The 119974-nt window shown below is 54.5% G+C and overlaps 5 protein-coding genes across 5 annotated transcripts in view; 1 reads left to right on the top strand and 4 right to left on the bottom strand.

Moving 5' to 3' along the window:
- The window catches only part of TFF3 (trefoil factor 3), a 2896-nt gene extending 1763 nt beyond the window's left edge, over positions 1 to 1133 (bottom strand). Inside the window, exon 1 of the mRNA XM_044254937.1 lies at positions 1019 to 1133. Coding sequence (XP_044110872.1) covers positions 1019 to 1100 — 82 coding nt within the window. The 5' untranslated portion in view covers positions 1101 to 1133. The remainder of the gene's footprint in view (positions 1 to 1018) is intronic.
- Positions 1134 to 20588: 19455 nt separating this feature from the next.
- On the bottom strand, positions 20589 to 22345 carry TFF2 (trefoil factor 2). The gene is made up of 3 exons (XM_044252466.1): positions 22267 to 22345; positions 21412 to 21561; positions 20589 to 20761 (listed from the first exon to the last, which is right to left on the bottom strand). Exons 1-3 carry the CDS (start codon positions 22343 to 22345, stop codon positions 20589 to 20591), a joined length of 402 nt encoding a protein of 133 aa, XP_044108401.1.
- An 11671-nt stretch (positions 22346 to 34016) lies between these two features.
- TFF1 (trefoil factor 1) lies at positions 34017 to 36794 on the bottom strand. Its single transcript, XM_044254936.1, has 3 exons — positions 36719 to 36794; positions 34500 to 34652; positions 34017 to 34066 (listed from the first exon to the last, which is right to left on the bottom strand). Exons 1-3 carry the CDS (start codon positions 36792 to 36794, stop codon positions 34050 to 34052), a joined length of 246 nt encoding a protein of 81 aa, XP_044110871.1. The 3' UTR covers positions 34017 to 34049.
- A 19027-nt stretch (positions 36795 to 55821) lies between these two features.
- TMPRSS3 (transmembrane serine protease 3) lies at positions 55822 to 75392 on the bottom strand. The gene is made up of 12 exons (XM_044254935.1): positions 75284 to 75392; positions 70114 to 70224; positions 69153 to 69269; positions 68639 to 68762; positions 65813 to 65938; positions 64634 to 64677; positions 63814 to 63979; positions 62956 to 63125; positions 61583 to 61678; positions 58970 to 59112; positions 58192 to 58344; positions 55822 to 55896 (listed from the first exon to the last, which is right to left on the bottom strand). The coding sequence occupies exons 1-12, from the start codon at positions 75375 to 75377 to the stop codon at positions 55879 to 55881; spliced, it is 1362 nt and encodes a 453-aa protein (XP_044110870.1). The 5' UTR covers positions 75378 to 75392; the 3' UTR covers positions 55822 to 55878.
- A 7186-nt stretch (positions 75393 to 82578) lies between these two features.
- UBASH3A (ubiquitin associated and SH3 domain containing A) lies at positions 82579 to 118611 on the top strand. The gene is made up of 14 exons (XM_044254934.1): positions 82579 to 82691; positions 84687 to 84740; positions 87148 to 87334; positions 90033 to 90231; positions 93509 to 93678; positions 94281 to 94489; positions 101402 to 101528; positions 105934 to 106033; positions 108749 to 108871; positions 110341 to 110433; positions 112422 to 112566; positions 113229 to 113335; positions 115808 to 115917; positions 118446 to 118611. Exons 1-14 carry the CDS (start codon positions 82579 to 82581, stop codon positions 118581 to 118583), a joined length of 1875 nt encoding a protein of 624 aa, XP_044110869.1. The 3' UTR covers positions 118584 to 118611.
- Positions 118612 to 119974: the final 1363 nt, after the last annotated feature.

Raw genomic sequence — 119974 nt, 5'->3', positions numbered from 1 at the left:
TCAGCAAGAACTGCCTCCTTAAACACACAAACGGTGTAACAGGAGACACACACTCAAAACAGAAAACCACAGCGTGTGCTGTTCTCCCCTCCTTCCCGCGGCTCCCTGTCCCCCAGCTGCTTGTGTGCCCCGTCGTCCTGGCACATCCTTCTGGCCGCAACACTTGCTTTTGAAGCAAGCCTACGTCGTCTCAAGTTGTGCGATGTTTCCCTCGTCACCTAACGGGATTTTCCTTAGGAAAACAGAAACCACAGGGAACCCCCGACGTCCTCTCCCGCCCCTGCCACTCGCTAAGTCCTCCTTCCAGGGGTTCCCGAACCTCCCTAGTGCCGGGATCCCAGATTCGCCGTGGCGTGGGGGCCCCGTCCCGGGCTGCAGGATGTGCCAAGCCGTTCGGGGGACTGTGGCGGGCACCCTGCCTGGGAACCCCAGGCCGCCTTTGGCACCTGATAAGAACCGCACCCTAATTTCTTCAAAAAGGGTGGATGGGACAGCCACGCCCCCTCCAGCAGGTGCAGGGCCAGGGCTAAGTGCAAATGGGCCGTTTGTGCTGAAAATATGCTGGAAGAGACCGGGTTCATCGGGCTCTCTGTTTGGTAAATGTGCCGACACAGTGCGCCAAGACCTTTTTGGTGATTCAGAAACCCGCGCCAAGAAGGCGATGGGGTGAGAAGGGCCGGCCACAGCCGCCAGCCAGGTCAGGCAGACCTGGGCTCTAACCTGCTTCTGGCACCAACTGGGAAGGTCGCCTGCAGTCAGTGGCTAACTTTCAGAGCCTCTGTTTCCTTATCTGCAAAATGGGAACAGCGAGGCCCAGTTTGCGGGCCTACTGGGAGGAACCGTGTGCGTCTGGTAAATGGCCATTACTAAGTAACGTGGGGGTCTGGTCACCGTCCTCAAGCCTCCCCACGGCCCCCCGAGCCTGGATCTTGGGTCTCTTCTCATCCTACTCCGTTCCCTGTCTGCGACCAGCGCCCTCCTGCCTACGGCGTGGGGAGGAAGTCAGAGCAGTACTCACACAGGCCCTCGTAGGCCGCTGCCCTGTTGGAGGACCCCAGGACCAGGACCACCACCAGCAGCCAGAGTGCTCTGGCCTCCATGGTCACAGGCAGGCGGGCTCTGGGGACCCGTCTACTCGGAGAACCTGCCGCGACAGCCAAGAAGATGCATTTATACCCCCGTGTTTGTACAGGCTCTCTGGCTTCTGTTTGCTTGGGGACGGCCCTCCCCTCTGGCTCCGACCACACCTACTTTCCCTGCACAGGACGGAAAAGCCCCCAGCGGCTCATCTTCCTGAAGGGGAACGGGGCAGCCTGACCCCACCACTGCGGTAGCACATCAGCCAGCGGGGAGGCCAGACTCCAGTCTCCAGATTAACGCTCCTCTCCGGGGGGCAGGGCTGTCCGTGTCCCAGGCTAGCCTGGCCTGGGGGAGAGGACGGAGGCTCGGCGTGGGGCTGGCTGGCAGCCAGAAACCCAGCCAGGAGCAGTCTAGAAGGCTCCCTCCTTAGTGACACAGAGCCCAGAATCCCTGACCAGCTTTGGGGACTGAAAATGCGGGTCCCCTCCGCGGGTGAGGCCCGCTGCACGCACAGATCTCCTTCCTCCCTCGTAATTCTTGAAAATCCCATCCTTTCCGTTTGTATTGTTAACTGCAAGACTTCTTTTCATCATTAAGTACACTTTCATAAATGTATTCGATAAACTAATTCAATATTTTAACAAAACTGAGTGTGATAAATTGTAATATTTTGATAAAAAGAGAGACATGCAGTTGGTTTTTGAAGATCAGACAACCCAAAAAAGCCCTCTCCTGCCCAGAGGTACGTGTGGGATGTGTGTTTAACACTTTCTTAGCTATCTTTCCAGAAACATTCTCTCTAGATCTAAGCACGCTTTTAACCCAAATGAGAACTCACTAGACATCTTTACTTAGCTTGCTTTTGTTTTTTCTTTCTCAATGAAGGCTGTATCCTGGACATTACTTTACAACAGCCCGTCAGCGAGGTGGGGATAGTTACACCCATCGTCCAGGCGAATCAACTACGGCTCACAACGCAGGGTGCCTGTCAGGGTCTCTTCTCGTGGGTCTGGCAGAGCTGGGATCCTGGATTCTCAGAGGACGGCGGGCTTGAGCTGGCCCTGGGGACTACAGCGCTGGGTAAATGTTTGTGGGGGCTGGGGGATGTCCTGTGCGTTCCTCCTCTCTGTCCTGCGGAAGGATGGGGCCCAAGGAGCCCACCCTGCCTTCCGGAGCTCACGGGCCTGTGGCCTCCCCCAGCCTCCAGCTCCTCTGGGCGGCGCGGGGGGACGTTCATCTTCCAGGAATGAAAGAAAACTAGGGCAGGAGCTGCAGCCCCAGGACCGGTCCCAGCCCTACCCTGACAAGGGGCTGCCCTGGTGCCCCAGAATCTAGGGTGAGCGCGCTCTGGCCCCTGCTGGGGGCCCTCTCCTTCCTCTGCCACTGTCTCACTGGCCACGTGTCTGCTGTCCTGGGATCCCTCCCCTGCGAATCTCGCTGCCCCGGGCTTTGTGTGCCGGTGTCCCAGGGAAGGGGAGGTTCTCCCGGACGGCTGCGAGCAGTGGGCGGTCTGGCCCCGAGTGCTGGGGGCAGCAAACGCCCACCTGCCGAGGGCATGGCCGTTGGCGCGTATAGGCCACAAGCAGGGACCGAGCGTGGATCAAGGGCGAGATGCTCGGCCCGCTACTATGGGACCCTAAGGACGCCAGGAAGAGCCCAGGGGCCAGCTAGGAGGGCAGGTCTTGATATGGGGACAGTGATGGAATGGTAAGGGCCAGTGGGACGCTGGCCAGCAGGCTTCTTGTTGGGAGTAGGAGTTCACAGACGGGTGAGGGTCTGCGTGTGTCCCAGGAGGGGACGGCTGACTCAGCCAAACACAAGAGGCGACATGGCCTACGCAGGCTTAGAGATTCCGAGTGTCCTCTCACTGTCACTCTGGGGTCTTCAAGCCAGCAGAGAGCCGGATGGGAAATACAGAGTCAGGTTAATCGGTGCACCTGGGCCAGCCCTGGTGCACACCCCCCGGTATTGTTGATCGTCCGTCAGACGCTCTGCAGATGCTCTGGGTGTGGGCCCTCGCTCTGTGCTCTGTGCAGAATTTCCTCCTGCTTCCTGGAGAGGGGCTTTCAGAGCCTTCCTGGAGGCTCCCGTCCTTGGCAAGGGTTTGCGCTGAGGACCCCTGGGGGAGGGTAGAACTATGCCGATGAGTCCCCCGCCTGATCTGGGGGAGGACAGAGGGTGAGTCAGAACAGAGGCCATGACGGGCCTGGAGCGTGTGTCTCCCGCCCCCCGACAAATACTGGGCCAGTGTCTGCCCTACTATATGCAGGGGCACGCGAAAGCCCCTGGGTGTTCTGGAGGAACCAGTGTCTAGCCCGGAGCCTACTGCGGTGGTTTCAGCCACAGAAGGGCTAACCCCAGAGCTCCTCGGAGTCTGGGGCTGTTGCATCAGCCCAGCTGCTGTTACAACAAGGGAAGTTTCCCAGGAATAAGGGAGCCGATGACCAGGACACAGAGAGAGATAAGTCAGAACTAAACAGAACTGACAGCCGGGGAGCAGATGTGCCTGGGGGCACCAGGCCCCGCACGGGCAGCCCCGCCTTTCAGACCCGGATGGGCCTTTCTGGAGCAGCTGGACCAGCTCCAGCAGGAAGCCCAGGCTCTGGCAGTTACCCTGACACAGAAGGCGGAGACGCCACCGACCTGCACCTGTCAGCCCTTGGCGTGGCCCCGAGCCGTGTCCCAGGAGGACAGCCAGGGAAGGCGGAAGGTGGCCCTCCGCCAGCCACAGTGCTGTCCCTGTGAAGCCAGCCTTTGTCACCGAGTGACTTCCCAGGGGTGTGGGAATGGACAGTGTCCTCCCCAAAGTCGTTATCTTTCCTGAAACCGCCGAGCACGGTTTATTTGGAATTGGGCTGTGGCGAGCGTGATTATTTAAATGAAGATGAGGTTGGACTGGAGTGCGGTGGCCCATAATCCACTTTGACTGTCCCTGTAGTGTTCCTGTAGGGATAGAAATGCAGAGACACGGGAGACAGCATGTGACAATGGAGGCCTGGGCTGGGGTGACACACAGAGGGCCAAGGAATGCCAAGGACTGCCTGGGTCGTGGGGGTACTGGAGAGAGGAGGGACCCTCACCCGGCTGGGTGCAGCTTACACCCCGTTCATTTCAGACTTCTGACCCCCAGACTGGGAGGGAAGAGGTCTTGCTGCTGGGACCACCTAGTTCAATGGACTTTGCTCCACTCAAGGGACCTCTAGCTCTGGGATTGACCTTTGTTTGCATCTTCTCACAAGGGGGAGGAAAGCACAGAGTCAGAGGCCTGGAGGGCTTGTGTCCCAGGACCCACCTTCCCTTTCCCACCCCGACTGGGCTTTCCGGGACCTCCGCCTAGGACTCAGTTCCCCTGCACCTGGGACCCTGTCCACCCTGCCAGCCCCAGCCCCGGGCTTCCACCCCATCCTGGGCCTTTGTCCTCCCTGGTCACCTTCGATCTCTGGTCTCTACAGATCGCTGGCCATAGGTAATCAATCACCAGTGTTTGTGGAAGCCTCTCCTGCACTCCCACACCTCACGCAAATAACCCTCAAGGAGCACTTTGTTCTCACTTCCTTGTCTCAGGGGAGGCTAAGACAACACAGGCCGGTGGGCACTTGTGAGACTCCCACATCCTGGTCGAAGCTGGGCCAGGCTCCAACCCCCGGGGCCAGGGGAGGCCCCTTCCGGAGGGGACTGTGTCATGAGTTGTCTAAACTGGGACACTTTACAGAGCCTACAGGGAGGGGACCTCCCGCCAGTCCCCGGGGGTGGCACTCATTGTCGAGTCCATGTGGCTTTGATGGAGCTCGGGCACAGGTACTCCTCCGAGCTCTGGACCCACACAGGCTTTCCGTGAGACGTGAGTGTGCCGCGACCCACCACGTCTGACATTCACGCTGACGGGACACTTCTGTGCGGCGGCGAGCGCGCGTGTCTGGCCGTCCGTGGGCTCAGGCTCCTCCAGCAGAAGCCCGTGGAAGGCGAGGCTTATAAATCGGTTTATTTCTCACAGCTCTGGAGGCCGGAAGTCAAGGTTCACGGCGCCAACATGGTTGACTTCCGGTGAGGGCTCTCTTCCAGCTCACAGACGTTTCCACCTTGCAGGGTGGAGGAGGAGGAGGCGGAAGCTGGAAAATAGACGAAGCTTCCAGGCCTGGGGCCGTGGCAGCAGCACAAGGTCTAACAGAAGTGAAATAGGAAAAAAGAAAAAGAAAAAAGAAAAAATTAACAACGCTGGATCTTTGAAAAGGTAAAAACACTGTCGCTATGTTTCTACCGCCAAGGAAACAGTGAGAGGGACACCGATGACCAATATCGGGAAGGAAAGGTGGGCGGCGGCTGGAGTCCCGCAGGCACTAGAGGAAAATCAGGTAAAACGCAGAACAAATTCATGAATATTTATCCTAACAAACTTGAGGCCTCAGATAAAATGGACAAATTCCTTGAAAAACACAATTTCCGAAGTGGTTACAAGACTAAATAGAAAATCTAAACAGCCCGATTTCTACGGAAAATTTGCAGTTACTGCCAAAATCCTTCCCGCCAAGTAAATTTCGGGTTCAGGTGGTTTCCCGGCTTCGCTCTGTGGAAGAGCTCCCATCACACGCGAACGAAGAAAGACGACCAAGAAACCAAGAAGGGCGGCCCAGCTCGCTTTATGGGGCTGACAGAAATCTCCTGCCAGAGCCGGGCGAAAACATTATGACGTATGAAAGACCGTCAGGAACATGGATTCAGGAAATCGTAACGAAATGCCAGCAAGCTGAGCCTGGCCCCAGACGCAGTGACACATCATGGAGGACAAGGGTCTATCCAACGATGACAAGGTACGTTTAACGTCAGATAATCCATCAGTGCATTCAAGACATTGTAGAAAAAATGAAAATAAGAAACGTGTCATTTTAGTAAACATATTAGAAGCATTTAACAAAGCTCATGAGATTCTCCCCGTAAGCCTGGGACCGAGTCTTACCCGTTTCTTACCCTCATTTCCTTTTAACATTGTAAAGGTGGTTCCAATAGATGTAATAAGGCAAGGGGTCAGGGAAAGTCATAAAGATCACAGAAGAAGAAGCAAGATTGCCTTTATTCATGGGGGATAACTTTATTTCCAATGGTTTGCTGCTGACTCGTAAAACCACAATTCACATTAACTTTGTATCCTATAATTTTGCAGTTTTAAAGACTTCTTGGGATTTTCTAAGAAACATATCTATCGTGAAGGTACACTTGATAGGTCTGACTTAATTAAAATTCAGACTACCCACTCAGCCAGACGGGACTGGTGAATAAAAAAGCCAAGCCACAAACTAGGAAAAGATATTTGAAACCCACGCAGTTGACAAAGGATCACTATCAAGGATACATAAAGAATTTCTAAAGACCAATGAGAAAAGGACAGACACGGTTTTTAAAATACACACAGAGGTAATTGATGGTAAGGGATGGAAAGGGGCCCCACCTCCCTCATAGTTGGGAATGACAAAAGAAACTCACATTTGCACACCATTTTGCGCACATGGATTGTACCCACGTTGCGAGAGACAAGGGCACTGACTGACAAGGGCACTGACTAGGGTACAGAGAGAGCGGAACTCTTCCTCAAAGTTGCCGAGTATAATTAATGCAGCTACTTGGGCAAACGTTTTGTCAAAACCTAATAAATGGAACAAGTGCATATTGGGTTTTTTTTTTTTAAAAGATTTCATTTATTTGACAGACAGAGATCACAAGTAGGCAGAAAGGCAGGCAGAGAGAGAGAGGAGGAAGCAGGCTCCCCGCTGAGCAGAGCCCGATGCGGGACTCGATCCCAGGACCCTGAGATCATGACCTGAGCCAAAGGCAGAGGCTTAACCCACTGAGCCCCCCAGGAACCCCAAGTTTTTTTTCCCGAGTTTTTTTCCCCAGTTTTGATAGGAGGACACTGGGAATAATACACATGATTGCTTATCAACAGGGGAATGCATTCTGCCTTAAAATGAAGGCATCAACCTATTTTTATCAACAGGGATAAATTTCAGAAGTTAGGTGTAAAATACAAGATCAAAAGCCTTTCTATGATAATACCATTCCTGAAACAACAAAAACACCACATACTGTTTATGGGTACATGTGGAAATAATATACACTGACTTCAGAATGGTGGTTACCCCCAGGAACGGAGGGAAAAGAATGGGTAAAGGTGGCACTTTCTTCATTTTATTCCTTTTTTATAAAACGAGAGGTATCGAGCCCAACAAACAAACGTCCGGCATGGATAAAACTGGGTAGAGCGAAGCACTACTTAGGTACTGTTTATCCCAGGAGAAGGGTATGAAATCCGGCTGCTGAAAATTGTTCATTTAAAAAAATCCGGGTAACAGGGGTGCCTGGGTGGCTCAGTGGGTTAAAGCCTCTGCCTTCGGCTCAGGTCATGATCTCAGGTCCTGGGATCGAGCCCCACATTGGGCTCTCTGTTGAGCAGGGAGCCTGCTTCCCTTCCTCTCTCTCTGCCTGCCTCTCTGCCTACTTGTGATTTCTGTCAAATAAATAAATAAAATCTTTAAAAATATCCGGGTGACATAAGGTGGTTCGGGAAGCAAGGGGGAAAGCGCTGAGAGTGGCCAAGGCTGGGAGGAGCTGGCTCTGAGGGTCGGGGGTCCGAGCCCTGCGGTCCTGGTTTGGAGGAACCATTTAAACGTTCCACTGGGGATGCCTGGTCCGTATCGAAGAGGCTTACCGGTCTGGGATGCAGGAGGGACGCTCCGGAATCCCATCCAGCATCCGTCCGAACAGCTAATCAAGTCTCCAGTCGTTTCAAGTTTTGTGATTTTGATGCCCAGTTCCTGGGGCCGCTCCTTTGCGATCTCAACTTTCTCTCCATGCTAGCAGGTTTGCCAAAGCTTCTAGAGAGGAAGACCTGACTACATCCTGGGCGGGGAGGACGCGCGAGCAGGAGTGTGACTTGGTGGCCCCGCGGGGAGCGCCGAGTGAGCCCTCCTGCGTTCACGCTACCAACCTCTGAAGGCGGCTGCCGGAGGGTCCCCTGCTGGGTTACCCTCTCACCCTTCACCCCACGTCCATCAGAGAGAACAAGCTACAGACCATGACTGTGACTTTCTGGGGGAGAAAAAAAAATGGCCCCTTGGATTTTTCACTAAAACATAGCCTAAGAACGATCGGAATTGGAAGCAACCTACGTCTCCTAAAACACAACCCTATACCGTACCTGGTTATGTCCACCCCACCCCAGACGAGTCCCAGTTCAGCTGCAGTCGTTTTTAGGAAGCTCAAAAGAAATTGAGAGCAGATCCCGTCCTTGAGGAACGCATGGTTTGCCAAAAGCCAAAAACGTATTGGACCACCCAAACTGCCGAGAGAATGTTCCAGATGGCCTGGGCCAGATGCTCCACATGCCTCCTTGTGTGTGTCTATGCAGGCGGGGAGAATCCTCTGAGCGGGGGAGAAAATCCTCACGGCAGCGACTCTCCGGAGCAGCCGCACTCAGGGATTCTGGGTGGTTCTTGTTCAAGGAGCCGCCTGGACGTGTGTTGGCTTCGAAACCAGTACAGCGCTCACGTCGGCTCTTTGGGGACTCGCCATCACATCAACGTTTCGAAGAATGCCTTTGCCCTGCTGCGGCAGGTGTACCCCAGTAAGTACATAATCCCGCAGGAAACTGAAAACCAGGTGTGAGATGACGCAGAGCGGCAGCACCGCAGGCAAGAGCCGCAGGGGCCCATACCTCCCCGCAGTGCTCGGTTATAAAGGCGCGCACAGTCTCAAGATTCATCGTAACCTGTTTTGCATGTCAAATGGCAAGAAGCTAAATATTGTGGTTCGTGCGCAGGTGATGCGGACCCACATAGCACCCTACGACATCTTGTTTTGAACGTCTTGAGGGCTTTTACTAAAGTGTTAATATTTGTTGAGCTCCTGTAGGTGGATAAGTTCCCGAGCAAAGGATGATCGGTCAATATTTACCAAACATCCTTTGTGTGCACAAGCTTCAGCCCAGGTCCTGTGGGAGGTTCTAGAGGAAGAAGATGATGTGGTCAACACTGATAAGAAAACCGCGGTCATGGGGAGGGCATCCTAAATGCAAACTCAAACCCACATTGTGCAATCCCGGCTGCCTCCTTACCGCTGCGGCGACTGCCCTCCAGTGGCTTGGCACGCGGAGAAGGATCCAGCAGGCGAATGTGTTGATTTTGCAAGCGAGGTCACAGACGCACGTGCAGGCTGTAGGAGGGAAGGTATGTGGGCGTCGGGGGTCAACGTCAGCCCATCATTCTTCCAATGGAGGCGGTGTTGAAGGAACAGGAGATGCTGCAGTGGGCTCCGGCGGGGGGACACGGTGTCAGCCAATCCGTGGGGGTGGGGTTGTCTAAACATGAAGATGGCAGCAAGAAGGCACCTCTCTCCTGGGCATCGGGGCAGAGCGAGACGTCCCCAGGCTCGGAGCATATGTGGTGGAAGACACCCTGGGCAGCTGGGGACAGAGGGTCCCTGGTGCTTGGCTTCCAGATGGCAAGAACCAAGCAGAGTGGTCATGGCCGGGTCCCTTGCTGTCTTTTATGTGGGAGGGGATGATTGAGCTGATCTAGAGACAGAGACCAGGATTCAAGCTCCAGCAGGTGTCCCTGGATTCCAGAACCGGAGTTTCCTGCTGGATAACCGTGATGCCCTCCAAGGCGGTGGGAGTCGAGCACTGACACACACTTCCTTCCCGGAAGCAGGGGTTGCTGCCTGCGCGACCGAGACCCACGCAGTGACGGCTTTATTATGATTGTGATGATCCGGGGTACGGACGATAGCCATCCGTGGTCTCCCTGACTCAGTCCCATGGGATTTGGAACTTGCTAACCCAGAACCCTGAGTTTTATGCCCAGAGGTGCTACTGACCAGTCCTGGAGCAGATCCCTGACTTGAGCTGACCTTCCCACTCTGCTCTTGAGCTGGGAGCTGCTTGCTTCTCAGCTCCCTCCCGCAGGAGGTCAGAAGTCCCTGCTTTCCAGAGTCTGTGGCCACAGGACGGATCAGTGAAGGGGCTAAAACAGGTGGACCCTGGCCTGAGGCTCGGAGGCTCGAAAGCCTGTAACACAGTGCTCTCCGCTGAGGCCAGAAGTCAGTGATGAGCAAATCACCATTCCAGACAAGCCCCCGGGGCTACTGGATGAATGAAAAGCAGAGGCTGAGCATTTGTACTTTTAGGGACCCCCGGTGAAACAAACTGAGAGCAGGCAGACCAGAACCCACGTGGGTTCATTTGCCGTGGTAAGGATCCTTTGGATCTAGTTTGACACACTCAGTGCCCCAAGGGTCATTTTGCAAAACCCTAGCCACAAAGCAGGCATTCAGATTCTAGAGCCAATAAAGATCTTGGGCATGGTTCTGAGAATCAAGAGCAGTTAGTAACATAAAAGCAGACACTGAGCAATGCTACCCAACCCTCCCTTCTGTAGACACTTCTCATAGAAAACAGAGCCTCAAGCCCTTTTGCACGAATTACGACAAATAATTGGTAGTAACTTTGTGGGGTGTAGGGAGAAGTGAGCTGGTAGACAAATATTTTACTTCTAGTAAGTGCCTCATTAAGAACACAAGAGTTTATGTTCTGGTCATGTTTCTTTTTTTTTTTTTTTAAGATTTTATTTATTTAACAGATCACAAGCAGAGGGAGCAGCAGGCAGAGGGAGAGAGGGAAGCAGGTTCCCCGCAGAGAGCCCTATGTGGAGCTCCACCCAAGGACCCCGGGATCATGCCCCGAGCAGAAGGCAGATGCTTAACGACTGAGCCACCCAGGCACCCCCAGTTTTTTTTTCTTTTTAACATTAATTTTACTTTCCTGAGGAATGTGGATGCTGTCAAGATTTTTTAAAAAAGAATTCATTAATTTATTTTTAATAAACATATAACATATTTTTATCCCCAGGGGTACAGGTCTGTGAATCGCCAGGTTTACACACTTCACAGCACTCACCATAGCACATACCCTCCCCAATGTCCATATCCCCACCCCCCTCTCCCATTCCCCCCTGCCAGCAACCCTCAGTCTGTTTTTTGAGATTGAGTCTTTTATGGTTTGTCTCCCTCCCAATCCCATCTTCTTTCATTTTTTTCTTTTCCTACCCCCAATCCCCCCACATTGCATCTCCACTTCCTCATATCAGGGAGATCATATGATAGTTGTCTTTCTCTGATTGGCTTATTTCGCTAAGCATGATACCCTCTAGTTCCATCCACATTGTCGCAAATGGCAAGATTTCATTTCTTTTGATGGCTGCATAGTATTCCATTGTGTATATATACCACATCTTCTTTTCCATTCATCTGTTGATGGACATCTAGGTTCTTTCCATAGTTTGGCTATTGTGGACATTGCTGCTATAAACATTCATGTGCATGTGCCCCTTCGGATCACTACGTTTGTATCGTTAGGGTAAATACCCAGTAGTGCAATCGCTGGGTCATAGGGTAGCTCTATTTTCAGTTTTTTGAGGAACCTCCACACTGTTTTCCAGAGTGGTTGCACCAGCTTGTGTTCCCACCAACAGTGTAGGAGGGTTCCCCTTTCTCCACATCCTCGCCAGCATCTGTCATTTCCTGACTTGTTAATTTTAGCCGTTCTGACTGGTGTGAGGTGGGATCTCATTGTGGTTTTGATCTGTATTTCCCTGATGCCGAGTGATATGGAGCACTTTTTCATGTGTCTGTTGGCCATCTGCATGTCTTCTTTGTAGAAATGTCTGTTCATGTTGACAAGATTTTTAAGTCAATTCAGCAGCTAACTAATCTGGTGATATCCAAAGATGGATTTTCACTCTAATTATTTGTGTCATGATTTTCCTCATTTGCTTCGTATACTTCTTGCCCAGGATTCCATCTGCTACTATAATTTTTTTTTAAGATTTTATTTATTTACTTGACAGACAGAGACCACAAGTAGGCAGAGAAGCAGGCAGAGAGAGAGGGAAGCAGGTTCCCGGCTGAGCAGGGAGCCCGGTGTGGGGCTCGATCCCAGGACCGTGAGATCATGACCTGAGTCGAAGGCAGAGGCTTTAACCCACTGAGCCACCCAGGTACCCCTGCTTTCTGCTTTTAAACAATAGTCGTCATGACTGAAAATCAGAATAATTGGAATTTATCGATAGATTGCTAAAAATATAGAACTATAAAACACTAAGGATCAGAAGGGACTTATCTAACAGGACACTGAGTGGGGAGCCCATCTCAATGATCCCACAAAATAGAATTCAGCCCCAAGCACTCAGACATGACCAAGAAGGATGACTTACAAGCCACCAGTCACGATGAGGATATAACCATTATGAACATGTTTGTACCTATAAAAGGCTGGGCAAAGGTATTCTGCTTTACAAACCAGAAAAAATGGGTCATGCAGGCAAAAACAGATAAAAACACCACTGATGGGGGTGCCTGGGTGGCTCAGTGGGTTAAACCTCTGCCTTCGGCTCAGGTCATGATCTCAGGGTCCTGGGATCGAGCCCCGCATCGGGCTCTCTGCTCAGCGGGGAGCCTGCTTCCCCCTCTCTCTGCCTGCCTCTCTGCCTACTTGTGTTCTCTGTCTGTTGAATAAATAAATAAAATCTTAAAACAAACAAACAAACAAACCACAACTGAAAAATGTTGGGGACACCATGCTGGGCATAAGACAAGTCATGTGAACAGAAAACTACGTGAGGAAATAGGGGCTCCAGCAAAGTCCTGAGTAGGGTAGATCTTAGGGACACAAGCACATCGGGCTTTAAGTCCTGACAAAACAACCCATTACGTGGCCACAGGAAAGAATGGCCAAACTTCACCAAGAAATCACGACGTCCCCACAGAGTGGAAGCCTTACAATCGCTCTGTGGGCAAAGGCAACAAAACTAGGAAATCAGAACAACATTTCTAAAAGGTTTTTGCACATGGATATTTACATCCTTTAAATAGAAACACTGATGGCGAAGAGATGCACTACAAACCAGAATTACAGATTCTTTTTTAAGTCATGATAATAAGAACACCGTATTTCTGAATTTACAAGGAATGTTTAAAATATCGATGACAGTAAAATGGAGAGCTTCAGACACGGATCGAGAAGGAGCGGATTGAACTTCTTGCGTAAGTGATAACATGAGCCTCGATACAGCAGATGGTGAAGGATCTAAGGGGGCAAGAGTTCGATTAAGTAACACATCAGAATGTCTGCTCTTAAAACGAGCGAGCAAACAGCTAAAAGTTCAAACCACTAGCTCACCTAGTCAAGGCGGGGAGAAACCCCAATATACAAAATAAGGACTGACAAAGGGGAAACACCTATTGGAAACAGAGGAAACTTTAAAAATCGTGTGACCCTGCTCTGTAACACTTTACACAAGTCTGTGCAATTTGGAAAACCTAGACGAAATGGATAAGTTTCTAGGAAAAGCATGGTTCCCCCAAAATTACTCCAGTGGATACCAAAAGCTCAAATAAACCGCAAGAGAAATAGAACAGATTATCCAGGCACGAGCCTGTGCGGTCCTTCATGCCCAGCGGCTCTCAGGGAAATCCTAACCAAGCCGCAAACAACAAGTGCTCCCCTGGCTACAGAGATGGTTCCAGAGAATAAAAAACAAAGGAAAATATCCCAATTCATACGGAAAAATTAACCTGGAAAGGGTCATAAGCCCAAAGTGCAAATGCTGAAGCTACGAAACTTATAGAATATGTAAGAGAAAACTTTTGTGACCTTGGATCAGGCAGATTTTATTATTTATTTATTTATTTATTTATTTATTTATTAGGCAGGGGACGCATAAAGTGTGAGTCATAAAGAGGGTGGGCTTCCGCAAAAGGAAACACTTTTGCTGTTTGAAACACCTTGCTCCGCTAAGGAACCGGGAAAGCAAGGCACGGAGGAGGGGCAGGTGTTTGCACAGCGAACTCCTGATAAAGGGCTTGTCTGCAGAATCGATGAAGAGCTCATCGCGACGAAAACTAAGCCCCCGTGTAAAATGACGTCAAGACTGGGGCAGAGGCTCTCGCAGGGAAGACGTAAGACAAAGATAAGCCCACGAAAAGAAATTTGGTGTCCCGTATGCGAACCTGGCTACCCTTGAAAAGCAAATGATCCAAGTGCAGGAGGGGAGGCAGGGCCTTGGAACTCTCACACAGTGTTGCTGGGAAGGCAGAGCAACGACTCGGGAGAAGGACTCGTTCGACTCTTACAAAGTGAAGTGTGACCCGCCTGTGCTACCCGGAGGCCTCACCCGGGATCTTTTCCAGGAGAGGCGGTATTTGCCCAATGTCCAGGGAGACCTGCGCGTAATTATCCGTCGCAGCTTGGTTCAGACTGAAGATCTGGGAGCCGGCCAAGACGTCCGTCGGTCCCGGCGTCAGATGTCCCTGCTGGGGGGCGGGGGAGAGGCAGGATATGATGGAGGGGAGCCCCCGTACACGCAGAGACCTGGCCGCGGCTCGGGAGTGTGGTGCTGATGGCGCGCACGCCGCTGCATCGTTTGTGTGAAATTCCGGTCGAAACTGTAGAGGAAGAAAGGATCATTGGACTCCTGGGGCTGGAGCTGGGAGGACATATTGACCTTGAAAGGGCAGAGGGAACTCAGCGTCTTCTTTGCAGTAGAGTCTCCATGACCGGGAATGTTTTCCAAAACTCAACAAACCAGTTCACTTAAAACGGGAAAATCATATTATATTAAATTATACCTCAATAGAGCTAATTTATTTCTGAAGATTTCATTCATTTATTCGACAGAGAGAGAGATGACAAGTAGGCAGAGACAGGCAAAGAGAGAGGAGGGGAAGCAGGCTCCCTGCTGAGCAGAGAGCCCGATGTGGGGCTCGATCCCAGGACCCTGAGATCATGACCTGAGCCCAAGGCAGAGACTTAACCCCCTGAGCCACCCAGGCGCCCTCAGCAGGGTTAATTTAAGAAAAAGCTTTAACATATAATGGTTACTATTATCAGTGTTACTAGTGTAAAGACAGTGAGCTGATCAAGGATGCTGTGATGAGTTGTAACTCACTCCCCCCAGGTCTGTATGTTGAAACCCCAACCCTCAGATTGATGGTATGGGGGGGGCACTCCACAGATGTAATTAAGCTTAAATGAGGTCATAACTGTAGGACCCTGATCTGAGTGTTGCTGGATCGCAGGGTTCTTGTCTCGCGAAGTCGAAGAACAAATCTCGCGGACGCAGAAGATAAGGCGAGAGCAGAAAGGAAAGAAAAGGCTCCCAGGAGTGAGAGGGTCCGGAAGGGGCAGCCCCGGAGGGCTTCCAGGCGCGGTGTGTTATTGGGAACTGACCGGGAAGCTTGTGATCTTGAGTCTGGTACCATCTTGGTTTGAGTGTGGGCTCTTGATAACCCCCTGAATGACTTCATTCTATGAGTTTGGTCATTTTCTATGATACACTGTAGCCGCCAAAGAGAAAGATTCCGATGGAGGCCAGGGGCCCCTCCTCTCCCTGCCCATACCTTAACCCTTTCCTTACGCAAGAGGATTAGTGTCCATACAGGAAGAGAGACTGGTCTCCGTCCTCCCCTCCCTCTCTTCCTCTCTCTCCACCCACCCCTCCCTCTACTTCCTCTTGACCTCTCCCCCTCCCCCTCCCCCCTCCCTCCCGTGCTCCCTGCGTCTCCATTTGCACACAAAGGAAAGGCCAGTGAAGCCACAGGTCTTCCAGCTAGAAGAAAGCCTTTCTGACCCCCCCAAGCTGCGTCGTTAAATGCAGAATCTCTGCTTCATGTGCCCACGTCAGTACACCTGGCCCCATCCGGCTTATGTGACCAGTTTAATAACTTACAAGAGTTACTGACCTCGGGAGGCTGCGTGAGGTCAGACCCCGCACCCTCGCTGCCCCGGGAGACCCACGGCGCCCCACCGGTGGAGGCTGGGGACGTCCGCTCCCAGCGTGGCCAGCAGAGGGCACTGGAGGACAGGCATTGAGCGGCCTGCGCATCCCTGAGCCGTGGGTCCCAGGGAGGACGAGCGGGACAGGGGTCCTCCTCTCCTCGGAGCCACGTTTCTGACTGTGCCAGATGAAGTCTGAGTACTTATGAAGTTCCATGCTCTGTGAATGACAGGAAGTCGTATGGAGTGGCCACCCACGGGAAAGCTGGTGACCCTGCCCAGAGCCACAGGATTGGCACGTCCTTGTCTGAGTGGCCGGGGTTGGGGGGGCGCTGGCCGGGCTGGAGCGGGGATCAGCCTCTTGCAGGTGCTGTGCACCAAGGTGACCCCTCTGCCCCCAATCCATCTGGGTTCCCAGAAGCTCAGGAAACTCCCAGGAATGTCCTGGAAACCTCCCACAGCCCTTCACACAGACACGGACAAGTCTTGGGCAAGGTACAGGGGGCTGGGAAAAGGGGGACACAATGGGCTGGCAAGTTCCCACTCCACTGGAACACCTCTGGCCAAGCCCTTCCCGAGGACAGGCAGCAGCAATGTGCCAGCCTGGGACAGGGACCACAGCCTGCTGGGACCACAGCACGGCCAGAGCACCGGAGGAGCCCTGGGCAGGGGCCTCGGCAGGGACTGGCCTTCCTGCATCAGCACGTGGGATTGTGGAGGGTCCCAGAACTGTGTCCCGAGACCGTGGGGACACTTTCCTCTCCCCAGGGGGTGAGGCCTGGACTGGCTACGTTCTCACCAAGCACTCGTTATGGGCCTGACCCTGTTGTTGGCTCGTCTCCTAAATTAGCTCATCGAATCCTCACAAGGAACCTCTAAGAAAACGACCCTATTAATACCCTCACTTTGCACATGAGTAAACTAGGCACAGAACGTCCGAGTAACCTGCTCCAGGTACACAGCTGGGAGTGAGCTCGAAGCAGAGATCACCGAGAACATAAGGGTAGCATCTGTGTTTTGGAGATGGGATTCGTAACCTCTTTTTGCAACTCCCTGATTCCAGGGGCGAGGGTGCCACAATCTTTCCTTCTCTTTCTTCAGGCAAAGGGGGCAGGGAGGGGTGTCACCGGGAGGGCTGGGCCCCAAAACGACAGCTGGAGCATCTGCGTGTATGCCCCTCACCTCCACAGCACACGCAGTACGTCTGAGGATTATATGACCAATCCCCGTTATCCACAGATCCCTATTTGCAAATCCACTTTCTTGCTAAAATTTATTGGTACCAAGGACTTTGCCAGCCAGAGTCCAACGAGGGGAGGCTCTGCCTTCTTGTTCCAGCTCCCGGAGCGTAGGCAGGCATCTTTTCGAGGCCTGTATGTACCTCGTTTTATGCCCGTTTTTGTGCTTTCTGTTGATGTTACTGTTTTACATGGTTCCCATGCACGGGGGAAGGGGGGTCAGGTGGCCCCGGGGCGGGCAGGCTGTGACCTGCTGTGCACGCGTGTGCATGAGCTGCGTCCGGGCATGGGTCCCAGTGCTGGTGGCCACGAGTCCAATGTCAGTGCATCAATAATGTGTATGAAATAAATGGTCTCGAAACAGAAACGCGCATCCAGCAAGGTCACGTACTGATCGTTGATGAACCCGGTTAGGAGGCGCTCGGGAACCCGACCTTGCCTTTCCCCCTGTCTCGATGACTCCGAGTTACTAATTCAGTGTCGGTGACGTTACAGAACACGACTGCCTTGCCCAGAGAAGCCACCGTCCGTGGCGGGTGAACGTAACGAGTGAGCAGGGTCCTGGGCTCCATCCCATTCTGGACGCAGCCGCGCCGCTCTGCACACTGAAGGGGATGCTCAATGCGTCCCTGCCCAGTCCTCTTAGGACAGGAGAGCAGAGTCACCTCTGCCCAGACTCTCCAGAAGGAATCTTCTGGGAGCATCTCTCTACCTGAGCCAGCCAGGCAAGGACTGCATGACCTTGGGGATCCAGGAGACGGGGACAGTGGGCTTGAGGGGCAGAGCTGGCCTTCCCCTGCCCCTGCTCCCATTGGGGGTGACCGCTGCCAGACCCCCGGCACTAGTCTCCCTGTTCCCCCACCAGCGGGGTCTCCCCGGAGGAGACCAGACAGAGGGAAAGGGAAGCAGGCCAGGCAATTACCCCACCACAGGAGGAGAAAGAAAGGTTGGCTTTTCTGACGGGGTGGGTGTGAAGGTCACCAGCTATGGCTGCCGCGGCAGCGAGGACCCTCGGGTGGCCCAGATCAAGGAGGGGGTGGCACGCAGCGACCTGTGACCCACAGGAGTCAGTACCTGACATGAAGTAGATCTGCCGAGCCCCTCCGGGGCCCATGGCGATGGCCACCGCAGCTCTTCCGGAAGCTGCCCTCGGTTATCAGAAGGGAGACGCGGTTATCAGAAGGGAGACACAGGGTCGGCTCAGAAGCCGGGCATTCGGCACCGAGGAGACACCTGCCAAGGAAGCGGGACTGGGGAGGGCGCGTGAGGAGAAGACTCTGAGGAAGCGTGTCCGGTCCCCGCACCCGGAGATGTGTGCCGAGGGGCCCCCACCGCCTGACGAGGGCCGGAGGTGGTGGTGCCGAGGACCAGAAAATGCCCAAGGAGGGCACAAAGCCAGGAGCTGGCACTGAACCCAGCATGCCAGCCGGCCTCGGCACCAGTGCCGGGAGCAGAACCCCGAACTCTCCATCCAGGTGTGTCGGGGTGGAAGAGTCATGCATCCCAGAAGGTGCATGTCAAAGGCTGTTTCCAAAACACGGGGTCTGACCCGGCTGTGGGCCTCAGGTGTGGCCAGCCGTGCTCCCTCGGAACGACACGGCGAGGGGCGGGGTGCTCTGTGCTGAGTAAGTTCATGGGGTCCGGCTCCCCTGGCCGTCCGTTCTGCGTCAGAGGCCCCAAGTCCAGCAAGAGCCCTTGTTTGTCGTAAGCCAGACAAGACACAGGAGTGACTTGACTCATAAAACAAGTGTCCCGAGAGCTGGTGTGGGCTGGGGTCAGGTCCTTCCTTCAATCCACACAGAGCCAATGTCGCTGGAAGGGGAGGCCTTGGATTTCCAAAGTGGCAGGTGGGCCATGGGGACACTCCTTGGCTGAGCCAGTGGGCTCCTTCCCTGCACACCCACCCTGGACTAAAGAACGCCAGGACCCCTCTGCGGAGATGCCTGCCCGAGGTTTTAGGGCCAAAACCCTCCCCCAGGCCGGCCTGGTCTTGGTGGCAGTGGCGGCCTTCTCTTTGGGCCCAGACTTTGGCACGACGCAGCTGCTCTCGAGTGGAAGACGGGAAACGTCGGAGCCCACCCTGCCTCACCCCCGCGAGGACTCCGGATGGTGGCCTGCCGTCCCGCAAAAGCCATGGTCTGGGCTGTATTCGGTAACGGCGAGGCGATTCTGTAACTGCGATCTGAAATCAGCCTTACTCCGAGAGGTGTTCAGGGGCAAAGTCGTTTGAGTTTCTGTACAAATGGTTGGGTTGGGAGTGGTCGTGGGTCCTCCGTTCCCTCTCGCTGCTCCGGCGGTGCGCACCTGCCAGATGAGTTCTCCCCTCCCCCCGCTCACACACCCACACCTGTACACACTCACACCTGTACACACTCACACCTGCACACACTCACACCTGCACACACCCACACCTGTACACACCCACACCTGTACACACCCACACCTGTACACACTCACACCTGTACACACCCACACCTGTACACACTCACACCTGTACACACCCACACTTGTACACACTCACAGACACACTCCCTCTCTCCCTCCGTCTCTCCACCTCCATGTCAACGAAGCAGAAAGGAAACTCAGCAGATTTTAAGGGTTTTCTTTATTTGAAGAATCTGTCTGTTGAACCAGGATAAAACGCAGATGAAGGAAAGCCAGGAAGTCTGCAGACATGAGACGCGGCGTCAAGTCTTCATTTCCAAACACCCGCGGAGCCTGGTGGGTTCTCGGAAGGGATTCCTCCTAATAATGGCAATCTAGAAGTGTAAAATGCCAGCGGGTGGGCGACAGCGTCGGGGGCCGAGGGAGTCTGCGCTGACAGGCCCTGAGTCTGCCCTCCTGGCGGGGGGGCACTTTTCAAGGGTGTAACTGCAGTTGTTCAGAGAGACCCTTAGGTCCCACAAAAATCGCTCGCAAGTGTCCAAACAAAGGCCAAGCTCTTTGGCTCACCCCGATGTTCTGAAACAGGAAAGGGAAAGCGTCCAGCAGGGACATGGGCACGCTGCCTATCTTGGGGGACATGCTGGAGCTTTCCTTGGTGTTGACAACTCAGAGTCAGGACATGCACTGTGGCTACAGGGGAGGGGAGGACCAGACCCCCCCACCCCCCGCAAGGTGGCCCTGAGCAGGCCGTCGTGGGCAGAACTTGTCCCTCATGCTCCCAGGTCCCCAGAGAGGCCCACGGGAGAAGTGCCCGTCTGCCCCCAGCGCGCGGCATAGCGTGTGACCCTCGGGGGCACGGACAACCCACGGCAGTCACTCGGGCGAGGCCACCAGCCGGGCCGGGATCCGGGCGTGCACCTAAGCTGACTTGCTCTCTGCGGCCGTCACACAAGCCACCACGGGAATGCCGGCGGCCGTCGGCACCCCCAAGAGCAGCCGTCACCGTGGAGAGAACCCCTCAGAGCGGCCTTCTCCTGAGATGGGCTCAGGGGCCGCAGCCCAGGCTCTCAGCCGCCGTCCTGCAGGACGTTACCTTCCACGGGGATGGGGAAGAAACACCAGGGCACGTCAAAGATGTTGTCGGAAAAACAGCACTTTCGAGATGCACACTCCTCGGGGCTGATGCCCGGGTACCCGCAGTCCCTCCGGGTCGACACTTCCATCACGCACTGCTCCGACTCTGGAAAGCAGCACCGCGGACTCTCAATGAGGGCAGCTCCGGAACCCGCCGCGTCTCTGCCCGCCCACCCGCGGGGACGCCACCGGGTGTCAGCCTCCCTGTGTCGTGAGGGGCTGCTCGACCACGAGCCCCAGGGACCGTCTAAGGGCTGGCCGCCCATGGATCTGCACAGATGCCACAGGTCCCATGTTTCGGGGCTTTGGGAAACTCAGCTCGCCTCTCTGGACCCGACATTCCCATCTGCAAAATGGGTGATCGCCGTACCCTGATGAGAAGGGGCAGTGAGCGCCCTGAAAGCCAGCCATGCTTCCACCAGAGAAAGGGCCCTACCTAGTGACCAGCCGTCTGTCTTGCCCCTTTCAGAGCCCAGGAGCCTGTGACCCACAGCACTGGTGGCCGTGGGTACCGAGCCCCACCCCCACAGTGTGCTGCACACCCACACTTTCTTCTGTGCGCACCTAGGCATGAATGACCTTCCACCTCGTGAACGTGCATAGCTGTAAACCTCATTCTCGGAGGAAAGTTCCGGAAGTCTTAACTGAACCACACCTGGGGCTCTAGGTGTGGACAGCGGGCCAGGGACCGCTGTCTCTTCCCTTCTGGCTGGCTGCGGCAGGGGCGGGAAGAGGGGAAGCTCCCTGGCCAGTTACCTTGCTTCGGGAGGGGGTGGAAACACCAGGGGACATTGGGGACTTTGGAGTCGAAGCAGCAGCCCATGCTGAAGCACGTGTCGGGGGTGATGCCCGGGAAGCCGCAGTTCTTCCTGTTTTCCACGGCGATCCGAGAGCACCGGCAGGGGGCTGCGGAGAGAGCCTTGTCAACCTGTCCCCTCACATGCCCCCTGCCTGCTCTTGGGGGCGCGCTCAGACCCCTCCTCGGGTCCTGCGGCCACAAGGGGAAACGGCGACGTCTCATCTCGCCCGGATTTGAACTATGCAACGTCCTGAGAGACAAACAGGGCTTTGCAGAAATTACTAGTTAAAAAAAGAAAAGGAAGAAAGAAAGAAGAGAAGAGAAAGAGAATAGAAAAGAAAAGAAAAGTAAGGAAAGGAAAACTTCAGGAAAGACAGTGGACCGTGGACCTCAGAAAAGTCGAGATGGAAGGTAATCAGGGTGGGTTCCAGATGCCCTGGGGGCCTCCTGCCCCGGCCCCTCTCCCAGCTGGCCACCCAGCACCTGTGGTCACTCTGACCTCTTCTGGGAAGGAGGCCTTTCTGGAGGTCTCACACAGCCCTGGGAGTCCCTCCTCAATGGCAGGAAGGATGCCCGAGGGCAATCAGCCCCATCGCAGAGCTTAGGATGCCTTTTTAGCTACTTCTGCTCCCCAGTGAGCCTGTCATTCCACCCCGTGGCTTTGAGGAAAACAGGAGCGGAGATGCACCAAGGCTGAGGGACTAGCGTACCCCCATGGCATTTGGAGCTTCTCCCGGCTCGCGGGCCCGAATGCTCTGTTGCCCAGTCAAGGACGCTGGGCTGCACAGGGGGACATGTGGGCAGTCACTTACAAGGTTTCTGGGCCCCCGCCAGGGCACACAGCCCCAGGACAAGGAGCACGGCCAGGAGCTGGACGCTTGGAGATCCCATGTCCACGCCGCGCACCGGGGCCGCCTACAGAATGTGCACCGCCCGCTGCCATCAGCTGTTTTATAACGTCCTCTCTGTTTGCTCAGCAAATGCAAATAGCTTTTCTCTGTCCCCCGTGGCACCAACCCCTCGGGTCCTTTGTTGGGAACAGGAGCTGAGATAGGCCACTGGGCAGAGACCAGGCGGCTGTGGCTGCAGGCAAGGCTTCCGGCAGGGGCTCCCACGTTGCCCCGGGGCCGGGAGCCAGGTGGAGCCAGGGCGCCAACGTGGAAAAGAGGCCACATGCACCTCTGGCACTGGGCACCCCCCCCAGGGTCACACCCAGGAAGGGATAAGTCAGGTATGTCTCCTGATAAAGTAAGAGGTTATCACATGATTTTTTTTTTTTTAAGTATTAGACCCAAGGTTACTGGGGAAAGTGACCAGGCCAGCCGACGGCGTAGAAAAGACCATATTTCGAGGTCGGTGTGGATGCCTCTGCCAGCCTCCGGTCTTCCGTTGTCCCCTGGGCTCCATGGGCTTGAGGCTGATGGGTAAAAATCACAAGATCCTTTCAGCCACCCCCGAAATGCCTCTGTTTTTCCTCCAAGGGAGCCCCGTGTGTTTCCTAAAGACCTAAGCCTGCCCTCATGTGGGGGGGAGCCGTGGTCCAGGGAAGAGCCCACGGATGGGATGGAGGGAAAGGGGACAGGGGGAGAGGGAGGCACCCCAAGGGACAAAGAGGGAAGATTTGGGCCTCGAGGAGCCGTGAGCCCCTGAAGCCTCAAAGGAGGGGTCCCATCTGTGAATCGTGAGTTGAGCCGCCAGGGACCCAGAGAGGCACAGAATCCAAAACCCAATGTTCTCGGGGGCCAGAAAGCTTCTGCCTGACCCACTCTAGCCCCTCCAGTCCAGGTCCCTGACCCACTGGGAAGCCACCAGGTTCCTTGAAACCTTGGAAAGTCACCTTTCCCCATCCCGTGTCTCCACCACCCTTGGTCACCCGCAAGACAAAGGGCTCAGTGCGACCACTGTCTCCCCACCCTGCTTCCTCTCCCTGACCCGCTACCTGCTTCCTCCCACTGCTCCCATCCTGACCCTTCCAGAAGACCTGCAGAACCTCCTCATCCACGCTGAGTCCCTGATGTCTCTCCCTGCAACCCCTCCTGGTGCCTGCAGAAACCTGTGCCTCCCAGACGCGGTTCCCTTGTGCTCCTCCCAGGAGGGCCCTCAGGCCCCAGCCAGGGCCCCCACCGTCCACACGCTGCTTCCTTCAAGAAGGTGACTTGGAGCTGTGGGCAGATCATGATAATGGACGCACCATCTCCCACATCCGTGACCCACCCCTCCCAAATGCGGAGCCTTGCACAGCACGACCCTCACAGCCCTGCTGGGTGGCCACATGCCCGTCACCCGGACTCAGGCCAGGGTGGGTGGGCACTGGCCATGTGTCCCACTGTCTCCACATGCGTGCAAATCCACGCTCCTCGGAGATGCAGGCTGTGTACCAGACCACTTCCGATGCCGCTGCCCTCCTGTCATCTCCCGACCTTCAGCCTGTCACTTCCGTTCAGGATTTTAGCACTGAGCTCACTGTGTCCCTTGTCACGCCACCACTTAGCGACCTCCCAGATGGCTTCAGCATTCCAGTGAATGGCTCATCCAAATTCACGTCACCCAGGTTTCCGTTTCCTTCTCATCTCTAGAAGCATCCATTCCTTCTTCAAGTCGCCGCGTGTCTCCCGTGACCACACTTGGAACTCAGCCTCTACTCAGAAAGAAGACTTGCTGATGTCCTTTCTGTTCCGGATGTCCTCAGCATCTAACATTTTCTGTGGTCCTCCCGTGACACCTGTTCTTCAAATGCTAAGGCCCCCCACTGCCTCAGTGCCTCTTTTCCCCTCTGCAAGCACCATCACGCCCATGCCTTCCTCCCTCCCAACGCTGGGGGTGATATTTTCTATCAGTTCACAGAGAAGACAGAAATCCACAAATGGGAACTTTCTCAGACATTACCTGTGTGGACCTCTGCTTCTGACTATGATGGAGAAGCTGGAAGCAGACTCTCCCTCCCCGGCATTGAGTCACTGGATCTATGGGACAGAGAATGTTCAGACACCAAGCAACAGACCGAGGCAGCTGAGGGGATGAAGCAGGGCGGGCATCCGTCGGTCACTCACCCTGGGCTCTGCCTGGACCACAGCCCGGCGGGGCGACCACACTGAGCAGGCAGGCTCACCAGGCCGTGGGGGCGGAGGCTGGAATTAGAAGCCATGGAGGCAGGGGATTTTCAGGCTAGGGTCCCGGAGAAGAGGGTGCTCCAGAAACATGAGTGGTAGTCTCTCTGGCATTTTAGGCAAAGACTTAGCTGCCCATGAAGATAAGAGCAGGCAGCAGAAGCTTCCAGAAAAGAATGTGCTCTTTGGAGGGGAGACAAGTAGTGTGGCAGCAATCATCTGAGCTCGGACAGTCATGGGGAAGTAGGATTGTTGGCCACGTTGGTCATCAGCAGGGACACAGAAGGCCATGTCGTGTCTCTGTTGGCTTGGGCAGCCACATCAGAATGCCACAGACAGGGTGCCTTAAATACTTCTAAAGGCTGGAACTGCAAGATAAGTCTCCCCACACAGTCTGGTTCGGGGGAGGGCCCTCCACCTGATCTGCAGATGCCAATTTTTCACTGTGTCGTCACCTGGTGGAGAAAGAGGGAGAGAGAGAGAGAGAGAGAATAAGTTCTCTGGTGTCCCGCCATGAGGATTCCTTCCTCGTGACCTCACCTAACCATAACTACCTCCCAAATACAACCATACTGGGCATCAAGACCTTAACAGATGAATTTTTAGGGATACACAAACATTCAGCCCACAATATGCCATCAAAGTAGGCTTGATCTATTTCTAGAGGAAAGTCACTCCGTGTCCATCCTAGCAGAACTTTAAAACAAGTCTTTAAAGAATCAGGTTCACCCAGCAAGTAAATTAACTGCCTAACAGTATGAAACTCATTATTTTATTAAGAAAAATAAGAAAGGCCAGACACACAACATTGCATCCATGATGTTCGGTGCAAAACCAGACATCACCCGATGTGTGAAGAAGCAGGAAAACAGGACCCATAGTCATGAGAAAAAACAGTGAATAGAAATAGACCCAGAAGCTGCATTAAAATGTTCAAACATTTAAAGAAACATAAAAATATAATGAGGGAACGCATTTTAAAATCTGAAGAGAGAATAGAGTCTAGAAATGACCTGAGTGGAAATTCAAGACATGAAAACACAGTAACTGAATGATGAAATCCACTGTGCAGGCTTTGGATTAGATAGTGGGAGAAATGGCTGGTTTATCTGACGCCAGTACTGTATAAATTCTGCAGACTGAAGTCAAGAGAGAAAGGGGGCTGAAAACAATGAACAGAACCTCTGGCCCCAGGAGACATCAAGGGGTCTAACAGACATGTAATTGGTGTGCCAGCAAGGAGAGAATAAGTATTTGAAGAAATAATGGACAGTTTGGGGGGAAGCTTGGTGAAATGCTTAAACCCATATATCTTAGAAGCTCAAGATTCTCCAAGCAAGATAAATAAAACTCCAAGCAAGATAAAGACAAAGAGAACGATATCAAGACCAAGCATGATCATACTGTTGAAAATAAGTGATGGAAATAATTCTTACAGCCCCTGAAGTTCCCCGCATACAGGGTGACACAGCTGACTTCTCACCTTGCCGAAACAGTACCCCCAGAAGGAACAGAAGGACAATTTCTAAGTGCCGAAAGAAAAGAAACCACTCATTATCAAGCCTGGATTTTATACTCAGTGAGTGTATCCCTCAATGATAAAAGCAAAAATCCTCTTTTAAGATGTGGCTTTTGTCTCAGAGAAGTTCTGGGTTCACAGCAAAATTGAACAGAAAAAGGCACAGAGATTTCAAAAATACTCTTTTTTCTAGACAAACAAAAGCCAAGAGAATTGGCCACTTGCAAACCTGCTGTCTGAGGAATTTTCGTGGACGTTCTTCTAGCCAAGGGCATGAGTCCCCCAGAGGCTGCAGCTCTCTCCCACCTGGCCGGGTTCATTCCCTTGACCACATAAGCAACTTTGGCTTCTCTAGACACATAGTGACCTTCAGCCTACCAGTCCTTCAGCTCCTAACTCAAGAGCCACCCCTTCTAAGAAGAATTCACTTTCACCAGAGTAAAGACAAGCACGCTTCACCACTACCCCACACAACCGTACCTACTATACCTGCACCTGAAGTGGATTTCCATGTTCCTGGTTCCTTTATTGATGGTACTAAAGAGAACCCCTACCATGCATTACAGGCTGACTTGGTTGCAGGTGAGCTTCTAGGGGTTTCACATGCTTTGTCTCATTTTGTTCCTACAACAATCCCAAGTCAGAGCTAAGATTTCACCCCCCTTTCATGATCTGTATAGGTAAAAGGATTTGCCCAAGCAACACAGCAACTGCATGTAGGGTGAGAACGAGACCTTGCCTCCCACATGCTGTATCCCGGGAAACTGACCTAGTTGTGTGCACATGACCGCCACACTTGGTGAGGGGCGCGGACAAGTGTGTAACACCCCGGGGAACTGAACTTGCCACCTAGTGTTGCCCCTTACCCAAATTACCTTCTGTAATTCATAAAACAATAGCTAAATATGGGTATATGCAAATAAACCAGGCAAACCTCCTCCTGTCTCCTGATTAGTGTCCTCTGTCAAAAGATAGGCTGGAGGGGTGCCTGGGGGGCTCAGTGGGTTAAAGCCTCTGCCTTCGGCTCAGGTCATGATCCCAGGGTCCTGGGATCGAGCCCTACATCGGGCTCTTTGCTCAGCAGGGAGCCTGCTTCCTCCTCTCTCTCTGCCTGCCTCTCTGCCTACTTGTGATCTCTGTCAAATAAATAAATAAAATCTTAAAAAAAAATAAGATAGGCGGAATGAGGAATTTTAAATGCTTTTCAAAGTCTCACATGCCTTCTAAATCCTGTGTCATAGAATATCTCAGTTTGACACTATCACCGGGAGAAAACATGTTTTTATTTCCAACATTTATACGCATAAGCATGCCAAATCCAGAAGGACAGAGCCCCCCTCCAGCCGAACCCATCCCCCTACCATTGTAAGTTTCTGGTTTGGTTTCTGCAGTTTGGTTGTGCTGGTCAATAATGTAGAATAGCAGAGTCTTTTAGAGCCCACAACTCAATGTATCTACATAATAAAGAGTATGGCCGAAGCTGGGAGAAGAAATAGGGAAATCAACAGATGCTGATGGTAATTTTGATACTGAGTCTAGGAGGGGATGACATGGGGGATGTTTTGATAAGTTATATTTGAGGGATATAATTGGACAGACATAAATTTAAGGACGTATTTCAGGGTGTCATGTGATGAACTTCTCTGTTGTTCACGTCCTCGTTGAACTTCTCTGATTTTCATCAAGATTTAAATTACTCTAAGATGTCTCTTTGGTGTCTGAGTGGGTGCTTTGTTTGAGACAAGACATGATCTGGCTGATCTTAAAACTTGGAAATGTTTGAACCATTCAAGTTACCACACACCAAGGAAAAATAATACGGTGTAATAAAAGTTGGCAAACTATGGCCCATAGGTTCATTGCCTGTTTTTAAAATAAAACTTTATTAAAAGACAGTCATACTCACTCATTTACATATTGTCTCTGGCTATGTTCAAGTTACAAAGGAATAGCTAGGTAGTTCTGACAGAAACTATGCCCACAAGACCTGGCCCTTTACCAAAAAATCTGCATACTCCTGTATTACAGTCTTAAACTTCTCTAACAGTGAATTTAAAATATGAAGATGGAGCAAAATCTTGTATTTTATTTTATTTATTAAGTAAATGTAATGGAAGCATGCCGCCATGTTTTCTTTCCTCTTTGGTAATCCGGTCTTGAAAACAATACATTTGGCACACTGGTTGTTGGGAGACAATTCTCAAGTCTCTCACATTTGTGCACATGACTGAGGCATTAACTATCCATACGGGGTTAAATTAAGGTTCAGGGATGTGTGCTGCCTTGACGTCTGGTGGCATCAGAGGGCTTTGAGTGACCTAACCACAAATTCCCCTCCCTGCTCTGCTCCCACAGATATGACCCCTACTCAAACAACCCTCCTTATCAAGGGACCAGGCACAGTTGCTGCTCACCCCTGAGCAGTGAGTTCCACTCCCCAACCAGAATTATTCAAACAGGCCAACCACAGTCTCCTGTGGAAACCTCCTGAGGGCACTCCACCCTCTTGTTCCTACAAAGCTCCCTGCCACAACCCTACCGTCCCCAGGTGGTGTAATGTCTTTTCCCCACTCCCCAGGCTGGGCCTATATGACTCATCAACTGCTGTTGATCTCAGCTAACCAGTGTTTGTGTGGCAAACAACCTTGGAAGATAGATATGGTGTCTCCTCCCAGAGCAAAGGCAAGCAAGCTTCCTACCCCCTTACACGATTTGAGTCCCTGAAGAGGTCAGGGCACCTCTCCTATACTGTGACCCATTGTGTGTGCTGGCATCTATCTGGACCCATCCATGTCACCCATTTGGAGGCAAAGAGAACAAACACAAAGATGCTGCTGCCCCTGCCACTGGTCAAGCCATGAGTAATGAAGCCCTTTATCTCTGAACCCGGAGTCTCCTATCCTCCGCCAGCCTCAGGGAGTCTCTCAGCTTGCAAGGAAGGAAACTCTCAGTTCTTCCCAGTTCCCCACACTGACCAAAAGTCCGTCCAGCATTTCCCTTTAGAATAAACATTCCCCATTTATTAGCTCACTCGATCTCCTTATACCACACAGATATTCAGCTATGTAAGTTTTTGCCCGATTTAATCTGCTACCCCCAAAATGTCCAGCTCAGGGCAATGTTAAGAGTGAAGAAGAAAAATTAAGAAAAATTTATATTAAAATACCTTTAAAAATAATACTGTCTCTGGGGCGCCTAGGTGGCTCAGTCAGTTAGGTGTCTGGCTCTTGATTCCGGTTCAGGCCATGATCTTGTGGGTGTGGGATCAAGCCCCAGATTGGGCTCCCTGCTCAGTGGGAAGTCTGCTTGGGATTCTCTCTCCCTCTTCCTTTGCCCCTCTCCCAGCACACACACTCTTTCTCCTCCTCCTCCTCCCTCTCTCTAAATAAATAAAATCTTTTTAAAATTTAACACTATTTCTTTTTTGTTGCTGACCATAACTTCCAACTGCTTAGACCCTTAAAAAGGTGACCGTGCCCTAGGAGCCTTTGATACGTTCCAGTAAGTTCCGTGCTGAATTTGCCAATTGTGTCTCTCTCTTACTAGTTGATGTTTCCTATCAGGGTCGCAAGCATTAAACATTTCCACTGACCGCCCCTCCCCACACTCACAAAGAAAGGCAAGGGAGTTTTCTTAAACTAACAGTATCCTTCCCAGTGACCTTACAAATATGATCTTAAATCACAACTTGGCTTCAAGAACTGGTTCCTGGTCTGATCCTTAGATCAACATTTTCTGAACAGAATCCTGTTGTGTGGAAATTATCCAGAAGTGATGTAGCCTCCAAGTACAGGACCAGCCACAGAACAGAAAGGCCACAGAGTATGGTAAATCCACGGATATCGTGTGTGGAAACCGTGGGAGAAGTGGCAAGTTAATGCTTTGTGTGGGGTACAGGTGGGTGGAAGGACCACACACCTGGATCCTCAGTCACATCCTGTCCTGCTCTCAACCTTTGCTGGTAACCAAGACCAGCACTGATGCTTGAGCAAGGGACCAGGACACGGATGGCACCAGGGACCACCATGCTCAAGCTTTCTTGCAGAGACTCAGGGCAAGCATTGCTGACCCAGCTATAGCCCATGGTAAACCACAGGGCAGCCATGACAGTCTGTGCTTCTGGGGCCTAATTTGGGCCATGACAGGGATCACTGATGGGTCCCTGGTTTAGAGGTATCTGAACTTTCAGCCTGGACATGCACGGTCCACTTCTGATGGCTTGGCCTTTCCATCCTTGCCTATCTATAGTACCATTTCTGCTCATTCCCTCCTTGTAAACATCATGAAAAACATGATCATGTTTTTCATGTAAAACATCCTACAGGTGACCAACTCTCTACATGTAAGACATCTTAGGCATGCCATCCACATGTCACAGGCCACAAGTTTCCCACTCTCTGTACTTGACACATTCAGTTTCACCCATGACATTTGTTTCCCCAGCATTATCAAAAAACTGATGAGTCTCAGATATCAGAGATGATCATGACCCCTGCTCTTTGGTGATCCACATCGATTAGAGCTTCTCAGTAGCAAGGAGGAGACACCAGCTGTCATGGGCCGAAATGGGTTCTCACCCAATTCATATGTTGAAGTGCTGACCCCCAGTAGTCAGAATATGATTTGACTTGAGATACGATCTTCCAAAAAGTGATGAAAGTAAAATGAGGCCAGTAGGGTGGGCCCTGATCCAGCAAGACTGGTGTCCTAATGAGGGAGATACAGGACACAGACACGAACAGCAGGACGCCCATGGGAGGATGTGGGGAGAATAATGCACACCATGGACAGGGGTCTCAGGCAGAAGCAGCCTTGCCAACACGTAGACATTGGACATCCAGCCTCTGGAGCTGGGGGACAATCAATGTCTGTGGTTGAAGCCACACTGGGTGTGGTCCTTCGCAGCCGGTGGTGATACTCGCTGATAAGCACGCCCACTCACACCAGAGGAGAAAGTGGGGAGCGGGTTAGTATCTGGAGCCCCAGCGCACCGGCCACAGGGTCAGCACGTGCTCCCATGCTGCCCTGGGCCCTCTCTGTTGTCCTCCCCTCTGCTCCATTCCTGGAAACTCCTTGATCACACATTCTGAGATTCTGAATCTGTCCCCGGGCAACCAAGATGCAAGATGCCACTCCCTCCCACCCTGGCTGTCTACCTAGAAGACCCACAGCTCCCCCTGGAACATGGAGCTCCCCCAACCAGAGAGACGTCTGAACTTCTGTCTGAAGTCCTTCAAGGACATGGAAAGTTCTAGAAGGTCCCCTGAGTTGCCGCTTTCCAGGCTGGTAGGAGTCGGGCAGGATGGCATGGACAGCTTTGCCAGGTGTTAAATGGGTCAGGTCGGCATTTCAGCTTCATGCCTAGTGAGACCAAGATGACTTTAAACGGGCACATCGCTGCATCGTGTTGCTCTGAGGTGGAAAGCCTGTTTCTAAATACAAAATAGAGAATATGTAACCCTTTCCCCTGCCAGGAAGTGTATTCAAATAGAGCAATTATCGGGACAGCCTACTGTCCTCTGAGGGAAATCCAGGGGCGCGCGGTGCGGAGGGCTTACCGCCACATGGCCCCCTTCCGCCAGTTTCCCCGGGCCCTTTAAGAGTCGAGTGCGTGCGTGTGTGTGTGTGTGTGTGTGTGTGCGCGCGCGCATATGCACACGCGCACGTGTGTGCATGCGTATGAGAGACACGTCCTTCCTCGTGCCTTATCAGCAGAACTGTTCCTGCAAAGGCGCTTTATTGTCACAGCTGCCTGCTTCCCACCCCACCCCCCCCGCACCTCAAGGACTCAGGGGGCCCCAGGTAGCCTCCAACTGGCCACTCCAGACTCTCACCCTGGAGGCTGGCTGGAAGGGGCCGAGAGCAGGCCAGGAGGGGCCTGGGAGGGAGCCGGGGAGGGGCCCAAAGGGGGCCTGGAGGGTGGTGGTCTGGAAAAGGTCAAGGGGGTAGCCAGGAGGGGTCCAGGAGGGTGGCTGGAAGGGGCCAGGAGGGAGCTGGGACGTGGTCTGGTGGAAAGCCGCGATGTGACAGGAGGGTCTTGGAGGGGCCGGGAAGTCATGCAGGGGTCCACCACACAGGCTGCGGTGACTTCTGTTTGTCCCCAGCGTTGCTAGCACAGCCCCCCACATTGCCGCTGGACCTCTCGGTCCTGCAGACACCCTCCTCTCACTCCTTGAAACCTGGAGGAAGTCGCACGTCCCCAGTGTCCCCTGCCCCCATCTCCAGCCTCTGCACCCACTCAGTCTTCACCCCTTGGGCTCCGCAGCCCACGCAGCCAAGCTTCCAGGAGCTGGGACCACCAGGGAGAGAGGCCAGATGCCGGAAACCTGCCCTGAGTTCTCCTTGAGGCACTCGGGTCCTGGAGCTAGTGGGGTGCCCCACCCTTCGGCTCTGTCAGGCCTCCACTCTGGCTGCCCAACTGTCTTCTCCCCCTCTGCTCGGCTGCAGCCCCCTGGCAGATTCTTGGGGAAGGTTATGATTTTCCACAAGGACCAAGGAGCATAAACCTTTCCCTGTGCCCCACCTCCAGGGTAGGGACAGAAGGACCTGTGTCCCCACCAGCCTGAGGCAGGGCTGTCCCAGCAAGAATCCCCAGGCTCTCTCTAGGTCTGTGGTCCAGATGGTGGAGCCAAGATCACGCACCCACACAACCTGGACGGTCCATGGATGGCGGAGGGCAGACCAGGATTTCCCTCTGTGCCACAGGCTGGGAGGGGGCGCTGAACCCGTCGGTCTGTGGGTTGGGTCCCACAGGCGAGCAGGTAAACAGTCTTGGCCCCATTCTCTCCAGTTACAGGGGCAGGCAGGGGTGATGGAGATAAGAATGAAGTATCATTTGGAAGGGAGTTGGTTTCGAAAACATAGACATGCCTTTGACTCTCCGCACAACGCCTTCCTCTGCTGTTGGCTTGTTCCTAATGCTGAGCCCAAGGTTTCTGGCCGAGAGAGAGCCTGAGCTGCACAGATGGCTTAGGAAGTTGCCAGGTGCAGAGGAGGGAACAAATGAGTTGCCCACAATCCTTTGCCAGCTCAAGGGGCCAGCCTGGAGGATTCAGCCTAAGCATTTCACGTTGACTGAGTTTGTCGCCACCAGTGGTAGCTGGGCCCTGGTAATGTATTATCAAGGAACAGAAAACCCAGCTGGCCACGCTTTCACCCATCAGGACATCTGAGTGGACTCAACAGGAAGTCTCAAGGTGGGTGAGTCAAACCAGTAGCTCAGGGGAGTCAGGTCTCTAGTTCTATGGCTGTTCCTCATTAGCACAAAACTGCTGCTCGAAGCACTGCATCGCACTCTAACTCCACACAACATCTGTATGCAGGCTGCAGGGGCTGGCCAGGGAAGCAAGAGGGAGCTCTTCTTCCAAGGAGGAAAAGTCATTCCCCAGAGCCTCCGAGTAGATGCCCTCCCGCCTCATGAGTCAGAACAGAGTCCTAGAGACGCCTCCAGCTGCAAGAGTGCCCCCCTTTTAATAGACTGGAAGTCAGGTAAGAAAGAATGTGAGGAATGAGCAGCAGGTACCCAAAAACAGGCCTGGGGCTCCCCGTCAGTGGGGAAAGCCCACCTGCCTGGTACTGGGGACCAGACCAGCCGTACTCCCTGGGACGCTCGAGCCGCCCTTGACCATAACGGCCTCATTCCCTCCTCTGACCTTCACGCCTCCCCAAGTGGGGTGAGCCCACGGACGACCCATGATGAGAGGCCACATGTGGAAATGGTGTACCTCCCTACTCAAGAAAGGACAATCATTGGCAATTAAAAAAAAAAAAACAACCACGGAAGCATGAGTGACATTCATCTCTTTTAATCGTTAAGCCAATTTCGAGTCCAGGGGTGTGTGCCGTCTGCCCACGAAGCCCACCGAAGCGCGGACGCAGAGGGCCCCGAGTGCCGGCCGGTGATGTGGCTGGGCTCCGGGCTGCTGGGCGAGGCCATTCCAGCTCCTGGCGCCGCTCCCCAGAAGCGCGTCTAGAAGGAGCACTCCTCTGAAGATGAGGTATGAGAAGGAGATACGAGGCAATGAAAACCCCACAGTTCATTCACTTGAGAATAACTCAACTGCACTCGGCAGCACCAGTGGGAAAATCCCTTAGAAGACACACCCCGCCTTCCTGTCTCGGTTCCTCCCGCCACTCCCGCGCAAGCAGGGGAAAGAGCTACCAGGATTCCCCACGGGCTTGCAGCGACCAATGTGAAGAAACACAGGGACAGACAGGGCTCCTTGTCAAGCGATCTCCCAGCCTGGTCTCTGTGTCCCCCTCCCAACATCAGCCCGATGCAGGCTGGACCACCTCCCCATGCACATCCCCAGCCCCCAGGGTGAGTGCAAACAGCAGCACGTGCAGACCAGGGCCTTGTGCCCCCAGGAGGTACCCCCCCCACACACCTTCAGACCCCACGGAGTCACCCTGGCCATACCGTCAGGAGAGTTGTCCACAGCCACGGGTTGGAAGCACCAGGGGACGCCGCTAACAGTGTTGTCGAAGCAGCAGCCTCTGGCTTTGCACTGGCTGGGCGTGATTCCTGGGGTGCCACAGTTCGTCCTGTGGTGTGGGGCCACCACACACGTCTCTGGAGGTGCAGGGGCAAGAGGGAACGTAAGTCGTTGGCGGATGTCCCTCTCTCTTCTCCAGGGCAACCAGCAGCCACCTGGCACCACGGACGGGGACTTGGGGCTCAGGGTGTGAGAGGGACATCCCAGACTCATCTTCTGATGAGAAGCCCCTTCAGCTCAGGGCCAGGGCAAGGGGCCCGGGATCTGCAGACGTCACACCTCCCTACCTTGTCTACCCACACATTCGTTCACGTCACAATCATTTAGTTTTATCAACCAATAAATATCTATTGAACACCATCTGCGTGTGCTAGAAACAGAAACCAGCAGAGCAAAAGTAGGCAGTGAAGGTCGCTCAAGGACCGAGCTCATGGTGGCCCCAGGCCGGAGGATGGACCCAGAAATTAAAAATAGAGACGTCGTTAAGAAGCTAATAGTCTGATGGAGAAGGAGAGCGAGTGAACGTGCAGAACAGCCCCGGGAGGCCGTCCCAGGGAGCTGAAGGCAGGCACAGGAGGGACAGGGACAAGGCAGAACAAAGCAAGGAGGGCTTCCTGTGGGAGGAGGTTGACCAGGAGGGGATGAAGCAATGGCCGTGCCCTGCACAGGGAGCAGGGGTTCCCAGGCAGCCGAGACAGACCCAGTGTATTTCAGGAGGTGTAGTCTGTTTGCAGGGAGGACACAGAGGTTGGGGGGGGGCTTCAGCCAATCAGCAGCTTTAATGAGGGGGGGAGGAGGGAGACAATGGGAGTCAGGACGGTGGGGAACACGCGGTGGGGGACACGCTGGGAGGCAGGGCTCCCGTGTGGTCTACGCAGGAGAATTGAAGGGGCTGAACCCTGTTAACCCACAGGCTGGGTGGCCTCTGCAGGACGTCAGTGTCCCCGTGTCTGTCCCCATGTCTGCCTCCCGCCCCAGAAGGCAGGTGGCGTCGCCCATCCCCAGGGCGGTTGTGAAATCAGGAGGAGCTGTGTGTGCACACGGGTGTTCCCGGGCGTGCGTGTGCTCGCGCACGCTCAGACACGGCTCTGTGTCCTGCAGCCGGGGTGGGGCGGGGGCTCGCCAGCTCACAGCCCCTGCCAGCTCACGCTCCTGATCAGGAATTCCAGGTCTCCGAGCTCCGTGCTCCCCTTTCCCCGCACGGGACGGACCTCGACCGGTGCGGTCTCTGCCGGGGCTGTGCATGCGAGCGGGCTTCGGGAGTCCTTTGTGACAGGATCCCTGAGCCACCAAGAAGAGGTGCGCCGGGCGGCGGGGGGAGAGGGAGCCACCGCCGGGCCTGGGGGCGGCCGCGTGGCCACACTCGCAGAATCTTCCACTGCACAGCCACGTCCACTCCCGACCCGAAGCCCACGCGTCCCTTCAGCCTCAGCCTGTCCCTGCCTGGGGGACCTTCTGAGAGGCCATCAGGGGCTTCGTCGTCCCCCTCCCCACTGGGTCATCGGAAGGCACCCTGAGATGCAGGACACCACGGTTTTAGCTCCCTCTCCTCAAACCTCTGTGGAAATCCTGGTTTGGAAAACCTGGGAAATTATACGACAGCATTTGACGAAAACAAGTAGCACGGAGCAGAGGGGAGCCTGCAAGGAGCTCTCTGAAGACATTGTCCCACCCCGAGCCCCCGAGCCCGACCCCGAGCCCCCGAGCCCGGCGCCTCGGTCCAGGGGCTGAGACAGCGGCACGCTCCGACCTTGTGGCGCCCCCGGAACCCACCCGCTGGGACCGCGGAGCCTGCGGGCGTCCTCAGGTGACGCCCGACCACTGAACGGGCCCTCGGGCACCCGGGTGGCTTGGACCAGAGTCCAGCTCGGACATCTGGGGAGCTGCTCTCCCCCCACACCTCCAAGACCACCCTCAAGAGCTGGTACTTAGGGCGCTGGGTGCCGGACATGGCCAGCGGCGACTGGGACAGCCCCATGCTCACAGCGGCGCTTGGAGCTCCCGTGGCCGTGGCCGTGGCCGTGGCCGTGCGGTGCTCTCCGCTGACCTTCCCCCTCCCAAATCCTCCCAGCACCCAGCACCGCGATCGTCTCAAACACACGGACGGTGGCTTGGGCCGCGACGCGGGACGGGGGCCGCTTACCGAGCTCGCCCTGGGCCAGGGAGCTGAGGGTCAGCACGCAGACCAGCACGAGAACACAGACCACCCTGGGCTCCATGGCAGCCGTGACCCTGCTCTCTGCTCCGGGGAGACCACGCGTCAGGGATGGGGCCCTGGGGAAGGCCCTGCATTTTATGCGCGGGCTCTGTTTGCCGAGTGCCGGCTAACATTTGCCTAAGGAGGGCCCCCCGGTCCTCCATTCCAGGTAATTGCCACTGATTAATCGAGTTGCTGATACGGACCAGAGCCGTGGGACGTAATCATCCTGAAGGAAGGACTTGAGGCTCACAAGGTCTCTCCTGTCCCAGGCCTGGCCCGACGGCTAACCGCAGCGGGGACCCTCCTGCCCGTGTCAACAGTACGCTCCCAGGAGGGTGACTCATGGGAGAGCTGGCCCCGAAAGACACAGTTGTGTCAACAGTGGCTCACGGGGTCGCCCTCCACGGCGGCCGGACTCGGAGGGGCAAGGGGAGGGCTCTCCCTCCCGCTGGCACGGACATTGAAAACTCAAGCATGGGGGTGCTGGGGGAGCTCCGTCGCTTAAGCACCTGACTCTCGATTCCAGCTCGGGTCGTGATCAGGGTCATGGGATCGAGCCCCCCTCGGGCTCTCTGCACTCAGTGGGTAGTCTGCTTGGGGTTCTCTCTCCCTCTGCTCCTTCGCATCCCCTCCCCTAAAAGGAAGAAAAAAAAAAAGAAAACTTGAGCCTGTCCAACATCTTACTTAGAGTATTTCAACTTGTTTACCTAAATTAATTTTTCTGTTTTTCTCTCTCATTCTACAGCAGGGTCCTTTCAAAAACGACGCCGTGTATGTACGTAAGGCCAGCCTTCTGACTGGACCGAGGTTTTCCTCCCTCCAGGGACCCCTCTCCCTGTCTCAAGCCCCCTCGACTGGCAACCACCAGCTGGCCCCCCCGGCCCCACCGGGTCCAGTTCTGTTCCCAGAGCCCTCGGTGTCCCCAGTGCACGGGGCGGCCAGCTGCCACACTGCACGGAGCATGCCTGTCCCCCAGGAGGGCTGCAGGCCGGTGAGGGCAAGGCGCCCCATCTGCTCTGTGCCCTCCAGAAGCCCTGCACCAACAATCATTCTTACTCAACAGACATTTGTGGAGGAATGAATGAATGAATCAATGAATGAATTAGCAGCAAGAGAAATATCTTCTCAGTGAGTGATGAGGTTCTGAGCCGAATCCACTTTGGAGAGGAGCTTTTCTGAGTGACTTGGTCACCCAGTCCTGGCAGCCCCTGTGGGAGTCAGAACTGGGGGTGCCGCCTTCTTGCTCCCCGCCCTGAGCCCTGACCCCCCCCAACCAGGGCTGCCTAGCAGGGTGTCCAGGAGAGGCTCAATGTGCAGGACCCCGTGTTGGGGGATGGGCAGGACGCAGAGTCCTCTGGGGGGCGGGCAGGACATCCGTGATGCTCTCGATCATGGGAAACCACCTCTGAGTTCTCGAGGCAAACAGGAGCTCCCAGACACGGACATGCAAATTGCACAGCGATTTGGAAGAAAAATGTGTGACCGTCAATGGAGTTGATTTACACAAACTCACAATCCAGCAATTCCACTGGTTCTAGGTCTGGGTGTCCCCCAGGTAAATCCCCACACTTAGGAAGAAAGAGAGACAAGGATGATCTTAGCAGATTGTCTGTAATACCTTCGGGGGAAAAAATAAGGAAGAAAAGAAGAAACGGAGAGGATGAAGAAAAAGAAAGAGAAAGAAAAGAAGGAAAGAAGGAAGGAAGGGAGGAAGTATGGGTGGGTGTGGGTGTTCATAAGTGTGCAAGGAGAAGGGAAAGGGGGAAGGAGTGTGAGGCACTTGTGTGCATCGCGACCCTGCAGAAGATGGGAATGAATGAATGAAGGAATGAATGAATGCCTGTTGGCAGCGAAGCCGACCAGGAAGCCTGGGAAGGGCGCTCCCAGCCCGCTGACCCGTGTGCGGCCGGTTTCCGGAGCTCAGAGTGGGGAGCGCGAGGTGAGAGCTGAGTCCCATGAGCTCACGTTGCCGGGGAGGCAGGGGGAGGCCGCCGACCTCCTGTCATGGACGCGTCTGGGAAGCAGGGACAGCGACGTGGGATCAGGGAGGGCACCAAGGGCCACCAATGTGGGCGTCACGTCCGACTTCACGGGAGGAAATCGGAAGGAAGTGTGGTGGGAAGGTCGACATCTCTTAGGGAGGGAGACTCGGGTCCACGGGTGTCTGTCCTGTGGCTCTGTGGGTTTGCAGTGACCTCCTGCTCCACGGGGACAGCTGGGTGGGGGACATGCGTGGCTCTGTCCCCCGCACGAGAGGCCGGGGTGCTGTGACTGGCAGGGTGTGGCCGCTGTGACCCTCCAGTGTAAGTCCAGGACCCCCGGCGGGAGTAACCCAGGGTCGCAGGATGACCTCATACACCTTTGGTGGGTTTTATTTTAAGCAGTCTTCACACCCAGCATGAAGCCCAATGCCGGGCTTGAGCTTGGGACCCTGAGATCAAGACCTGGGCTGAGACCAAGAGTCTGCTTAACCCTCAGAGCTGGCCTGGATGGTTTGTTTAAATGACGGCTAGTGAAGCAGGAACCGTGCTGGGGCGAGTGCCAGCCTGCTAACGAGTCGCGTCACGTGGGACAGCTGGAAGATGAAGCGACTGACCCCAAGACGCGCCCCGATCGAACGTGACGGTGCTCACCGCCCAGGACCCACAGCCAGGGCAGGACCCCTTGTGGGGGCCCCTCTCCCCCGTGTCACCCCACGGCTCTCGCTGGGCCCGACGGGTCTCCCGCCCCAGCACCACGCCTCCCAGCGCAGGGGAGAATGTGCGGGGCAGGCTAGTCTCCGCCGCCCTCCTTCCGCACCCTCCTGAGCCCTGGAAGCGGAGCCACGTGGCCCTGTCTGCCGCCTCCCGTCCTCTGGCTTCTGGCCGCTGTGAGCGGTGCTAGGGAGGAGGTGAGCGCGGGGTTCTATCTCCTGGGTCCCTCTCTGCGGGGTCACCTCACACAGCCGCAACCCTGTGTCCGGCCCTCTGCACACGGCGGTCTTGTCCGGGCCCCCGTGCGGACCTCTCTCCGCACTCCTGCAGGCTGAGGGGTGCACCGCCCCCACAGAGAGGCCAACAGGTTCTCTGTTTCACCCGCCTGAGTCACCCAGATCGAGAGGGACAGGCCTGCTTCCCGCCAGGCCACTGAGGGACACAGAAGTTCTTACCATGGTGACTTCATCACGTCATACATTGTGGACACGAGTCCCTGAGGTGGGCCACCAAGAGTGTCTGCTGGTCGGGAATCCAGCATGGGTGGCCACAGGGGTGGGGGTGGAACAATGTCACACTGTCTCAGCTGAACGGGAGGTGACGGGAAGTGATGTCATGTGATCATGATTTGGGGCCAGCTCCGCATGGCATGGTAAGAGAGGACAGGGTACGGGGGAGAGAGAGATAGAGGCAGCCCCCTGAGAACGGGCGGGTAGAAAGGCCACCTCGGCCCAGCTCCCAGAGCCACAGGGCAGGGCAGGACAGCCGTGCTGGATGGGGAGGGTGGGCCGGACAGGAGGACAGGGTGGCCGGGGCGGCCAGGGCGGAGGGGGTGGATGTGGAGAACCGGGCCGTCGGGGAGGACGGATGGACAGGGCAGCCAAGGTGGCTGGGGCGGACGGAGTGGACGGGATCGATGGGGCAAGCAGACAAGGCGCTGGAACGTAGTCTCCCTAAGGCAAGGAGAAAAGTTTCTGCACCTGCTACCGCTCACCCCAGTAAAGCCTGGTGGGCCGTTAGTAATACAGACGAGATGTGATCACACGGTCTGGCCCCTAGTCGGGCTGCCGGTTGGCAGTTTCGAGGGGAGTTCAGAATGGCAAATGCCTCGCAGGAGTGGGTTGGGGCAATGAGACGGGACACCCTGCCTCATGCGTCCGGAGGGCTGGAGAAGGACATAGGGCCGATGTGGCTCCCGTGTGGGTCTCTGGAAGTCCTCATAAGAGAAGCAGCGCAGATCTGTGTTAGTTCTCCATCCCCACGACACAAAGGACCCCAAACGCGGTGTCTGAGGGTCAGGTATCCGGGCACGGCTAAGCCAAGCCCCGGGCTCAGGGTCTCCACAGGCTGCGCTCTGGCTGTCAGCCACACGGGGATCAAAATCTCATGGATGGGAGCACCTCCTCTTCGTTCCCTGCCCACAGACCGCCGGGCCGCGGAGAGGACCGCGATGGCAGCCGGGGATGTACACCTGGATGGTGCTGGCTGACGCCACTTCTGAGTCCCCATCCTGAGACCTGGAGACATGCCGATACCACAGGATTCCTTCCGTTACGAAGGGACAGAGTCGCACGGTCTGGGGCTGGACATGCCTTCCCTCCCAGCCCGCAGCTACCGGCAGCATCCGCTTGTGAGCTGACCGAATGCATAACCTGGGGCATGGCTTACATCAGCACACATGTCAGGGCAAGGACAGGTAACAGTGTGCAGGGGACTCACGGGTCCTGCCACGTGCCCAGGAGCAGGTGGCTTGGCAGACCGTGGAATCCCGTGCGCAGCTCCCCATGGGTGGCCTGCGCTTTGGCGAGCGCCTTAAACCAGACCAGTAATGATTCCTTCTCAGCCAAAGTGCCTACATCCAGACGCCAACTATTAACAGAGGTGGGAACGGCTTCTCTCAGATGGAACTCCTGGAAGGAATTGTGCTTCCCATCCCCATGACCATGGCCTCTGTGGGCTGGTGTGCCGTTGCCCCCGACAGGCTGGCTTCCACGCGGAAACACACCCCGGGTCCACTTCCTGCCCCAGAACAGCAGGTTGGGGAGGAGGAGCGGTGGGAGGGACTGGTCCTGACCACCACGGGAGACGGGGTTGCTGCCCCACAGTGGGGGCTGGGAGGCTGGCGCTTGGAGCCCTGGGGAGGAGGCTTGGCGGCTTGTTAGTACCTCCTCGCCCCCGGCTTTCTCCAGGGAACCCGGAGGCAACCCCTACGTGCAAGACTGCTTCCGGACTCAGACTCACGCCCTACAGGTGTCGAGACTTGGGTCACCCTCTCCGGCGAGGAGCCACGTCCCGCTGAAGTGAGAGCAGGTGACAATGGAAGAGGAAGTGGGAAGGACGCTGTGACGCACGGCCCTGACCTGACCTCGTGGCCGGCAGTCCCAGCAGCTCCCTGGCGGCAGCTCCCTCTCATGCAAATTCGAGAAAACTCAGTAAAAGCTTAACCAGCGTCTGGAAGGTGTAGGTATTCCGAAGCCTCGTTACGAGAAATCATCGAAGTGCCTGTGACATTGGCAGGTTGAGAGCGAATTCCACTGCGGAAAATATTCATAACTTTGGGTACAAAAATACTTTTTAAAAAATATAAAGCTTAGAGTATAGGGGACGAACAAAGGTTGAGGATTGTCGCGACAGAAACTTCTCACACGAGTCGAATCTTAAAACTCTGGAGCCACCCGAGATAAAGGAGCAAAGAGCGCGAACACAGCATCCTTCGAAGGCAACAGGCGAGGGCCTGCACGTCGCAGGGAGGGAAAGGAAAATAATTAGTCATCAAAGAAATAATTTATGATGATCGTAACATTTTAATTCCTCGGAGGCCATGGTTGGGGCTGGACACGCGTCTGGAGCGCCGCTCCGGGGCTCGGGGTGGGGGAGGGCAGGGTGGCCGCAGCTGCCGCGGGGCCAGCTGGGGGAGGGCAGCGTGCAGGGCCCCCCCCCACTCTCACCGTTTCTGCTCCCTGCGCGAGCAAGTCGGCATCTCACTGGCACGCGCTGTGCTTTGTGGGGTGAGACGAAGACTCAGTGGGCAGGAATGTGTGGCTTCTTCGCGTGGACTGCTGAAATCGGCAAGATAACCGACACCCACACCAGCCCCAGGCCTGTGTTTGACTTCAGGGAAGGTGCGAGGGAGCCTGCCTCGGGGCAAACATGTCCGGGCGGGGCCCGTGGGGAACCCTCCAAGGTCAAACACCCCCCACCCACATGACTGGCTCTCCGGCCGAGGGACCCACGGGGACTCTCTCCCCTTTCTTTTTCGGGGGGAGAAAAAAATCATTCCAGTTGACTCATAAAAACATAGAATTTTCTATGATAGTCAGGGATGCTCATTGTAGAAACATTTCAGGGGCGCCCGGGGGGCTCTGTCGGTTAAGCATCTGACTCTGGATTTTGGCTCAGGTCCCGATCTCGGGGTCGTGGGATGGAGCCCCAGGTCAGGCCCCTCGCTCAGCTTGGACTCGGCTTAGGAGTCTCCCCCTCCCTCCGTCCCCTCTCCCGCCGCTCGTTCTCTCCCTCCCTCTGTCTCTCAAACAAATGAACACATCTTAGAAAATGTATTTCAGTGACTAGGAAATCGGAATGTCGGGAAACGCTGAGACTCACCCTCTCACCGCGCAGTGACCCCCACGGCTGTTTCTCGGTAAACTTTTTATCTTGTTCTTTCTGACTGAACATGGCAGCGTGAAGATCCCCCGCGCTGTGACAGACTCCGTAAAGTACGCTGTGACGGCGACGGCGGCCATCACAGTAACCGAACCTGTTACTGATTTTTCGCGCGATGGGTCTTCTGGGTCGCTCTCAACTTTTCACAACAAGTAGGATTGCTTCCAGAGGATCTTCGTGCAGAATGATCTCTCCGTGCTTAGGATTGTTTCTTCGGGGCCTCCCCTGAAGTAGATTTACTAGGTCTGAGAGGAGCTTTTTCTGAGGGTCTTTTTTTTTTTTTTAAGATTTTGTTTATTTATTTGACAGACAGAGACCACAAGTAGGCAGAGAGGCAGGCGGGGTGGGGGGGGGGAGCAAGCTCCCTGCCAAGCAGAGAGCCCGATGCGGGGCTCGATCCCAGGACCCTGAGATCATGACCTGAGCCGAAGGCAGAGGCTCAACGACCGAGCCCCCCAGGTGCCCCTCTTTCTGAGATCCTCGAAACAAAGCATCACCTTCCACAACGGTGACACCCATCCCCGCTGGCTCTGGACATAGGGGTCCATTCACCCAACCACCAGCAGCATCGCACCTTCTGATTAAAAACCGAAGTTCAGTAATGTGACTTGTTTGACCCACGGGCACTCCCTGACGTGGCCCCCCTCTGGCTGCCCCCATCCTGCTCACGGACGTGAGGCCAGGGCACAGCACCCCCTCCACGGAGCAGGGCTCAGTACCCAGCCCCAACCATGGCCTCCCAGGAATTTGAAACTAGCAGGGAGAGACAGGGAAGCCGATATCCAGTCCGTCATTTCTGGGTCACCCCGTCCAGCCTCCCCGACTCTGCCGAGCCGCAGCAACCCTTCCCCATGCAGCTCAGCACCCAGCAGGTCTGAACAAAGCCTGCTCATTCTCTCCAGACTCCCAGCAGGTAGGTCTGAAATTCACCTGCTGGGTGCCCTGCCAGGTCCCAGGGAGCATGGCTAAGTGGGCACTGAGCACCTCCCATTCATCTGCAGCTCGGTCCCCTTGGTGAGCAGCCTGGCCCAGCCCCTCCTGGGGTGCTGACTCACCCCTGCCACCCGGAGGAAACGGTTTCAGGCCTCCGTGCTCTCTGAGCATGAAGGCTGGCTGGTCCAAACACAGACCCCCACTCCCACCGTCCACCAGGTCCCCCACCAGCGTGACCACTGGCCCCCCAATGAAGCCCTGCGACACAGCCCTTTGATCAGTTTCAGACCATGCCCACCCCAGACTGAGGTGTGTGGGTGTATTTTTTGAGGATTGTCTACCCGGCCCGGACTGATGGTGAGCGGTCCTGCTCCCACTGAACAAGAAACGAGAGGGATCCCTTGTGAATTCCTCGAGCAGAGCTTCCCACGAACGGCGGTTCTGGTCCCTGCTCTGCCGTGAGGCCACTGCCCTATGATGTTTAAGAGTCCCAGAGATGAAGGAAGGGCAAAGAAGAGGCCAAAATGTCCCGTGGTTCAGAGATCAGTCACGACCGACCGACAGGGAGGCCCATTTACTGGACAAACGCCCTGAAGTTGGTCTGAAGATCCTCAGTAAACTCATTTCCATCTTATCCCTTCAACTTGTGCCTTCCCGTGGTTGTTTGCTTCTTCTGCGTGTGATTACCAAGGGCCGGGCCCTGTAATGCAGGCAGATCTGATCACACAGTCATGGCTGGATTAGATGCATTAAAGGATTGTGGTTCTTGGACCCAGTCCTCACCGGTTGTGCTCTTCCCCGGTCCTCGTGTCCCTGCTGGGCTGGACCTCGTGGGGCACGGAAGCCCCGACCACAGCCTGGCACCTGCTGGAGGGCTTGTGGGATAAGCTGGTTGTCAGTGTTCCAGCTGCTGTGAGCCCCTCACACCTGCTGGAGACAAAACCGAAAACGTTTCACCACTTTTATGGTATCACAGTTGTTACTGGAAGCTGATGCAAAACCAAACCACAGAAGCAATCCCCCCCAGCAAGGATCCTGTTTCCTCTTCCTGACAGCCCCAAGATTCGGCCGGGGCAGGTTATAAGGGAGGGCTCCGGGGGGTCGGGGTGGGATGGAGAGAACACCCAAGCCCCCAGCTGGGCAGCGGTAGGGGAGGCTGAACCCCGGCCTCACACACTGCTCGCGCCCCGCGAGGGCACTGCTCCACGGCAGGCATGGGGGCGTCACGCGGAAGCACGCCGACGTCAGGTGCCACTCCTGCCCACAAACACGGTCACATCAAGCGCGAGCCCACTCAGGCCACTCGGCAGCCTCTGCGATGTCACCAGCAGTGCCAACGCAAGCGACTTCATTTTTAAAATATAAATGGGAAGCCGTTCGGGGGTCTCCCCCTATTTCTGTCTCTTCTTCACGTTCTTGGAGGCTTTCTTCATCAGCAGGGAAAAGTGGTGGCAGAGATATCAAGCTTGGGGTCCCACGCAGCCCCGGTCCCTCGTGTGAAACTCAACCCTGGCCCAGGAAGCAGGGGACGGCTTCACGTCCACGCACCCATCTGTGACGTTCTGTTTTTAAATCCCTGCTTTCGAAAAGGAGCCCTCATGGTTCACAAGTGTTCCGATGGAAAGTTGAGACTGTTGCCCCGCCGGGCCAGCCTTCCCCTTCTTTATGTTTCCACATGAGGACAAAATGAAAAAAGATTTCAAAACCAGGTCAAAGAGGACAGTCGGTTTCTGAGACCTGTGGACCTGTGGACCTTCCTTCCAGAGTCTGCACTGAGGATGGCGTGACGTGGAAGCGGACAGCGGTTCAGGATAAAAATCGTTGTGTGTGTTCTTCAAAATTTTGTGGCAATTACGTAGCTTTAAAACATTATCTGGCATTTTAAAATTTCAGAAGTATTAGTTCTTACCAAGAAATAGAGCCTCAGTAGATGAAACACAATAGATAGAGCTGAACAGAGAAATAGATTACCATCAGGGACCCCGAGACCCCCTCCCAGCAGCTGACAGAACTTCTAGTCCAGGAATCAGCAGAGATGGGGGATTGGGGCCACACCCCAGTGACAGGACCAGCTGGTATTAATGGACATGCCACCCAACAACAGCGGGGTCCGCACTGTTTTCAAAGGGTCCCTGTATCTTCACCAAGACAGACTGTAGACTGGCCCATAAAATAAATCCCAGCAAATCTAAAAGAATTTTTTAAAAAACCACAGACGTTACATTCTCTGACCATAAGGGAATCAAATGAGAAATCAACAGCAGACAAGAAAATCTCTAAACACACAGAAGTTAAATCACATGCTACTAACTAATCCACAGCCCAACAAGGAAGTTTCAGAAGAAACTTAAAAGTACATAGAACTGAGTGAAAATGAATAAACGACATATCAAAATGTGTGGGGCTCGTCCAAGGTGGTGCTTTGGGGGAGATCCGTTGGGTTAACTTACACCAGAAATGAGAAAAGTCCTCAAATCGAAAACTTGAGTTCCTACCTCAAACAGCTAGAAAAATAAGAGCCAGAGAAACCCAAAGCAAAGAGAAGGAAGGAAATAAATGCAGAAATCATGAAACTGAAAGTAGGGAGGCAGAAATAAAATCAATGAAACAAAAATGAAATGAAACAAAAAGCTAGTTCTTTGAGAAAAATCAATGAAACTGAAACACTTAGAGCACAAGTGACAAAAGCAGAAAGCACAAGTAACCTCAGAAACGAAACAGCTATAACTACAGACCCTACAATCATCTAGAGAAATAAGAGGACACCATACGAAACTTTATGCTCGTATATGTGAATACTTAGGAGAATCAACTAATTTCCCAAAAACCACATACTACAAAATTCAACTAAGATGGAACAGACAATTGGAATAGCCCTATAAACATCAGAGAATTTGAATTCATAATTTAAAATCTCCAGAAAAAAGGAAGAAAAAGAAAAAGAAATTTCCACCTAGTTTTAAAAGAAGAGTTAAAATGCCAATTAACACAATCTTTTCCAGAACATGAAAGAGGGTTGAACATTTCTCAACTCATTTTATGAGGCCAGTATTACCCTGATATCAAAGCCAAAGACAACATACACGTGCACACGCACACACAAACTATGGGCTAATATCGCTCATGAACTTAGATGCAGAATTCCTGAGCAAAATAGTAGCACACCTAATTCAACAATATATAAAAAAGAATTAAACACCATGATCCAACACAGTCAGTGTATTCCAACTATGTAAGGCCGGTTCAACATTAGAAAAGGATCTGTGTAATCTATCCTAACAACAAGCTAAGGAAGAAAAATCATACGATTTTATCAACTGATGTGGAAAAAAATACTTGACAAAATCCAATAGCTATTCATGACAAAAACTCTTAGCAAGTTAGCAATTATGGGGAATTACATCAACTTGGAAAAAAAAAGCAACTAGAAAACACCTACAGCTGATGTCATACTTAAAGACTGAATGCTTTCCCCTTTGGTAACAAGGAAGGGTGTCTACTCAACACTCTTACTCAACATAGTCCTAGATGTTCTAATCACTGAAATGGGGAAGAAAAAGAAATAAATTGCATACAAATGAGAAGGGAAGAAATGAAACTATCTGTTTGCAGATGGTGAGATCCCCTAGGAATAAAATCCCAAGGAATCCACCCACACTCACCCAAACACAAACTGACCACTTAGAAATGATCAAAGACTTCAGCAAAGCCATGGGATACAACATCAGCCACAAAAATCAATTATATTTCTGTATACTGTCAGTAAACCTGCAGACTGAAATTAGGTACCATTTACAATCACTCAAAAATGGGCTACTTAGGTATACACTTAACAGACTGAGGATCTGTGTGCTGGATGGAAGAAATCAAAGATCAAATGAATAGATATATTGGGTTCATGGATTAAAAGACAACATAGTAAGGATGTCTATTCCCCACCAAATGATCTGTAGATTTATGCACTCCTTATCAAAATCCCAGTGACATTTTTGTAGTAATAGATAAGCTTATTCTGAGATTTGTATAGAATGAATAGACATTTTTCCAAAGAAGTCATAACAGATGGCCAACAGGTGCATAAAAGGATGCTCAATACGATTCATTATCGGGGAAATGCAAATGAAAGCCACAATGAGATACCACCTCACCAGTCAGAATGGCTACAATTAACAAGACAGGAAACAACAGGTGTTGACAAAGATGCAGAGAAAGGGGAACCCTCTTACACTGTTGGCGGGAATGTAAACTAGAGCATCCACTCTGGAAAACAGCATGGAGGTTCCTTAAAAAGTTAAAAATAGAGCTACCTTACAACCCAGCAAGTGCACTACTAGGTATTTACCAAAGTATACCAAAATACATATTTGAAGGGGCACATGCACCCTGATGTTTATAGCAGTGATGTCCACGAGAGTCAGACTACAGAGAGAGCCTAGTGCCCATCAACTGATGAATGGATAAAGAAGATGTGAGATATATATATATATATATATATATATGAATGACACATATATATTGCACATATATATATCTCAGTAGTATATATTAGTAGTATATATGAATAGTATTGCATTTTATATATGTATATATATACACATATATGTGTGTGTGTGTGTGTGTATATATATATATATAATGGAACACTACTCAGCCATCAAAAATGAAATCTTGCCATTGCAATGACATGGATGGAGCTAGAGCATATTACACTAAGAGAAATAAGTCAGTCAGAGAAAAACAAATACCCCATGATTTCACTCATATGTGGAATTTAAGAAACAGAACAGATGAACATATGGGGATGGGGAGAGAAAAAGAGAAACAAACCATAGGAGACTTTAACAATAGAGAACAAACGGAGGGTTGGTGGGTGGAGGTGGGTACGGGATGGGCTAGATGGGGGATGGGTATCAAGGAGGGCACTTGTGGTGAGCACTGGACTCTCTGTGTAAATGATCAATCACTATATTCTACTCCTGAAACCAATATTACACTCTATGTTAACTAACTAGAATTTAAATAAAAATGTGGAAAACAAAGTCAAAGACAAACAAAATAAATACAATTTGTATGGAAAGGCACAAGTCTTGGTATAGTTAAAATAATCTTGAAAAAGAACAACAAAGGGAGAGGAATCACTCTATCTAAGTCTTACTATGGAGTTACAGTGATCAAGACAGTGTGGTGCTGTCAGAGGGATAGACACAGAGAGCAACAGAACAGAACAGAGACCCCAGAAAGAGACGGACGTGATTATGCCCAACTGATTTTTGGCAAAGGGGTAAAAGCAATTCTAGGGAGAAAAGAGAGGCTTTTCAATAAATGGTGTTGGAATCATTGGATGTCCATAGGGGAGAAAAAAGTGAACCTAGACCCAAACCTCACATCTTCACACACAAATTAACTCAAAATTTACCCTAGAATTAAATGTAAAACATAAAACTATAAATCTCTTAGGAAAAAACCGTAAAGATCTTTGGGACCTTGAAGTCTTCAACTTGACACCACAGACACTACACATGAGAGAAAAGCTCACAAACGGGACCTTACTAAAATGAACTCCTGCTGCGAGAGTCCCGGCGGGAGAATGCACTTCCACTTCTCTCCAAAATATATAAAGAACTCTCAAAAGTCAACAGAGTCGATCCATCCAATTAGAAAATGGGCAAAACGCATGAACAGACATTCCTCCAAGAGGACATGCGACGGATGTGAGCACGGGCAAAGCTGTTCAGCCTCGTTGGCCACTAGGGAAGCGCAGATTAGAACCACAGTGAAGCATCACTCCTGGCCTATCAGAAGGGCTGAAAGGAGAAGCTGTGACGGCACCCACGCTGGCGAATGGCAGGAAAACTGGGGTCCTCCCCCATTTCTGGTGGGGGTGGGAAATGGCGGGAGAGAGCAGCACAGCTTCCATGTGCATGGATGGTCTCAACCAGCAACGCAAGAGAAACACAGGCCACGTGGCTCCATGACGCGGCGTCTGTGGACAACTGCTCCGGCGGGAGAACAGACCGGCGTCTGCCACGACTGAGAGCAAGGGGCGGGGACGGACGCGTGAGGCAGCGCACTGCGGTTCTGGAAGGGTAACGGGGATCCTCGAGCCCATGGAGGGCGCGGTGTCTTGCCTGTGGTGGTGGGCACACAACCCCCCAGGTTCTGCACACAGTGCACAGTGAGGCGCACACACACATGCACAGTTACACACACACCGCACAGACATGGGGTAAGATAGTCATACCACATGCAAACACACAGTTACACATACGCCACAGACACACACCACAACACACACACGTATGCAGTGACACATACTCTATACACAGACACACAGATATACATGGTGACACACATCAGACACACACACACACACACTAACACAGATATCACACACACGTCATACCACACACGGATGCAGTGACACACACCCTATACACAGACACACAAATATACACAACTACACACACCAGACACACACATACAAACACTAACACAGATATCATACCACACACACACATATGCAGTGACACACACCCTATACACAGACACACAAATACACACAACTGCACACACCATACACACATATACACACTTATACACACATCACACACAACATACCACACACACATATGCACTTACATACACCCCATACACAAACGCACGGATATACAATTATATACACCACACACACACACACACATACACACACGTATTATACCACATATATACACAGACACACGCCATACCACCCCCCAGAGACATACAGAGATACACGCCCTACCACACACACACTTACACACACACACACAACATACGCACACAGAGAGACATACACCATACTGCACACACATATACTTTCAGACACACATACACACACACAGGGTACAAATGGGACTGAAGAAATCTGGGTAAGAGACCAGCGGACCGTGTCACCGCCGACCCGCTTCTGGAGCCTCTGGACGGTGGCAAACTGCCCTCCTTAGGGCACACGGGGCTGCTCCCAGGGGGCCCCTTCCCGTACTGTTCCTGTGGCTGCACGTGACTCTGTCATCATCTCCATAAAAACTTCAATTAAAAAAGTAGTTGTCTAATAAGAATGTTTCTGAAATCATAGTTTTTATGGCCACATAAACCAAACCAAACTTGAAGAGGCCACTTTGAAGGTGATTTTCCTCAATCCCCCTCTGAGGGCTTGGCGACGGCTCCTCCCCCGAGGGCGTGGGAGGGGGCGGAGAGGGACCCTCAGAGTCCCCAGCCCGACCCCCACCAGGGCGTGACGGGGGACCCCGCAGGGGCTCTGCCTGAGCCTGGGGTTCCGCCGGGCCGAGGAAGGCCTCCCACAGTTCACGGCCGCAGGCCTGACTCCCACAGAGGATGAGACGGGCTCGGCTCTGGGACCCTGCCTGGCAGCATGTGCAACCCCACCCCCTCCCCGCCACCGCCAGCCCTGAGTCACAGTGGGTGGCAGGACGCAGCCCTGGCTCCGGTCCGGCAGCAAGCAGCCCTCTGACACGCCAGGAGGCAGGGGAGATGTGCCACTGGGGTCAGGCCAGGAGCCAGCTGCCCCGGGGCCTGGGAACGATTCTGGAATTTTCCAGGGACCGTGAGGAGTGGTGGGAGGGCTGCCCTCCCAGAGCCCCACCGGGCGACCGGGCGACCAGTTTCCAGGTGTCCCTAGAAGAAGGCTCTCTGAGGCTGGGGGGTAAAGCAGGTGCCATCTGCACACAGACACGGTACCCGGCTTCCGTCCCTCCCCTTCCTCACTTTTCCCTCTGGCGCCTCCGGGAAGTGGGCACGAAGTTTATAAACTCTGCATCAGGGACCGTCAATACGGTGCAAGTTACACTGTGGCACGGTGGGCACCTCCGGGGACGAGGGAGCTGGGCAGGTGCAGCAAGGGGGGCCGGCGGGTGGCTCGGCCCGAGCGCAGGGGCACCGCGGACCTCAGCTCTGCCGCAGCCGTCCTCGGGGGCCCCACCTCACCCGGGAAAGCAGGAGGGGGGACGTCTCCAGTGTGCACGGAAGATGGAAGAAGGGGCAAAGTCAAACACACCCTGGCAGGAAAGTGTGCCCGACTCCCCCCAGCTCCGAAGCCCTGACCTCGGTGCTTAGTGGGGGAATTTAAAGACCCACACGATCGTTCTCTCGTTCTTGACGAAAATCCTCCGTTTTGTGACTTCTCGTCCCTTGGGGACATCACTTTGACCTTTTTTCTGTGAACAAGACTTTGAGACGTAGTTTTTGTGATTTTGGTCCCTCGACGGGAGACAGAGTGCGAGATAGGAACAGCAGAAGAGTGGGTTCCGGTTCACGCACCCAGTAGTTGTGTCTGTGCTTCTAAGGGAGGAATTGGGGAGACTTTTTAAATAAAGCCCCGTCGTAGCGCATGAATGCTGTTGTCACCTCCTCCAGGCCGGGGAGGTGCTGGTTCATGGAACAGGGGGTCCGAGTGTCCGATGAAGCCCATTCAGGCATCATGCTTGGGTTCGTGAAAGTTGTGTTGGTGACACTGGGGTGGGGGCTGCCGGGCACTCACTGGGGACAGACGACCCTGCCCTTGAGAGCCCTCTGCTTAGAAAGAGAGGCGGGTTCAGAAATGAGTGATTCCACCCCCTCCTGTAAGTGTCACCGTACCTGTGTAATCATGCAAACTCTCACACACACACACACACACACACACACACAGAGTCACAAACCCTGCATCATGGGAGCCCAAAGAATGATCTCTCTGTGGGTCCGTGAATTGGGGGGACAATTCCAACCATGTAGGCACCCCAGAAGGGGCAAGCGACAGGAACACAGGTGTCCCCAGAAGCGGCTCACAGGCAGTTGAGTTGGCCGGGATCTAGCTTGGAGCGTGGCGGGCCACCCGTGTAGACACAGGGGACCTCATGCCCCAAGCCATCACCATCACGATGGCGGCACGCTTCGTGAGAGTCCCTCTTTCCTTCATGCAGGGTAAGGGGTGGGGAGAAGGTGGCCCAGTGAGTAGATTTGTCTAAAGTAATTCATTTGGGGGCGCCTGGGTGGCTCAGTGGGTTAAAGCCTCTGCCTTCGGCTCAGGTCATGATCTCAGGGTCTTGGGATCGAGCCCCTACATCGGGCTCTCTGCTCAGCGGGGAGCCTGCTTCCTCCTCTCTCTCTGCCTGCCTCTCTGCCTACTTGTGATCTCTGTCAAATAAATAAATAAAATCTTTAAAAAAAAGATAAATAAAGTAATTGATTTGAAGCCTGTGTTTGCGATTACTGTGTCATCTTAACCTTTTTGTTGGACGTTACTCCATCTCTGTGTCGCTGGGGAGACCCTGTGCCACCCTGTGGCTGGGCGCCCCCCTGGGACTCTGCCTCTGCCCACCTGGAGGGCGAGGTCCTTGCACACGCGTGCCCTTCTGGGCATCCTGCCGACAAGCCAGCCCTTGGGCATGGAGGCCCTGGCAACCACGTCCGTACCCAGACCTTCCCTGACCAGCACTGGGTCCCGGCTGGTCTCTGTGACAGGGCGAAGGCCCGCACCCCCACCCCTCCCTTGGGTGCGAGACGGAGAAATCAGACTTCTGGGACCATCTCTGGATCTGGAAACCCTCCTCTTCCAAGACAGGGGCAGGCGTTCACAGTTTTAGTGGCCACGTTGGCATTTAAGACGTTGACCAGTTTAGAACACTCGCTTTTCCAAACGTTCCGAATATTGTCATGTCTTCCGGAAGGAGCCGTCCCCGTGGCCGTGGGCTGGACGTCGGGGAGCAGGCGAGGGCCGCCTCACTCACGGACCCATGACGTGCCTGCCCCGCGCTCCTTCCTGCGGGCCAAGCCGCCGGGGGCAGCAGCCCACCGGCCCCGCGGCGTGTTCTCCAGGCTGCTGCCCTGGCCACGGGTCAGCCGCGCCCGCGCAGGGCTCTCGCCTGGCTCCCGCTCCAGCCCGGCTGCCGGGCATGACGCGGAGGCGAAGCTGTAGCCACGGAAGAAAGCAACCAAATGGCAGAGGATTCCACCCACAAACCTGAGCTGGAGCCCGCAGTGGCCTCCACTAGTGCCCAGCGCTTGTCGGGGGGGAGCGGTGGACCGTGACTTTGAATGACTGATGCGCCTCCAGCGGGTGCAAACGGGCGGGGCCCAGTGTCTTCGGACTCGAATGCCAACGAGGCGTCAATCCCGTTACTTCCGGCTGGTCCGTCCTGCGTGGTGCAGACCCCAGACGGCCCTCTGGCCTGGCCTGGGGCTTGGGACCGTCACTCCCGCTCACGCCCCAGTGTCCTTATCTGCGGGACGGGACTAGCGAGCGTTCCAGTCTCGGAGGGTCAGCGCACACAGGAAATGCGGCAGAGCCGGGCCAGGCGCATGGTCCACGTGGATTCATCGCCTGCCGTTCGCGTTACTCGGGACCTTTGGAAAGACTGTAAGACGGCAAACACTCCCTAAGAAAACTCTGGTAATTATGGTGGTTGCTGAGTGGGCAGCCCGTGGGCCCCGCCGCTCCCTCCCTCCCTGTGTGCTGCCAGCTCGGTCCCCATCACCTCTCCCAGCCCGAGCCCCCGCTGGCTCTGAAACCACCACCGTCCCCACGGCCGCCTCAGGGGGAGGCAGCAGAGTCATCTATGGTCACGTCCTCAGTGATTGCCTACGACGCCTCTTCTCTGTTCCGTGTGTGCGTCCCGGGGGGCCGCAGAGGGGGCTGGGTCACCGGGAGGAGGTGGGTCTCTAACGCCGCAGGTGCGTGCTAGGGTAGCAGGGCCGTGCAGAGACGCAGGGACGCCTCTGGCCTCTTGATGCCCTGACTGTGAACCCAGCCTTCAGCAGCCTGTGTGGTCCGGTCTTGCCCCACTACCTTCGCATTTTACTCTGCTTCGGAGTCTTTGCTGGAACTCTGATCTGCTGAGAAATCTGTTCCGGGAGGCGCCTGGGGGCTCTGTCGGTGAAGCGTGGCCTCCGGCTCAGGTCATGGTCCCAGGGTCCTGGGATCAAGTCCCGCATCGGGTTCCCTGCTCAGAGGGGAGCCTGCTTCTCCCTCTCCCTGTGCCCCTCCCCCCGTTCATGCTCTCACTGTCTCCCTCTCTCTTAAATAAATACATAAAATCGTTAAACACACACACACACACACAAAGAAAGAAACCTGTTTCAACAGAGAAATGCAAAACCAACATCGTGTATGGAGGGGATCACAGGACTGGCTCTCCAGTCAGGCTTGGGAGCCCAGCGCGCAAGCGGTTAGGACCCGTCCCACAAGCTCGGACTGGTGGCTGCGAGGCAGGAACACGCGTCCTTTGGAAACAAGAGACAAATCATGCACCAACAGCGACGAAGAAAGAATAGAGCTAAACTTTGCCACTAATCCCTCGCAGATGAAGGTCCCACATGCAGACCGGGACCTTGGAAGTAGGAAGTTCTGGGTTGGTCCAGCGCCTCGGGATCAAGACGCGCAGACAGTGGCGTCGCACCCCGCGGCTCTGGGCGCGTGTCCTTACTGAGTTTCCGTGTTGTTTGTGTGGGATTCGCCTGTGCCCCGGGGCAGAGAAAACTGAATGGATGAGGGGGACAAGGTCACACCACGGAGGGGTTCCCGCTTCTGTTCTCAGCGAAGGTCACAGAGCACAAAGGTCACGTTAGCCGAGGCCCCCGGCAGCTTGTGGAGGAGCTGGAGGCAGGAGGTTCCAGACGTGGAGGGACAGAAAGGTGCTCCTTCTTTTGGCTCTGCGGGTGCCGCCAGAAAGAGCACCGAAGGCCCCCACATCACGTTGGGAGTTTCCACCCAGGGACCCGTGGAAGGGCGGGGCGTCTCCGTCAGGCAGGAAGTCAAGGTGTCATCCTGTCCCCTCCTGTTCAGGTGTTCAGGTCCCTCTGGAAATGAAAACACAGCTGTCAACTTCTGTCACACTTCAGGCCGACCCCGCACCCTGAGACAGAGCAGGCACCCACATTTGGCTCCGAGTGAGCATGGACAGGTCCCCGCCCTGCATGGGGGACACAGCTGGCCTCTGCTAGAGGAGGCCTGACCGGGGGTGCTTTCCCTAGCCACCACGTGGCCTTTCCAATGCTCACATTGAGGTCCTAAGCCCCGGTTTGGATCAAAACAGGTTTGTTTTATGGCCCCTGTGCAGAGCACAGTGGATGAAAGCAGGCAGTCCCGCGTCAGCAGATGACCGGGCCAATGTCCCTCGACCCGTGTGGGCCCTTGGAAGGCCCGTGGGAATAGTCAAAAGAAACAACCAAAAATGCAGACCTCTGGAAAAGCTCCCGTGGGAAGGGAAGCCTCTTCTGGGTCTTCCCCTCTCCCCGGACATCTGAAGAGACTTGCTAAAGGGCGACTCACACTGGCCCTCAGGGGGCCCGAGGCAGCCGGCGGTGGTGTCTCAGGCCTCCAGGAGGCCCCCAGCCGCCATCCGTGCATCACTCGTGGACGTGCTCATCAGGGCAGGGGGAGCACGGACCCAGGTGCGGGGAGGGGATGGAAGCTCTTTTTAAGCCCTCCCAGGTAGACACGGGGTCCCCACCGGTGCTTCCCCAGAGTCTTCCCTTGAAGGCCCAGTGCATCAGAATCGCCAGGGCCCTCACCGCACACCCCCAACCACACGGGGCTCCTGGGGGTCCTCGGTGCGCACCTGCTTCCAGCTGGACTTTCATGACAACTAGCTTGGCGTGAGCACCGTCTGTCCCAGAGCGGGGCTGCGTGGAGGGAGCACTTCCGCGGCCTCTGTGGATGACCCCCCTTTCCTACCCTCCATGCCCCGCTCCCACGGCCATCTGTACCCCAGGGGTTCTGCCTGAGAGGGGGTGGGGCGTTGCTCTCCCAAACGTCGGTTCTCGCGCTTCCAGAGAGGTTGATGGGTTTGGGCTGAATTTTGTGCTTAAGGGTGTTACGTGTCTCTCAGGGGTGCCCCCGGCTCACACAACGAGAGCCGGCACGCGTTTCTGGAGAAGGCCTGCCTTCTAGCACTGCTTTGCCAGGAGCCGGCCCCGGGGTAGGAACTATTCGAGCCTACAGAGGATGGACAGTGCGGCGACACAGTGGGGCCAGGAGTCAGAACAGGCCTCAGCAGGGACGCGGCAGCCCTGACGCAGCTTTTCCTTCAAAGCAAAAATCCCCAGCGGAAGCAGAACGTGACGTCCAGGGCCCAGGAGTGCGGGACGCCTTCCCTGGCCTGTTGTTTCCGGTTGAAAGGCGTTTTACAAGGTCTTTGATGGAGGGAAAGGAGCCACTGGAGAACCGCTGCGGGGGCTGGGGGGTGCAGGGAAGGGGGCAGGGCGGGGGCGGGACGGCTTGATGAGGCTGTGAAACGGGTCCTGGAACATCAGAGCCTTGAGGTGTGGGCTACACAGCTCCCCGAGGATGCTTATCCACTTGAAAATGGTTAACTTTATGTCACGTATATTTGGCCATAATTTTAAAAACAAAAGGCAAATCCCGTGTTCTTTGAAATGAGGCCAAGGCGTGGTGTGGGCTCAGCGTGGGAGGGCAAGTCAGCAAATGTGCGCTGGGGGCCCGCAAGGTAGAAGGCCGTGCTGCTGGGCCCTGCGTGGCCGGGCCCCTCTGCCACTCCAGCCACTCCAGCCTGTCCCCCCAGGGGAGGCCGTCCCCCTCCCACCCCGTCTGCCTGGGGCACTCCCTTCTCCTGCCCGCCTGGGTCCTGGAAGCTGGCCTCCCTGACCTATCTCCCTCCTGCAGCGCCCCCCTTCAGGGAGTCTCCCCCAAAGCCCAGAGCTCCCCAGGCCCCCCGAGATCAGAGACTGTCCAGCCCATCCCTGGCTCTTAGCCAGGTCCAGATTCTTCAGAGGGTGCAGGGGGGCCTGCAGCTCAGACCCTCACCCACTGTCTGCACCTTGTTCACCCTCGACTCTAAGCACACAGGCCCACTGGACTCACGCCCCTCCCTCGGGTCTCCTTCTCCGTCACCCCTCTTCTCCCCACCTGGTGGAGGAAGCTCGACCTTCGTGACTCTGCCGTGGCCGCCCAACGTGCACCCATCTCCCCGGCCCATCCATCCCGCACAGAGCCTTGCCTGTGGGACTGGCCATGCTCACGTCCAACACCCAGAGGCCACAGGGCACCTCTCGCTGGACCAACCCAGGCAGTCCCAGGGCCACAGAAAAGGACGCTGGAGGCAAACGACGGGGACCAGCGCCAGCGGCACCCACCTCCATCTGCTCGTGAATCCAGTCCAGGAAGGAGGTGATGCGCGTGTAGACCCCGGGCTTGTTAACGTCGGCACAGCCGATGCCGAAGCTCGTCGCCCCCACCAGCTTCCACACCCTCCGCTCCTGACACACCAGCGGCCCCCCACTGTCGCCCTGGGTGGCGAGGAGAGATGCACTGTGGGGGTGTCCCTTGTCTCCACACCAGGATCCCCCCCTTCCCATCATGAACCCGGCTCTGTGCTCACACCCCCGTCTCCGAGGACTCATGCTGGAAACCCCGAACAGAGGAGTCCTTGGCCCCCAGGGATCGTCTCCCCAAGCTGTGTCCCTGCCAGATTCTAGAGGCGCTGACCCCGTGAAGGTCGAGGCAGATGGACACAACCTCGGAAGCAAACTAGAGGGAGGGTCTGCCTGGCCGGGCTGGAACCCTGTGGTGTTGGAGTTTCGCTCACTGAGGCTCTGGAGGCCAGACTGGCTGGTTCCCACCCGCCTACAGCCCCCCCGTGCCCCCTGCAAACTCCGAGAACCAGGGCTGGGAGCGGGAAGCACCCTGAGACCGCTCCTGCCGCCCGCACACAGGCAGAACGGGAGCGCCGGGTCACTGGGCCACCGGCCAGGAAAGGGAGTGCTATCTTGAGCAAACGTCTTCCCCACACCCTGTAAATTTGCTTTTCAGCCAGTCACAGGGAAATGCTGGCCGTGGCCCGTCCCACGGGCTGGGTCACCATCCAGAGCCCCCCTGCTGCGGGGGCACCCGGAGGTCCCCAGGGGCCCCTACCTGACAGCTGTCCACACCGCCCTTCAGGTAGCCGGCACAGAGCATGGAGGGCGAGATGATGCCACCATACACGTCTCTGTGGTTGCAGATCTTGTTGGACAGCAAAGGCACGGCTGCGTGGTTGAGGACGGGGGAGCCGTCCCCTGTGTCAGAGAGAGGGCAGTACCTGCAGGAGGGGCCCTGCTGGGAATTCAGGGCACCCCTGGGGCAGGGCCACGCCACCACACTCTGGTGGCAGAGGAGGCCACTCGTGAAGGCGGCCAGCACGTGGTCCGTGGCAAGCTCCCCAATGAGCGGGCCGGGCAGCCCTGCTGCTTCACGTCTGGACCACGCACTCCCCTAAGGGGAGGTGGAGGGACGGCAGAAGCCATCAGGGACCCCCCGGGATCCACCCCGGGCCAAGCGCTCGACCCACACCGGCCTGTTCGGTCGGTTACCGAAGGGAAACGGAGGCCCATGAAGGATACGGGCTCAGGGGCCCGCGGAAACTTGGTGGTCAGCAGAGAAGTGTCCTCCCAAAGGAGTCTAGGTCACCTTCCACGGCAGAAGGGCCCTGAGATGGGGACACGATCCTGGGCTGTCTGGTGGGTTCTTAATGGTACCACAAGCGTCAGAGCAGACGTGAGAGTGGGGCAGAGGTCAGACAGGGGTGGGGGCGGGGAACGGGGACACTGCCTGGCCTGCTGTGAGGACGGAGGCAGGACCAGCAGGCAGCCCCTGACCCTTCAGAGCCTCCAGGAGGGACCAGCCTGACCTCTGGACCGTAGCCACCGTGTTCCTGGGGTCGAAACCAGTGAGTCTGGTCTTGCCACCACAGCAACAGGAAACGACGCATCCACTCTTGGGTCAGCCCCACCACCGACCCGAAGGGATCCGCACCTCTAACCTGATCTGTTTGCAACTGGGTATCTACGCTCTACAGGCTGAAAGCAGGGGACGCGTCTCGCACGCGTCAGGAGGGGGGTGCAGGTCTGCACTCCTCAAACCCACATTCTTAGAGTTCTCTGAGCGCGAGCCGCACGCCGTCTTCTGCGCGGGCTTCTCCACTCCACCCGCCCCCCACTCGCCCAGGACCGCCGCCCAGAGCTCGGCTGAGAATGCCGCCTGTCCCTACTCGCCCCACAGGACCAAGCGAAGTGACAAACTAATCTTCTGACGCCGCAAGTCCTGAGAAACAAGGTGGAGAGGGCCGTGGGGGGAGCCTGGACGTGGAAGCCCAGACCGCCCTCCGCCTGGTCACGGGAGCCCAGGCAGGGGCTCAGCTCCCCTCGCCCCAGGCTCCTCGCCCTCACGATGGCCATGAAGACGACGTCCTGCCGAGGGGCTCCTGCGAGGAGCCGGCAGTGTCGTATGGAGCCGAGCTCAACCGGTCCGTGGAGGAAGCCTCCAATACGGACAAGAGGACACGGCTGGACAGGGGGACGAGACCCTGCCCTGGGGAAGAAGACTGACCCGGCAGATCTGGGGAAGCGCCGTGCGCCGGGGACATTCAGGGAGGGGCAGACTCCACTAATAAGCCTAAGAAGGAAAATACTGAACTTGCTGTACTGGGGTGAGTGGGAACCCCCCCCAAACCATGTTCACCTGCAAACTTAGCACGTGCCTTATTTGGAGTAGGGTCTTTGCAGGTGTAACCAAGGTAAGAACCTCAAGATGAGGTCGTCTCAGATTTAGGGTGGGCTTTAAGTCCAAAGATGGGTTTCCTTCTAAGAGAAAGGGGAGAGAGACTTGACACACTAGGGGTGGGGGCACAGGAAGATAAGGCAGAGACTGTAGGGTTGTGTCTATGCCAAGGACGGCTGGAGCCATTGGCAGCTACAGGAGAAGCCAGGGGCGGTTGCTTCACCCTCGGAGTCCTGGGAAGGAACCAGCCCTGAGACACCTTGATCTCAGACTTCTGGGTTCCAGAGGGAATGAGTCCTGCTGGCTAAGCCCCTCTGTTTGTGGAGCTTTGTTACGATAGCCAATGCCCCCCTTCAAGGAACTCCTATCTTTCCTACCAGAAGGAAAGGAATTGATGGAAAAGCTCTGAGTGGTGAGCACAGGGGTGCCCCACCCCGACGGAAGGACGGGCTGGGTTCCAGTGGCATGCCCTCTTCTCATTAGGATGACTACTTCCATTACGAGTATAGACTAAGTTCCCGTACGTCTGCTTCCGCTAATGAAGTAAGACGTCTTCCAACCTCTCACAAGAGGAAAATTCCTCACCGGTTACAGACGAAGGCTTTCTGAATAAGCCTTGGGAGGGTTCTCTGTGGGCTCCTTATGTGCTTTGCTAGCACAGTGGGGAGGAGGAGGGAGAACCACCCGACGATTTACTGAGCGTCTTCCAGGTGGAAGACTGAGTGTCCCCCGTCCTCCTTTTCCACTTATTTCTCTCCGGGCAAAGTCTGCAATCTCATGCCCCAAGACAAATAGAACCATGACTCTGACCCAAAACCGCTCTGCTGAGCGTGTGTTCGGCAGCAGCCCCACACCCCGAGCCTGAGACGTGTGGCCTCCCATGGGGACGCCACACAGGGACACGAAGGCAGCATGTCATGGTGGGCGTCCAGCCCGGGCCTCATGCCTCTGGGCTCCCTGGACTTGGAATCTTGATTTCGGGTGACTGACCTCCATCCTCTGTGGCCCCCCATCCTGACGTCCAGCACATTTTTCCATCCGGAAAGTTCTCTTCGGAGTTGGGCAGGCAGACGGGCTGGATCGCATCTATTGCGGGGAGACAGCAGCGTTGAACTCAGCTGAAGCACTCGTCCAAGAAAACAGTCAACGTCCCCAAAGTCCACCTCTCTGAGGAGCTCAAACGACCTCCCAAAGAAAGGTCAAGCCCTTGACTGATCTGAAAGCTACAGGCAGAGTCAAATTGGGACGGAGGGCCCTAACCTGCCCGTGGTCTGGACCACGGCCGCGTTGCCTTATGAAACATCCCCTCGTGCCTGCTGTGGTCCTGCCTAGCCCACCTGGAGGCAAGAAGCTGGCCTGTCCCCGCGGGCTGTGTCACAAACACCCTCCAGCAGAGACAGTGTCACGGCTGCCTCGAGGCTGTCTCAGGAACACTCTGGGTGACGCGCTAAGCATTTCCGCACGGGACGGTAGTGGAAAGACAGAGAAGTCGTCAGCACTCACCTAGTTTTATCAAAGTGTAGACTTCAGCCTCTCATTTTTATAACCAAGAACCACTAATAATAATAAGCAAATGTCACCGTTACAACTTCTCTTTGCTTCTCCAGAAACACGCATTCCAGAGCATTACAAGAGAACATTCGGGGCGCGGTGTGGTGAAAACGTGGACCCTGAGCCAGGATTCCGTGGCATCGGGGCCCGTTCAATACGCCTGTGCCAACACTCCACGTGGCGTGTGCTGGGCAAGGCGAAGGGGCTTGGGTGTGCTTAAGAGTAGGGTCCTAATCCTTTGTCTCTGCAAAACGTTTGGAAGTTCTATCCCATGTGCTCTGGTATAGAATAAGCTCCCGGGCAGGGAGGAACTCTTTGAGGCCACGGGGCCAGCGACCCCCCTTCTACCACCTAGAGGCACCCAAGACCTGGCCTGGGGAAGTCCCTCTCATCTCCAGCTGGCACCAGTAGGAAGAACGTGGTCCCAGCATGAACCGAGCTGACCAAAGTCGGACCACAGGTCTCTAAAATCAAATGTCCGCAGAAGCACGGTGCACAGCATAGGCAGGTCCCGCGCGGGCACCGCGACGGGGACCTCCTGCGGAGGCTGAGTTGGTAAACGGACCCGGCGTCTCCTGACGCGGTAGCCCGATGTCCAGAATGCCGTCGAAACTTACGTGTCATGCCAAGAACCAGGAAAACCACAACTTCAGGGAGGAAAGGTGATCCCCATGGCCCGCGGGGAAACGAGTGAGCCCCTGGAACTGCCCGGCAAAGACCACCAAGGGGCTCCGGAAAATGGCTTCCAGGGGTGACTACAAACTCTCCTGAAAGAAGGGAAAGCAGCAGAGCGGGAGGGAACCCGGACATACCGCTGAAGGTGAGCGGCCCGGCCAGCTTCATGAGCGCGATGTCGTTTCCCAGCCTCTTGGGTTTGTACTTGCTGTGGTAGATGATTTTCTCCACCGGATGGGAAGGGGCAGGACTGTCCAGCAGGGACACCAGCCCCACCTGGATCGTCCAGGACTTGGGGAGATACAGGCTGAAATGACAAGGCAGAGAGTGAAGCAGGGGTTCCCCCAGAACGTTAACCCGGGGACCTCGAAGGTCTGGAGACGCAGGGCCAGGCGGGTGGCAGAGACGGCCGCGCTCCCTGCGTGCGGATGCTCCGCCCTGACCGAGGGTCCCGCGCCCTGCAGGAGCAGAGACCCGCCCGAACGGCCCACCGGCAAGCCTCGGTGCCTGCGTCTCCGGACTTCTCAGCGTCCGAGGGGTCCGTCAGAGCCCGTTCTCCGTCAGACAGCAGCCAAAACGGAAACAAAAACAGAGAATTCTCCTCTGTGCTTGGGAATCTTCCTCTGGTTTTTTCCCTGTGCTCAGGTCCCCCAAGACACGGCCTGGGACCCCGGTGCCCACGTGGCCAGAGCCCCCTTTCACTCTCTTGACCACAGCAAGCTCCCCGTTAAGTAGCAAGAGGGAGGCTGGCGGTTTCCCTCCTGGATGGAAGATTCAGCCCAGAGCTTCCTACCTTCTCTGTAGGAGCGGCAGGTCTGACATCCTTAGAATGACCTCGGGGTCACCGGTCACAGCCAGCACGAGAGGGATGGGTCCCCTCTGCGGGACAATCCGGCCGGCTTCCCTGCTCTCTGGAGCTGCTGCTGACCGCTGGAACTGACCCCAGCCTAGCGCCCCCCAGTGCAGGCCGCGGTGCGCGGGCGACGGGTACTCACTCGTAGACACAGTGCGCGGCGGTGACAATCCACACGGGGGTGATCACGGAGCCCCCGCACAGGTGGTAGCCCTGGAACCGAAGGCTGGCCTGCCACGGCCACTGCATGAGCGAGGACACGTTTCCACCCACGATGCGCGAGCTGTAGCCCCTTCTCAGACCACAGACTGCAGAGGGAGAGCGAGGGCCGAGGGTCGATCCCACAGACCTTTCTGGGGTGTGACCATCCTGCTGTCACCGCCACAGACTCCCCCCACGCCCCATCGGCCTCGCAGAGCCCACAGCCCAGGACAAGAGCTGGGAGGGGAGAGGGTGGGAGCAGAGCTAGGGGTGTGGGGGGAAGAGCCGGTGCTGGCCGCGCCCTTCACCGTGACACCCGTGACCCCAGAAGGATCACAACTCGCCAGGTGTGTGGGAACCTTGCGCAGCCCTCTCCTCAGTAAGGCAGGGCTAGTGGGCACCGGCCTGACTCCAGACCTCACCCCTGCAGTGTGGACACCGGGCAGAGAGCCTGGGGCTCTGACCAGCCTGGGCCCACTCCTCCTTGAGGTGGGCAGGGGGAGAACGCGACAGCGAGTCGGGCTGCCGGAGCCACCGCGGTGACAGGGCCTCACGGACCACGGTCCTGTCTGCCGCTGAGGAGCGGCTCCGGCTGCCTCCCCCCTGCCCACGGGAGGCACACTGTCCTCCTCCATCAGGTGGGGTCTGGGGGCTCCCCGCTGGCACCCAGGATGAGGGACCCCAGCAGACCCAGCAGGCGGGGGAGACGGAGTGCGTGAGCGAGCGCGGCTTCGGCTCCTCTGCCCTGCGAGATGGCTCACCTGTGCACTGCAAGGTGACCGCCCGGCCCGAGGCGCAGCCCTCCCTGAGGAACAAAAGAGGGGGCTTGCGGTAAGTGCCGCGGGTGAGCACTTTTCCAGTCTTGGGGTCAAAGAAAAACGGACTCTATTCCCGGGCAATTTTAATCCGTATTTTTTTTAAATGCACGCGAGTGAGGTCACACATTCATCCCAAAACTGTTGGCCACAGTGCAGTGCTGTGCATGTGACAGGTGACTGCTTCTGAGCTCTGCGCGGCTGAGGACAGGACGCGCGGGAGGGACTCTACGACAGAAACATCACTGCTGCCGGCCGCAGGCCAGCTTCGCCCGGGCTTCTTTGCCGGCCCCTGGAGGACACAGGGTGCCCTTGGGACAGCGTGGCAGCCTCTCCTGGCACCAAGTCCTTGCAGACTGGATCACTCTGCTGTCCCCTCCCCCTGAGAAATGACACATGCTTGCCCTTGCATAGGGGAGGGGAGCAGGGAATGTGCTTCGCTTACAACCCACCCCGTCCCTTTGTGACTCGTCCTGCCTGTAGAGCCCCAGTCCACTCGTACAATCACGCAAGAAAACGGGGGCGTCACCAGACCGAGGTTTTAGGACCTAAGCGATGAGCTGTCCCCACAAATTGCATGTGGGTCCCCGAGTGGCAATCAATTACGCGATGGACAGGCTGACAAGCTGTTGTTTCCCAGAGCGGAGGACACGCTCCTGGGGTTTGGTCCCACGTGTCAGGAAGAACCTACGGGGACACCTGACTGTAGAGGCAGGGGACGCGCCAGGCTGAGGGTACCGTCACCTACGGGCGCCTCACTTCACCTTTCTCGTGAGTCCTCGGGGGAAACACAGAACACGACGGTAAACGTTACCGTACTTCGTAATACTTTCTAGTTTCCTGGCCCCTCTGCCCCTGTCCGCACACACCCCTGCTGCCCACGATGAGAACAGCAGGACGCACGCGGCGCCCCTTCCTCCCCCGTCGGGCCCCATCTGCCGTCCGGGCTGGGTTCCCGCATCCCGCCTCGTGCTCCCTCCCTCCAGTCTAAGCGGGGCGGCCGAGCCCCCCCCTTGCATTGGGAGAAGGACACCCTCCCAGCCCTCGTGTCCTCGCGGGGCCGTGCACGGCTCAGCCAAGCCCCCGGGGACGCTGTGCAGACGACCGCCCTGCCCGGCCGCTCACCTCGCGTACACGGAATGGTGCAGCGCCGTCACCTTGTCGTCGGGCAGGAGATGATTGACGCACGCAAAGTCCTCCCGGAGCCGCTCCTCCAGCAAACCCACGCTGAGGGTGTCCGAACTCACGTAGCTGCAAGCACAGCGGGAACGCGGACCCGACGCGGGATGCACTCCGGGCTCCAGCCGGCCAGCGCGCGGTCCTGGGGCTACCGGATCCTACCGGGCCATGTCGGTCCCTCCCCTCCATCCCTCAGCAGCTCCGTGGCTGGCTTAGGAAGCCACTGCAGACCTTGCACCGTCTGGGCCCCCAGACCACTCGCAAGTCTCTCGGGTCCTTGCGGGGCCCCCACAGCCCCTCGACCCACTGAAGGCTCCCGACATGCGCCAGGGAGGCCAGTCCCTGTTGTAGCCACGCCCCACCTCGATGCATCCAGCTGAACTGACCCTTGCTTGGCCTGACACGAGCCCCAGACAGAGCAGAACACAGAACGCGGTGGAGAATTTTCGGGCGGGTTCGGAGTGGGGGTGCCGAGCACCCAAGGGCCATAGGTCATAGGTCGGGGACAACGAAAACCAGAGCAGGGCTGGCGGGGGAGGTTCCCACCGGAGAGAGATGAGCACAGAAGGAAAAGGCTCAGGGGGTCCCAGCAAATGATGAAAGTGTCAAGAAACAGGTCTGGGGAACAAGGGTAAAGAAGCCATGGTCTTTAAAAAAAAAAAAAATCAGGTCATTGAGGAGTTACGAGATGGTGACAAGCGTCCTCCCCTTTCCTCGCGGGACGGACGAGACACGAAGCAGCTGGTGGTTTCGCTCACGAGCACACCGGTTTCTCAAACGGGATTGCATCCCGCTGCGGAGATGCTATGGGCGGGGGGATAGATGCAGACGAGCTTCCGTCGAGTTTGAGTCTGGGGGGCAAGGGCCCTCCCAGCCCTGGTGGGGACGGTTCCGCCACCGACAGGGCAGGCGCTCGAGGATGAGCTCCCGAGACGAGACAGAGAGCTGTGGGACGCACGGGGGCCCCGAGGGCCACCCCGGGATCCCCAGAAAACGGCCCAGTCTCCAGGGGGTCGTGACCATCACAGCGGCCGGCTCTCCCAGGACGTTCCTGTGCGCCCGGCTCGCTCCGACGCGAACCGCACCCCGCCCTTCAGAGCAGGTCCTGCTGTGGTCCCTGTTTCCGAGGCCGAGTCAGGACACTGGGCTGAGGACCGGGGATCTAACCCAGGCCATCCTGCTTGACAGTCTCCCCTTTGGCTGCCACGACAGACAGCGGACATGGGATTCGGCCGGCAGAGATCAAAGAAGGGCTTTCGGGAGAGGAGTAGGAAGGAAAAGTCAATCTCGGAATGGCAGCGTCGATGTGGAGGGCAGAGCGGGTTCACGGGGAGGGAAGCAGGTGGTGCTGAGGGGCCGCCTGGGGAAACAGCGTTGGCTAGACACCCCCCGAGGGCGCACACGGAGGGCAGGAGGGACCGTCTCTGGGTGGGCGGACGGGAATCTGAGGGAGAGGCGTCTCGGGGCACTACTGCGTGGGAGAGGGGGGCCTGGGGGCTCAGGGGAAGGGGGAGCCTTCCAGGAGGGAGAGGGAGCTGGGGAGCAGTAGGGACACCCTCCAAAGTCCAAGAAAGGGCCTCTGGAGGGAACAGAGGTGCCTGGGGAAGCTCTCCTCGGTTCACAGAGGTGGTGGTGTGTGTATGTGTGCGCACAGGTGTGTGCATGAGGCGTGTGAGTGGGCACGGGTGCGTGACTTAGTGTCTGTGCAGTGTGGGTATTGTGCATGCGTCCATACGAGTAGTGTAGCTGTGCGTGCGTGTGGTACGTGCGTGTGCGCGTGGGCTGCGAACCCTGTCCTCCCCGTCTGTGGGGCGTGCCATCCACAGCCCGTGTGTGTGGCTCAGCCGCTGTCCCCAGCTGGACCGAGCTGATTCCTGAATGCAGGCTGTCACGAGGTGAGAGGGACGCGGTCTAGGGACACGGGCTGGGGGACGCTGGGGTGCAATGGGCACCGGAGGAAGGAGCGGAGACGAATATGCCCCACATCTGAACCTTGAGACTCCCTGGACTTCAAGCGGTTTCCGGCTTTGATGCCAGGGTCAGGGGACTGGGCAAGGACACGGGGACTCGGGTGCAAATGCCCAGGAGCATGGGAACACAGAGAGCCCACTTTGAACCCAGGGCCAAGAACAAAAGGGGCTGGGGTGCCGTGGTGGGAGGCCACGGAGGACAGCGTGGTCGGGGGTCCGAGGAGGGGCCAGGAGAGAGAGGACAGACATGTGTCCCCTCAGTAAACAATGTCCCCGGACAAAACCAAACACTGAGAAGTGAAGACCCCGCTGCCAGGGCTGTCCCTTCGACATCTTTCCAAATAACTGTTGGGAAGGACTGAGCTTTCACTATATGGTGGGCGTTTACAACTTGGTCCTTTGGGGCTCCTTGGAAGTGTGCATGCCCGCCTGAGGTCCGCCAGCACCCGGCGCGTGGGGGCCCTGTAGGTGCCCTGTGGCTGCAGCCCCAGCCGCTGGGGGCTTAGTCTTTGGCTCGGAAGTTCCTTGTTTCCTGTGTGCATCTGGGGTCTGGGGTCCTGTCCCGACCATGAGACGCCCCCAAACATGTCCCTTCCCACGTGACCCTGACCGAACCACTTAGCGTGCGAGGGCCCGGTGTGTGCACACCGGGGGATCAGGGATGATGCCGAGGTTGGCGTGGGGATGCGCTGTGATGGGGGCAGTGGCACCCCATCCATGCCCCCTGAAAGGAGGCTCTCTCTGCCCATCGCCAGCACAATCAAATGCTTTACCCATCCGCGGGAAATGTCCCTGAAGTTACCTTGGAAAGCCCAGCTGGGCACAGGCGACGTTAGCGTGGTGACCTCTCCAGTCGTCAGAGCACACGGTCCTCCAGGCAGCCGCTGTGAAAACCTGCAGCACAGCGCTCTGGCCGCTCACACGGACTGCCCAGCGCACGGGAGGAAGAGTCCGTGAGCCGCCCACGGGGCCTGAGCCCACGGGCGCAGAGGTCTCTCTGCAGCTAGCTCAGGTCCCCGCCCTGCTGAATCTGACCTGCCCCTCCCCCGCAGCACCCCCACCCTGCGGGGCCGCCGCAGCTCCTACGGCCTGGACCCCGAGCTCTCTTCCTTCCACCCCTGTGTTCTCCCCAACCGAATTTTGGCCCCAAGGGACAGCCCCCGCTTTGCTCCCAGCTCAGCCGCCCCTGAATGCCAGGGGGATCCCACTGAAGGACGTGACTTGACCGCGGCATGGATCTGGGCCCATGGATCTCACTGCCCAGATGGGTAGGGGCCGGTTTGGGGCGTCCTTCTACAGGAGGAGCACGGCCTTACCACAGCGGTACTCATCTTCCCCGTCTCTGCAGTCGGAGACCCCGTCACATCGAGCCGTCAGGTCGATGCACTTAAAGGACGAGCGACACCTGTACTTTCCGGAACAGTCGAAGTGGACTGAGGAGAGGGGAGGACCAGGGTGTCAAGGACGGGCCAGCTTCGTCAGTGCACAACACTAACCACCATCCCCAGGCCGCCGTGGCCTCGAGCGTGGCCATCAGTAATGAAACCTGCTTTGAAAAAGCAGCCACTTCCCTTCAGCCCAGTTTCTGTCCCAAATCCCAGGGGTGGGGCTGCTACACCCCACTTTGACTCAATATGTGGCCTCGAGCCTCAGGTTTGGGGCTCAAGGTCAAGAGAGAAAGTGCATGGCTGTGGGCCGACTGGCTGAGCCAGCTGAGCAGGGGGTTCCGAGTGAGGACGCCTCGGCCCCCCCAGTCCACCTCCTGTCGTCTCCGACCCTGGGCGAGAAGAGACGGGACCGGGGACCCCACAGCGGAGCCAGGGGCCGGTTATTTGAAAGAGAAGAGGAGACAGTGTCTGTATCAGAGCTGCCCAAAGGACTCACTTTCTCGAAAGTCACATGAAGCTCTTTTTAAAATAGCAGGTAGGCTTGGGCCAGCGTGAATGGCCTCCTTGTCTCCTCCTCCCGGCCCCGCATCCCCTCCGGGCCCACAGAATCACATTTCATCAGCTGCTTCTCGACACTTCTAACTGGGCAGGCTCCTTGGTGACAAAGCCCCGAGCACGGCCAGCAGCCCTCCCCCACATCCCGGGCCCCAGCGGGCTCCACGTTCATGCAGGCAAAGAAAACTCCAAGTCAGCAAGCCCCAGAGATGTTGGTCTCCAGTAATTAAGGCTGGGGGGCAGCGCCCCGCCGGTGTGGGCCGTGGGGGGCTCATCAAAGTTTAAACACCTGGACAGGCATTGGAGAGCCCACTGAATAATGAATTGTACTCACTGCCCAGCCCGATGGCCAGCGCCAGTATCAGGGCAATGACCCCAATGACGATGATGGGGAAGAAACGCAGTGGCAGCAGGGACAGGATCTGCGCCGCGACCGCGTCTGCATCTGGAAACCGACAAGGGGGCGGGGGGGGGGGGGAAGAGCGGAAAGCCGCAGAGCGGCGGATCTGAATAAGATAAAACTTGAAATTGAGCTATTCGGCCCTCCTCCCCTCAAAGCAGAGAATGTTCTGGCCCAAAGAAAGTCGCCGTAGTTAGAGCGAAGGCCATCTATCTGGGGACACACCCTCCAGAGGCTCAGCCCCAGGCTCTCCACCCCTGACCCAGCTGAGACCGTCCTGGGTTAGGGGATGGCGTTACTGACCAAAACGTGTCCCCCACCCCCAGCCCCGTCCACCCTGCAGTATGCTGAAGTGTGGACCCCCAGGACCTCAGAATATCGTCTTACTTGGAAATGGAATTTTTACAGGGGCTGTCGAGTTAAAACAAATAATCATGTGGGTCTAATCTCATCTCACTCGTGTCCTTTAGAAAGGGGACATTTGAACCCAAAACAGACATGCCCAGAAGGGAATGGTGTGAAGGGACACCTTGTGAAGGTTCAGGCAGAAAGGGGGGTTGACAAACCTACAAGCCAAGGAACCCCAAAGATGATTAGCAAACACCAGAAGCTGGGGAGAGGGAAGGAGGGTTTCCCTGTGGGTTTCAGTGAGAACACAGCCCTGCTGGCACCTGGGTTTCGGTCTTCTGGTCTCACAAACCATGACACAATAGACCTGTGTTCTTCTAAGCCACCTAGTTTGTCATCCTCTGTCTCTACAGCCCTAGGAAAGTAGTACAGGGGGAAAGTGGAGCCCAGGTGCCCAGAAATGCTTCCTCACGGAGGACAGTGACCTGTATGGGTGACCCGTAAAACCCAAACAGGGTTCTCTGAGAAGAGGGAGGGCTGGGACCTCTAAGATGGTCACAAGGTGATGTAGCAGCCCGTTCTCCGTGAGTCTTGAGCATGGCAACACAGACAACCTTGTCCCAGACCGTCTCTTGGAGGATGCTTTGCAGAACAAGCAGCCTTCGAAGACAGAGATGACATCTCTCTCCAGAGCAAAGAGCAGGCCTGCTTACTTTCTGGCTTAACAAATGCAATGTCTTCCTTTGGGACAAATTGTGTACAGGTCAGCTTCCAGTCCGTTAAGAAAGATTTGAGTTGGCCTTGGTTCTGGGTTCCTTTGTGTGCTGCAGACCCCACCCACCCACCCCGGGCATGCAGTGTGTCCCTGAGCTATTCCACGTCACCTTCATGGGACTTGGCGGGCACGGGGAACTAACTCGAACAGGACGCACGTGCCGCTCATGCCGTAATAACATCCTCCATGTCTGAGCCAGGAGTCTCTTGTCTTCTGCCAGCATCCACAAACTGGGCAGGCTGACTTATTAGCTTGCAAGTAAGGTAAACCCCAGTCCTGTCCCAGCTCTTGCCGAAGAACCAGGCAGATGGGATGCTATACAAGCATTACGATGCCCCAAATTATGAGCATCTCTGAGCAACTAGGAGAATTTCCATCAGCACTTTTATTCCAAGGAGAACAAGCCATGTCCTGCAAATTATCTCATCAGACCTGAAAATGCATCCATGCCACAGTTGTCCCCACGTACACTGAGGAAGGTGGGAATGTGGGAAGGGGAGATGACTTTCTTCACAGCACGTGGTTACTCAGGACAGAATATCCCTTTCTTTCCTACCCTAGTCTTAGAGATGTTGAGCTGAGAGATCTCCCACGGAAAGCTTCAGAGATCTCCCCCGCCTGTCTTTGGAAACCCAGAGCTTCACCCTCTCGCAATGAAGGGTATGCTTATAAAATGGCCAATATCATTCAGGGCTATTTAAAAAGGAGGGAATTTGAAGACAAAAATGGGGGGAAGGAGGTGGGAGAGGAGAGGAAGAAGAGAAGAGGAAGAGAAGGAATGAGGAAGAGGGAAGAAAGAAGCAATTAAGGAGAATAACGAAAGGCACATGCTCCGTGGCCTGAAGGATTCAGAATGAAGAGGGCGAGGCAGAGGGCAAGGTCTTGTCTTGGCCAGGTTGAGTAGGCCGTTTGCTCCGCAGCTGTGTTCTCAGAGCCTAGACCAACACCTGGTGCCCAGCAGTCCTTGATGAAGACCCTGACCCTTGAACAATGCAGGTTTGAACTCTTTGGGTCCACTCACACGTGGATTTTTAGTAGTTCCATGTATTGTCTCTTCCCTAAGATTTTCTTAATATCACGTTCTTTTCTCTCCCTTACTTTATCATAAGAACGCAGTGTATAATACATGTAACACACAAGATACTTGTTAAGTGAGTGTTTATGTGATCAGGAAGGCTTCTGGTCAATCAGTAGTAGGCTATTAGTAGTTAAGTTTTGGGGGAGCCAAAAGTTATACGTAGATTTTTGACTAGGTGGGGAGTCAGCAACCTAATCCCACCCCCGTGTTGTCCAAGGGTTAACTGTATCAGTAAATTGCATGAATATTTGACATCGTGAGAACGGAGGTTGTTTTATCTCAACAGGGGAGACCAATTCCCTTCAGGACAACCAATTCGTGGTCTTGGGTTAACAGACCAGTCTCTTCTTTACAGTCTTCCCCACCCCCAGAAGCCTGAACCAAATTAAGAACTCCCCTTCCTGAGAACCACATTCCCTTACACTTTAAAAATCTGCAGGAACCCCAATCATGACCTCTTATCACTCCAATTGCTGTGTCTGAGAGTTAGATTCAGGAAATTCATCCTAATTATAGACTCAAAGACTGGTCCTCAGTGAGAACCTTTGTGTCATTCACATTTGCCCCCTTACAGGTGTCCTGCCATAGTGTCCTGTGGTGTTACCATGGCCCCGCTCCCCCTCCTTGTTCTGTCTTTGAGGGCATGAATGAATGGAATGAAAGCAAAATGCATAGCACCAGGGCGCCTGGGTGGCTCAGTGGGTTAAAGCCTCTGCCTTCGGCTCAGGTCATGATCCCAGGGTCCTGGGATCGAGCCCCACATTGGGCTCTCTGCTCCACGGAAAGTCTGCTTCCTCCTCTCTCTGCCTGCCTCCCTGCCTACTTGTGATCTCTCTCTCTGTCAAATAAATAAATAAAATCTTTTTTAAAAAAGTGCATAGCACCTCCTCAAAAAAGAAATGCAAATGATCGACACACAGCTGAGACCGTCCCCTCTCTGGAGAAACCTTCACCCTCTCTGGAGATTTGAAAAACTGCCAACCAAATGTACCGACATCTCAACCTCACAATATTTATTATGCCTGCTGTTAGGACATCCCCACTGCAGTCCAAGGTGAAAGGAAATGGACCTTCACTTATAGTCAGTAAATAGGTGTGTATGTTGCATAAACTTTTTGAGAGTCAGATGGGAAATACGAACCAAAAGTCTTGAAAATGGGTGGAATTTTTGACCTAGTAAGACCACTTCCAGAAATTTATGTTAAGATGTCATCGTTGATGTACATAAGTTTCTATCTACATGGACAGTTAGAGAGGGGATGTGTATGATACTGATGCATAGGAAACAGCCTGAACGCCCCTCAGAAGGAACTGGTGACAAAACACGTATAGCGTTAGTTCCGTGACAGGGAAAGGGGGTTGGCAAACCTCCTCTGTGAAGGACCAGATAGTAAATATTTTAAACTTTATGGTCCATACGGTCTTTGTAGCTACTGCTCAACTACTATGGCGTGAAGACAGCCATAGACAATTGCTGAAATACGAATGTGTCTCTGTTCCAATAAAACTTTATTTATAAAACCAAGTAGTGGGCCACATGGTCATCAGGCCATAGTTCACAAACCCCTAAAGAATATTTAATTATTTAATGCCATGGAAAGAAGAACATGATACTGTTTCATTTGGGGGGGGGGAAGCTTAAAAATAGAATATTCCACTTCCAACAGACAATACAGATAAGTAGATCAGAAAAAGGCAAGAAATCCAATACTAAAACACAAATTGGGTTATTTCTGAGTAATGATAAAATTCTGAGTAACTTTTAAAAAAATCTCTTTGATTAACTGTGTTTTCTAAATTTCTATAATGAACAATACATTGCTTATTTATTTAAAGCACTACTGAATTCTCACTCCTGGAAATTAATCATGAAGAAATGAGAAATCAGAAGTGAATATGTACAGTGTTATTCACACTTGTATTATTTGTACTATAGAAATATTGGGAATAATTATATGTCAAATGATGACTTTTCAATTACGTGAATTACACATCTACTTGATGGAATGTTGTGATGTTATAAACAAAAGGCATTTACAAAAACCAAGTAGCACATGGGAAAACACCTGTCTATACCTATCCATCATGATACACCTAATGATACTAGGTCACGTGGGGTGTGCCTAGTCATACGCAAGAATGCATACTTATGGGCAAGGATAGGAAGAGAATGAAGGCAAACATAAAAACCAGGTAAATCTTGGAGGTCAGATGATAGCAGGGTATTTTTTAAATTTACATTTATGCTCACTTTTTGAGTGTGTCCTTACCCTTACTTAAAGCCTGTCTTCCCACCTCCCATCTTCTCCACAACCTCCATTGCCCAGAGGGTCTAAAAGGAATCATTAGGGCGGCCCCCCCCCTCCATGCTTTCTGGAACCTCAGCCAGATCACCTCAGGTGTCCCCCTTCCCAGCCCCCGAGGTCAGCATTCCTGACTGCACCTGGGACCAGCGAGCCACGGCGTACCGGCTCACAAGGACAAGTCCCACATTTGAGACCAACTTGTAAAACCAATTCTCCATGTTGCTCAGAGCAGCTCTTGTCTTCTGCAGCTGGATTTTAATCTAGGCATCAAACACCTTCGGCAATGTCGGGCTTACTTTAAGTTTCCTGGAAGAGCTGATGGTTCTCAGGACTCCCTGGGGGTCTCAGAGATTCTCCAGCGGGACCTGACCCCTCTCTCCCAGGGGCAACAGGAGCCCCCATTTCTGAAAACCTCCACCCAGAGAATGCAAACTTCTGTCTCCGGGAGTTGGCAAGGGGCTGACCAAAGGGATGTCCCCATCTAATGCTTCCCTGTCTCCAGGGCTCCATAAACCCAAGGAAATGCAAGCAATCGGTGTCCCTCTGAGGAAGAACACTCGGGACACTTCCCCAAAAGTCACACCGTGTTCCACCTACCTGGTACAACAGGACTTATTTTCAAATCCTCAAGTCCGAAAAGTGATCTGAAGGAGAAGGGAGCCTCCGCAGCGGGCGGGTCATTTTCCCCCATGGTGACAATCTCAGGACCTCTGAGATCTGGCTCTACCTCCACCTCCTTCACCAAGAAGAACAGACAGCGTTTGCTCCCGTTCGCATTTTTAGCGTCAAGCGTATCTTTGTCACGTTAAATCTTTGTAATCCAACAATCCCCATAAAGCACATTCGGTACCGATAGATCAAAACTCTTTGTCCAAGTAGAACAAATTCTTTTCATGAGCCACAGCAGGTCACAGAGAAACTTCCAGTTAACGCAGAACTATGAACTTAATTCTGCTAAAATAATGACTTTCTCACTGTGTATTCTACCGATCTTGAAATCAAAGGACTAGCCGTCTTCAGAGATAACCCCTCTTACGATTTAGAAATTACTGCAGCATTATTTTTCAGAAGACAAATCACTTTCAAAGCACTTTCTTTCTTTTTTTTTTTTGTCATTGTTCTTTGTCCCACATAAACTCAACCCTTTGCCTGCACCTGTGGGACACCTATTGTAACCATAAGAAGTTTCTTATACTCACAGTGTCCACGCCCCAAAAATGTAGATGACACCAGGGAGGGGACAGTCACCCACAGTATTTGTAGTTTCCCATAAACACAGCCCTTCCCTGGCTTGCACAGACGTGACCTAGTTAAGGATGGAAGAATCCATGCCCTCTGGGTGCCCAGTCCCCCACACGGCAAAGGGGGGAGCAGCTGGGCACCTCTGGCTTGCACCAGCTACACTGGGGCTTTGTTTCCTCCAAGAGAATTCCACCTATCGCAAAGCCAGAGAGGTCAGAAGCCTCCGAAAGTCATTCCTGCGGCTCTAAGAGGGGCGGAGTGAGCGAGGAAATGGCGGAATGTTCCCAAATAAAGCCCAACTCACCTTCCCAGTTCATCAGTCAGCCACGAGTTCTCTGGGAACCTGCTTCCTTAAAGGAGGTTCCAACAGTCACATAAACATAGATCTTTAAATCACCCCTTTTTAATTTCTGTTTACTGGTTGCAGTGTTGGAGATCCAACAGGAAACTACAAAGCCGTTTAAGGCAAACTCTGTCTTCACGCTGGTCCAGGCAGTCTTAGGAAAATCGAAGCAAGGATTATGCACTACAAATATTTATTTCATCTCCACCTCAAAAGTGGCTCTGAAGAGAATCTTAGAAAACTAGTAAATACACACCTGCAATTTTTGCTTCTGATCCTTGCTGACACTTGCCGCGTACTATCAGCATGTGGCAAATGACGCAGCCTAACTTAATGACCAGAGTAAGAACAAGTGGTAAAATGCTTTCTGAAACCTTGAACCTAGGCACGGAAGTCCCTTCCCAAACGGGCCATCCTTGGTCGGTTTCAGAACACGCAGCAATGTTGAGAAACCCTCTCTCAGAAGCGTGATCTCTCCCCGACCCACTTTACTCACCATTTCTGGGGCCGCCATCATTAAAAGCAGAAATATTTTCCTTTTTCATTATAAAAGCCAGCGTGATGGTAAGCAGGCTGCCAACAGGTTCTTCCAATCGGGAAATACTTCCCCAAGTCACTCGGCCTTGTCGACTCAATCATCACAAGTAGCAAATGGTATTACCACAGGCAGCTGTGTAACCCGACCTGGATGAGGCTATCGGGTGGCCGTCGGTGGGATGTCTGCAGAGACCAGAGAGGGGAAAAATGTGACCCGCCTTTAATTAGTAAGCAAGGTAAGCAAGGTAAGCGAACCTTTTCAGAAACTTCACATAAGAGAGTCTTTGGAGCACAGATTCTCCTTTTATAAAAGAACAGATAGGTCCTGCCCAGTGCTGAGCCAGCACAGCAAGAGAGGCAGGCAAAATGCCAGCTCGGGGTGGAGGGTTCTCCGTGTGATTGAGTCCAAGCTTAGACTCACAGCTGCTCTGGAGACCAAGGAGAGGGAGCCCAAGGGTGTTCTCACAGCACTCGATAGAGACTAGAGACACTTCACACATTCTGTAAGGGGCCTCTCCGTCCCGAGGGATTTCTGCACACACAACACAGCTTTAAAATGTTTGATCAGGAGAGAGCATAGCCCCGCTGCTCTGGGGACTGAGCCCCTTTGGAAGTCTAGTGGAGTAGAGCTAGATGCATTCATTGATTCACCAAATATTGATGGGCCATCTGCCATGAGCCAGGCACTCTAGACTCACAGCAGATGGCAGAGGGGACAAAGCCTTCACCTGTGGTCTCAGGTGATGACAGATGCTAGGAAGAAATGAAGCTGGGAGGGGCTTAGAGAGTGATCAGACAGGGGTTGGGGGAAGACTTCTAGGAAGAAGTGGTATTTCAGTGGAGACCTCAATGATGAGATAAAGTAGGTCTTGTGAGCTAGGAGGGGAGACTGTTTTAAGCCCAGGACCATCAACTCCAAAAGCCTGGAGAATATGAGCTGGGGGTCTTTGAGGAACCCCAAGAAAACCTATATGCTTGCAGATCGGCGGGTCATGGAAGGCTTGGACCATTGGAAGGACTCTGATTTGGTTTCCGTGTGACGAAAATCCACCAACGATCTGAGTAGGGCAAGGTCAGTTCTGTGCATGTGTACGGAGCATAGGGACAGAGGTGAAGTCACAGGAAGCCAGCAGGAAACTACTGAAGACCTGGGCCACCATAGCAGTGACTTGGACCAGGATGCTGGTGGTGCAAATGGAGAACAAGAGCGGGTTTGGGGGTTGATTTTAAAGATAGAGTGGGCAGGATTGGCCAATGGCAGCTATAGCCAGAGAGATACATTCAGCCAGTTGTGGTGTGACTCAGTTTTGTTTTCCTACCTCTCAGCACCTGTGCACATACATCTCAATGTTTTTGGATTTAAGACCGGGAATATTTCAAGCTCATACACACCCCCTTCACATCTTTGCTAACTACTCTCTCCAGTCCTTGAACAAACATTTGCCCTCGAAGACAGAGATAGGAGACTTAGAACTTGATTCTTTCTCCGTTTTCACTGGAGTGCTGTAGGCAATGTGCCAATGGAATACCACTCTCAGAGGACAGTCTAGAATGTACACTCATGGCGCCTGGCACAGGGATGAGTGTGTGATGAGGCTCCAGGCGCACGGTTGAGCTGATCATAAACTAAGGTGATGGAACAATACTGAGTAGACAGGTAGAAAACCAGAAACAATCATGAATTCACATATGTTGTATTAATACATTAACAGGTTAACATCTTGGATGTGTGTTAAATGAGGTCAGTTTGCTAAGGTAGAGCAGGGAGTTGACCCATGATGATGGCTGAACTTCTATGACCATGTAGTAGCTCTCAGAAAGCTCACCTACAAATTGATTTCATCAATCTCAAAACACAACTTTAAGGAAAGAGAAATCATCGTACCTAGAACTGGCATTCACCAAGGTGGTGTCTTGCGTGGTCTTGGTTTGGAGGTATGAGAAGGGGAGGGGAACCCCTAGGGGTCTCCTTGGAGCTGTGAAGTTTTCGTAACCATTGGCACACAGCTTGAGTTCCAAGCATTGTATCAGTTTCCACCTTTTTATTTATTTATTTTTTTAATTTGAGAGAGAAGGAGAGAGAATATGAGCAGAGTAAGGGGCAGGGAGTGAAAAAGGCTGATGGTGGGCTCCATCCCAGGACCCTGGGATCATGACCTGAGCTGAAGGTGACGCTCAACCAACCGAGCCACCCAGGCCCCCCTCAGTCTCCACCTGGATCCCATTGGTGAGAGAAGGAAGCTTTGGGAGTTGGCCCCAAGAAGTGTCCATCAAGAAGGTTTTGTCTTTCCACTACTCGTCTTGGAAGATAACTTTTCAAGCTAAGGAAAAGGGACAAGGCTGGATTGGTCATTTCCTGGCTTACATAAATAAGATTTTAAAAAAAGAGAGAGAGAGAAATTTGTATTTTAATATGTTATAAAGACAATTGCTCAGAAAGTGATTTACCTTTGAGAAAAGAAAAATATGTTTGAGTGGAGGCTATATTCCAGACCCCAAATCTACTTTTTTTTTTCTTCTGGTCACAGGCTTTTTCTACTTTGAGACTTTCAAATTTGAGCTATTTGATTATGAAATTATTTCATCTTTTTAATTCCTCAAAGAAGAAGGATATTAAAAAACATAATTAACTTATGTTTAAAGATAAAATATTGAACGATTTTCCTCTGAAATGCAGAAGAACACAGGGAGATGCACTGTACAGAAGATGCCATATCTATTCAACAACGGGGTCCAAGCCGGTGCAGTAAAAGAAGAAGAGGAAAAGGAAGAGGAAGAAGAAGGAGAAAGAAGGAAGAAAGAAGAAGAAAGAAGAGGAGGAAGAGAAAAAAAGAAGATAAGAAAAGGGAAAAAAGAGAGGAGAAGGAAGTTGGGGGAAATTGGAAGCGGACGTGAACCATGAGAGACTATGGACTCTGAAAAACAATCTGAGGGTTTTGAAGGGGCGGGCGGTGGGAGGTTGGGTTACCAGGTGGTGGGTATTATAGAGGGCACGGATTGCATGGAGCACTGGGTGTGGTGCAAAAATAATGAATACTGTTATGCTGAAAATAAATAAAAAATAAATTAAAAAAAGAAAACTAGAAAAGAAAAAGAGAAATAAAAAAATTTTTAAAGTAAAGAATACGTACTGGTAAGAAAGAAAGAAGTGTATTATTTTTTTTTTAAAGATTTTATTTATTTATTTGACAGAGACAGATCACAAGTAGGCAGAGAGGCAGGCAGAGAGAGAGGAGGAAGCAGGCTCCCTGCTGAGCAGAGAGCCCGATTCGGGGCTTGATCCCAGAACCCTGAGATCATGACCTGAGCCGAAGGCAGCGGCTTAACCCACTGAGCCACCCAGGCACCCAGAAGTGTATTATTTATCGACACAACTCCTTTTGTACATAGAATATTTTTCAAATTCTAGAGATTGGTTACTGGAATTAATAAGTAAGCCCAACAAGACATTTGGATGTAAATTAAATTAAAACAATGTGAAATCAATAGTATTTTGAATCACCAGCAACAAAGAGTATGAGTATGAAATTGAAAAAAAATAATTTACAGTGACATTGAAAATGATCAAATACTTCAGAATAATCTAACTCATATTGGAAGACATCTACACAGAGAATTACACAACAGAATTGAAAGAAAATCTGATAACTCTATTCCAGGAAATTTAACAACTTGGATAAAATGATCAAGTTCCTTGAAAAACAACTTAATGAAACCAATGCAAGAAGAATATTCTTGTATCTATTAAAAAAATTAAATCCATAATTTAAACCTTTCTAAAAAAAATTCTAGGCCCAGATGACTTTACTGATATATCTTTTCAAACATTTAAGACGTTACACCCGTCTTACAAAACTCAGAGAATCAGGAAAGAGGAAATATTTCCCAACTCATGTGTGAGGCCAGAATAACACTGACCCTTAGGGCGACCAACTCTCCTCATTTGCTAGGGATTGAGATGGGGTTTTCTAGAATAGGAACTTTCAGTGTTGTGACCAGGAACTCTTCGGATTATTGTAATGAGTTGATCACTCTATTGCCACCAAAACCTGACAAGGAAATTATAAGAATGGAAAAGAACAGGCCATGCTAATTAACAAGCACAGATGCCAAAAATTCTAAATGAAGTATTAACAAATTGATTAATATCTACACAGGATAACATGATCAAAGCTTTATCTTAGAAACCAAGGTTGATTTAACATTCCAAGTTCAATTGGAATAAGCTACCTCATTCACTGAATAAAGAAGAAAAACAACACGATCATCTCAATAGATGCAGGAAAAGCTTTTGATAAAATTCAGTACCTGTTTTAACGAGGTTTTTTTTTTTAAATATCTAAGTGAATTAGTAGTAAAGAAAATTATTTAATATAATAAGGGGTACCTACCCTAAACTCATACTCAGCATGTCACTGGAGATCTTTGCCACAGTGATTTGGCATGGAGAGGAAAAAAAAGTTTATAAATATTAAAAAGGAAGGGGGAAATTGGCATTTTTTGAAGATGACATAACTAAGTACATAGAAAATCAAAAAGAATCTACAAAATATTAGAGTTAATAAGTGATCTTGGCCAAACTGTTGGATGTGATGTCAATATATGAGAATCAATAATATTTCTACATACTGACAACAAATGGAAATAGGAATTTTTTAAAACTATAGCAACACATAGGAATAAACTTAGTGATGGAAGTACAAGACCCTGAAGTCACAAAACACTACTAAGAGAAAGTAAATAGAGACATATACCATATTCATGGAATGGAAGAATCAATATTGTTAAAACTGACCTATAGATTCAACATAATCTCCCCAAAACCCCAGCAGGCCTATTTTTGTTGAAAATCAGCATACTGTTTTTATTGTTCTTAGTATTCCTTCTCTTTCCTTTGTAATATAAATTTTATTGTGGCTTAATTTACACACCCAATCTGAGGGTTTGGTCCAGTCGGTCTTGAAGACCTACACATCCTTATCAGGATAGAGGACATTTCCATCACCCCCCAAACTCCCTCAGACCCTCGCCTTGGGCAACTACTTATCTGTTTCCTGTCTCTGTAGTTCAGTTTTACCTGGTTTTAGAGTTTCATTTAAGTAGAATCATACAGTATATATGATCTTGAATCTGGCTTCTTTAAATCAAAACAATGTTGTTTGGAATTCATCCTGCTCTCTCACGAGACAGAAGTATGTTGTTGCTATTGACAAGTGTTACTCGTGGACCGAAGACGCCGTAACTTACGTAGGCATTCAGCAGTGGATGGATTTCTGGATTCCTTCTAGTTTGGGTCTACTGTGGATAAAGCCATGGTGGACATTCACATAAAATCTCCACGTGGTCCCGCCTTTTTACCTCCCCTTGGTAGATAGCTAAATTTGTAGATTTGTCGCAGAGCAAATACATGTGGAGCTGTACGAGGAACTGTCCAAACGTTTTCCAAAATGCTGGGACGATGCCTAAGAGCTCCAAGTGTTCCACGGCCTTGTTAAAATGTAGTCTTGTCGATCTCTCCAACATTTGCTCTTCTGGTAAAGGTGTTGGAGCTCTGGAACGCAAACCCCATGTGGGAACGGGGCTGGGGGATGCCATACCCCAGCACCCTGCAAAGAGAATTCTGAAAAACCAACATCTCATACAAACAGGATATTAGCTATTGTCAGAAAGATCAAAAGGGCTTGAGGTTTTTCTTCACGCTCTCAGGAAGCCTTGCCTGTCTCACTCTCTCTGGCTTCATCTATTCATTTCTGTCCGCAGGCAGGAAGAGATGGCAGCCGCAGAGACTCAGCTCTACGCCAAGGTCTCCAACAAGCACAAGGGCCGTGGCACTGCCTCGCTCTTGGACCCCCTCCTGGGAATGGGCTTCCCAGCCCATACGGCGTGAGTACTGTCCCCGGCCCCGCAGGCCCCTGGGGGTGTGTCCTAGGCCCCCAACCCTTCTGCCCTTTGTAGCACAACTGCCGGGAGCTCAGAGTGCTTGCTTCCTGCCCAAGGCGTGCACCTTGCAGGGTGAGGTACTGTCTCAAAAGAGGGCCCTTTTCTGCTTCTTCTGAATGACATGATGCGGACCTTTACAGACAAGCTCTGCTGGCGGGCAGGTCAAAGGACCTTGTGATGTAAACAAAATTGGGAGTCATTTATTCCTGGGGCACCTCCATTTTTCCGGGTTTGGAGGAGTGTGGGCCTAGCCGTGCCCTCTCTGAGATGACACTACAAGTGTTTCTGACTCTCCACTGAAGGGGGCTCTTGAGAGAACCCCCAACAAGGATGTATTTCTAAATGGTACAGGGCAACCTTCATCTACAGGGAAAAGTCTCTTCAGTATCTGATCAGTGAAAGAGCTGGTTAGGAAGTGAGGGAACAGCATTGACTCGATGCTGCTTACCCAAGGAGAAGGTCCCCACATGGAACGTTTCAACCTTAAGAGCCACCCTTTCAGAGAGAAAAGTCCCTAAAAGCAATGAGCTATGATAAGGGCCTGAGGTACTAAGTTTTTACAGGCTTATTCACGCAGGGAAACGCATCCGAAGACCCGTTAAGGGGCATTAGACGGAGCGTCTGGTCTTCAGCTCAGGTCATGATCCTGGGGTCCTGGGACCGGGCTCCCTGCCCCACGGGGGTCCTACTTCTCCCTCTCTCTGCCACTCCCCCTGTTTGTGCTCCCTCTGTCTCTCTGTCAAAGGAATAAATAAATTCTTAAAAAAAAAAAAAAAGTACCTGTAAGTAACTCTGGATTGGGGAGGGGACCAAAGGTTCCTTAACCATGAAAACAAAGCCTGAGCAAATTGGCCAAAATCACTTGGGAGGTACACTCCTTGCTTTTCTCACCTAAATCAGAACCTTGTCTCCTTTATACTAATGATAAACCAGGGATCTTTGACACAAGCCGTGGAACCATGTGCCACCCCACCTGGGCACCTTCCCTCGGGTGCAGCCGGGGACATGGAGGCCCAAGAGCACAGGCAGTGGGGGAGGCAGGACCCCCCTCTCGGCCCCTCTAAAGCCCATGCTTTACTATGCTACTGAAGCTGGAGGCAGACTCAGAATCCCTCGAAATGAAACCAAGGTCATCGCCGTCCGGGTCCACCAGCAGCAGCACGGGGCCTTGCCATGTTGCTTTGCTCGTTGACTCCAGAGACTTCCGGGCTCCGTTCCCGAGCGAGCTGCCTTAGTGAGCCGGCGTCCGTCCTGTCCAATTGGTCCCATTCAGCGAAACTTAATTCAGCGTGTGTACGTCCTGGGTGACTGTGATGGGCGCAGCTCCGCTGGGCCTCGGGGACCGTGCGGGCTGGTGGAGGGACAAACAGACACAGGTCTGTAGAGGTGAACCACAGTGCCCAGACGTGCAGTGGGGAGACAGCATGGGCTTCCCCGTCCACCTCCCTGGCAGGTTTGGGGAAGTTATCCCGGAGGAAGGACGTCTGAGCCAAACTTGGGGGAGTCCGTGCTGTTTCTCTGGGGTGTGTCGGCACATGGCTGCCTTATGTCACGGAGGTGCGTGTGCAAGCCGGGAGCCGGGGATGCGGCCCCTCACGGCCACCTTCTGGACCCGAGAGCGGGTTCACCTGGCTTCGGGGTGGGGGGCGGGGGCTGGCCGAGGAGGCAGGATTGCCGGCACTGTTGGAGCCGGTGCCCAGAACTGAAGGCGGGCGGGCCTGAGCGGGGAGGAATGAGCAGGTGTGCGTTTTCAGAAACCACAGTGATGCCACACGGAGATGGAGGCCCGGGCAGGGCATCCAGCTGCCAAGTCCAGCCGTCCGGGCCCTCATGGGGGCCCCCCAAAGGTCCCCTGCGCTGCAGGGCCTCCCCTGCCTCTCCCCTGCTTCCCCAAAGAACGGAAGGCAGATCTCTGAATGCTCCTCTCGTCTCCTGCAGGCTGAAGGCGTTGGCAGCTACGGGAAGAAAGACAGCGGAGGAGGCATGTGATTGGTGAGTAGGGCTGTCTCCGCGGACCTGCTGCGGACTTGGCTTTAAAGCTCTGTAGGGTGGACACGGGGAGGTGCCCTGCACATGCCAGGCGGCCAGGGAGGGAGTCCCTGCTTATCCACCCAGAGCCAGAGAAAAGGAGAAAAGAATCAGCGTTTAAAATGGCAAACGGTGGAGAGAGATTGAAATTTGAACAAGCCTTTCTTCACCTTAAAATCCGAGTTTACCCAAATGTGACGATCAAAGAAGAAAGACATCCACGTCGTCTGTTGAGTAAATAGGGAAGATACAAAACAGAGGTCCTCACTCTCTCAGGCCACCTCTGATGGGGAGACGGTTTGCTGCTGGTCCTGGATGCCCCCTGAGGCCTCAGGGGCCAGGGAGTGGGGCCCGGGGGAGGAACTCGGGATTCCAGGAGGCTCTGCCGTCAACCAGTTACGCACTCGGAAAGCCGCCCACCGCTTCAGTCCTCGGCTTTCTGCTCTGGGAGAATAGGTGCCGTGTTCTCTAGCTCCCAGCCCCCACTGAATGTGCCATGATGCTCTCATTCTGCCCCAAGGCGGGAAGTCCCCTCACGCCCTGTTCTGGAAAATCACAGTAAAAATCAAGCAATAAAAACTAGGTCTCAGCTAACTGGGGTCCCTCCCAGAGCAGGATGGCAAATACCGACAGTGGGTCTCTGAGTGGCCAGTATGTCCCCACTGGGAACCCCCTTTGTCCCCCCAAAATTCTACACCAAGGGCAATTGATGTAATCCCTTTGCCAGACAAAGGGAAACACCCAGGATCCTCTGGGCTGGGCTAACTCTAAAGTTGGTTGTTAAATTTGAATTTCAAACGAAACCGACTGCCTCAAGGGCCATGGTGACTTCCTGCAAGTCGCAACTCAGCCAAGAGGACCACAAGTCCCAACTGAGACTTGGGGAGACAGTGGGGTCCCCCAGGCTCTACCGGAGTGGGCCAACCTTAGCTAACCCAGGAAGTGCCATTTCAGATACCATTAAAAATGAAAGGCAGCTTCAAGGGTCCACGTGGGTGAGCAGAAGGGGGGGGTCTCTCCTTGTCCTGGCTGCGGTCTGGGGGTGCACCAACGTTACCGCCCACCATGGACTTCCACGTCCATGTCCATGTCCAGGTTCACATCCGTGTCCAGGTCTGTGCCTTGGGAACACAGAAAGGGCCCAAGAAGCATGAACAAAGGTCTTGATTACTGTGAAATGAAACTGTTCACCGAGAAGCCAGCATAGGCGTCCAGGAGTGGAACGGAGGAGGGAAACACCACGGGCGTGACGAGCGTGCACGGCCCTCGGAAGGGTCATCCTGACACACCTAACCCTGCGCCCGCCCACGGACAGGGATCAACCACAATAACACGGTGCGGACTAAACACAACGCGACCCGCAGAATAATGTAAACCGTCGCTTCTGATTATAAAAAACACACGCGCATGTTGTCTGCATGTTGGCTACTTAAGTTTCTGGAAGGAAAAGCGAACAGTGAAGGAGGCATTTGCGCAGGACAGGGGTGCGGAGCGCCCCTGTTGGTGTTTTGCTCCTAAGGAGACCCCGTGGCGCCTGGTGCCTGTTTCCCCAGGGGCCACGTCCCACCCACTGAATTCAATATTGCGCCTCGGGCCTTTCTCAGCATCACGAGAAATTCTTTAAAACCGTGACTCCTGATGAATAATCCCAACATAAAATACCTCGCATGGGCCGTGTGACTTGCTTTCCCCTTCGGAGAAGTTTCTGGAAGTAGAATTGTCAGCTCAAATGGAGTGGGCCTTTGAAGCCTCTTGGTGCGGCCTGACGGTCTGATTTTTACAGATGTTCCACAGACCCACTGCCCCTTTGACACGTGGAGCAGAACCTTCTTCCCTTCAAAAATGTGTTAATTTGGCAGATGAGGAAACGACGCCTCATGGTTGTCTTAACTCTTGTTTCTGTCATCGGTGAGAACGAACTCGAATTTGGGGTTGTTTATCATCTCTCCTTGTCCTTAAAATAACCGTCTGCATTCAAAGAAAGTATAGAATAGCCACCTACATTTTGTCTAGTTGTGTTTTGGTGGGGGGTTTGGTGGTGTTGGCTTTTACACTCAATTTGAAGTCGGATGGAATGAAACGTGAATGTTTTCTACAAGTTTTCTGGCGCCCAGGACTGAAGACCAAGCCAACTTCTCTCAGTCTTGGTCTTTGGCCGGGAATCGGACCAACGTGGGGCAGAGCCAGGGACGAGGGGACCTGACGCCACTCTGCGGCCACACCAGCCCTGGGCGCACTGGGCCTCGCCAAGAGGGGCTGGCGGTGAGTTGGTGCGCCGTGGACGTGGCTGGCACCGAGTGGCCGCGCTCCCCACGTGGGGCCATCGTCCTGCCGACACGGCAGTGGGCGTGAGCTCCCTGCTCTCTTGCAGGCTACGTTGTCACCGCAACGACCCATCTCTGGACGACCCCATCCCCCAGGAGTACGCCCTCTTCCTCTGCCCCACGGGAACCCTGCTGGAAAAGCTGCAGGAGTTCTGGAGGGAGAGCAAGCGTCAGTGCACGAAGAACCGAGCCCACGAGGTCTTCCCTCACATAACGCTCTGTGACTTCTTCACGGTGAGTCGGCCCCACGTGCCTTCAGTGCCCCTTAACACGCCGCTGGGGGCAGCTCCCTGCTACATCTAGGCGCTGCTGGAAGTCACTGAGGGCAGCCCCGTGATCTATTTCCACGGTGGCCCGCAGACGTCGCACTTGCTGGCCCCTTCATGTGGGACACCCTTCACTCTTCTCATCTGGGCAACTCCTACACATTCCTCAAAGCCCCGCTTACTTAGCCCCTCCCTCTGTTGAGTCTTGCCCGGCTCCCCAGGCAGAAGGGGCCGCCCTCTGTGCACCCACCATCATGTTGTTTGTGTCTCTAGTGGCACTGGGTGCTGTGACAATGTGTCTGGTGCCACCCTGCACCCCATACGAGACTGAATCCCTCCAGAGAAGGTAGATGCCTCCCTCCTCTTGGTACCCCGAGCCTAGCACAGTGCCTCAGAGCAGGTGTTTCGGAGATGTGTGACCTGAAGAATGGTGCTGCTGGCCCGTCCCAAAGGTCACAAACACGGGACTCTTCCCTGCTTCAGGGACCAGCCCTGGTCGAGAAGTCAGTCAAACAGGCAGCCTCACAGGGTCCAGGGAAGGTGAGGAGGACCTGGGCCTGCTCAGAAGAGAAGAAGCAGGCAGCAGAGGGAGGGAGGCAGGGAGGGACAGGCAGCCACTTCCTCTGCAGCTCCCCACCAGAGGAATGTGGGGACACTCCGTGGCCGGCCCCCTCGGCTGTCAGCAGCTCCACCCATTTCAGGGGGCCCACCAGGACCTGAAGAGCGCCCCGTCCCCAACTCCACAGCGTGCCTGGAAGGGGCTACAAGCCTCTGCAGGAGACCTTCCCAGCAGGTGCCCCGGGAGCCTGTGCGCCATCCCCGTCTGCAGGGAAGGGGGGTCCCAAGGCACAGAACTTCTGGAGCCCAAACCAGAAAAGTCTTGGGCAAACCAGCGTGAGTAGGTCCCCTTCCTTTGCCAGTGACAGCATTTGTGACAGTCAGACTCTTTCCCGGCATGTCCTGGGTAGCTCATCAGGGAAAGGAAGGCCGCCCAGCTGGTGACGAAAGTAACCTTAGAAACAGGCGCGCTTCATCACGGCAGCCAGGGGTCCGGCTGGCCTGCCAGCTCCTCTTCCCAACCCCTGGGGACACGTGCCCAGCACGCACATGTCCACACAGACACTCAGAGACACACACTACGTGACACACACAGACACAGACTTAGATACACACGCATGCCCCTTCCTTCTCCTGTGTCAGCCACCCCACTGACCCCCAGCCGGGGCTGGCCGAGTCCCTTCCCTGGCAGGAGAACAGCAGAGGGACCGAGTGTCTCCCTCTGGTGCCGTGAAAGGACAACGTTCAGCCTCACGGGCTGATGTCCCGCCGCAGCTTTGCTTGTACGACTCTGGGCTTCCAGACCGCTTACCGGAGACCCAGAGACGCAAGGGGGACGGACAGTGACTTCTTCACAGTTACGCCTCCCGGGGTCACGCACTTTCCCAGGCCCTGCACGGGCCACAAAGATGCGACAGATGGGCAAACGGAGTGAGGGGCTGGTCAGAAGGGGACATGAAAATGCATATTACACTCTATGCACATTAATGCACATAATACATCTTGAAACCGTAACGCGGTTGGGTCCGCGGAGGAGGAAAGGGGCTGTGAGAAATTTGGAGGGAGCCCGCTGCCGAGAAGAGCAGAGCTCGGGCTGATTTCCTGTGGGGAGGGGCAGGGGGCAGGCAGGGGAAGGGTCTGGGTTTCACCGTGGTTTCACCATGGTCCCATGTGGCTGCGTGGCTCTTCCCCACGGAGGAAGGTCTTTAAGCCCAGGAAGTGGCTTGGGCAGCGCTGAGCCCCGGAGCCAGGAGGGTGAGAGGGTGTGAGTGGGGAAGGGCACCGAGGGCGCCCACTGTGTCCACGGTCCTGGCAGGCAGGCTGAGCAGTGTAGACAGCCCTCTGCAGGCCACAGGGGAGCACCTGCTGCCTCGGGGCAGAGGGTGGCATGGCATTAGGTAACATGGTCAGGCAGAAGTTGTGCAGGGAAAGGGGCGGGGGCAGTGGGGAGACTGGGTCGGAGCCTGTGTTAGTCACGGCCCCCCAAGAAGCAGACCCCAAGGAGGAATTAGAAGTGCAAGAGGTTTATTTGGGAGAAACACCTCTGAATGGCAAAGAAGAAAGGGACAGGCAGGAGAGGGGAGGGGGACTGGGCAGCTCCGAGAAGGACAGCGGGCCGACAGGGAGCCTGGAAGCTTGCACCACTTCCAAGGAAACCACATCAGGGGCAGTGACTGGCTTGGTCACTGTGGGATTGTGGCCACATGCCCGGACTTTGGCCACCGTCCTCCTCACTGTGAGCTCTGGGCAGTGCTGCCTCGGAGTCTACGGGAAACCTCCAGAAGCCGAATGATGCAACGCTGACCACAGCTGTGGGTTGAGTTGACATGACATGGAGGGACGGGAGGTAGCGACGGTGACAAGGGACTTCCAACCCAGACACTTAAGATATTCCATTCCAAAAGGAATTTTACCCGCGATCTCTAAGAAACTGAGGACCAGGTGATAGAACAAATCCATAACCCCAGTCCTTAACAGGGCGAGAGAACGGAGCCCAGCATCGCCCCCAGAAATAGGCTCGGTGGGCTGCACGATTTTTCTTAACCAAGTTCATAGTTGACCTTCTAACAAGAGGCGAGAAAACACCCCCTCGGTCTCCTCTCCCTCAGTGCGAAGACCACAAGGTCGAGTGTCTGTATGAGGCTCTGAAGAGAGCTGGGGACAGGATCCTGGGTTCCTTCCCCGCGGTGGTCCCTCTGGTCCTGCACTCTTCCGTCAGCTATCTGGGCTTCTTCGTGAACGACGGCCCCGCAGACGTCATCCGGGAACTCGCCCTGACGTTCGCCACGGAAGCCTCTGTCTTGGCAGGTAGGTGGTCCTGGCCAGTTGCACAGGAAGGGCACGGTTAATAGGGAGTGACCGCTCTGTGTCTGGGGCCGGGCTTGCTCCTGGGGTACGGTGGGTCGGCCGCACGGAGCAGGGCAGGGTGCAGGCTGCTCCTTACTTACTTCAGAGAGCAGACCCCGAGGACCCACGGTCCCTTTCTTCTCTAAGTGGGAATACCTTTGTTTGCATCAGTGTGGTTTCTCCAAGCACTTGACACGTTCCAGCTGCCCGGGGAAACGGTCCCAGGAGGGGACGTTGCGTGGCCACGTGAAGGCCGTGGATTACAGGCCCATGTTGGGGGAGGGGGGCTCCCCAGCCCTAGGCCCACCTTGGGCAGATCCCTTCCTGGGGTCTGCGCTCTGTCTAAAACCAAGTCCTAGCTGGGTTTTGTTGATGTCTTAGGAAGGAGCACACTCTTCTCTTGTTGGCCTCTTGGGGAAGGATCGTCTGGACTCCCTCTGAGCGTCTGCAAATCTCCCTTCCCCCCAGCACCTGCGCTGGTCTGGAGATGGGCTCCAGCTGGGGTCGGTGGGAGGGACTCTGGACTTCCTCCCGGGTCTCTGGTTGGCGCCGGGCCTTCCTGAGCCTCATCAGCTCCACGACCTGCTCTTCCTTCCCTGCAAATTGGTGAGGGCTCTGACCCTTCCAGCATCAAGCCCGTTTCTGTGGCCCTTCCCCATCGGCCCTGGCACAGGGAAGGCACTCAGGGCTGTGACTCCAAGGACCTTGGCAGGGAGACCCCACACTGCCCTCTGCAGGCGTCCAGCGGCCCCGTTCTCAGATGCGCCTGGTCAGGGATCCGGCCACATCGGGAGGTCACTGAACACCGGCTTTCTGCTAGGAGGCTGGCCTCTGGCCTCTGGGGTCCTACTTCCTGGGTGATAATCGGCTTAGCCTGTGTCTTTGCAGATCGGTGTCCTTTATATGGGCAAGAGTCGAGCACTGGCTCTTTAATGTCCTTGCTCCCAAAGGACAACGTGCTCTCCTCGTGTCCTGTCGGCCCCTGGCCGGGGGGCGGGCACAGCACCTCTCTCTTTTTTTTTTTTTTTTTTTAAGATTTTATTTTTATTTATTTATTTGACAGAGAGAGATCACAAGTAGACAGAGAGGCAGGCAGAGAGAGAGAGAGGAGGAAGCAGACTCCCTGCTGAGCAGAGAGCCTGATGCGGGGCTCAATCCCAGGACCCTGGGATCATGACCTGAGCCGAAGGCAGAGGCTTTAACCCACTGAGCCACCCAGGCGCCCCACCACCACCTCTTTTGATGCCTCGCACCCCCCCAACAGAGGTCTCATGGGCCCCGTTTTAAAAGTGAAGAGACGGAGGCCTATGAAGAGTAGCCTGCCCAAGGTCGCTATCATGGAGTGAAAAGGACCCTAAAGTTCCCCTCCCCCCAGAACCGTAGAGAAGGACTTTATTGGGTAACGGGGTCTCTGAAGATGTAATCAGTTAAGAAGAGGCCAGACTGGACTCAGGTAGGCCCCCCGTTCAGTGACCGGTGTCCCTCTAAGAGAGGACAGGACACCCAGAGATGCGGGAGGAGGCTGCGGGAGAGGAAGGCAGAGATGTGGGGACGCAGCCACAAGCCAAGGAGCTCCAGGAGCCCTGGGAACCCGACGCGGCAGGAGGGACCCTGCCCAGAGCCTTCTGAGGGAGGGCAGGGCTGCCCACCCCTGGGTTTCGGACTTCTGGCCTCCAGCCTGTGAAAGAACATGTTTCTGTTGGTTCAAACCCCGCAGCCCGTGGCCATTTGTGAAAACAGGCCCAGGGGACCACGTCCCCTAAGCAGGGGTCAGAGCTGGAACGTGGGTCCAGCCCTGTCTCGCTCGGCCCACCTGGGCTCCTGCTGACCCGCCCTGCGCTCCCATGGTAGTGGCTGCAATGGCCCCGTCTCTTGCCCAGGTGCTCCACACCTGCGCCCTGGGCTGGACCCTGCGGGGTGGGGAGCCGCCGTCCCCTCCAGCGTGTCCTGCCTCCCTCTAAGGCAAGTGTGTCCTCCCCCGCCACCACGCCGTCGCCGGCGAAATGCCCCCACAGGCAGGGCCTGCAGAGAGCAGACCAGACAAGGCCCCATTCGGAAGTCGTGCGTGGTTCACCGATGACTCGAAGGACAAGCGTGGGTCTTTCCCTGGCCACGCGACTCATGTGGCAAGGCCATCCTCCCCCCAGTGCTGAAACACCTCAGGGAGGAATTTCCCTACCAACCACCCACGACCTCAATCTTGGCTTCTCTCCCCAACAGTTTCTCATTTGCCGCTAAAGGCTCATGTAGGGGGTGGGAGGCATCGGCGGGGCCACCGGGTCTGGGTCCAGGAAGCGATGGCAACAGCGGTGACATTTTCTAGGGGAGATCAGAGCCTGTCTGCTGGTGTGGGTTGCCCAGGAGAGGGGCGCCAGGGGACCAGTATTTACTAAAAGACTCCCAGAGACGGGAATGAAGAGACTGGTTTCAGGGCAGCCCCAGCCGGGGGTGGTCCCTGTCCCCAAACTGTCGCTGTCAGAGCGAAAGCTGAGTCGGGCCAGGATGCTTCCAGGGTCACCCACCATCCGTCTACCTGATTCCAAGTCTGCCTGCTCCGTCGGTCTCTGCCTCCCTAGAACGTAAAGTCCTTTGTGGCGCGGCTGAGAGCAGATCCTGGGCGACATCAGGGCCCTCGGGTAGCGGGGAGGAGCTGGGGCCCCCAAAATGACCCGGGGCTGGCTACTCCGAGGGCTTCCTGCTTGGCCAAAGGGACGGAAACCGTAGCGATCCTGCCACGTTCGACACAGCCGAGTTGCCTGTGATGTTTTCTTGCTGAGATTCCGCGGCCGAACCAAACCCCGCTGAGCTGCAGCACCAGCCTGTCGGGCCAGGCCGCTGCGTAAGGTGCCCATCGTGGGGAATGAAGGAGACGCTGTTCTCTGTGTCTGCTTTGGTCAACTGTTTGGGCAACGAGCCGGCAAATCCCCAGGCTCCAAACAACCCCCAGCCCTTATCTCTACCCCTTCCCTGCCCCTTGTCAGATCCGCAGTCCCCAGCCATGCCCTCTGTAAGCTGAACTCAGCAGATGGCACATGGGGAGGGGGGGTGGTCCTTGCCTTACCAAGAAAGCCCCCGTGCCTGGGGGAGGGAGTGGGCAGAGGCAGGAGGCATCATGCGGAAAGGCTTTGCACCAACAGTCCTGGGTGCTTGGCCCGCGTGGGTGCGTGGCACCGTGGAAAGGCAGTGCCACGGTGTGGGTTAAAGCGCCCCCCACCCTTGTGTTTGCCCGACCTCCCAGACTGCACTGTGAAGCCTTGCACCAAGCAGCTGCATCTGACCTTGGCCCACAAGTTCTACCCCCACCACCAGAGGACGCTGGAGGAGCTGGCCAGAGCCATCTACCCGGGCCACAGCTGCCAGTGGACCGCCGCGATCTACTCCCGAGATATGCGCTTTGTGCACTACCAGGTGAGCAAACCCCGGCCTGGGGGCCTCGGCCAGAGCAGCCTCGGTCGGGCAGTGCTCTCGGGCTAGATCCTCTGGGGAACAAGTGGCCGGTGAAGCCAGCAGGACACTGACCCCCGGGAGCCCTCCTCTGGAGGTATTTCAGGAAAAGGGAAACCGTCCATTGTTTTTGTCTTCCTTTTTTTTTTTTTTTTTCCTTAATCATGTCCCCTTTTGTGCAATGTGGAACTCGCATTCTTTAATATCGTTGCAAGACCCCAAGTTGAGTGGCTGACACGGAGAGGAGGCCGTGCTCCGGTTCAGACCCAGGGAATTAGCGTGAGTGAATCCAGCGCGTTCTCTGTTGGGTGAGAAGCTACAAGTAATCCTGCCGAGGAAGGCAGATGTGAAAGTCGAATTATGCTCTGGGCTCTTTCCTATTAGAGATCAGTAGATAGTGATATGAGACAGAGAGATGATAGACAGACAGACAGACACCAGGATGCATGTCTGAACCTACCCAAGAATTCTGTGCCACCTTCTAGTATAGGTTTTATCTGTCATCGAAAGCCTTGGTGTGCCTTCAAGTTCTTGGCGGAGACGGGAAAACACTTGGTCTCTTCCAGACCCTCAAGGCCCTCTTCCAGTACAAACCTCAGAACGTGGACGAGCTGACACTAAGCCCCGGCGACTACATCTTCGTGGACCCCACTCAGCAGGAGGAGGCCAGCGAGGGCTGGGTGATTGGGATCTCCCAGCGGACGGGCTGCCAGGGCTTCCTGCCTGAGAACTACACGGAGCCAGCCGGCGAGTCAGACACCTGGGTCAAACACAGGTGAGCGCTGCCTGCGGCGGCCCCGACATCTCTCCCCGGGTTAGTGTCGGAGACCGTCCCTCCCAAAACACAGGCTGCCATATCTGTATGCTTGGAACATTCCATCTCTGGTAAAAATTGCCTTCTCCAAGCTGGCAACATTATCCCTGCAGGTAAACAGTTACTATTTTAACCGATTCCCGGTTTTCTGCGGATCATGTTCGGGAAACATGAATTACTCTATTTGGCTTCTGAGATCATAATCCCAAAACGACTATAAAAGTCACCTCCTTATTATGGACATAAGAGATCACAGAGATCCTAAGCTTGGCTTTATTTATCGTTCTGCTCGATGTGTCGGCTGTACAGTGCTAAGATGCGTGGCTGGTTTTCGGTCGGTCTACGGCAGATGACCGTGCACTTCCGGCTAAAGCAACACACATTCGTTTTCTCCTAGTTTTCATGCATCAGGGGTCTGGGCATGGCTTAGCTCCGGTTTCACAAGGCTGCAGTCAGGTCTGGGCCAGGGCTGGGGTCTCATCTAAGCTCAGGGCCCTCTCCCAAGTGCACGTGGTGTTGGCAGAACTCGTTTCCCAGAAGCCACAGGGCTCCTGGTGGCTCGCTTCTTCAAGTTCAGCTGGAGAATCGCTTCACTTGAGCTTTTTAGCGTCGTCTGGAGAGGCTGAGGGTACTCAGAACCGCCAGGTCCCGGTTCCTTTTGTTCCATTTTCTCACGTGTGTTACTATGAGCAACAAGAGGAAAACGGGCCATGCCTTTAGCGCTGTGCTTGGAAACATTCCTAGCCCCACGACCAACCTCACTGCTGAAAGGTTCTGCTTTCCGCCCACATTCTCACTAAAGTTTCCCCCACTATAGGGTAAGGCTCCCCCTTCCTCCGACTCCCTGTAACGTATTCTCCCCAGCACCCACGTTACCTGGAACAGTCTGTCCAAGCTAGTTCCTGTATCGGGTGTCTCAAAATGCTCCCCACCTCCACCCGCTGCTCAGTCCCGGAATGGCTCCCATGTTTTAGGGATTTGTCCTAGCAACACCCCATGCCCGAGACCAGACTCAGGGCCAGTTAAGGTTTACCCAGAGAGGCAGAACAGCAGAATCGTATATATTATATATGTACAAATTTATATATATTATTGTACATATTTAATACATATAGATACATATATAATATGAATACATTTCTAAAATATATACTATTTTATAGTTAATATACAAAAATGATTTCTTAGTAATACAATAGTTTCCGTTCATGTCATGTTACTTATATGGTGATACATGTGTATGTTACACACCATGTGTATATGCATCCATTCGAGGATTTATTACAAGGAAGTGCCGTGTGTGACAGTGGGGACAAGAAGGGAGGGAGGGAGGGGACCCAACGGGTGGAAACCATGATGGTAGAAGAGCTTGTCCCCGCGTGACAGTCGGGAGGGACTCCCCAGGCAGACAGGAGAGCAGATGCAGACACACCAGCTACTTGGAAACTCTGAGGTCAGGGAACCCCTAAGCCTGTTTTAAAGACCTTCCAACTGGGTAAGTCAGGCCACATGAGATAACCTTGGGATTAATCGCTGGCTGGGACTTTAAGGACTTGTTCAGCAGCAAGCAGCTTAGGGATTGATTGTATGGCCAGGGAAGGGGGTGTGTACGCTTCCCACCGTGACCTAAAAGGTTGTAAAAGAGATGAAGAAATTATGAAATGATGTATTAGGGAAATAAGTTAGGATACATCCATACAACGGGGTACTCACCCATGTTTAAAAACAGTCACGAGGAAGTAATTTATGTGCTGATATGAAAAAACCCAAGACAGGTTACAGAGCACCATGGTGAGCACAGGACTACTGGAGAGAAGGGGAACTGGAACGCAATCGACTGTACATGTGCGTGTGTGATGTGTATTTATATGCACGCCTGTCCCTTCAAGTTCCCTGGAAAGGAGCATCTCCAGAAACTTCCAACAGTGTGCCCGGGGAGGTGGGGGGCAGGGTCCGGGAGTGGAAGAGGACTTGGAAAGGAGACTGCTCTCTGCGGTCCATGATTTGTCAATATTTGAGCCCTATATACTCATTACTTTTTCAAAATATAGATTCACCCCATTTCAAATTTAAGGAAAAGACTATGAGGACATCAGGTCAAAGAGAATAAACAGGAGAAGTCAGACAATCCAGAGCTGGGGTTGCCCACATCATGCAGGTCGGGAGGGGACCGCCTTCCCACACCTGATGCAGAAAGGGACACGGTTTCCACGAAATGATCACAGCCATCCCCGGTGCTGAAGACCAGAGGGGACATCTCTGAGCTTGTAGCTGTGCTGTTCCGTTCGGGTGCTATGACCTCCGTCGACCATCAGCCCACCTCCAACTCAACTTCAGCCTTTTCGCAATGGTTCTGGGAGACTTTGGATTCACTACATGACAAAATCACACCCCAAAATCTTCCCGTGACCTTGAACAAGATGAGAGGTGACCATCAGTGTATAAGGGAGAGCGTGTCTTCATGAATCTTAGTGGCTTTCAATGCTCCACATAGAAGAACACATGTAGCATGATCTGGAACAAAGAGTGGAGAGGCCATGTGTGTTACAGCTTAGAGAACAGTCTGTCTTCTGGCCAAGTTGAGAAGACTTTCAACACTGAAGCCACACCCATCTAGTAATTTTCAAAACCACAGAGTGAGTTGGTGGCGAGTATCTCAGTTGTAAAAAGATGCTGTCAGAGGCTGAATATTCGATCTGCCACAGATTCCTGTGTTGAAGTCCTGGTCGCCAGCACCCCAGAATGTGACTGTAGAGATGGGGTCTCTATGGAGGGGACGAAGGAAGAATGAGGTCACTAGAGGGGCCCCCAGGCAGTCTGACCCATGTCCTGATGATAAGAGAACAGCTCACAGACACGCACAGAGGGAAACCACATGAGCACCCAGGGAGAGGACGGCGTCCACACACCACCCATTAGAGGGACCTCCAGAGGAGCCAGCCCTGTCCAAGCCTGGATCTTGGAACTTGAACTCGAATGGAGACAATAGATGTCTACTGGATCAGCCGGCTGGTCTCGGTTGCCATCTTACGTTTGCCCAAGAATCTAATACGGGGATGTGGTCTGTAAAACCCCATAGGCGGTAGCTACACCCCTTCTAAAAGCCAGGGAGAATTTGAACCCATCTACTCTGTGTTGTAAGTGGACCCTTAAGTCGTTCTCCTGAGAAAAAAAATGAAAAAATGGTTAAATGTTAAGTTCTTTCCTTTCTCCTCTCATTGTAATCTTGATTATATTTCATTTGAAAGACAAGCAAAAAAACAATTTGGTTTTCTCTCCAACTGTAGTTTTCACAGATGCTATTTATAGATAAGGAGGCTCTGTTGTGTGCACAGCGAGGCTTGAGCGGGGTAGCCGCCGCCTCATCCTCAGGAAGAGGAAACCCACCGACGTTTCCTTTGACAACAGGAGACCGTAAATAGGGCTCTGCTCTGGGAGGAGGGAGATGTCAATGGTTTGGACGTGGACGCCAGAGTTCTCAGAGCCCTGCAGCTCTCGGGACCTGGCCTCGGACACTGAGAGTATGTGAGCAAAGGAAATCCACGTGAGCTAGATCTCGCTATGGGGAGTTTCCAGCACAACCTGACTAGAGAAGGTACAACCTGCAGACAGTTAGAGAATGCGTTCACCAGATTCACCACATGGGCACGAATGGTCCGGGGCATGAGGTGGTGGTGGTGGAGGTGGAGGTGGCGGTGGAAGGCTGGTGGCCAGAGGCTGGGGTGCAGGGCAAGCACTCCCGAGGAGCCCTAGGCTCTGGCCCTGGTCAGGTCTCAGCATGGCGCATCGGGACTAGCAGTGGTTCAGGAGAATCCAAGACGTAGAAGTGTCTACGGGAGAAATACTAACATTCCCACATGGAGGGAAGATGTAGACTCACACCACATTCGTGGTTGAGGAAGACGAATTGGGAATGTATCAATTCCTCCTGGATTCACTGAATCTTCAGGTTTAATGAAATTCCAGGAATAATCTCAACGGGATCATTTGCTGGAACTTCCCTGAATGGTTGAAAAGCATATCTGGCAAAATAGATGGAAGAAGAACCGAGAAAACATTGAAAAATAAACATGATGAGAAGAGAGAGTTACTTCACACATATTAAAAACCTGTTACAAACTGAGGATTGAGTCCTGGTTTGAGGGAAGGAGGAAAAGCAGATCTGTGGAGCAGAACATGTACCAGAGCGGAGGCCGGGCCTGTTCACAGCTGCTGGAGCATCAGAAAGAGAAATGGGTATAAAATGAACAGTATTTTATGTGGTCTCCCCTCCCACGCAGAACTCCAAGCCAAGAATTAAATGGAAACAGAAAATCATATAAAGTAGAAGGCACTTCAAGTGAATTTACTTCTGATTTCTGGACTGAGGAGAGCATTGAAAGCATGGAAGCGGCAGAAGGAGTCTTCGTCAGACACCTGGCAATCGATGTTTAATAGTGACTATTAAGTGCTTAGAATGGAAGGCTTCTGGGTGTAGAAAACCATGCAGCAGACTCTAGTTGGAAGAGCAAGAGGAGACCATGCTCTTCAGAACACAGGAGGGAGAGCAGTGCATCCTTCCCAACCACCCCAGTGCGCGTGAGCCCGTTACCTCCCCCCGCAGTTCCTCTGTAGCCATGTCAGCTGTGGCCGGGCACTTCTGTCCTCCAGCGGATTTGTCTCTGAAGTTTTCACTTCACCAAGAGGCCACCTACTGGATTCTCCACTTCTGGCCACTGTGACAGGTGAACAGTCAGAAGAGTATGCACCAGCTCTGGCCACCAGGCCGCCCACATGCAGCTTAGGCCCACATGCCTTTCTCCCCCATCAGACTGTGCTATGCAGTCTGAGCTCCTGCCCAGGGGTGCCAACCCACCGTGCCCCACACCCCATCCCTCTGGGCATCCCAGGCCCTGCAAGGGCACCACGCCAGCACCACCTACCATTCCCAAGACTCTCTCTCATCATTCCCACCAGCAAACAAACACATGCTTATCTTAAAAACAAACGGAAACATAAATCCTTTTTTGTTTGCCTTTCTAATTACTGCTCTTTTTGTCTGTTCTGATGTAGATTTTAAGTTTTTTATGTATTTTTAAACATGGTAACTGTACTCTTTAATCCCCATCCTCCATTTAACCCATCCCTTTACCCACTTCCCCTTTGGTGACCATGGGTTTCTTCTCTGTAGTTAAGAGTTTGTTTCTTGGTTTCTCTCTCTCTCTGTCTGTCTTTCTTTTCCTCTTACTTCTTTGTTTTGTTTCTTAAATTCTACACATGACTGAGATCATACAGTATTTGTCTTTCTCCAAATGATTATTTCATTCAGAATAATACTCTGTAGCTCCACCCATGTCATTGGAAATGGCAAAATTTTGTTCTTTTTTATGACTGAGTAATATTCCACTGTGTATAAATACCACATCTTCTTTATCCATTCATCAGCTGATGGACACTTGGGTTGTTTCCTTATCTTGGCTACTGTAAATACTTCTGCTATAACCATCAGGGTTCATGGGCCCTTTGAATCAGAATTTTTGTATCCTTTGGTTAAATATTTAGTAGTATAATTGCTGGATGGTAGGGTAGTTTAATTTTTAACTTCTTGAGGAGCCTCCATACTGTTCTCCAGACTGGCTACACCAGTTTGCATTCCCACTGACAGTGCACAAGGGTTCCCCTTTCTCTACACCCTCATCAACACTTGTTTCTTGTGTTTGATTTTAGCCATCCTGACAAGTGTGAGGCGGTATCTCATTAGTTTGGATTTGCATTCCCCTGATGATGAGTGATGTTGAACATCTTTTCATGTGTCTGTTGGCCATCTGGATATCTTCTTTGAAGAAATGTCTGTTCATATCTTCTGCCCATTTTTCATTGGATTATTTGTGTTTGGGGTGTTGATTGTAGATTATTTTAAAATAGAATTTATAAAGATGATTTCCCCTTTTATAAAATGAGTTTCCCCTGGGGAACTTGGCCATTTGCTTATTCTTAGAGGATGTAAGTGACCATTCACTCTCCTCTTCTGGCCCTTCCCCTGTTCCTTCCAGACACACTCGATGCCCCTCATGTCCCGGAGTTCATGTGACTCTGCTTAGCTGTCATCTTCTCCCTCCATTCCCCCCAGTCCAACTAAATGTGTGCCCACCTCATGGCATCTTTCTTGGTTCCTTGGACAAGTGGCAATTTCCTCATCACCCACAACTTCTCGGGTCCTGTTTTACCCACCATCCTCCTAAATCACCCACTCCTTTCCTATGTGTTTCCCATTCCTGTATCCCTGCCACACCTATCTTCACACCTTTGCTATTTTAGAAGGTGAATCTATGTAGATGGTGCCCTGGTTTGCCTGGGCCGCGTGCCACATCCGCCAGCCTGGGGGCTTAAACAACTGACATCTCTCCTCTCACAGTCGCAGGCTGCAAGTCCAAGGTCAGGGTGTGGGCAGGGCTGGTCTCCAGAGGCCTCTCTCCTTGGCGTATAGACGGCCACCTTCCTGATGCCTCTTCATGGTCTTTCCTCTGGGCCAGCATCCTTGGTGTTTCTCCATACTTCCTTGTCTCCTCTTATAAAGTAGAATTGGGCTACCCTACTTGGCCTCATTTTACCTTATTTACTTCTTTAAAAACCCTGTTTCCAATAGAGTCATACTCTGAGATGAGGGGGGTCAGGACTGTAAATGTCGAGGGGACGCAGTTCAGCCCATAAGGGGATTTACTCGGGATTTGTTATGTGCTGAGCCCTGGGCTCTTTGAACACCCAGTTGTGTTTCATGCTTGACCTTCCCTGCCCATCCTGTCATGTACGTCCCCATGCACATGCATGACCAGATGCAGACAGCTGCCTCCCCGTGTCTTCATGGCAAGAGCATACTTGTTTCTTCTCCCGCAGGACTTACACCTTCAGCCTGGCCATGGACCTGATGTCCAGAAAGGACGGTGAGGCCAGCAGCCGGCGAAACGGGGAACCCCACCCTTCACAGACATCAAGAGACATTAGCAGCATCCAAGCTTTACAGGTGACAGAATTCTCTGTTTTAGAAGATGAGCGAAGGGAAGCCACACTTTCTATTAACTCCATGGTAGTCTTGGGCCCTCGGTACAGCTACAGACCCGGGTGTCTCTGCAACACACTCTGCCCTGTAGTGCAGAGACATTGGCCGTGCTGCTCCATCCACCCCGGGGCAGAGGCGTGGACCCCCCCCCCATACCATGAGCCAGGTTGTGAGCTCCTGAAGGCAGCCTTCTGGATGTCGTAGGAACACACGGCACATGTCTATAACTCAGTGGGTCATGGTGCCAGAACAAGGGGCAGGGAAGATGTGGGGACACAGCCCTGCCCAGAATCCCAGACTCTTATGCCAATTGTTTCATCAGCATGCTGTGTGGTCCTGAAGAAGTCACCTGCCCAGGGCGCCAAAGATGGGGGTCTTTCAAGTCAGTACTGGGGGAGAAAAGAGGGCTGGTCCTTGGTAACTCAGAAGGCAGGCAGCCACATGGCCAGGCTCTGGGGCACAGCAGGGACACATGAGTCCTGCCACCTGTGTGGGGCATGTCCAGGAGGAAAGGCTACCTGCAGGGCCTCCATGAAGCAGACAGCCCCTCCCCCAAAGCAAACAAGTAACATGGTGTCCCTGGCGCCATCTGCGTGGTGGGCAGCCTGGCCTTCCGGTTCCTTACGCAGGAACCCCCAGGGAGGGGCAGGGCAACTCCTGCAACTAGCCCTGACCCCTTCCCACCTCAGGGGAGATGCCTCTCTGACCACGTCGTTTCCGAAGGGGTCCCTCCACGTCCTGGGTCCTGTGCCCCCACAGCACATTAGGATTTCAGCGTAGCCACCTCCAACCGCATGGGAGATGTTAGTCCCCATTTCACGGACTGAAGACTGAGACTCATGGAGGGTAGGAAGCTTGCAGGGGATAACCGGGCACCTAAGCATCCTGTAACTTTGTTGTTTGGGAGGATCACATGGGGCCAGGTACCCACCGCAGGCCAGGCCCTCGGTGCTGAGAGTCTGTCCCTCCGCAGAAGGCAGGGCCACGATGTCTGGGTCATCCCTGTGTCCTCGGCACCTGGCTCAGGGCCTGGCTTGCAAGTCTCATTGGGTGAATCACAGAATGACCTACTGAACGCCCTAATCAGAACTCATGATCCAATCACCCTAAATCCAAAGCTCACCCTCCTTCCCCAGGAAGCCACCCCCCCTCCAGGCTGGAGTGCGCTGGGTCCAGACAAGGGCTGAGCACCAGATGCTGGCCCCAGGAAGGCCACAGAGAGTCCCCGTCAGACAGGTCTTCAGTTGGAGGGGACACCCCAGGCCGAACGGCTACCAGGCAGAAGCCAGAGACAGACAGAAACAGGGCTCCCCTGCCCAGACCGCCCAGACTCTGGAAGGCACAGCAGAGGCTGGACTGGGCCCCTTAGTGGGGTGCAGGAGACCAGTCAGGGACTGGGATGGGGTTCCCTCAGGCCATGCCGCCCTTTCCAGATGGAGGACAGGAAGCTGCAATGGAAGGGTCAGCTCATAGCTCGGCCTATATCCGAACTCACTGCAAATTTAAATAGGTGAAAAACCTCACAGATCCCCCCCGGAGGCTGGCCCTTCTCGCCTGATCTGAGCTTACCCTTCTGTGTAGAGGAAAAAAAGATTGTGGTACCAGCTTCAATATGCAGACACTAGTGGGCTGAAAACTGGCCCCAAAGATAGGAGGCCCCGGTTCCTGGAACTTGTGAGTGTTCTCTTATGAGGGAGAAGATCTTTGTCCAAAGACTGAGCTAAAGGTCTTGATGGGGAATACCCCATGTGCCCTAAATCCAATCACAGCTGCCCCTAGGAGAGACAAAGACGGTGTCTGATCCGGGAAGAGGAGAGACCACAGACGCACAGAGGAGGAGGCACCGTGAGTGTCGGGGCAGGCTGGAGTGTCTCAGCCAAGGTCAAGGACTGCTGGGGCCCCAGGAGCTGAGAGAGACAGGAAGGATCCCTCCCTCAAAGCTCAGAGGCAGCAGCCCTGCTGACACCATGATTTTGAAATCCTAGCCTCCAAACTCCATGACTGCATGGCTTTTGCTTGAAGTCCCAGGTGGTGATGCTTTGCTACAGGAGCCCTGGGACCTCTCACATTTAGAGGCAATGTGGTCCTGGTGTCCCCTAGGCCCCAGAAGCGAGGCCTTTCCAGTCCCCGAGGACCTTGCCTTTTATCTCAATATTCCTATCTCAAAGCTCTGCATTTCAAAGTTCAAATGCTCTCAGCTCCTTGCGGAAGAGAATGCTCTAAGTTCAGAACCTCCACCCGATGCATCCGTACTGACAATGGAAATCGTCAGGAAGCAGACTCAAGCTGGGAGCCCACGTGTGTCCTGCAATCTGCCTGCAGGTCAGCCCTTGACAGGGGCAGGGGCTAAGCTATGGTAAAATTCATTCCCCTGGGGAAAGGCAACCTGGCGCCCGTAGGCATCAGCCGCCTTCACGACTGCAAGACAACGAGGCAAACTTCCCTTTGGGGCTCTGTCCGGCAAGGTGCATTCGTCCCCAGCACCGCCGAACTGCACACTGTAAGAAGACACCGTCATAATCTTTCCTTTGCCTTGATCCTGTGTCCATTGCGGAGAACTGGCCCCAAGGCACCAAGAATCTGCACGTGGAGATTTGGAAGTTTCCACAGGCTCACACGTATCTTCGTGCACACATCCGAGCGCAGTCAGACCGTCTACACCACCTAGAGGGCTGTGGACTCCTCAAGAGACGGGAGGGTCTGGCAGGAGCTACCTAGGATGCTAGCCCAACAAGCCCTGGGAGGCGGGTGACCTTGGGGCCCAGCCTCCTTCTCAGCATTTCCTCACTGCTTCCCAGCACAGGGTCCCACTGCAGCCTGCCAACGAGCTCAGAGAAGTGTTGGAGGAAGCAGGCGGCAGGGCCAGGCCCTCCCGGCTCTGCCCTGTGAGCAGAATCAAACCCAAAAGGGAATGGTCAGGAGCACTGGCTGAGTCCGGAAGTCTTGCTGCCCCCACAGGGGGCTGGGGGCCAACGTATCTGCATTTTCCCCTCTAGATTTTAGGGGAAGTCAGAGCGGGGCTGGGGCTCACGACGGGACTCCACGCTGAGGAAGGCCACGTCTTACCACCTCCCTTCCTTACGCCACCCAGTGGCAAAAACACACAAAGTACCAGCTCTTCACTTTCACGCTAAGCTCAGCCTCAAAGAGCTGTAGAGGCCAAAGACAGGGAGAGGGAGCAAAGGCTCTACTTAGGGAAAAGGAGCTGGGCAAGGACGAGCAGACTGGCAGCTAGAGCTGCCTCCTTCCCAGATGCCCTTCCCATTCCAGCCATCCATGATGAGGTTGGTCTAGCCATCCCTGGTTACCATAACCCATCCATGCCGGTGACCTTGGCCTGTCCGTCTTGGTGACCTTGGCCCGTCCATCCCTGTGACCTTGGCTCCAGGGATGACCAAGTTCCATGTCCAACCTGAAGTCCCCCCAGCCCACCTCCCATGGCACATACTGTCAGCTCTGTATCCCAACCTCTGCTATGACTCGTCTTTCCATGTTTGTCCCTTGGTACCAATGAGAGTCGAAGCTCCTTGCTGGGGAGTCTGTGAACTGAAGCTTGCGTCCCAAGTTCTGACAAGCATGTTGCCAGTATGCTGGGCCCCCAGGATACTAACAATAGTATCTATATAAAAAGAAAATATGTAATATCTATTATATGATAATGTGTGGATATTAAAAATGTCCTAAGAAGTAACTATGGAGGGATGCTCTGGTCTGAATGTTTGTGTCCCCCCAAAATTCATGTTGAAATCCCAAGCACCAATGTACTAGCATTAGAAGGTGGGGGCTCTGAGAGGTGGGTTGGTCAGGAGGGTGGAACCCCCATGATGCGATTAGTGCCCTTCTGCAAGGGACCCCACAGACTCCCTTGCCCCTTCTATCCTGTGAGGACCCAACAAGAAGTAGGCCCAGAAGAGGGCCCTCACCCAAGCACGTAGGCACCCTGATCTCAGATTTCCAGGCTTCAGAACTGTAAGAAATAGATGTCTGTTGGTTATGAGCCCCCAGGCTGTGGCGTCCTGTTACAGCTGCCCAGAGGGACTAGGACAGGAGTAAGGACTTGGAAGACATGGAAAGGTAGGAAAGTTGACGTGCTCTGTATGGTATGGGCTGTTCCTACTGCTTTTCATCTCCTCGGTAGTGTTATAATGCCCAGGAAATAAAAAGTTGCTAGAAATTGAAGAGATTTCTACCTGCAATTCCTAACCTTCTTTCATTGCAATGATTTTGGTGAAATGGGCTGTAGCCACTGAGGCAGGAAGAAAGAGATCCGTTTTCTAGGCCACCGTGGGATGGCAGGGAGAGGTGCCCACTGAGAAAGTCTAAGAATGCATATGTAAAAATGCATGTGTCTTTCCTTCCATCATCTCAGGCCACGATAGCGAGAAGGAGTGTTTTGGTGGTGCGCCATGGGGAGAGAGTGGACCAAATCTTCGGGAAGTCGTGGCTACAGCAGTGCTCCACTCCGGATGGTAGGTAGCATCCTGACAGAATCGAAGCCCAGAAAGAAGGTAGAGCTAACAAATGGCATCCCTCCTCGACCTCCTGAGCCCGCTCTCCTGTGGTACCATTCTTGAGAGCGACTGTGTAGAGATAGTATGTGTGGGAGGGGTGCCCCCTCCATCTTTCTCGGTGGGACGTATCCTCATACCCTGAGTGTGCTCGCTGTCTGGGAGCATCTTCCCTCACATGCTGTGTGGGAGGTGGAGGAATGGCTGCCAACAGTAAGCAATCTGCTGGTGTGACCCGTGGATGGTCGTCTTTCTTCTGGACGCACACGTGGTAGTTGGCCGGTGAGCAGCATTGACTCGAGAGGATTGAGGTCTCTGTGCCGTGTGGTCTCTGAACCCTCAGCTGCTGGAACAACCCTATCTCACAGGCTCGTTGCTGTATCTTTCTGAGCGACTCTTCACTGCTGTGGTCATTTCCCTACAATGTTTAACTGTGCTGCTCAACGGGCAGACGTATTTTGAACATGCATCTTGCGTACCCCAAGGTCACCCCCCAGGACGCCAAGAACTAAGGACAGGGCTTGTAAATGCAGCCCACCCACTAACAGTCTCTACTAGTGGCCCGCATCTGTACCCACGCACACCCCTTAACGGAAAGCCCAGGACATCACGATTTCAAAGCCACAGATAACTGTATAAATGAAAATATTGAATGAATATCTTCAATATCACAGTACCTGGGCTAGCTAAGCTCTTTTGGAATTCCTCCCGGAGCCCAGCAGGCTGAGAAGAGGGGGAAATGCTTGGGGAAAACCGTTAGTAGATGACCAGCACACACCAGAAAAATTCTGAGCAGATTACATCATGACTGAACATCCCTGCAGGACCCATGGAAGGGATGTGGCAGTTGTCTCTATCCAACAAGATCGATCAGAGACCCCAGAGAGAAACCACAGGATGGTCAGTGGCTGTGGATAGGTTGGCACTCACACCTGCAGTTAGAAGAAACGTTCTTGTAAGACCACAATGACGGAGACCACGGACTGAAACGGCCCCCGACGTCAGTGTGCATGTGGTGTGTTGGTGTGAGGACCAGCCCAAGCCAGCCAGCTCCGAAACCAGGGGCCGGACATCATGAAAACAGGAAAGATATTGGTCATCCAAACAAAAGCCCAGGTCGCCTACAGGGGAAAGGGCTTTAAAGGTGCTGGAGAGCCCCAGCCTGAAGGAGGCTCCTGGTGGTTCTCTGAACTAGGCAGAGTAGCCCTGCAGTGAATACTGACAGTCTTATTTGTCCGAATTCTGCATATCGTGTTACAGTGGGGTGTTTGGGGGAGCGAGCTGTCAGCCTCTCCTCTGACCCTTCTCATTCAGCTCACCTCTGGGCCAAATTCCCACACCTCATGCAGCCCCTCATTTCTCAACGCTGTTGGCCAGGTCACCCCCACAGCTGAAAGGTTCTTCAGCACCAGAACCTAACGTTACACCAGAGCCTTGTCTTCTTCTGAGCTCTGCTCCCCACCTCGCACAGACAAGGACAAGGGACCGACCTTTTGTGATCACAGATGCCTTTGAGGAGACAACACAGTCAGTGGATCTTCCCTTGGAAAAAAACAAAAACCAAAAAAATGAATTCTGCTTTTCCCAGTGAACACAACATATATTTTGGTATTTAAAGAAGGCCTTTCTTCAAACGATGCCTCTGCCAATGAGTATTCCAGCGAGGGAACTTTCAGGAAAATCGTGCACAGAACTGGAAAACCAAGGCATTGCAAGTATCAGGCTGCCTCCCTTGTTTGTGAAGGGCTGGGAGGCTGTGAGCAGGGCTGGGCTGGCACGCTCCAGCAGAGCATGTGACAGGCCCTGCCCCCAATGTACAGCAGGTTTCAGGAAAGGCAACTTGGCTGTGGGAACCTGCTGGCAGCCGGGAGGTTTGAGGCTGCTCGGGAGAACGTGAGGGCTGGACATGGAGCCATGCTCTCTGCAGGAATGATGGATAATTCAGCACGAGATGCGGCCCGCTGCTTGGACTCTTACCCTGAGCCAGGCCCTGGGACCCAGGCGATATCTCCGAGACTCACTATAACAGCTCTATCACTTCCCCCTTTTACTGATAAGGCAGATTAAGTCCATTGCCTCTAATCACACAGTTAGCAATCCGTGCGGGCAGGGTTTGCACCAGACTGTCAGGTCATAAAGCTCAAGGTCAAACTCTTCCCAGTCTCTACACAGAGGGTGGGGGGAGTCCCCGCAGGTCCTCCTGATTTCCAGGTGCACCCCAGCAATCGGCTGAATAATGCAGAATGCAAGAGCACTCAGCCGTGGGTCCTCCATCCCCGGAGACAATATAGCACACTGCCGGCTATGGGGACACGCAGAATCTCACCTCTGTAATTGGTGCCAACTTGGGATCCCCATCAAGTTAAGCTCAGCCAGGAATGGAGACACTCCATTCTTAGTCAGGAAAATTGCATGACTGAACCTTTGTGAGAGGTCATCAGGGGACAAAGAGGGTCTCACGTTTCCTGAGGTGAAAACCGGTGTTTTCTGTATTTGAGGAAATGTGTGCGGCAACTTCTCTCCAATGGAATCCACATCACAGAGCACATTCCAGAAAAAACACAGCTGGTGACAATTTAAGGGATAACCCCGCTTCCAATACAGGTCTCTATCTTGGGGGTTTTAAAGATGCGCTAAGTTGGGGACCTGAACACCTGGTGCTTATTCTTGCTTCAGGGAAATACTACCGGCCAGACCTCAACTTCCCTTACAGTCTGCCCAGAAGGAGAAACGGAATCAAAGACTTTGAGAATGACCCGCCCTTGTCATCGTGTGGAATATTCCAGTCCAGGATGGCAGGTACGTGTGGGGACAGTTGCCGTGATTACAGCCGCGGTTATCACTGAGCACGGAGCCCTCGCTACACGCCCTCTCCGCTGAGGAGGACGCCGAGGCAGGGCTCCGTCGGCCACAGAACCAAGTGCCGACACGGAGTGACTTCTCCAACAGAGACGCGTTCTCTCTCGGTTCTGGAAGCCAGAAGTCCGAGAAGCCAAAAGTCTGAGTTCCTCCTGCGGCCATGAGGGCATCTGCTCCGGGCCCGTCCCCGTGGCGCATAGACACATCCCTCTGTCCCCACTGTCTCTGTGTCCAAACTCCCCCTTTTACAAGGACACTGGTCAGAATGAACTAGACCCCCCACCAGCAACCCCATCGTGCCTTGGCCACGGTTATGAAGGCACCATGCCCGAGGAAGGTCACACTCAAGGCCCTGGGGGTCGGGACCCCAGCATATGATTTGGGGGACACAGGCCAGCCTGTGACACCTTCCTCTGTAGCCTCACTGGCCTTGGCACTGTGCATATATCCTACTGAAAAGACCCCTTCTTTCCCAATGACCAGGCTGTCTGGTTTTGTGAGAGGCAACGGGACTCCCAGGCTTATCCTGCCATGAGCCTCGGGCAGCCTTGAGTTCCCCGTTGCTGCAGCAACATGACCTTGAAGCCGCACCCTCCTGCCGGCTCACGGTTCCCTGAGGCCGACGCTCAGGCACGGCGAGGCTGGGTTCTCTGCTCAGGATCTCACACCCCGAAAGCCAGGTGTCCGCCGGGATAAGTGCCCATTGGGGGCCTCTCGGAAGCAATTCCAGTTTCTCCCAAAAGGCTGTTGGGGGGATTCTGTTCCCTGCGGTTGGCGGACGGAAGCCCTCATTCCCTTGCTGTCTATCTGCAAAGGTCCGTGCTCGGCTCCCACGCCCCCCACATTCCCTGCCATGTGGTGCTCTCCATCTCTGAAGCCAGCAGTAGGAATCTCTTGCATGTCGAACCCCAGGACTCTTTTGAGAGAGAGAGAGAGAGAGCAGGAGGGGAAGTGGGGACAGAGGGAGAGGGAAAATCTTCAGCAGGCTCCGTGTTCAGTGCGGAGCCCGATGTGGGTGGGGATCGCTCTCACAACCCCGAGATCACCACCTGAGCCGAAACCAAGAGTCAGACCTTAACCGACTGAGCCCCTCAGGCACTCGAATCCCCATCCCTCTGAATCTCTCTGACTTCTTTTCTCCGACAGCTGGAAACAAATCTCTGCTTTTAAAGGGCTCTCCTGAATAGGTCAGGCCCACCTGACCCCCTTCTGCCGTGTGACACAGCACAGTCGCAGGAGGGCCACTTCATGTCCCCACGGCTTCCAGCCACACTCAAGGGGGTGATACAGGCGTGTGCCCCAGGGGTGGGGATCTCGGGGCCCCTGAAGACCCTGCCTCCCTCAGGTACTGAGCCACCCATCGGAGGCCACGGTTACGAGGAGGCATTTCTGCACCTGCTGTTTTCCAGGGGAAGCACTACTGGACAGTGGCATCAGAGTCACCGCCGTCTTCACCTCCCCGGCCCTCCGCTGTGTGCAGACAGCCAGACACATCCTGGAAGGTTGGTGAGAACCGCAGGGAGGTGCTGTTGTAGCCCTGCCCTCAGGGCTCTTCTCCAAGGGGAGAGGGAAGTCGGCAGGGCAAGAATTGGGTGAGGGGCGGTGAATGGCCACGGAAGTCGTAAGACGGTCATGGAGTAGCCCTCTAAGAGCATGAACACGCACTGAGCCTCCCACATTTCTGAAATGCCAGGATTGTAACTGAGTGCCAGGAGCCTGTCATCATGCTGTCCACCTTCAGCCTATGTCCACCACATGTAAAAAAAAAAAAAAAATGTCTGAGGAGGAACATTCAGATACCCAGAGAGCTGAGAATGGCTGTGGTCCCTTCTGAGCCCAAGCCCAGGACTCTTGCCAGGGCAAGGGGATGGGCTCCCGGGAGCTGTCCAGCACCATCAAAGACTGATGTCTCTCAGGAAGCCACGAAGAAGGGCAGCCTGCGTGGAGACCTTGGTTCTGCATCTCCCGCTGGACCCCTGCCCTCCTTGTGTGGGGTGGGGGGGTGTGTGGTGTAGGTCGTGGTGCGGGAGCACAGGTCGAGCACAGCGATCGGACGGAGGGCAGAGCACGTGGACACAGACGCAGCAGGGTGCCAAGGCGGGGGAGGTCTTGCCTCCACGTTCTCAGAGACAGAGGGAGTCAGGCCATCAGCTGAAAGTGAGAAAGGGAAGGCCTCCTGGAGGTTTGGGGACCCACGGAAGGTATGACACGCCCATCAGAGAGAGGGGCCAGGTCACGGCGGGGAGATGGAGGTTGGCCGCTGGGCAGCATGGAGCACCCACTGAGGCCCACTGAGGCCAAGAGCATGAGTTTGCACTGAGACCCGCCCACCGACTGGGCCCAGGGCTTTCCTGCAGGTAAAGACGCGGAGGAGCAGGGCAACAGCTCACTCTCACAACGGGTGAGCTTGAGAAGCAGGATAAAAAGTTCTCCAAAATGGTCCCTGGTGGGGGTAACATCAGTGTCTGCAATGTGGCCTCTCGGGGACTCGTGGTCTATGCGCAGAACATCTTTACTGGTATCGTGATGCCTGATAAGGCACCAGTTCATACACCCTGGACCCTTCAGAGAAAGGAGGGCACTCGGCCTTCATCCTGGGTCCTGGAACATGACTGATCTGCTTCCCGACAAGCGTCTGAGATGCTAAGCTGCTACCCTTAGTTTCAATGCCGTGTCAGTGGCTGTCTGGAGGGACCATTTCCCAAAGGGTGACCCACAGAGCCGTGGCTGCCCAATGGCTCCACAGACGGAGTGACCGAGCCCACTGAGGCACTTCTCCTACTGCTCCTTCACGTGACCTGCACACAGTGGACACGGGTCCTCCAAGGGCTGGCGAGAGGCCGCAAGCCGGGTTAGACCCTGTAACTCCCTTTTCTCCACATGCTTTGGCATAGGGACCGGTTCCACGGACCTGGAATGCGTTTTGGGAACTGATTTTATTTCCAGCATTTGAGCTGAATGACGTTTGCTCCCTTGCAAACAAAAACACGCAGGGATGCCCTTCTGCCGCCGGCGGCCTCTTAGCCGAGGGACACAGTGCTTGGGAAGGCTAGGTGGGGGAGTCCGGGTGTTCCAAGAGACAGCTTCCTCTGCCTTCACCTTCTGCTCGGTCTGGGGTCTTTGTCAGGATGGGGCCTCGGCGGGACCAGTGTGCTCCTCCACCGGCCGGGTCTTCCCGGGGCCATCAGGTTGGCCCGTGGGGTGCGCTCTCGCTCTTGACCAAGGACCAGACCCCGAGCTGGTCCGGCTGCAGGGCTGTGTTGCACCATCAGAGTGAGTGCCGGGGTGAACCCGCTGCCGGTGGAGCCCCCAGCCCCGGTCCCTTCCCGACGGACGACCATCATCGCACCTCAGTCACCTCCCAAACACCCAGTGGTTTTTGACTCAGAAAAAGCACGGCTATGAGTAATCACAGAACAGTATTTGCAAAGGGGAAAAAATGTTTTAAGGATGTTTTCTGAGAGTGACAAACACTTGTGTTCCGACTCAGAGCTCAAACTGGAGAAGAGAATCAAGATCAGAGTGGAACCCGGGATCTTCGAGTGGACGAAGTGGGAGTCCGGCAAAACCACGCCGGCTCTCATGACCCTGGACGAGCTGAAAGAGGCGAACTTCAACGTCAGCACGGAGTACAGGTACGCCCGTCCTCTCGCGTTCCGCCGGGGCCGGGCGCTTCTCTAGTTCCTGCTCGAGAAGAAGTATTGCTGATACCTGTTAAAGACAGTAAGCAAGACGGATTTGGGGAGACGGCTGCCCTGGGGGTTGTCACGGGGGCACAAGACGGGACTCCGCTCCGAACAGCAAGGACAAGTCGGGGAGCGGTGGGGGGGCGGAAAGTGACGAGGAGGGGGGCAATTCTCCATACGCTGTCCTAGCAGCGGCTGGCTGAAGGCGGGCCAGAGCGACCGGACATCACCCGGGGGAATGGGACATGCGGGGGTCACTCAGCTATCATGGGGGAGCCCGTGTCACCGTGTTAGTAAGAGTCTTGCTAAAATTGACTCTGCACAGTTGGACACGGACGCCCAGCGGTCGGCCTCGAGCGCTGGAGGAGCCTGGCTAGGGCGCGCGGAGAAGGAGACAAGTTTTGTCATTCTCTGCCTGTGGCCGACTCTTCGCCATCACAACACCTTCTGGTGTTCAGTGAGGGCACTTGTTGGAGATTGGACGTCAGCCTTTCGCTGGTTGGGGACCATGAGCAGCCTTGAGGCAGGGCTGTCCTGGAAGGGCCTCTCCTTCTCCCGCTGACCACACAGCGAGCAGGCCAGCGTGGCAGGGTCCTCTCTCCCGTCCTTAGGCCTGCGTTTCCCCTCGCCTCCCTCCTGCCGGCCGAGAGCTACGACGAGTACGTGGAAAGGTGTGCGGTGAGCGTGGGACGGATTATTAGCGCCTGCCCGCAGGATGGTAAGTGCCTCCCCTGCCCCCTTCCTCCATTCCAGGGGGATGGGCAGCCCCCCGGGGGTTGGGGTCTTACCCCTGGGGTGGGGACTGGCCGTTATCGTGAACCTAGGAGTGCCCCCACCTCCTCCATCCCACCCCAATCAGCATGTCATACAGCCACGTCTACAGGAACGGGGTGCATAAACACATCTCCCCGGGTCCCCAGTTCTGAGACTGAGAGCCGATGGGGCCCAGGACAGCCTGTCACCACAGGCCATGCACGTCTGCTTCCTGGGAAGCAAGAGACCAAGGATGGAGGACCAGAGGTCAGGCCACATTTGAATGCCGATCGGCACAAACATCTGTATACGGAGACGGCTGATACCCTTAGAAAAATCCCAGTGTGGGACTCGCCTGAGAGACTGAGTGGGTCCTGTTAGGTGGGACAGGGGCGGGTTGGGTGTGGGAGGGCGGGAAGTCCTCACGGGCAGGGGCCACCCTGGGTAGAGCCTGAAATACCACGACATCGGGGACGGGGGGAGGGGCAGGGGAGAGTTCCAGCGGCGCACGAAGCACAAATGCCAGGCCGTTGCGGCTCCGGCAGGCGTGAGGCCCACCTTGGGGCCTCCTTGGGCTTCTCTGAACATGTCTGTAGTAAAAAGTTAAAAACTAAGCATTTAAATATATAGCTTAGCGAGGGTGTACGGAACACTATGCGGTGTCAGACACCAAGTGAGACATCGCGGGGGAGAGCTACGTGAGGAAGCACGTGGTCGACCCTCAAGGGGTTTGCGTGCTGCTGGGGAAGGTGTGCAGCGTCTGGAGCATTAGGGGTTTTGAATTACACCAAGAAGAGTCCCGGAGGTGTTAAGGGACCAGCAGACCCCCTCCTGGCCGGGGTCCTTTCGTCCTTCGTTCCAGAGACCTGGAACGGAGATGTATGCGGGCGGGGGACGACCATCTCTGCTCTCAGGGAAGAGCTGAGCCGCTGGCCTCCCCAAGAGTCTCTGGCGCACAGGGAGACACGCTCCCAAACATCCTGCAGGAAGAGCCCCAACCTTGCCTCTCCAGCCCCCAGACACGGCTGGCACGAAGCTCCTTTAGGTTGGCTATTCCAACCAGCCGGCCTCCTGGGAAGCTACTTTTGCAAACCACACCTTAGTGACATTTAATCAATGACCAAAGCCCTGTCCTCACATTGACTGCCACAGAGCACCGAAGGACGGAAGATGGCATCAGAGCCTTCTACTGCACACCGGGTCCCTCCTCAGCCCGCCACTTTCCAGCTGTTCATGTCAAGCCTCTGTTCTGAGCTGAAATTCAGAGGCCGTGGGAGGCTCCGCCCTTCTGAGGAGCCCCTACAGGGATGAGGCCTTCGGAAACGGGGATGGAGATCTGCTTTATCAGCTCCCGCTCCCACTGAGCACCATTTATGCAACGTTCACTGCAGGGAACACAGCCCGTCGTCCACGGGGCCACACGTGTGGCAGAGACTGAGTCATGGGACAAGCAGGGTTTGAAAGGCAAACAGCGCCCCAGAGGCAGAGTGTGAGCAAGGCAGGAGGCGGCCTGTGTGGCAAGCCACGGAGGAGGAATGAGAAATCCAGGTGGGCTGGAGGGTGAAAGCCAACACCTGCCAGACCCCAGGCAGGGAGCCCTCCACGAACGTCATCTGTTAACTGCTCACCTTCCTGTGCGGTCTGTGACGTCACCGCCACGTACCACTCACGACGCTGAAGCTCCGACGGCTGGAGCGCGCATGCCCAAGTCACCTACGTGCTGAGGACACAGGCCGAGTCCAAGCTGCGCGTGCACCTCCCGGACGGCACCTAGCCACACTGTGACTTGGGAAACCAAAGATGCGCAAGTGGAATGAACAGGAAATAACACAGAGGGTTCCCTCAGGGCTTTGGTCCTGCTGGAGAATGACAGTCGTGTTAGGAGGCAGCGCGAGCGGATTGTTCTGTGTCAGCCGCAGCCCTCTGGGGAAGCCGTCACCTGCCTCCCTCCTGCAGGTGAGTCTGGGGGTCCGGTCAGGGCACCTCCCGGACTCGGCCGGCTGGGCCAGCTCTCCCCTGCTGGGCTTCGTCCTCGAGTCAGTCACGCTGCCAGCAGGAGACACGCTGCACCTGTGGACTCGGAAGGTTCCTATTGGAGTGAGAGGCATCAGGGGGCTCATGGTGGCCAACCAGCTGATGATTCTCTAGCTAAGAGACCCCAGCCTGGGTGGCAGCTGCCACAACATCCTGCAAGAAGTGGGGGCCTGAATCACGGCACAGTCCCATTCTGAAGCCCGCAGCAGATGCCGCCCCAAACCGCGGACGTGATGCCCCACAGACGAGGCACACGTGGCTACCTGTCATGCCGCTTCCTCCCCGGGCTCCCTCAGGCTGCGTGCACCTCGAGGTGGCTCCCCCTGGTAACGCTGGGGACACTCGTTCTAGTAGAAGGCACTCTCCATGCCCCCTCTAACCCCAAGTGTGCTTTCCCCTACAGCAGGTGTCATCCTGATTGTGAGCCATGGCTCGGCGCTGGACTCCTGCACACGCCCGCTCCTTGGACTGCCGCCCCGGGACAGTGGAGACTTCGCCCAGTTAGTGAGAAAGGTACGTGCCTGCCCCTTTCTCTTCGGGCCATGAAGTCAAGCCCCGGAGCCCACAGGCTCATCACACTTCCTTCTCAGAATGAAAACAGGGTCCAGGCCACCCAGGGCAGCAGGGATCACCCTGCCCGCCCGTTCTCCTGAGGGTGAACACACCTGCTGTTCTGCATAGGACAGCCCTGGGCGGGAACTGATGGGAGCAGTTACCATCTTTAACATCACTAGGGCAACTTTGGCCATTTGCTGCCCACATTGCTATCATTATATATTGTTATTATTACAAAAACTAAGATACGGTAATGCCGTGCAGCTCCGGTAGTGGGGACAAATGGTCCAGTGGGGAGTAAGCCATGTGGACACCAAGAGAAAGAACGAAGCCTGGCCTGGCTTGTTCTGGGAGCCCAGGGGTAGGGGTGGGGGGCAGGAGGACAGAAAGGAATCCCACCCTCTTCCTTTGGAGTCAGCCTGCCATGGACCCCACAGGACTCTCTGTAGTCCGAGTGCCTGGGGCTGGACTGGGGCTCTGTAAACACTCGTAGGTAAGCAACATGTAGAGTAGGACCGTGGGTACTGGGACTGGGCTGGGGCTCTGCAAACACTTGCAGGTAACCAACATGTAGAGAAGGACAGTGGGTACCTTGCACCCGCCTGTTGACCATCACTCAGATGGTCACCCAGAGGCAGATTTATCCATTGGTAAGATGAACCCAGGCAGGCAAACTGGGGCTCAAACCCACCCCTGCTCTGGCCTGGAAGATCTACTCAGAGCCAGACTTGCCCCCCATCCGTGGCCTTTCCATCAAATGAATCAGTTGACCGATGACCTTGAGGTTAGGAGTGCAGTGTGTGGACAATACCCGTGATGGGAGATGGGTCCCTGAGCCGGTCCCTTGGTGCAAAATTGTCACAAAACCGCGAGCAGCCACAGCTTGGCCCCAGAGGAGCAGATCCCAGGACCCCCCTGTCAGCACCAGCTCTGAGCCTGTGCAAAGTCCCCGGCTTTCAGAGCCCGCCCTGCCCGCCTGGGAAAGCCTGGTCAAGCCCGGTCCTCCTTGCGGTGGGGGTGGTCGGAGAGCTCTCCCTGCGTGCACCTTCTCTCTTCTCGTTCAGTTCCCTCTGGACCCGTGTGAACGCATGCTTCCCCTCCAAAGTGTCTCCAAGGTGGGGTTTCCCAACAGCGACCCAGACATCCCCAAGCCCTCTGGGTCCTGGGCCCCTTGTGGACCGCTTGAGCCTGCCCACCGTGCTGGATGACAGAGCAGTTTCCTGGGGCTCCTCCTGGTGGCCCCGCACCCCCTTTCCCCAAGCATTGCTCTTGCAGATGTCACCGTCTCCCTCCCCCGTCCTCCCGTGCTGTGTGCTCCTGATCCTACACCCTTGCAGGCTGTCCTGGGGCTCCCGGCCCCCCACACAACGGCCGGTAGTTGACAGAGACGCAGGTCTGGTGCTGTTCCAAAACCCCACTGTCTCCGCGGCCAGATTCCCACCCACTCCCCTGAGCCTCGGCCTCCCCTTCTCAAGACAACAGCCTTAAACTTCCAAATTCCCGTGACCTTCTCATCCTGAGACTTTGGTGTCTGCCCCACCCCCTCCCCAACGGCTGGACTTGCCTGCATGTATCAGCCAAGGGGCTCTGGGGACATGGGCCCTCAGATCAAGGTGGAAGCAGGCCCTTCACAACCCTCCCCTCGCCCAAGGCACTGTGCTGCCCCACACGTACACTCACATGTGCACACGTGTGCTCACATACATGTACGCACACATACACACATGTGTGCACACATGTACACACCCACGTATGTGCACTGAGTGCATGCGTGCCTACGCCCGCGGGCCCACATGCACGTGCGCACGCACACACACGCCAGGTCTAACCAGGACAGAGTTGTCCTGTGTCAACACCAGCCTCCATGGGGAACCCCCCGCGGGTTGGCATTTCTGCAAACTTTCTCTCATTGAGGAATTTCTAAGCATCCAAATGGAGGGGAAAGGGGAAAGCAAAACATGCAAACAAACCAAAAATAAAAAAGCCTTAAAACCAAAAATCTACACAAACGCTTTGCAGAAGAAGGCGTTGAGGTCTAATTCACTTCACTGGGCTCTGAAAACCAGGCCAGCACCTACTCGTGATGCCGAATTTGAGAATGCCAGTCAGTCCCCAGCAGTCGCTGGGTCTCCTCAGCCCGGACGCTGCTGAGCTCCGGGGCAAGGTGCTTCCACAGTGAAGGGCCCCGGGCCCCTGTGCCCATAGGACATTAGTAGGGTCCCGGCCTCTGCCCCTGCCCACAGGACCCCCAGCCGGACAGCCAATAACGGCCGCAGGCATTTTCCTCGCGCACGGGGGTGGGGGGCAGGGCGCCCACCCCGGACGGCTGTGTGAGACGCAGGCGCCGTGTTTGGGGCAGCGACGCCAGTGTGGACCCGTCGCGCCCGCCTCCCCGGCCCAGCAGGACCTGTCGGTTGGGTTTAGAGCGAGCGTGAACGCCACTGACCTGGTGTAAAACACTCATAAGCGATCGGAAACCGTCGTAGGTTCCTTCCCTGGGTATGTGCTTCTGCGAGCAGAACCGAGAGGAAGGCCGGTGGGAACTGGTGAGCCCCCCCGTGAAGACGCTGACCCACGGCGCGAACTCGGCGTTTAACTGGCGGAACTGGCTCCCGGGCAGCTAGGAGCCTCGCTCCCGTGTCCTCCACGCCCCCATGGGAGCTGCAGACGCACGAGATGCACTTTTGGACCCCCGGATGCTGGCCACCTGCTGTCGCCTGTGCAGCAGCCACTGGGAGACCGTTACCCCACCCATGCAGCCCTGGGAACATGTGAACCCACCGCGTGGCCGGGACGGAAGGAGCCACAGTGACCCACCATGGAGCCCTGCAAGGACACACCCACTTTGTTTCCTGTGTTCTGACGCGTTGGGTTCCCGGCCCTGTTCCTCGTTCCATCCCAATCACTTTGTGGCTCTGTCCACACAGGCCGAATGGGGTCTAATACTCAATAAAATGGAACAGGAAACCACCCGCCAGCTTGAAGGCGTGGAGCCGCGGCTCGGGGTCCCCTCCCCGGGTACGAGTTTCCCACATCACCACGGAGTGGCAATTGGGGATGACACAAATTTTTGATCACACGTGCACAGATTAGTTCTGTTATAGCTCTGGGGGTCAGGATTTCTGAGACAGGTCAGCGGGCGGCATTCCTCCCAGATGCTTTTGTGGAGGCCCCGGAGGTGAGGGGTGTCCCTTGCCTCCTCCCCCCACCACCCCCCCAGAGGCACCTGCTGTCCCCGCCTCCTGCGATCTGCAGACAGCAGCATCTTCAAGCCCCGCCCCCCACCCCGCCCCTCCACTTCCACGGCCACTTCCCCTTCTGCCTCGGACCTGTCCCAGTTTTACAAGGTCCCTTGGGATTACAGAGGGCCGACCCGACAGTCCAGGATGCTCTCCTCTCTCAGGATCCACAACTTACACCATCTGCAGGGTCCCCGTTGCCCTGGAAGGGACAAGGTCACAGATCTGGGATTCAGATGTCAACGGTTTTGGGGACACTCTCCACCCTCCACACCCCACACATCCGGCTGCTTGCCCCGGGGCCCCAGTACGAGGATGTGAGACGCTCTCTCAGTTCAGACCTTCGCCAGATTCCCCTTTTCTCTGTTTTGGTCAAGAGGAAGGGGAGGTGGCTTTGCAATCAGGGGGACCCTGTCCCGCCCTGACTCACAGGAGAGACCCACCACCACCACGGGGACCCCTGCCCGGAAGCAGCCAACCCAGTGATGCCTCTGACTGTCTGGCCGGTGGCCTGGGTGGGGGATGGGCACCCCCCCGCGGTGTCCTCTCCCCCATCCCCCACGGGGCACACCTGTCCCCACCACCAATGCATTCAGTGTCCCGCCGTGGCGCCTTGACCCTGACTGGCCTTCCTCCTCTCCCACCGTGTTCCAGTTCCGGGGTTTGGGACCATGGTTGACCGGTGTCTGGCCTTTCACAAAGCAAAGAGGGAAGCTGGCGGGACGTGCCAGCCCCATCCCCGGATCTCCCCTGAGATCTCCCAGGCGAGGCTCCCC

This window comes from Neovison vison, chromosome 6 (genome assembly GCF_020171115.1).
Source record: "Neovison vison isolate M4711 chromosome 6, ASM_NN_V1, whole genome shotgun sequence".
Classification (NCBI taxonomy): domain Eukaryota; kingdom Metazoa; phylum Chordata; class Mammalia; order Carnivora; family Mustelidae; genus Neogale; species Neogale vison.
The sequence above is the reverse complement of the archived record's forward strand: the minus strand, read 5'-3'. Positions and strand labels throughout refer to the sequence as shown.

What these genes read in the sequence shown, in the direction of transcription:
- UBASH3A (XM_044254934.1), top strand. Translation starts at nt 82,579, where the DNA reads ATGGCAGCCGCAGAGACTCAGCTCTACGCCAAGGTCTCCAACAAGCAC. An exon ending in GGCTTCCCAGCCCATACGGC is followed by an intron (nt 82,692 to 84,686) that starts GTGAGTACTGTC and finishes CGTCTCCTGCAG; the next exon opens with GCTGAAGGCGTTGGCAGCTA. An exon ending in AGCCAGACACATCCTGGAAG is followed by an intron (nt 110,434 to 112,421) that starts GTTGGTGAGAAC and finishes GTTCCGACTCAG; the next exon opens with AGCTCAAACTGGAGAAGAGA.
- TFF1 (XM_044254936.1), bottom strand. Translation starts at nt 36,794, where the DNA reads ATGGAGCCCAGGGTGGTCTGTGTTCTCGTGCTGGTCTGCGTGCTGACC. An exon ending in CCTGGCCCAGGGCGAGCTCG is followed by an intron (nt 34,653 to 36,718) that starts GTAAGCGGCCCC and finishes CTGCACCTCCAG; the next exon opens with AGACGTGTGTGGTGGCCCCA.
- TFF2 (XM_044252466.1), bottom strand. Translation starts at nt 22,345, where the DNA reads ATGGGATCTCCAAGCGTCCAGCTCCTGGCCGTGCTCCTTGTCCTGGGG. An exon ending in GGCGGGGGCCCAGAAACCTT is followed by an intron (nt 21,562 to 22,266) that starts GTAAGTGACTGC and finishes CTCTCTCCGCAG; the next exon opens with CCCCCTGCCGGTGCTCTCGG. An exon ending in CCACCCCCTCCCGAAGCAAG is followed by an intron (nt 20,762 to 21,411) that starts GTAACTGGCCAG and finishes GCTGCTTTCCAG; the next exon opens with AGTCGGAGCAGTGCGTGATG.
- TMPRSS3 (XM_044254935.1), bottom strand. Translation starts at nt 75,377, where the DNA reads ATGGGGGAAAATGACCCGCCCGCTGCGGAGGCTCCCTTCTCCTTCAGA. An exon ending in GGAAGATGAGTACCGCTGTG is followed by an intron (nt 68,763 to 69,152) that starts GTAAGGCCGTGC and finishes TGCGCTGGGCAG; the next exon opens with TCCGTGTGAGCGGCCAGAGC. An exon ending in GCGGTGTGGACAGCTGTCAG is followed by an intron (nt 58,345 to 58,969) that starts GTAGGGGCCCCT and finishes CTCGCCACCCAG; the next exon opens with GGCGACAGTGGGGGGCCGCT.